At 50.8% G+C, this 137,794-nt stretch overlaps 10 protein-coding genes across 13 annotated transcripts; 4 read left to right on the top strand and 6 right to left on the bottom strand.

Moving 5' to 3' along the window:
• Positions 1 to 7,766: 7,766 nt before the first annotated feature.
• TTLL6 (tubulin tyrosine ligase like 6) lies at positions 7,767 to 20,241 on the bottom strand (the record flags this gene model as incomplete). Its single annotated transcript, XM_082010542.1, has 5 exons — positions 7,767 to 7,841; positions 16,988 to 17,131; positions 18,253 to 18,398; positions 18,841 to 18,964; positions 20,230 to 20,241. 5 exons carry the CDS (start codon positions 20,239 to 20,241, stop codon positions 7,767 to 7,769), a joined length of 501 nt encoding a protein of 166 aa, XP_081866668.1.
• A 9,013-nt stretch (positions 20,242 to 29,254) lies between these two features.
• Positions 29,255 to 37,724, bottom strand: CALCOCO2 (calcium binding and coiled-coil domain 2; the record flags this gene model as incomplete). The annotated part of the gene is made up of 12 exons (XM_082010426.1): positions 29,255 to 29,431; positions 29,957 to 29,985; positions 30,387 to 30,528; positions 31,228 to 31,323; positions 33,092 to 33,214; positions 33,994 to 34,084; positions 34,196 to 34,323; positions 34,818 to 34,943; positions 35,678 to 35,811; positions 36,184 to 36,286; positions 36,641 to 36,829; positions 37,704 to 37,724. The coding sequence occupies 12 exons, from the start codon at positions 37,722 to 37,724 to the stop codon at positions 29,255 to 29,257; spliced, it is 1,359 nt and encodes a 452-aa protein (XP_081866552.1).
• A 2,880-nt stretch (positions 37,725 to 40,604) lies between these two features.
• Positions 40,605 to 43,075, top strand: ATP5MC1 (ATP synthase membrane subunit c locus 1; the record flags this gene model as incomplete). Its single annotated transcript, XM_082010768.1, is given in 6 exon segments — positions 40,605 to 40,634; positions 40,637 to 40,680; positions 41,235 to 41,283; positions 41,870 to 41,947; positions 42,222 to 42,397; positions 42,961 to 43,075. Coding segments are annotated over 6 exon segments (492 nt in total).
• A 1,991-nt stretch (positions 43,076 to 45,066) lies between these two features.
• UBE2Z (ubiquitin conjugating enzyme E2 Z) lies at positions 45,067 to 54,661 on the top strand. The gene is made up of 7 exons (XM_082010700.1): positions 45,067 to 45,398; positions 47,201 to 47,273; positions 49,085 to 49,272; positions 51,171 to 51,282; positions 51,893 to 52,005; positions 52,526 to 52,616; positions 54,465 to 54,661. Exons 1-7 carry the CDS (start codon positions 45,082 to 45,084, stop codon positions 54,633 to 54,635), a joined length of 1,065 nt encoding a protein of 354 aa, XP_081866826.1. The 5' UTR covers positions 45,067 to 45,081; the 3' UTR covers positions 54,636 to 54,661.
• A 2,730-nt stretch (positions 54,662 to 57,391) lies between these two features.
• On the bottom strand, positions 57,392 to 61,409 carry SNF8 (SNF8 subunit of ESCRT-II; the record flags this gene model as incomplete). Of its 3 annotated transcripts, none has more annotated exons than XM_082010642.1 (8): positions 57,392 to 57,529; positions 57,979 to 58,053; positions 58,224 to 58,365; positions 59,007 to 59,079; positions 59,803 to 59,907; positions 60,237 to 60,375; positions 60,944 to 60,994; positions 61,356 to 61,409. In XM_082010642.1, 8 exons carry the CDS (start codon positions 61,407 to 61,409, stop codon positions 57,392 to 57,394), a joined length of 777 nt encoding a protein of 258 aa, XP_081866768.1. The 3 variants fall into 3 exon arrangements, with proteins under 3 accessions (XP_081866768.1, XP_081866769.1, XP_081866770.1); XM_082010643.1 differs by having other exon boundaries at positions 57,979 to 58,050; XM_082010644.1 differs by lacking the exon at positions 60,944 to 60,994.
• A 1,291-nt stretch (positions 61,410 to 62,700) lies between these two features.
• Positions 62,701 to 66,692, bottom strand: GIP (gastric inhibitory polypeptide; the record flags this gene model as incomplete). The annotated part of the gene is made up of 4 exons (XM_082010541.1): positions 62,701 to 62,788; positions 64,955 to 65,086; positions 65,419 to 65,565; positions 66,619 to 66,692. 4 exons carry the CDS (start codon positions 66,690 to 66,692, stop codon positions 62,701 to 62,703), a joined length of 441 nt encoding a protein of 146 aa, XP_081866667.1.
• An 11,956-nt stretch (positions 66,693 to 78,648) lies between these two features.
• Positions 78,649 to 109,319, top strand: IGF2BP1 (insulin like growth factor 2 mRNA binding protein 1). Of its 2 annotated transcripts, none has more exons than XM_082010484.1 (15): positions 78,649 to 79,340; positions 80,363 to 80,423; positions 100,278 to 100,326; positions 100,849 to 100,900; positions 101,734 to 101,797; positions 103,465 to 103,746; positions 104,444 to 104,578; positions 104,820 to 104,942; positions 105,401 to 105,536; positions 105,621 to 105,743; positions 106,058 to 106,174; positions 106,369 to 106,443; positions 106,753 to 106,884; positions 107,077 to 107,190; positions 107,633 to 109,319. In XM_082010484.1, the coding sequence occupies exons 1-15, from the start codon at positions 79,166 to 79,168 to the stop codon at positions 107,723 to 107,725; spliced, it is 1,731 nt and encodes a 576-aa protein (XP_081866610.1). In that variant the 5' UTR covers positions 78,649 to 79,165; the 3' UTR covers positions 107,726 to 109,319. The 2 variants fall into 2 exon arrangements, with proteins under 2 accessions (XP_081866610.1, XP_081866609.1); XM_082010483.1 differs by having other exon boundaries at positions 100,278 to 100,347.
• A 10,137-nt stretch (positions 109,320 to 119,456) lies between these two features.
• Positions 119,457 to 120,023, bottom strand: GNGT2 (G protein subunit gamma transducin 2; the record flags this gene model as incomplete). The annotated part of the gene is made up of 2 exons (XM_082010413.1): positions 119,457 to 119,582; positions 119,940 to 120,023. The coding sequence occupies 2 exons, from the start codon at positions 120,021 to 120,023 to the stop codon at positions 119,457 to 119,459; spliced, it is 210 nt and encodes a 69-aa protein (XP_081866539.1).
• A 2,406-nt stretch (positions 120,024 to 122,429) lies between these two features.
• On the top strand, positions 122,430 to 127,235 carry ABI3 (ABI family member 3). Its single transcript, XM_082010474.1, has 8 exons — positions 122,430 to 122,743; positions 123,810 to 123,977; positions 124,807 to 124,983; positions 125,621 to 125,703; positions 125,868 to 125,963; positions 126,339 to 126,464; positions 126,505 to 126,668; positions 126,831 to 127,235. Exons 1-8 carry the CDS (start codon positions 122,627 to 122,629, stop codon positions 126,989 to 126,991), a joined length of 1,092 nt encoding a protein of 363 aa, XP_081866600.1. The 5' UTR covers positions 122,430 to 122,626; the 3' UTR covers positions 126,992 to 127,235.
• Positions 127,236 to 129,043: 1,808 nt separating this feature from the next.
• PHOSPHO1 (phosphoethanolamine/phosphocholine phosphatase 1) lies at positions 129,044 to 130,645 on the bottom strand (the record flags this gene model as incomplete). Its single annotated transcript, XM_082010425.1, has 2 exons — positions 129,044 to 129,805; positions 130,601 to 130,645. 2 exons carry the CDS (start codon positions 130,643 to 130,645, stop codon positions 129,044 to 129,046), a joined length of 807 nt encoding a protein of 268 aa, XP_081866551.1.
• Positions 130,646 to 137,794: the final 7,149 nt, after the last annotated feature.

Below are 137,794 nucleotides of genomic sequence, written 5' to 3'. Positions count from 1 at the left end.
CTCTGTGATCGAGCTTAAAATTATCAAATGTGCTTATTAGTTTGCAACTATTCTTTTATTATATTCTCGATAGAATCCATTTAATATTTATGCCATCTGGGATCCGAAAAAGATGGGGAATAACTTTTTAACAGTCTGTGATTTTTTTAAGTATTTGAATTTGAGGCCGTCATTACAAAATACAAGGAAAAAAAACCCCTCAAAACCAACCCAAACCCCAAAGCAGTATGAAGGAGAAAAAAAATAATTGGAACTACTTAAAGACTTAACGTTTGGAAATAATCAATTGTTGGAAAATTGAATTCTGGGTCTGGAAGAGAGCCCAGCTCTTTGGTTTCTGATTTTGGCAATATTTCTGGGAAGAAAAAAATCAAATAAAGGCAAACATTTTGATCTTTTATTTCTCTTTTCTCCCTTCACCGCCGACCCCTCCTTTCCCACCCCACAGGCATCCCCGGAAGCCTGGGGGATGTAGGTGCGAATATTTCACTCCCTGATGCCTGGAGGGCCAGAATCTGTACTTTATAGAGCATTTCTCGTGGATCCTTTGAACAAATCAGCTGGCATGGGAACAGAGAGCGTGGCCTGACTTCTCTTTGCTCTTTTTATCCCCACTCTGCGCTGAAGCCCCGGCGCCACAATCACTGCACTGCATTTCTGACACCCCCCTCTCCTTTTTGGGGTAAAATGTGTGGTGATTTCAAAATGTGGGGTGTTCTGTTTAACCAGGTTCTGACCATGCCTGCACCTCTCAGGTTTCCTCTGCCCTCCCTGGGCTTGGCTGGAGGCTCCTTCTTTGCCTTTTAGTTTCTTTTTGTGAAACCGGGAGAGCTGAGCTTCACCTCGGACCACTGGTGTGTTGCTCCTGGGTTGTCCAACGTGAAACCTCCAGTTTGGGGCTCTCCTTCATGTCCACCAAAATGGAAAACGAGGCACCGCGGTGGCTCCCCGAAGGCCGCAGCTGCCGGTGCCCTCCGCTCCCAGCCCCAACCCCCCTGCTCCCTCTAAAAACGTCCCTCCATGAGCCCCCTTCCCACCTCCTGCATCCTCCCCTCCAGTCCCGGCCTCTGCCAACCCGAGCTCCTTGGCCAGGGAGGCTGAAACCTCAAAGGGGACAAACCCTGACTCCGTTCCTGCCTCCGGGAGGGGGGGAAGTGTGGTGGGAGTCCGTGATGGCTTTGCCCCCAGAGCAGAAGCCTGGGGGAATTTGAGGGCCTGCGGCCTGGGTGCAGCAGGTGAAGCAAATGCTCCTGCCCTGGAGCAGAGAGGCGAAATAGAAATGTATTAATCAATATATTTGTGTTTTATCTCTCTGTCTACTGCAGATAGAGACATTTGCACACCCTCGACCTGGCAACAGCCACGTAAATGCAGCTGGGTGTCCCTGCTTGCGTTGGCTCTGTGTACAATCCAGCTCTTCAAACGCTCTTTCTCTAAATACAGCAAAATGTGCATCTCTGCACACCCCCTCCACACACCCCTCCACATGCGTATATGTGCATCGTGCACGGTGGCTGTGCATCCCATCCACCCCACCCAGCCAGGGCAGCTCTTTCGCCTGAGCACGTTTCCTTGTCGGCTCTGAGCCCGGCAGCGTGCGCCCATCACTGCATACACCAGGGACTGACTCTGTGTTCCCCAAGTTCCCGCTCAGCTAAAGCAATTTATTTCAGCTGTTGTGGGAGAAAAAGGGAGTTGCTTTGTGCTTGGCTTTTAAGCCCTGCTTCTGATGTTTAATTTGGTAGGAGCCGTTGGGATCCTTTGCGCTTCCCTGCTGCTCCCTCCATCGCTGGTGGGAGCCTGCAGCAGGCTGTGGGTCCCGCAGGCAGCCTACGAGGGGGCAGAGCTTGACCATGTGCATGGAGAGGCTGGAGGTGAGCCACATTTTTCGTAGAATCAGGAAGATTTTGAGGTCTATTCTCAAAAACGTGCCCTGCAGGACACAAATCCAGTGGTATCCAGCCGGGGCAGGTGCAGCTCTCCCGCACCAGGCAAGTCACTGCTGGGTACCCGGGGCACGGGGCAGCCTGCAGGTGGGAACCAGAGGAATCCCCTTCCCTCGTAGCATAAACTTATAGGCAAGCCTATAAGCTGGACCGTGCCTCTGCTCCAGCATGGCTCCGCTGCACTCGATGGGTTATTGATCTCTTTTCTCAGGTCTCTGGTAGATCAAAGATTTCTCCCCAGGGCAGAGATCCAAACATGAAGTTTTTGTCTTTTGGACCGAGCCACCGACAGGGTGATCTCCACTGAGGGCCGGGCTCTAACTCACGTGTCTGACATCATTCATGCCTTACGCTCAGAGAAGTCTCGCTAAGCTCAGTAGGATGGATCATAAATCACGGCAAGATGAGCGATGGTTGCTCCTAGTCCCAGGCTGGGCATGGAGGTGCTCAGGTCAGCAGGACGGTGACTGAGGTCCCCAGGCCTGTGGTGACTGCTGCAATGGGAATTATGCCTCCTGTTCTTCATGCCAAAACCTCCCCAGGCCTTTGGGGCTAAGGTCTTCAGAGCAGGTAAAATACTGGGGATCTGAATCTCCTTGGGGCAACCATGCTGTGGAAATACCCCACAGAGGCGTCCAGGGTGCAGCATTGCTGCGTTTCCAGCTGTATCTTGTGTGTTTCTCACCTGTACTGCAGGGAGAGATCTGTGTATATCCAAAAAGTGGCCAAGTGCTTCATTCAGGCTTCCTCTGCTTTCCTGAGCCTGGTAGGGGATCAATAATGCCCAAAAATGGGTTGCCTACAGGCACGAGGCTGGGCTCAGCACTGCCCAGGCAGAGCAGAGACCATAGCGAGCGTGTTGGGAGACTTTGTGATTAATGGATCGCCAAGAGATTACTCCAACCGCTGGGAGAGGGTCCATGCATTGCCCTCACCACTGCCATTGCCATTGCCACTGCCAGGCCAGGTCTGGGGAGGTCTCTCCTGCCTCCCCTGCCCACTGTACTGCGGCCTGGGGTGACTCCCGGTGAGGACCGATGGATGTGGCATGGAAAAGCACTGAGCATCACGCCTGGACCTGCCTAGAGCTCCAGTGTGCCCTGGGCTGCAGCGTTGTGGGGGACAGGGGTAGATATCCCCGTCCTGGTGGCTTTTAATGCATTTGTACACATTTCTACTTATTCCGTAATTTAAGGATTGAGCACAGGGTCTCCTCCCTGTCCTCCCTGCCTCAGCCCTTGAATCCAGTTTGAGATCCCAGCATGAGGTGGGAAGAGCGATAAAGGAAGGACTGAGAACACAACCCCAGATGACACAACCCCAGATGTGCGTCGCTGGAAACTCTCTGAGGCCAAACTGGGTCTGCAGAGCTCCTCTTCCTCCATGCTGCCCTGGTTTCCTTCGCCTCCCCCGTGCACCCTGCCAGCGGGGGGGTGTAAAGCCCCGAGGTAAAACAGTGAATCCCCCCCGGAGCATCCCCATCAGCGGCCATGCTTCCCTGACCTCCGGCTCCCACCCTGTAACTCCATGGGTGGGTTGGGGGGGGCAGGGAACCCTGTGGGTGCCCCCAGCTCTTACCCTTCTCCCCGGGGTGGCCCTGAGCACCGGGCTCCCACCCTGGCTCTGCCCACAGGGTGCCTGGGTCCCCACTGGGCGTGGGTGGGTGCCTGGGGAGGGGGGGGGGAGTGGGAAAGGTGGTTTCAAAGGTTGCACTCCCCCCCCTTCATTACTGCAGGGGCGGCGGCCGCGGGGAGGAGGAGGGTGAGGAGGAAGGCCGGGGGAGGCAGGCAGCCGCCTCCCGCCTCCCTCCCCGGGCTGCAGCCGGGGCTCGGGAGGGGGACCCGGCGTTCCAAAGAGCTTTTTTATCCTTAAATAGAAGCCGATATACAAATCCAGGTATTTTCTGGCATTTCAAAGGCTGAATTCACAGCGACACGTTCCCGGCTGTTAGGACGAGCCAGCTGATGCCGAATTATTTTGGTTTGGGGAATAAATGCGTTCCTGTGAATCAATTAAACGCCCAAATGTTACTTGCCGGAATGGTGGAAAAAATAACGCCAAGTACTAGTGGATGGGCGAGTGAATTGTTTGTTCACAAGAAGTGCCAGACTACATTAATCCCACGCGTGAATACAATGGCGGGATTGTTGGTTTACGAGAAGGACAAGGTCGGATGCTTTGCAGAAACATAATTCCATCCTTTTCCAAAGGGCACAACAGAGGGAGACCACAGTACCCGAGTCCGACGTTTGCAATCGCTTTTCCTCCCGTTTTTTCCACCCCAGGAGGGAGGACTGGGGCTCCTCTCCCCACCCCCCCCGTTTTTGGGAGGCGGCGGGGGGGGTCAGGCCGTTTCCACTCGGAGACGGTTCAAAACCCCGCAGGTTTCAGCACAGCCCGGGGGGAGCTGGACCAGGGGCTCGGGTGGGGATGGCAGAAGAAGTCATTTCTGTCGATGCAGAAATCATTGGTTTAGGACTGAAGAAATCGCGTCTGCGGTCAGTGCAAGAGGTAGCGAGCTGTGCCTGCCTAACGCCCGAGCTGAGCAAATGCAGGCACCGAGCCCGAGCCGGTGGAGGCGCAGGAATTCACCGCCCCATCGCCGCCGAGCGGGGCGAAGGGTTTGATCTTCCCGGCTCTTATCGCCCTCCTGGTAAATAAGGACCGTGGCAGAGCAGCAGGGACGTAGCAGCGCTCAGACTTCACGTCACCGCGAGCATCAACGCCCCGAGCCTTTTTCACTCGTTTTCCCTAAAAACCAAGGAAAATCCTTCTATTTTCCTTTCGCCGCTGCGGTGCAGGGTTAACACCTCAGGCGAGTTCTGTTGCAAACCGACCGGAACGATAACCACGGCCAGACCTCCGTAGATCTTTTTTTTTTTTTTTTTTACCAAATACCCTTTTTGATGAGGTACCAGATCGACTCACCCCCGAGCCCCTTCCCCACCCAGATTCCTCTCCCTGCACTTGCTCCTCGGGACACAGAGCAAAGCCCCGAGCTTCCCACGGGGGGAAAACCGCTGCCTTCCACTCTGGCCCATGGGGACATAATAATTAAGACCCTCCAATTATAATCAAGACGCGATTGAGAGCTTCCCCGAGAGGTTTAAGTAACTGAAGTGCATTTATCAATATATGATATCAGTAAGTATACGAATAAATAATAACATCAAGCATTAAGTTAGTCTTGTTAATATTGATACAGTAATAAATATATTGGTAAATATTACAATATTACTGCATTATATTTATTATAATAATTCTCATTAACAAAATACCATCCCGACGATCTTTTTATTTAATACTTGTACCCGCATCCGAGCATATATAAAGGAGTGTGTGGAAAGGACAGCGTTGCGGGCTCTGAAAGCACCGTGGTACTAAAGTCACAAATTCACATTTTCTCTGTTGCACTTAATGCAGCGGATGGGAAAGGTTTCTTTCTGTTCCTTCCCTTAGTTTATTCCTGCGTGCCAAAACGCAAAACCTGGCCCCCCCAACAAAAATCCCCAACAACAAAATACTGAAATAGCACTGCAGAATAAGGGGATAATAATAACATCGGTTAAAATATTTTTTTAGCTTTTTTCCCCCTCACTTAGCCCCTGTGTTGCCGGGATTACCCTAATCCCCCCGGAACGGGAGAGGAGGTTTTCCCTTCCTCCCTCTCTGTAATATTTCAGCGTTACCTGGGGTTTTTTTAGCTGTATTGGGAAAACGGCTGATTTTTCCTCTCCCGTTTTGGTGTCACCGACTTTGAGCAAGCCCCGGGCATCTGGCAACCCCCGCTGGGTTTTTTTGGGGACCACTCGCCCCCCCAAGCCCTCCCCCGAGGGAAACTGAGCCCGCTGATAACCAACCCCTCTCCTCCCTCCTGGGCTGACAAAGGCATCGAGTTCCCACCCGCGAAGGTAACTGCTTTGTTTTACGTTAATTATCGGGATTATTAAAAATGAGCCAAAACTGAAGGTGCCCCCAAGGTGCCTCAAAAGGTGCCAATACAGCCGTTAATTTAAGGAGAGGTTTGTTTGTGAACGACTCAGCTGGGACCACCTCCACGGCTAAATTGTGTTTTATTTCGGCTTCGTTTTCTTCTCTTTTTCTTCTTTCCAGCAAATTTATCCTGTGGGGTCCGGGGGTCCCTGAGATCCCGGCCGTGAACAGGGGACAGACCCTCGGGTCTGGTTGGAAAAACCCGAAACTTTCCCTGTTGAATCATTCGTGTTCTCATGAAACGTTGATGGAAATGGAATAATGTATCTTTCAGCAACGTTTCCCAACCCGATTTGTACCTTTTCACATGTTAATTTCTAGGCGATCTCCACGGCTTCTTGTCCTCCAGCAAGGTGAATCAATTTTCTTTCTTAATTATCAAACAATTAGGATGTAAAAAACTAATCAGATTACAGACAGCACAATCATAAATTAAAAAAACCCCAAACCTAAGAAAACACACGTGCACACTGTTACGAAAGCTATATGCAAACTAGAGATTTTTTCTACCATTTATTTCTGTCTGCACCAAGTTATTTTTCCTTGTTCCCACTGACTGGTACAGTTCTCTTACCTAGAGACAGTTCTCCGTCTCATGCCAGGTGTTTATGCACTGTTTGGAATTGTCTACAGATCATGATTTCCACTCAGACATTCCCCCTTTTCAGAACTCTGATGTTTTTAGCTTGCATGGTATTCTTAAAAGTCCAGCTTTAGGCGCCAGCATTTCCAGAGGAGCTGTAGTTGGATACACTCGGCTCCACGCACACAGCCGTACACCTGAGCTGCTCCCCACCTGCCTGCAGCGATACCTCACAGCCTCCCTGGGGAACCCGTCTTGAACATTTTGGTGGTCTCAGACTGTGTTCCTCCTTCTCAGTTTAGTCCAGTCCTCGCTGATGATCGATTCATTTTAGTCCGATTCATTTTAGTCCAATTCCCCTGCTGCAGTCAGGGAATAACTCTGATTTCCAAAGAATAATACAGGGAAAAGAAGACTCACAATGCCAGAGTTACTCACTGCCACAACAGATAGCCCTTCAAAAAAACATCTTCAGTCATTTCCTTTGACAAATGTCCTTCCAACGTTGTCCAGACCAGTTTCTTTACAGCAAAAGTGGCAAATCCTTTGCATACACTTGCACACCCACACCGTGGGAGACTCCATCCGGCTAGTCATGCTCTTCCCATCGCCAAGATAATCTAGACTTCTTCATACCTGTGCCCACATCATTTTATATTCAGCAGAAGGAAAGGCAGGTCTGGGTTCTCCCTCCTTGTGCAGTGTGTACACCACATCAGAGCACTTCCAAAGCACCCGTCTGACAGATGGTTCACAATTCATGTTGCCTTTCCACTGTCATTATGTACAACTTCTCCTGCTGACTAGTCACGTACTGCAAGACACCAGGCAGTGCCGGATCATTTTTATGAATGCCAGGACCAATAAATGCTGCTTGCTGGTCCTCAGTGGTTGTGAGCAATGTTACCACCCGTGTGACTTAATGTAATCATGTATTTTGGCGCCCAGGCCCTAACAGTTTAAAGCAGGGTGTGTGACATCGCCATCAGTGGCTTCATATTTTCCATTCGTTACTGAACACGTGTCAGAAACACTATCGGTTGTTGCTTAAGAAAAGAGATTAAGAAGTAAATATTGTTTCCTCATGGCTGTCTTGCTGTATTCATCTCTTCGCTTGAGCTCCCCCTTTTTTACTGCTTGTAGACAAGACGTTTTCCTCAGACCATAATGGCTGGTGCCCTTCCTAGAGGTAGAGGGGGTTTATCTTGGATATTTTAAAACATCTGTATTGGCTCCCCTGATCCCTATGCTTCTTGATTGTCATGACCCAGGCATTTCAGACACAATGCCTCTTCTGGCTCTGCTGTGCGGAAGGAAATCTAGAATAGTTTGGGCAGAAAGGAGTCAGAGCACTCCATGAGCTACATCCCTCCCTGTCTCTGCTAGAATATAAATCTTCAGATATATGTTGTAATGAAAGAAGCCATCCCATATGCACTGGAACTAATTAAATCCCAATCACATGTTCTCAACCGAGGGGATGTGCCTTGGGAGCAGCACGGCTCCTCCACGCACACAAGCGGAGACTCGCACCTTCCTCCACCGGCTGGTAGCTGGAATTACAGGCCCCTGAAAGATGCAGAGCAAATGTTTTGGCTTATGAGCTGTGCTAAGCCTCTGTTATTCTGTTTTTCTCCTATTGTAACTTGTCCTAACGCTGGGGTGGCTTTAGCCTGAGACCCCTGCCCTAATCCTGCAGCAGGGTATCCGCACCGCTTCTGCTGGACTGCAGCAGCTTATGGTTATGACAGGACTGTATTAAAATTGAATTAACTGATGGTCATTTGTAGGATGGAGGAGGGCTGACCATCAGCACCTTAGCCTTAGCAGACCAGTTGTCTAAGAAGGGGCTCTCTGAACTCAACTCAAAAGGACCAAAATTCCCCTGCTCAGGGAAGCTGGAAAAATGGAAGCTGAGGCTTGTTGTGCCACTAGCTCTTGAAATGAAGCTATCAGAGGACGAATATTATCTACACCAGCTGAAAAGCAATATGAATAGGAACCGATGCAATTTTCACATGCAGATAAACCCTTTAATCTCATTTTGCATAATTGTATTGTTGCAAAGGGATTATGCACTATTGAAACTACAGATATCCTCTAGCCTAGATAATTTCTCAGAGCCTTTAGTTGACGGTATTGCTGTATATAATAATTATAGCTCATGATCATCTTATTTTGCCCAGCTGTTATCGATATAACTCATCAGCCAGACGTTGTTCTAAAAACATACTACTAATAAATGCCACTGAAACCTGCGTGCATACAAAATGTGATGGAGTGAAAAATAATAAACCTGCTACAGTGAACGATCAGAACAAAGCAATAGTCATACATAGCGAGACCTGAAAGCCTTCAAGGCAGAGACATTTGCTGGAATTGCTTCCAAAATACACGATTCAAAGTGGGCAGAACAAAGAAGGTTTGGTTTATCGCAGCAAGGAGCCAATTTATACCAGAGAAATCGAGGAGATGGTATTTGATATTTGCACACGATGGCATATCTTAGCTGTATGAGCTGTTCGCACCCCTCAGCCCCCGAGCTCAAGCGGCACCAAAGGAGGGGCGAGAACGTCTCTGTGCTTTATAATAGACGAAGCAGCCAGCCTGTTCTTGCGAGGACCTTCCCCGCAGAAATACCCTTTTTCCTAGCTTTCCTGTAACCCCTCTTTGCTAGCTGCCAGTTCACAGGAGTTAATATGAAAAAATGGCATCAGTTTTCTTCTTCTGCCAATTTGACTTTTCTGTGGAAAGCGCTGAAAAGTCAGCACCGTCCTGCTCCCCCCGGGCTGAGCAGTGGGGAAGTGGCATATGTACAAGTGCAGATAATGGGAAACATTTCTTCCTAGCCAAATGAAGACAACTGAACCTGTACTTGCCCTTAGCTGAAGGGCAGTGTCAAAACTTCATTTTCTTTTTGATTAACCCTCAGATTAAGTAATTTAAAGGGAAGGAAAGTGATTCTGCTGAGTGACACTAATTTCAGTCTGATTCATTTTACAGTGTTGTAAAAACAATTATGTGCCTGGCACCCTCCAGAACATTGAACACTGTTCAATAACCATCAGATCTACTGAGATGAAACTGATACAGCTTGTTAGAGCATAAACTTACTGAAAATGTGCTTTGCAGCCAGACCAAGCGGACAGTGGCTTTTTTTTTTTTTTTTTTGGTGATGTGAGCTTGGCTGGTTTTCCTCAACTTAAATAAAAAGGTGCAGTTGCTATAGTCCCTTCTGATCAGACTTTTAAAGGAGTCTAGCTCTCACTTGGGCACTTAAATGGATTAGCCTGATTTTTCAGAAGTATTAACGTGCGGGGTTATGTGTTAGGGGCTTCCAAAGGACTAAACTTTTGTAACAGCTTGGGACAGATTTGTAAGCATTTAGCAGTTACGCAGAAGCCAGAAATGGCCAGCTTCCGTTCAAGCTGCTGAATAAAATGTGCATTCCCCGTGCAGTTGCTCCCAAGGATATCCCATTCCGTCCTAACTCACTGGTCAGGGCTGCACACAGCACACTGAAGAACTTTCAAAAATCTAGTTCTTCTGAAAGTAGCTGCTTTGATTTGCTGTTTCCTGACTACATTTACATATCTGGCCATGGTAATACCTTAATTGATATCAATGTTAAACCAAAAAAAGGAAATAATTAGTCCTGTATCCTTTTTCTTTTTCCACAGTGACACAAGACAATGAAGAAACTTCCTTTTACAGACCCAGAACCTCTTTTATTGAGATTCTGCTATTAAAAGAGATGATTGACTGAGAGAAAGAATATCTGAATGAAATTCACTTTTCCAGAATTAAAGGGTAAGAGGTGACTGATGGCCTGGATATATGCAACAGCACTGTGAAGGTTCACTACCAACTCTGAGATGGTCAGAACAAGGCTGTAGAAATGAATCTTAGGAGATCTCACACTTCGGCCAAGAGTCAGTAAGAGATAAAGCCCCTAAGGGGTATCTTCGCTATCGGTTCCGAGCCTGTGCCATTAACAGCAGGAGCAGGAGCCAAAACCAGGTCTGAAGCTATCAAAATGATCTACCCCCACTGGAAAGAATGAGATTTGATTCTGTTCCTCCCTCTCTGGGTCACAGAGAAGGTTCCAGAGAGGTCCAGTGACACAGATGATCACCTCTGCCAACTAGCAACAGGCTCGGTGCCTCAGTTTCCCTACCCACAATACTGTTGTCATAACCGTATTTTCCCAATCCACTAGTGACGCTTTGTACAGACGATGTTTCTGACATGCCATGCTTCATTTCTTCATGGACGTTTGGGGCCAGAACTGAAGGATGAAGGATAAAGGAAAGAGGTGCTAATTGCCTTGATTGCTGATCTCAACCTTTAGTTATTATGCTGAACAAGTGCTTCTCCCTTCTCCTTTATACTCAAATATTCTTCCAGTATTTAGGTCTCTGAAAAGACCCGGAATTTCTCCCTCCACCTGCAAGCAGATCTCCTTTAAACTCAGAAATTCCTCTACCTTCCACTGTGTGGGTACTCACACGGCAGTGAATCACTGCGCTGAGAATCTAGCTACTAGAAAAAGAGCAAGGAAGCAATTCACGACCAGGCTCACATACTCCTTCTCACAGTGACCTGTTTAATTGCATGTCAAATATGTGGTAGTTTCCAGTGACTTACGTTGTACTGTATTTTTACATAGGAACAGACTTGGAGTGGGTGGTTTAATTTCTACCAAAATGAAAAGATTGATATTTTATGGATGTCCTGCATTGGAATTATCTTCCTTAACACAGACACATCTGTCTCACAAGGCTAAATGGCTTGTATCAGGAGCTGATTCAAAATCAGATTGATGGTATGGACTAAATTCATTCTGGGTGCAACATTGCTGAGGTCAGTGAAACGGAGAGCATCCGCTCAGGCTGTTACAAAATTGGCTACTGCTAAAAAATGAGCCAAAAAAAGTGAGGATGAGACACTGGTTACCTTTTAATTTTGTTTCATGTTGCTGTTCTGCTGGGGCAGAGGTTTTCATCCCTTGCTCAGTCAGCCGCTCATTCCCCACCATCCCTCAGTGACTGCCCGCTTTGAACTCAAACAACTGAACAGTGAACAACTGAACTGAAAACAATTGAACAGCGCCTGTAGCTACCTCTGCAGCAGATCTGGAAAGTGCTGTAAAGTTCTTAAAAATCACGACAAAACAATACTTTTTTTCCCCCCAGCATTTTTCTAGCATAACTCCACAGGTGAGGTTCAAAGTCTGAGTGCTGAGCACCAAACTGGCACAATTAACAGCAGTAGGCTCCAGGCACAAGGATGAAGATCAGGCAGAATGAAGACGCTGGGTTATATTTGTTCTGTTCCTGGTAGAAGAAACATGAAACAATAGCCTCAAATCCTTCTTTTATCAAGGCAGATGTTGTGAGTGCTTTGGAGAGGGACAGTGCCTCCTCACCCATAGTTTTGTTAATATGTAGTACATAAATGTACATTTTCTGAAATGGAGCTTGAAAAAGTAATTGCCTTATCCAATGAAGCAATTTGTCAGACACGTGAGGTCTTTTTGCCTCTAATCAGATGAAAACTAGGCCAAGGAAGGGCATATCTCTGAGTAGTTGAGTGCTCTCTTAACAGGGTTAAGTGCAAAATGAATGACTCTCAATGGAGCAGTATAAACAACAAGCCCTGCCAAACCCCCAGACTTACAAGATCACAGTTGGTGTTCCTCATTTCAGTCTCTTCTACCCTTTACTCTTCATGAGCCTGAGAAGTCAGACTTTGCTATACCACATTAACGTATTTATTTTTATACCCTTTACAGTCTTATGAAGAGTCATAAACGTCCAGGTTTGGCTCAAACATATCTCACCCTGCGAAGAGAAAAATTTCAAGATGTGGTGCAAGCACTCAGCTGTTCACTCAGCTCAAGTTCAGTACAGAGAACTTTCCTCACTAACTATATTCCACTGAGTAGATCAGACACCACACTGGCATTCTTAGCAAAGGATTTTTCATTGAGCAAAAAGAGCTGGCAGCAATCAGATACCATCATAGCAAGCATATATATATCAAGTTCCAGTACAACAGTTTCACGTCAGGACACCCACAGACTCCTGACATTTCTTTTTTAAAGGCAAATTTCACTGGTCATCTATTGATGGATGTTATGTGCTAGCAAAGCTGTAAAAATGGAAGCAATTGCCAAAGAACATATTTAAAAAAAGAAACAACGAAACGGTTCTGTCAGTTCGTGATGAACAACATTGTCAGCAGATGAGAGTATCTCTCTGATTTGGAGAGACAAAATTTTTCGGAGTAGAGGTTTGCTCAAATCCCATAAGGAGGGAAATACAATAATTAACATATTAATGCTATGTGCGTAGTACACAGGCTGAAACTTTAAACAACCTAACTCAGATTCCAGAAGCAGTATAGCTAAGGCAGAGACGCACGTGCATTGTCAAGTCTTGGTGAATTAAATTAAAGACAGCTCAGATATTGCTCCACAAGGAGGTTCCCAAATTAGCTTGCTCCTCCATGCTACAAACCTGCATGCAGGGAAGCGGTTCATTATTTTGGTGCTACTTGCTTATCATCACCTATGTGCCGTTGCTCCTAGAGGCATCACAGTTTGAGAGCAGCTACTCCACGCGGCCGCTATAGGACTGCAGAACAGGTACAGGCTTTGGAAGCTGACTGAAATCGTACGGTGAAAGGAAGCACACCCTTCCCCACCAGCCTGTGGCACTCCTCCCACAGCTTCTGTTAAACCTGCGCTTGGGACTACTAAACAATCTTGAAAATGCTCTGCCTGGCAGTGTATTTGTCCCATACTGTCTCCAGTAATGACATGATGGTCAAAGTGAAGGCAGCAGAAGCTAGCACCTTCCCTGTCAAGGTTTCCCCTTCTAAATATAACTTCTATCAAGTCAATACATCATTTCTGAGACAGTTATCATACGCTGAATATTGCTGATTAATCATCTAACACACAAAACAAATCAGTTCCCCTCTTAGCAGTGTTCAATCCTTCATTCCCCAAAACATCTAAAATTAAAATTAAGAATCTTTTGCTCTTTTGATGCTTTGCCTTAACATCGATAAATAGTATAGAGGATACAATGCTGAGTCAGAGGAAGAAAAATCACCTGCTGTGTAACTCACATCTCTCCTTACTCCAGTGTGAAGTCAGCCCTAGTAAGTGATGGGCCCCACTGAAATGCACCCTTTTTCACTGAATGCATTTCACTCCTGGCTGGCTAGCTCCCACTATTTCCAGAACACTTCTGGAAGGTGATAGTTCTTGCACAGATAGATATTAGCACCTAGTTTCTCCTCCTTCTCTTCCTTTGTCCTCAAATTTATTTGTAGCTTCCACTGTTCGTGACTGAGGACACGCTATGCTGTTCTTTGTGTCAAGTGGCTAGTATGCTGCTGCCACAAGCCATTTACTATTTTCATAAGGAGATCAAGGTTGTAGAGGACTGGAGTTAGAAATCAGAAAAAATACTGTGAATGTCATCCTCTGAGTGTTTTTTACTTGCTGATCTGTCTCCCTGATCTGTTGCAGGGTGATGACCACCTACTGCATGATCTCTTGGGTCTGGATTGGAGCTGCAGTCATCCAGCGGCTCCAAATCTTATGCAACATTTGCTAAAAATCATACTCAGTTTGGAGCAACAGGGACGATATCGTGCAGTATAACTGAGGTGAAAGTCCCTCCGAAAAGAGCCCTCACCTACCTGCCTCAGTCTGCTTATAAACTGAATTCCTATGCCATTTGATGGCTACCTAGAACACAGTATGTATGCCGTAGTAGGAAGCTAAACATATCTTACAGGCGATGGAGATGTGTGGAGCCAGGTCAGGGGACGCACTATGCTTGATCCCAGCATTCTAGGCCAGAGGTGACATAGGAAATCTGGAGTTTTGCTGCTGGTTTCCAGAAGGATTTGTTAACAAGTCACTTAGCTGGAAAAAACGCCTTCTTATCCAGCCTGTTCTTGGTAGAGTGATGCCAGCTGTTTTCTGTATATATTGCAAAGAGGGAAACAGATGAGTAACACACTCCGTTTGAAATTACAGCCTCAGGCTGAACACAGAGTTGATACCAATCTGGGATGTGCTGGGAGTAGAGGAGGAGGAACTGCCATTAACCGGCTGCGCTCTGAGAAGCACAGCCTGCCCCTTCCATTACCCAGTAACTTCCACCGAGGGTAATGGGTAGCTCTGAAATACTTCTGCAAGCAAAGGACCGGAGTGAAGCCGGCCACAAGGGTGAGGATTCCTGCGTGCAGGCAAAGCCCCCCGCATGTGCCCGGGAGCAGAGCCGCTGTTTTCCCACCGATTCGGTGTAGTCTATCCCCCTCTGCCGGCCACCCACCCACCCACCAGCCGTCCGGCTCCGGGACTGCAGGAGAGCTGCGAAGAGCCAAACCCACCCCAAACTGGTGGTGGGAAAGAGGCTGATGATGGGAACCAGCAGGCTGGGGAAAAAACCCACACCAAACCCCAAAAGCAACCAGTTAATACATTATCATGTCGCAGGAGAGACTTTTATCAGGGCTCCCACCTCAGGCAACTAGAGCTTGGATTTGTGATTCAAGATAATATCAAATTTTAGAGTGAGCACTACCCCGGTGTAATCTGGGGAAGCAGATGTGGTAGTTATGTTTCATAACAGTATGTGCTGTTATCCATATTTTAATAATGACATCTGCTATATCCAGCCACATCTGGCCGGTAGCACAGCCACATTTCTGCATGCAGTTATTAAAAGGGGACAGTTTCCTAGAAAACTACGGGAAACTCTGATAACAAACACAAATGCAACTGAACCGTTATATTTCTACCCCAATATCGCAACAGCTCAATCTCTGTACTGCTTCTTTATATCATTATAACTGTATTCATGCCTAGAAACTTCTGTTGCTCAAACCATTAATGAGTTAGAGCAATTCCATTTCTTATTACAGGAAAGGATTTAGGAAACAAAATGTACAGAAGAAATGTATACTCCTGGATCACCTTATAAGAGTTACGCCTTCCACAATCACAGCACTGCAGCTGATTTATTTACAAAGAAAACACACAAGGAACATTGCAAAAGAAACGCTTGCAATAGGAAAAACCGTCTAGGTAAACTGATATAAAACGGCTTATCACAGCTGACAAAGATAACAAATACAGCGAAGATGTAGAATTGTTATAGCATGATGATCCAAGGCTACAAGCAAAGTTTGGAAGGAGTGGTAATTTTAAAAAATTAAAAAACCCCATCTTATTAGACAAATCAGCGTACCTAGGAAAAGCAGGCAAGCATTTAATCTCAAGACAAAACGTGAAAAAAATCCAATGTATGTTGTCAAGCTGGAGTACAGATTCCCCTCTGTGGAGTTTCCTTCCCGATTTTGGTGTCCAATTCTGTTACTCCTCTGAGTTTCTTCACTTGATTTATCCAACAGCACAACATACAGTGCACTGTGGAAACAAAGAGATACTTTGAAGACTTATGTCAAGCATATGAAGACATAGAAGAAAAGGTAAACACTACCCCCTCTGGGAGTAGCTTAGAAATGTTCTCTCCTTTTTACCTCTTACTACCGGTGACTTTTTCTCTGGCAGAATTAACTCTGTTCTTGTTAATGGAATAATTTGTCAGATGTATGCATACATTATCCTGTAAATGAATGAACAAGATGCAGGGTTAGAAAGGTATTAGCCTCCTCCCTTCTTCTCTACATGATCCTGGTCACACTGCATAATGTACAAAGCATCTTAATTAAGCACAGAAGATTTAATGGCACTAAATATGATCAGCCCTATACTGATCCCATTACTCTAAAGAATCCAATAAATGAGGCTCAACAGTTTCAATTTCACTTCACTGCAATCTCATCAGCATTCCAATTCCATCACTTCTGAGAAATCAGCAGTTTCAATGGAAGATAACCCTCTTTCTCAGTCAGGCCCCATTCTACAACCACTTAGTAGAGATAATTCTCTGTTGGAATGATCCAGAACTACATACCAGAACCTTCTCCAGCCAACAGTTAAGCCACAACCTCTTTTCGTAAAGAAGTAAACCAAAAAATCTTAGCATTTAGGACCTTTTTTCTCCCAAGACTTCTTTTTCTTGTAACTATCTTGCCCCCCCAATAATGTTTTATGAAAAATAGCAACAGAAAAATACAAAAAGTTAATTAGGTATGTATTTATAGAAGTACTAACTGTGCTAAACTTGTATGCAGCACTGATCTGGATAATATAACACATGCTGTACTCTACTACAGAATCTGCTCAAATACTGCATGCATAATTTTATTTATGGCACTCAGATACTACAAAGATGAATTACGAGTATTTATGAAGTGCTTAGAGATTCTCAAGAGAAAGATGCTTCGGATGGTCGAACCATGATGATTTCTCTGTATCTCTGGTTGCTACGTATTGAACTGTCATTAACTTCTGCTAATAGGCTTGTTTACTTACCAACCTATTATGCAAAAGGTCAGAGGATGCTGAAGTAGCAAAATGTGTAAGGCTGTCATTATAGACAAATCTCCTCAGAGGGTCACAGGATGACACCAGCACACATATCCTCAGATCAAACTTAAATCTACCAATAATAAAAGGCTGGGAAGGAGAACATGAAGCTGATTTGCGTCTAAACTTGCTTGAAATACATGAACAACACTGGTAACTCGTTAATTGCTATAGCAAAGGTAATAAGCCTCGCTGACGTCCCTTCTGAATTCTTCTATGCCAGATAAGCTTCTGCCATAGTCTAGGCTGTGCTGAGCTGGCAAAGATACTGTAAATGTCTCTTACTGGGGTGTATGACCCTTACAGTGATCAAACTGGAGCCTGGGTCTGCACTACAGCAAGTGTTTGCAGGCTCTCCACTTAATTTAAAGCCATAGCTGGTCTTCATACAACTCAGCAGGTGTTTGAAGTTCACTTCAAGCATGAATGTTTGAAGGAATGAAAGATTAACAACAGAAAAGGAGCCTGTGGGTCAGTCCACCCTATCTCTTGCTCAAGAGGATCTGATTTCCTATTTTCTTTTTCTCCAAGCCAGAGGCTCCATGTGTCCTCCCTTTCTTCTCTTTTTTTTTTTTTCCCCGCCCCAGACGTTCACAGACTTTCATTCTTTCCTTGGAACATTCCCTAAAAAATAACAATGAAGTCAATGCAAAGTCAAACAAATTTAGCCCATAAAATAGAGTGTGTCCAAAGGTCAACAATAAACCAAAGTAAATTAAGCTTTTGCTCCTCAAATTATTGGAAGTCCAAACAACTAGAAGCTTACTGAAGTTTTTATATTGGACTTCATTAGGGACATGACTTAAAAGTGTCAGTCAAAAACACTTTGGTGAGACACTTGTTTGGAACAGGATGATAGGGCTTAATGGGAGTCAGGAAAAATGAATATCTTTTAAGTGCTCATTCACTGATGAGGGATAAGGTTTTCCTTGTTCGATTCATCTATCCAGAATGCCCTGGATTCTTGTCAAGGTGATTCTGTCTCAAAATATTAGAAGTCATTTCTGAACAAGAGTTTACAGAATAACATGTAAAGTAGACATTTTTCTCTTGACAGTGATGAGTTCTTTTGACAGTGATGAATCTGAAGAAAATGACCAGTGAATGCTATTTATGGCTGACTGACCACATCAAGGCAAGGCTAAACTGGATATTAAAACACCAGCTCAGTGACAAAGCAGCAATCTTGAAACACAGAATGGAGGGATTACCCTTGAGATGTAGAGCTGGCAGATCACACCCTGTCCAGGTTTTACGTCCTTCTCAGATTTGGTGATGAAGATGCCTCTGCCCCGACAGCCAGAGTCCGGTTTACAGATATAAGTCTTGCGTTTCCTTGATCTACAAATTGTCATAACTATGAGGAGGGAAATGGAACAGAGAGACACTACAAAAGTTATTAAATAAATGCATTAAAGTTGCTTTCTAATGCAGATTTTCTAGGCCTAGGCTTTCAAACTATTGCAAGAATTTTGCAAAAGTGTAACTTTACCTGTAACAGCAGATAGGATTGTAAGAATATTGTAAAATTAAAGAATCGGGACTACTTTCCTTCACACCTCTGAAAATTAAGTTTTAAGTAACAATTGCTTGGTTTTCCTGATTTCTTTTCCAGCACTAATTTCAAACAGAGAAAACTATTTGCTTTCCTCTAGCCCAGCATAGTAATCTTTGTATTCAGGAGAGGCTTCTAATATGCTGCAAGTTAGCTCCTTCTGACATGCAAATAATAGAATTTAAATCTGACAGCCAAAAAATAATTGTGCCAAGAAGAAAGTCAGGCTTTAAGAAGGGCTTACTCTGCAGGAAGACACTGAGAAAGAAGTTGAATTCTTTTGGGAAGAGCTTTACTGCCCTGCTCATGTTCCTAGCCAGCAAATATTTCCTACAGATCTCACTCCTTCCAGGGAAGTGGCTAATTTTCTGGGGAAAGAAGTCCAAGGGAGGCGGGGGAGAAAAGCCATAAACAAATATTTTTACCTTCACATTTTTGATTGCAAAAAACAATAAAGGGACCATCATATGCATACAGCCTAACCAACTCATGAGCACTTATTTTTCATTTCCATTAACTGATCTGTTGAGACAGTATAATCTGTCCAGAATGCTGTTCGCTCCTCATTATCTCTTGCTCCCCCAAAAGCCATACCTGGTAGCGGCTCCATGCACTGCATCGCAGGACAGAAGCAGTTTCAAGTGAATGAAGATTTGTAATTTCAAACTCTCTGTTCGGGCTCAGAGGGAGATGTAGAATCACTGTTCAATTAGACCTTGGCAATCAATCAAGGTGAATTGCTTTTGCTCAGTGTGGCTGTATTATTTACAAACTGCCTGCTTCAGATGATAATCTGGGCAATTAGTCATAAATGACTACTAAACAAACCAACAATTTCTTACTGTTTCAGAAGCTTCATACTAGCTAGCAATAACTGCTAGAACAAACAGTTCCATTGATATTTTTGGCGAGTGGTGAAAAACAAAGACTCCTGGAATACAACGCTGAATAATGCTTTATTTGAATTGGGAATGGAGCCATTTACAGTGCTTCACGTCCCTCTCTCAAGGCACGAATCCAGAAAATACTGGCAAGAGCTCACAGACATATTGACTTCTTGCCTAACTTCAGTCATTATGAGAGAAATATGTACAATGATCACAAGCTAGTATTTTAGAAAGATTAAACATTAGGGATAGCACATACTTACAAAGAGCAAGTGTTAGAACAACAGGGGACACTCTGGGGCCCATAAGGAAATACTCTAATGACTGGTAGCACATGTCTGAAGGCAACTGCAACAATGGGGGAATTCTGAGACAGGCTGCCAAACTTCATGCAAAACAAGACGCATGGACACTTAAAATTTTTCATTTCTAACAGTTCGAGCGATATGTTAAAATAACTGTGACCCCTTTGCAAATGTGAATGTACTAGTCCTTTAGGAATCGACTACGCCACAATTATTTTGGATTCCCCATCCAAGAGACAACAGAAATGCTTTCCCAGCTCTCCATCCTTGTGCCAAGAGCAGACTCTACAACCCAACACACCCATCTATGGCTACAGCAACAACTTTTGAGGCACTTTTTTCCAAGGTTTTACCCCTGAACTTCTCACACAGGACGCTGATTTAACTCAACGCCAGCAGGAGACTCCCCAGACAGAAACTGACTGCCAGGAATGCCCTTACACAGGCCGCCATGCCCCATAACCACCCCCAGCAGGCCCAGAGGCACCGCTGAGCTCGGAGCAACAGGAGCTCGCACCCTGCGGGACCGGGGCGCAGCCTCCCCGGACACAGCGGCAGGGCTGAGCCGGGAGGGCAGGTGCCTCCGCGACTCCCGTCCCGCCCCCGAGAGGTAAAAGACCGGGACGAAGCCCGCAGCGGCCGTACAAACAAACGGGAACAAACCCCTACCCTTTCCCGCCTCCCGATTGGGCAAAACGACCTGCATACCCCCTTCCTCCCCGCCCCTTTATTAACATATTGCCTCTCCATTGGGCCAAGCGGCCAAGAGGGTCTCTGATTGGATAAAAACAGTACGGCGAGGGGGAGGTGTTGTTACGGCAATAAGAAGACGCGCTGGCGTCACGGGCGTGCGCCGGAGTTGCACATGCGCATTCCAGCGCTCCCGGTTTCCTTTCCCGCCCCCAAACCAACGGCCTACTAACGGCCCGCCTCGTTCAGGGGGCGTGGCTTCATTTGAACGGCCACAGCCAATCACAGCTGTGAGGACCGGGGTGATTTGCATATTCACGAGGGGCGCCGAGGCTGCGCAGGCGGCTCTGGGAGGTGGCGGTGAGGCGTTGGGTGTTGTGAGGGCGGGAGGAAGGGTTTTCCTGACAGGATTTGTTCCCTCTCCTTATGGCGGGGCGGGATCCTGTGGTACGAAACCAGTCCCCAGGTCCGAGCCCTGCTCCTCTTTTGTGGGCAGGCTTCATGTGGAGGGCTGGCAGCGGAGGGCTCTGCCTTTGGGCTGCTGTCATTTTGGGGAGCTGAGAGGAGGGAGGCGAGTGGGTGGGAGGCCCACAATGGCCTCAGGTGACACAACATAGCAAAGTCCTTGACAGAGCCAAATGTGGATCCCTAAGCAGCAATGGGTGTACAGGATCTTCCCATCAAGAGTGTGTTTGTGAGGCAGCAAACATCTCTTCATGAGACCCTGTGCAGCTGGTTGGATGGACTTTGGTCCAGCCAAAGCTCCAACTTTGGATGGCGGGGTTTCAGGACTCTTTTAAACAGCCAAAAGTTTGAAGGTCGGTCTGCATTGGCTCTCTCCAGGCTGCCCTGACTCTGGGCTAGTGGCAGTGTGCAGATCCTAGGGCAATCTTGTCTTAAATTTTTAAAATGGCACAAAAATAATCTTAAATAAATAATAACAAAGGAAAATTACCAGCTTTGGGAAGCTGAAATTAGTCTCTGAAGTCTGTTGGTGCTGCTGACACAATGGTTAGTACCATTTACATCTAGAATTTGCAACAGTTGTATGAATTCAGTTCCTGCTGCCATGGAAACAGACTGAGATGGCTGAAAATGGAGCAGGTTGTTCTAAGCTAATTGTTTGGCACACACAAAAAAGCTTGGATTCCATTTTCTTTTTTCTTGTGATACTGCTTCCTTTAAACTAACCTGCTCCATTTCCATGGCAGCCAGCAGCAGATTTACTAGAACTCATTTTAAATTTTACAATCCTGATGTGTGTCATAAGGTTAAGAGTTTTCCAACATTTTCTATAGAATTAAAGATCCGGTGAGCTCCTTCAGATTTATTTGAGCAATCTGTAGCATACTCAATACAATGCATCCAAGTGATATATAGGTATATATAGCTCCTACATTAAAGCAGTGTATTTTCCTCTTCTGCTGCTTGTAAACAGAAGGATTGGAGCCTTTACTGGAACTAAAGAAATTTTCATTCAGGATCCCACAGTGATGCATCTAGTCTGTCTTCGGCCTCTTGTTGGGCCACGTGTTTTAGGATAAAGTGCAAGAATTTAATGTTTAGGGTTTGTCTTAGAAAAGCTTGCTGAGAAATATGATTTAATATATCTTTCAAAGTTAATGTCTCTTCCAAAATATGTGTTAGGATTGTAACTCTGGGTGTTCTTAGACTGTTTCTTCCTTTAAGTGCAGAGGGGCATTCTTGTAGGTAGCTTGCAAGTAAGTTTGAGTGCCCCTGCTTTGCCTGATTTGTTAAAAAACCCACCAGTGTAAAGCAACAATAACATTTCAAGGCACACTTTCTAGGTACAGCTCTGAAAGGATGGAATACAGGTCATTAAAATTATTGTATACTAACAGAGAAGGAACTTTCTGAAGGTGTAAAAAACACTGAGCTGCCTAAAAAAAAAATGCTGATGTTCTCTGGTTCATGTAATGAAGAGCCCCTCTTTCAAACCTTTCCTCCATTTTGGATCAGATCTATCCCAACAATGGCCCTCTTTAAGAAAGGATTGTCAGGTCTAATGAGTCCATTAAGGCAAGCGTGGGTTCATATATACTGCTACAACCAAGTAATAACTCTTAGGAATTAAAAATCCATATGGCGCTCTCAGCTGTACTGCAAAACATGTGCAGCAGCTGCTCTCAAAAATACTATAACTGTTATTAAAAAAGGAATTAACTACACTGTATGGCTTACGAAACTGCAACTTATTATTAAATAGAAACAAATTTAGTGTAAAAAATGTTCAGAATCTTCAGGCTAGCCATCTTTTTTGTCTTTTTCATTGTCACTATTTGTTTCTGGTTGCATTTAGATGCTGTAATCATGACCAAGGCCCCACAGGAATACACATTATAAAAGCACACGCAATATTCTAGTCTCATCCTGTTACGGGGAAAGGGAAGCAGGCAGGGGACGAGACCTACAGATGTAAGTGCCTCAGGGCTTGAGTTATCAACTCACTCTCGAAGCAGCTGCTCCCACTGGTGAATCTCTTATGGATCAGTAGAGGAGAAGCAGAGCCTGATGAACCCCACCAGGTTTTTCAGGCTGGGAAAACCATTGTGAAGGGTTAAAAACTCCCTGGAGTCTGAAGGGCATCAATCCCTTTTGGCAGCCATCCATTTTTTCTCCATCCTGGTTCACTTCTTGTGCTGTTCAGCCGTTCTCAAAATGAATGTTAAATCTGGTGAGGGAAAGGGGGATTATGTCACGAATTTTCTGAGTGACTTTGGCCAAATTCCTTCATGTTTGCATAACTGTTTCCCTGTCTGTAACATAAGGATAATATTTAATTATGTTATGTAGAACATAAGTCTTGTAAGGCTTACTTCTTCAGTGTTTGTCATGTGAGGTTGTAATGTGAAAGGAGCTATATCTAAAGTAATTAATTTAGGATCTGTGTTGCTGATGGCTTTGCTGTATTTTAGACTCTCAGTGCCAGACAAGTAACTATGGAAGACCATAAGCCCTGGGCACTCTGAAGCTAGTGGAAGCTTTGTCACCAGTGTCACTTTTTATTTATATTCCATGGCAAGCCAGGGCGCAAGCTTACTTTTAAGCCTAAACGGACCTTTCATACAAGTTTTCATGAGATTTGGCACCTCAGAGGGCGGAGAGTCCACACGATCTCTTAAATAAGCCCCTGTGCAGTCCCGTCTGCTTTGTGAATGGCATGGGCACAAGCATGGCTGTGCCTACGTCACCCAAGCCAATCATAATATATTCCATAATATCATATAGCCAATGGAGAATGGATGAGAGAGCTCAAGTTCTTTCCTAGAAGGCTTTAGTGTTGTATAGAGCGGGGTGCTATGACCTGAGCAGGCAGCTGAGCTGTTTGGGGCTGATATTTGGGGGATGACTAAGTGCAGGTCACGGGGCAGATTTTGTAGTAACCCAGTTTCTGGCCATATCCAGTGAACTACAGAAACATTGCTATTTGGGTCAGGACGTGGTGCCAAATTTTCCCTGAAAGTAGTTTCGACTGGCTAGGAAGGTTAAAACAATTCATCTCGAAAAGGAAAGTCCTCTGACTAACCACAAGAGACAGTCTATGCAGCACCACTGCACTAGCTCTACCACTTAAATTGTGATCAAAACCTAACAAAACCCTCTACTTGCTGAGATTTACTGCTTCACAGACCAACGGAGCGAAATGTAAACTGCAATGCATCCGTCTTTATTCCGCAAGCATCCCTGGTTCTGTTATCCCCCTCTCCAGTCCCCCTGGATGAATAGCCCTTTCCCCTCGCCACACTGAATAGGCCAGGTGACTCCGAAACCGGCCACCCAGCAGATGCTTCCGCAGTACCAACTGTTCTGAATCCCCCACCCCATCTCCAGCTCTTTTTTTTTTCCCTTCCTTCCCCCGTGTCCTACCAATCTAGGCTGCCTGGCACATGCTGCAAGCTGCAGTCCCACTGGAGTGATATTGTGATGGAAATGAGGGAGGGGATGCAGGCAGAACTGCACAGATTTACAGCACTCTAAGGGTTTCCATTAAAATCCTTGACAACTTGTTATTTATGAGTAGACCAACAGCTCTTCTAATATCCAGGGCCTAGACCCCATTCACTTCAATAATGCTGGTTTGGAATAAATGAGCCAGAGGATGGAAACCAGTTCTGTTAGTATAATGGAGGAGGCTAATAGCTGTTTAGAGAAAACAACTGATGTAATTCTGGGACCCAATCCTTTCACCAACAAAACAATAAAGGTTCGATTCTTCAGTGCATTTCACGTAGGGATTTAATTCAGTACAAAGAGGGTGATAAATGGCAGCGTTTGGATTTCGTGCCGTTATATACCCACTAAGCACTCTATTTGTACTAGTGCACTAGAGATAAAGGGACTTACTGACTCCTGTGCAAGCAGGAATAGGTCAGTCTGGATCCCCACAGCAGAACAGAGATAAACAACATGTCCTTACAAAATAATACAAGCGACAAAAAACCCTTCTGCATAAGTGTCATATCTTAATTTTTCAGTCTCACAGGGGCCTGTAGGCATTTCCTTCTCCAGACTTTTCTGAGCTGCCACACCTAAACCAGTGTGGCCGTCTATCGTGTCATTTTAGAACATCTTTTTCCACCGTTCCCTTTTCTGCTCTCTTCCCATCACTGACATGCCAAATACAGAAGCACCTCTGCTCACTAAGTAAGCACATGACTGATCCCTGAAATAAGGACTTCGATGATCAAAACACTTTAAACTCTAAATGTGCATTATGCTGCTGTAAAGAATTATCGATCTCTTCTGCTGTCTCTTAAAATCAAACTGACAAGTTGATTACTGAGTGTAACCACTCAATTGCTGGCTTGTACTTGGCTTTCCTTTCCCTCCTTTGTTCACCTGCATCTTGTCTATTTACATTCCTTTTGTGAGGAATCTTTTTATTTCCTTTCTCTGCTCCCCATGGGAGCCTCATTAAGGTGAAGCGAAGAGAAGCAGCAGCAGCAGCAGCTCTCCCAGGCTGAGTTCTGCAGTGTGGAAGGCAGGGAGAGGCCACACTGCCAGATGGACCACGCTCCGTGCCTCTGCCTCCCCCTCGTCCGCACCCTGAGGCTCAGCACTGTGTTTTTGGAGGAGATTGACAATGCTGAAGGTCCAGATTGTTCTGCAGGAAGAGGAACGAAGAGATGGATAGATGAAGAGGAACCAGAAGGAGAACGGGTGGAGGAAAGAGACTGTTCAAGTGAGGAAGGGGACCGTGGCTGTACGATTGGGAATCGCTTTCTGAAAGAAACTGAGCCACCAGTCAGTTATTTCAGCAGCCTGATACTCTGACCTTTGGAGTTGAAAGGGTTTGAGAATCTGGAATCTGTAACCATCTGCCTTGTGGCCAGTCTCTTTTTTCTGCACCAAAAATAACTTTTCCCAGGCAAAACAATGGTTTTTCCTATGAAACGAACTGACACCAGTCGGTATGCGATGCCCTCTGTGACCACAGTTAGCAGTGTGTCTTTGCAGCTGAGAGAAGATATCATCTAGTTTGCATTTTACACATACAGAAACATACCTGTTAATTGGAAAATGATGTGTCATGGACAGGGACAGATATATTCAAAATACACTCTGTGAGTGGGAGAGAAATTCCAAGGGAAGAACCAGCTTCTTGGAAAAGGAAGGCAAAGGGTCTGACAAAAATGAGAGAGAAGCAAAAGCACCAAGCAAAGGCAGAAGAGCTCTCTGAGGCTAAGTGGTTTTGCCTGGACGAGGGAACAGAAAATGCTACGCTGCATTGGAGCAGTGATCGCTGATGGAAAGTAAACTGGGCCAGTTTCTAAGCTGGACCAAACTGATAAGCCCTGTAGAGGTTTAAAAAGATGTATATTCACAGAGATTTGGCCCACAAAGTATGACTTCTTTCTTTTAGATACCTTTTGTAATGAATGCCCATTGAGATGCTACATGAGTTCGGGTATAGATGATGCCAAACCCCTATTGTCCCTTTTGAAAATTTATTTCAAGGTCCTTATCCAATACATATCAATGTAATATTGGATCTCATCCAAAGTATAACTGTATCTAATTATCAGCCATTTGAGCTACTTCTGTATTAAACCATAAAATTGAGATAGGATTGAAACCTCTTATGATTCCAAAGGCTAAATGCAGCAGTAACATAAATAATGCTGTAAATTACAAGCAAAATGAAAACTTGGTCAGAAAATATATGATGTAATTTGTGCTTAGGGGTAAATTGGTCCCTAGCTGCCTGGGATAGGGAAGGTATGACCTGCATCAGGCCGGAGTATATGGCTGGGAGTCTGAATCTGTGTCATTATTACAGAAAACAAATGACATACCTTAAAATACTTCAAAGAGCCAGCATCCTCATGAGATTTATTGCAGTCTGACCCCCTCTGCCGGTCACCCGCTTGCTGCCTGTGTCCCAGGGCCGGCACCTCAAAATAGGCTCCGAGATTTGTAGAAATGATAGGAGCAGGCAAGTGGAAAATGGCAAGTACCACTGTAAAAGGGATGGAGCAGCAGTTTGGGGGCACTGACACTTGGCACCGGTAGCTCAAGGACATAGATAGCATCGTGACACAACTCTAACCTGAGGTGACCGGGTTTGGGTTTAGGATACGAGCTGCTAAAGCCAGTACTAGCAACAGTGTAGAAAGGCAAGAGGTCTGATAACTGGCATTTGGGTGAATTCCCAGGGTTTTAATAAAAATTGCTTCTGTGTCTCTCCATGTTTGATCTGCTTCTGTCAAGATATAAAGCAGTAGAGGAAGAAAAATGTAATTTAGAGTGAGGACGTATGGGAAAAGGTTGGGGGGGGAAAGCATTTTCTTGAAAAGCAATGGGACTTTTCCTGAGGAAACAAGCGTTCAGTTAAAAATTAGCCTCATTTTGATGGAATGTTTGATTGTCAAAACTGGAATAAAGCTATGCCAGGAATGTTGAGATATAGCAATCGGTAATGTCAAAGCATGTGCAATACAGATATTTTTAAAATAATATTTGATCATCCTGAGTGAGGTTTTCCACTTTTTCTCCTAGCCTAGGGAAAAAGCATTAATACACTGGACGTTCCTATGATACAGAAGAAATTCAGCCAGCTCTAGGTTTTTAAATCAGCACTTCTGGGAATTGATATAAACATACAGCTCATTTTACTTTCCTGATTCATTCTTGTTTTCCCATACTATCCTTTGGCCCTTGTTATATATTCCCATGCTGTGAGCAGCCAGTGAGGATCAGCCAGTTAAGTATGTGCTTTCTGTTAAACAGCAGCAGTCCCACTACCCACAGGGATACCATGTTGCATGTTAAAAGTTATTCAGAGAGATGCTTAAGTAGTTTGTTAGACAGAGGCATCAGAAAGTAACTAAAAGCCTGCAAACAGTTCCCTTAAGACCCCATCAATTCCTCCAATTTATTTCTTGAAGAATGAACAGACATAGACATCTTTTTCAAAGATTTTCTTCATATAGCTTTTATTTCTGTTTGCAGTTATTTTCTGTTACAGGTTTTTTAAATAATGCTTACCAGTATAGTACATCTCGAGACAGAAATACTCTATCTAGATTGTTAAAAAGTTTATGTGTGTAGAATCAAAACAGTAAAACATTTTGAAGTCTTTGTAACTCTTAATATTCTTAAAACTCTATGTAAACTTCTTAGGATTTTCTATTGCTTCAGACATTCAGCAGGAAAGACAGTCTAATACAGCTGCATAATAAACCTTTACCCATTTCTGTCTGCATGGAAAAAAGATCTCTTAATCATAAATTGAAAATCCCGAAGCAGAAATGAAATAAAAACAGTAACTGGATAATCTGTGCACAAAGCATTGGAATATCCCAAGGCACTTAGTTTTGAATCACAATGTTTTGGTTTGAGAACAGGCTCTTCTTGTTAAATCAAGAAAGGTTAGAAACATAAAAGAGAAACAATCCAAATTAATAATTTCCTTTAAATGAGGTTGCCCAGTTTCTGACTGAGAGGCTACGTACCCTCTGTGCTGCCAAGACAACTCAGCTACTGCTTTTCTGTGGGCTCCATGCCATACCGACCTTCCCCGTTTCAGAAATTTCAGGTTCTCCACATCCCAAGATGGATGAAGAAAACAGTGCAAGCGCCTCACCCTAGAATAAGCCATGCTGCCTGCTTTGCCAAAAGGAGGCCCTAGACCTTCAGATCTGCAAACAGATATTCAGTGTCTCAGATTTATAAAAATGTGTCTCTCTCACTTGCTTTACGACTGATGGTGAAAGAAGAGATTTAGACTTTTTTACTTATGAATAATTAATTCTGTGTTCCAGAAGCTGAGCAGGACTGCAGGTGTGATCCTAAAAGATTACAGAATGTTTCTGGTCTTTGGTTAGCAATCACAGTGCTATATTAAAGAATAAAACCATTATAATAGAGATATATCAGCCAAGTACAGAGAACTGCTGCACTACATCCCATCACTTGGATCCCTACCTGGATGTACGGTTACAAGGCCAACCCTGTTCTGAAGAACTGTGAACAACTAGATTACTAATTATAGGATTTGTAACTCGTTTAACAATACTTGATCCAAGACCTGAGTTTGATGATGGTGATTCAGTTTCAGGACGTGGATGTCTGACCTGATTTATGTGTTGGTCATGTGCTGCATGAACAGAAAGCTCAGAATTACAGTACTAGTGGCATAGTCAGTCTTGTCTGGGTGATCTTATTAGCATGAGTCAAGCCTATACAGTGATCTTGGTCTATTCTATACTGAGGCCTCTGCCACCTATTCTACAGAGCAGATACGAATTCAGAATTATTCCAGGCCGTGACAGAAAATATGGTCATCGAACACCTGCTTATTGGACTTTTCAAAGGTCTCACTGCAGAGTGGGCACTCCAGAAGATGGCTCTGCACATGGGCCTCATACTGACTTGTTTCAATATCTTCAGGAAATACTTCATCGCATATGGGGCACTTCCTTATAGAAGCCTGAAGTACAAAGCAAATGCAAAGACAGTCAGTTTAAAAATTATATTCAAAGAGAAGGAACAGAAAAGTTTAGTAGTCAGATATTAGCACTTCTGGACAAGTCTTTCTGACTTCTAACACTCTCAGGTTTTCAAATGTCTCCAAGCTTCTCTAAATAGCACTTAGAAGTCAAGAGCTTCTGAGAGGTACTCTAACTTTCCATCCTACATAGCACATGTCCATGTCTCCAACATGAAATAAAGTATTTAGCAGCTGCACGCTGCTCATTCTGACATTAGCTGCTGCCAAGAGCTGGTTCTTTAAGGTCAACAGAGTTTCCTTTCTCTTCCTTAAGACATATAACTCTCACTAATTCTACACGTTAAGCATATATGGCTCCATTTTGTTGTCTGCTATCCCACCAGGACTAAACCAGTATGTAGATAACTGGTTACAGAGCTGAACTTGGAACTTTTTATTTCAAACCACTAATTGGTGTCCATAAACCACTAATTTATGTCCAGTCGTGTCCACGTTACTTACTACGTCTGCAGCTCCTGCCCCCAGGTTTGCTCCTGGAAAAAGAAGACAACAATTTAGCCTCAACAAAATGATTAACAATGTAATGTGCTGATTAACTAGTAATTCTTGAAACGTGAGGATGTGAGTCTGGATCTAAACCTCTCTATTTAGGACTATGGAAGCTGGACATAAGCCACGGAATAGCTGTCTCACAGATGAAAAAACTAGCTAATAGTTGTCTCTCTTGGCAGACAATGGACAGACAGCTGACCAGTTAGGTCAACACCTGGCAGCATTTTGCAGCTGCCAAGTCATCTGCACACACGCAAAGCTGCACAGAGGTGCTGCTAATAATGTCTTTTTCTACAGCATTCAATTTGAGAGGGGGGATAATTTGCTGAGACTCTAACTGCCATGTATTTGTGGTTTCAGACAGAATGCCAAGTAATCTCACCACAATACGAATTTCCAAACAGAAGGCCTCCTACTTCAGGAGCTGGAATTGGAGCTTGAGCTTGTGAAACAAAAGAGAAGGAAGAAACCTCTCCAGCCTGTGAGAGATGCCTCAGGAGTCCATTATTCTCTTCCCTTAGTTTCTGCAAAGGTTCAGAAGGGCAGAATGAAATTTCAGAAGCTTAGGAGACCACTTCAGAGAAAAGTCATGCTTTGTACTAACATAGACTCTCTTATATCAGAATCAAAATGGCTGTAAGCTTCTTTTAGGTAGCTCAGCGTTAGTCCTGCTTGACAGAATGGGAAAGTGAGGTAAGGGAGGGCAAGGATCATTCTGTGGCCTGCTCAGAAAGGCAGACGAGATGATCACAATACAGTAATACATTTTAAAAGACAGAAGACTATCCTGAAGTTATGCAGACTAAGGAACAAAACTGAGCAGTCATTGTTTCAACTGGACAAAAAGGCGACGTCCATTTAAACGAGTAAGTCCATTCATTTCAGTAGTGTCAGAATTAATCTACATTCAGAGTTTTTGAAATTCCTCATGCTATTACGGGTAAACCAGTCTATTCTGTGGTGGAGGAAAAAGGTGCAAGCTTTTGGACCCTTCCTCTTAGGCTGTACAGACATGGCAGCAGCAACATACCATGAGTGTATGCACACGGTCATTTGTACTTGCCCACAGACAGCCTGGCAGCCTGGCTTTAGGTGATGGTCCACGTGCAGGCACAATTAATGATCCGTTTGGTATAAGGGTTAATGGAACTGAACACTAGAGTGAGAGATTAGTGTCGTGTTCAGTACAGGAGGAAGGCGAGGGAGTTGTGCCAAGTTCTCACCTGATTTTCCTCATCGGCTTCATTCTTTTTTGCCTGCAGAATCTGAAACAAACGCTTCTGTTCCTCAAGTTCTTTCATTAAGTCACGGTTTTGATGCTATGAAGGAAGAGTGTTATTTGATAAATCATGGTAAACTAGCAAATAAAACAATGACAGCTCCAAGCACTGGAGGTGTCATATACTAGCTGCCTCATGCTGCATTTATTACCAACAAATAACCCTTCACTTTCAGCGGCAGTCTTACCATTTCATAGTTTGTCACCTAGGATATCTCCATGTCACCACTCACGCTCTGTATTTTCATTACAACAAGCGAGATGACACATGACCTCTGAAGGTGACATATGACAGGTCAAACAAAGAGGGAGGCTGAAGGAACTCATACAGTTGAAAAATCCACCCCAGAAGGTGGATCCAGATCCAAGTCTGCCAGGTTTCATGGTGCTGTGAGACTTGCATTGATGGTGGATAGCCAGTACACCCTTAGGAATTAATCTTCTGGTTGACTCTTGAATTAAATCAGTAAATTAGATAAGCTAGAGTACTTAGGGATTCTGCAGTCATTCTCAAAGCATCACTTAAGAATCCTGAACATTTGGTATCACAGCGGAGGTAATCACATCATCTATTTTAGGCATCTAATTTTCAATGCCAAAGTCAGAGTAGAGTCTCCAAAAGCTTCCTGAGTAGCACATACAGAGGGAGAAGCACCTTTAGAAGGTCACTGAGGGCAACAGGCTAAAGATGATGTGATGGCCTCAGTCATTGCCAGTGGCAGCATGCTGCCCTTTTCTTTTACATCCTTCACATTCCTTCAAGGAGAGATTTCCAATGCTGAGGTTTGTGGATTACTTCTAAAAGGTCTGCAGAAGTTACCTAAGAAAAGCGAGCCTTTTGTCCATAAACTTAAAGTTGTTATACACAGTCATCTGCAACATCACAGGGAGATTGTGATGGTTCTGCAAATCACAAGAAGGTGGAAAACAGCGCTGCCAGCTCCCCTGCACAGGTACCTGCAGGTTCCACACCTGCTCTGTGCTCTGTGCTTTTGGGACCATCTCCCCAGCTTCGCCCCCAGAAATGCTCATTCTGCAGACAGTGGGACAGACAAAGTGAGAGTTTGGCTTTCGACCCCTTTAAGTTTTCCATGTTCAGGCTCCAGATTTTGCTCTTTCTGCACCAAACTCCAGAACAGAAACTTTGTATTGTTTGCAGCTTATTTTGATGCATTCTGAGCATATTGCATCTATTTTATTGATGATTAAATGGTAAATTTAAGTTATTAAATATGAGAAAGAGACAAAAACATCAACAGAGAAAAGGGAAGACCAACAAGGTTGCTGCCTCACACCAATTACTAGTCACCTTCCTGTTGGAAGTAAAATTAGCAGCATATAGTCTGGGCAGATTTAGTGTAACTTGTTTTATTTACTCACAAGTCCCAGTCCTGAAACAGTTTTGGTTAGATGCAATGATTTGCAACCAGCCGAATATCAATCCTGAATTCCCACTGATGTCCTTTATCCCTTGAGCTGACTCAAAACAGATCAAGACAGAGACTGAATCTTCCTGCTACAGAGAATCAGAATTACAATGTCTATATGTAATACAGGCGTTTCTTCCAAAACTATGACATATGTATATAGTCTAAGAGTATATGTATACTGTAAGAATCTGTGAGATGGTGTGTCCACAGACCCACCTATGTGGACACCCGTGCCACCATGGACATTGCTCTTTCTGTCATGGAATCCCCTAGATTCGCGTAAGATTGAGCAATATTTGTACCTGCACACTGCCAAGGATGCCTCAGCCTCTCTGCCTTGGCTGCCCCAAGCACCGTGATACACAGGGAAGGCTTTACCTGTTGGGTTCTAGTCATGCGTAACTGACGATTTTCTTCCTTTAAACTTTCAAGCTGCTCTGTCTTGTCATGGGTCGTTTGAGACAGGTTTTCCATTTCTTTCTCGTAATTCAACACTTGAGACTAGGGAGAAAGAAGGGTGGGCAGAAAGCGAAAATCGAACGGCTCTGAGTGAGGAGCACAGGCACCTTTTGCTGCAGAAAGCAAAGCTTCAGAACCCATGTCTACTTAATTTTTCTTTTCTGTAAGCATTTTTCCATTAAAACCTTTGTAGAAACTGAGAAGAGTTCCATGGCAATATACTGGAGCTGATGTATTCATCAGAACGCAGTATACATTCACACGTTCTCTGAGGAGCTTTCTAAGTTTCAACACAACACTTCTAGGCTGGGAAGTCAGAGAACAATGAGAAAAACAGAGACTCTATAGCTAGATGGTCAGCCCATCGTTCTGGGTGTCCCATGTCCCAGACCTAAAGACCAAGCTATTTTCAGCCTACCTTCTCCCTTCATATACCTCCCAGCTAGAAGTCTTGTTATCACCCAAGTATTGAACATAATTTTCAAATGTTTTTCAAAACAGAAGTGTTTTCTGCCTGGATCCTTAGCTAGCAGGAGGTAACCAACAGTCTGATTTTGGTCAACTTAACGAGCATGCAAAGGGGATGTTTTTTAGAGAATAAAATCCTTACAGTTTCTCTTAGCACACCCCCCTCTACCCTTCCTTCCAGAACACAGATTTCTTGAGGTTTCCTGGAGGTCAAATCACATCAAGGGTTGACATTTTCCTAAATAACCGATGTAATCAAAAAAGAAACTGATATACCACATATTTGCTCAGGATTGCTCAGTTCTCTGTCAGAGGCAAAGCAAAGCAAAAGAGGGCAGCTGTATGTTTGCTACCTGCAGCTGGTCCGTGCGATCCAGGGCTGTTTTCAGTCTGGTTTCCAGGTGTTCCTTGTCAGAGGTCACATTCTGAATTTGCTCTTTGAGTCTGTTCAGAACAAATCAAAACACACCATACTTTCACGGATGGAAATTTAATCCATAAAGGCAAGATGCTTACATGAAATCCTGTTTTGAAATACGCTGTAAATACACTTACTGCTGCAGTTCTGCCTCTCTGCAGTCATCCAGCTCCTTTAGATGTTTATTTTCCTTTTTCAGGGAATTCAGCTCCAGCTCCAGTTTCTCTGTGTTGCTCCTTAGAGACTCTAAACTATTCTGCAGCTCCTGAAAATCACAGTGAGGTTGATAGGAGGTAAATGGGATCCAAGCAATAGTCCTGCTCTGCACTAGAGACAAAATCCCTCAAATGCAACACTTCCAGGCAGCCCTTCTGAAGGAGGGAAATCTCTCCTTTGCATCCTGACTACTCCTTCAGACCCCATTTAATTTATATTAAGCCCTGAGCAAAAATGAAGGAGGAAAAGATAACGATAATGTGATTTTGGGACAGCCTACAAAATATTTTTGAACACTCCCGTTCCCATATGTTCCTGACTTCTGTGTCTGCTGATGCCTCTTGTTCATCATTGTTATTCTTATCACAGTAGAGGTGTTGTACTATTTGGTAAAGGATTAAACAGGTAATATGGGGAGAAACCTCTTTAATTTTCTCCTGGAAGTATACAGTGGACCAAGACCTGACTCAGTCCCTCTTCATCTTTCAGACTTAAAGCTTCTGACTTAATATAATGAATTAATATAATAACTTCTTTGTTTACCTGTGTCTTGTTGAGCTCTTCCTGCAGATCGATGTTTTGCTTCTGGAGACTTGCACAGCTTGCTTTCAGCTCCTCATTTTCTTTACGCAAATTTTGGTTTTGTAGTTCAATCTCTTCTACTTCTCCCTGGCAAGCAACAAAATTGTTCGGTCATAACAGAAGCACTGAAAAGCTACATTCCAAATAGCAGCCTGCGAAGAGCAAAAAAGATGAGCTCTTCAAAAGGGAACAACGTATACTTCTGTGCTTTCACTACCAGTGCAGACCAGACTGCTGCTTCACTGTCCCCAGTCTGTCCAAAGCTGACCATCAGCCCAATTCTTGAATACGGAGCACATACTACCGCTGACCTCTGGAGATGCTCGATGCCTTCTGTGTCCGCAGAAATGAGCAGAGGCAGAGCTTTGGGGCTTTTTGCAGTTTGTTAGATTAGGACCATATGTGCTGCGTAGCCATTAACAAAAAGGCTGCACAGAAGACACTGCAAAATAAGAGTGTTTGCCTTCACAGCAGCTCAATTACTGTCCATGTGCATGCTCTCCATGCTCTCACTCCCATCTAATGGGAGACTGTTTCCATGAAAATAACATTTTCATTGAAAAATATTCAAGATGCCCTGAAAGGCTATGTATTAAGTCACTCCCCATTACAAGGAGCTTACAATCTAAGTGATAAATGGCAGGTAGAGAAACAAAGGCTGCCCAAATTTGTGTGACAGATCAGTAGCAAAGCCAAGAATAGAATCCAGGTCTGACGAGTTCTAGCTTGGCATCCAATTTACCGGGTCACTCCATGCTAGCGGTGAGCATATGCCAATAAAAGCAGAGGCAGTAAAAAGCAGGGGAAGAGAGGACACCTACCTGTGTGGTAACCACCAGGATATCATCCTCAGTCTCTGCTCTGAACTGGAAAGGTACACTGGCTCCCCGGACCACGCCATCCTGATCGACGTAGCAGAATTGGTAGTATTCATCATCTTTCGGTAGGTAGTAAGCTTCAGACAAACGCAATAACCCCGTCATATGCAGTTTCTAATTATTCAAGTCTCTTAACTATATAGCACAGAGAGAACCTCAGAAAACAGAGACATCCTAGTGCAGTATTGCTCCTGCACCGTTAGTAATTCCTAGTGCCAGTGATAAGAAAACAAACAATTTCACTCCGTCAGGATGGCAGAATTTAGCAGATTCAAAATTTTGTGATTTATTATGGGATTTGAAATAAGTCTCCCAAAGGACGGTCCTACAGATATTCTGTAATTCCGAATGTAGTGCTTCTTGGTGGCAGCAGAGCGGGAGTCTGTGTGTGCGTGCCTGTGTGTGCACGTGCACATACATCCCCCGAGTGACCCAAGCTCCCCACTCACCTTTGAACTGGATCTGTTGCTGCACAGCGGTATCCCTGTGGGCATCACCGGGCAGAGGAGCCCACATGAATGTGTAGTATTCCCGAGTTGTTTTCCATCCCACCTGCAACAGCGAAATCGTTCTATGGCAACACACAGTTCATGTTTATCCTGTGGTAATGAAACTATATTTCCACACAGATCAGTTACTGGGAGGACTTTTGCATTGATATCCTGACTTCTAAGAGTTGTGGTCTATGCATGAAAGGATAATCAGAGTGTTTAATTAGCCTTGAAGCTCTTCAGGTCACAGCAGGTCTGGCACTTTGTCCCTAGGCACAATAAAGATGTTCCATTACACAAGGTTATTACTGAAAAAAAATTCCCCAACCCTGTTCTGTCAAAGCCCATGCTATTTGTTTCTGCCTGCTGCTGCCTTCTCATACTTGGCACATCTGGTTTCACAGTATTCACTTACTCGGAAGATGCCCACCCAGTCCTTCCCGCGAGGAACAATGTTCTGTGTCAGGGTATAATGACAGATTATATCTCCTCCGGGAACATAAAACTTCTCCACGTTGTTAAAGATGACCTGTGAGAAGTGGCAGTTGTCCAAGAGAACAGCAGAAGTGGGAGGCTCGTCTGAGGTCTCATCCATTGTGGAAGTCTACAGGAGGAAAGAATAAAGGGATTATCTCATCTTCAGATAGACACATGGTTGTGTCTGTGAAGGGTACGAAGAGGTACGGCTTGTGAATGAGCTTGCTGCAAGGTCCAAAACCCCCTACGCACACACCAGGGTTCCTCAGCAAGGCACACGAGCTCACTGGTGTCCCTGCCCACTGTGGCCAGGCTGCTCCTGACATCCACGGCAGCTTCCAGATCCCCTTTAGCAGACGTGTGTAAGCCTCTTTCATCTGACTGCTGCTTCCCAGCCACAATGCCTGGTGCTTGGAGGCTGCCAGTGTGGCACGCCAGCCTCTCTCCTGCACGGGAGCCTGTGAACCAGCCCGCTGACTGTCCTACAGATCTGCTGCACGGGACACACAGTGGTGCCTTGCTGCAGGAGGAGCACGCGTGCCTGCTGGGGGGATCCGTGCTTGAAGACCCTGCTGCAATGCCGGCTGTTCCCACACGCAGCCTCACATCATTAAAAAATGTGATTTGACACCCCAGGCACATCCCCACCACATGTAGTTAACGTGGGGGTGCATCAGCTCTTCTGAAATCTGGAGACTAGCACATCGCTTGAGAAGAACAGCAGTTTAGCTGCATCAGTGAAATGCTCTGACACTAGTACAAGAAAAAAATAGTTTACAATCTATCATGCTAGGAGCTCCAAGACCCGTGCAGTCCCAGCCCTAACACACTCCACCTTCTTCACAGGCTGACCGTGGTGAGACGCGCAGACACACTCATGCTGGTGATAAGCAAACTCAACAGCCTCCTTGCTTTCTGCATTCAAATCCAATGCAATGACTTGACCTCCAGATACAGCATCTTTCATCATCAGCTTCCGGGCTCCAAGGGAGGAGAGGTACCTTGCTAAGCTCAGCTCCCATGGAAGAACAGAAACGGAGGAGATCCTGGTTAGGCAGGTTGTCATAGTTCTGTCTTGCAAGCCTGTGTCATGGGGCTATTATAGCCTTGCTACTCGTGACTGCTACGCTGAAACTGCAAGATGATTCTCAGTATCAAAATGAATATGCTGCATGACAGCTGGGTCAACAAATAGCATTTAAGCTTTTGCATGAGTTATCTATACAGAAAACTTTGCAGTGCGCTGTGACACAATAAATCACACAACATAAATCTGTAGTGGGTGCATAGATCAAAACAGTATCCAAATGCCAGGAGCCTAGGCAGAACTGGAAACAGAACACTTAAATCACCCTCTTTGCCACTATGGGTTGCAGGCAGCCAGGCTTCAGCCCTGGCGATCTGTCAAGGGGCAGATCACTGCTGACAAAACCCTGCTGCCAATCCCGGACAATTCCAGGAATCCAAAGCAGAACCTTCTCAGCTGACTTTAGTGACAGTAGCAGCGCGCAAGGATTGACCTCAGAATGGAGGGAAAGTTCATCATGAACAACCATCGCACTGGAGCATTTCAGGTCATCTCCAATCCAGACGTTTCACATGGAAATGAACTCTCTGGAGCCCTGTTTTTGGGTTTTTTTTGCCATCACCCAGGAGATCGTCTGTATCCTGTGCTAAAAACCAGCCTGAATATCAGGCAGAAGTTTAGATGGGGATTCTGGGACTGTGCTCGGAAAGGAGAAGGTATCCACAGCTGGAAAGAGCAGTGATAACTGCACTGACACAGGCTGCCTTGGGAGGACGGAGAATTCCACCTGCTGGGAGCGGAAGGCAGGGCAGACACTAGAAATGGATGTGACGCAATCCTCCAGGATACCCAGGACTGCAGTTTCACTTTTAGTTATCTCAGTAAAGCGTAGCAAATGGTGTGTGATTCATCTAAGCCTCAGTCTTTATCTGGCTGATGTCAACCTTTCCTACCCTGACGTGCCTTTATGACTTGCAGCTCCCAAACGGCAGGGACCTCTCGACAGCTACCAGACAGAAAAAAAAAAAAAAAGAAAATAAATCTAAGGACAGCACCTTAATCATGTTATTGCATCGCTTCAGGACAGGACACGAGCCTTTGCTGTCACAAGGCTTAAAAGTAACTTGCAAAGAAAATGAAGAATCAGCATCTGGGTGCAGCAAAACAATGCATTCTGCTGCTGCAAAAAAAAAGATGTCGGTTTTGGTGAAAATAATTGTGATCCTGAGGGAAAACAAACCGTGCAGAGCGTGCTGATGGCAGAGTCTGCCATTCGATTCCAGGAAAAGACGACAGGAAGGAGAGCGGGGAGGACATTTTATTCACGTTCACATTTTTGTTACGCCAACAGCTCGTAAATCAGCAGCGAAGGCAGGCGAGGCCCCGTGAGGCTGGTGCGGCCCGAGGGGACGGGGACAGCCACACCTTCGGGGTCTGTATGCCAAACGGTCAGTCCTAGCCCGGGGCCGAGGTAACGAGGTACCATTACAGCTCACACAGAGCACAACGGAATAAATTACGCTTCCTCCGGTGTTCACGGCCCTGCCTCTCTCCGAGGAGTTTCTGGGTTTTTTTCCTTTGCTTTCGCTGTTTCTCTTCTTTCATTAACCTGCAGCGCCCCGACGATGTAAAAAAAAGCGGGTTCCCCCTTCCCCAGTAAGAGCCGCTTCCAGCCGCGGCTGGACACTGGGACACTGCGCCCCGGATGCGCCGAGTACCACGGAAAGCGGGCCCGGCTCCGGTCCCCGTAGCATCCCTGTGCGTGGGGTCCTGGCAGAGGGCGGGGAGCACACCGGACTGTTCCCCCCCACCCCGGCAACGAAAGTGAAAGTGTTGTCGCCGTCGTCGTCGCCGCTTCGCAGCGGGGCAGCCCCCATCTCCCACCCCGGCCTCCCGTACGGCCCCCGGGAGGGGCCATCAGGCTCCGGGAGGAATATACGGGACCCCGCCACCACCGCGCCCCGCCTCACTCACCGAGAGGCACGGCTGGAAACCTCCGGTACTGCGAGGAGGAGGTGGAGGACCAGGAAAAGGCGGAGTCCCCCCGTTTCCCCCCGCTCCCCCTGGGCGGTCCCGGCCGCACTGCTGGGACTTGTAGTTCGGTGCGAGAGTGTCCCCCGCTACCGCCCTTCCGTGCCGGCGCTCCGGTTGCGGGGTGGGGACAGATCGGGGACAGCGGTGCCGGTTGTCGGGGGCCGCCAGGCCCGGGGGTGGGGGCGTGGATAAGAACTGTGGAAAGTTGGCAAGGCGGGAGCTTAGAGTCCCGGTAACGAGCTACGGCCCTGGGGAGCCTCCTCCGACTGCTCTCCTCCTCCGGGCCACCCCGGTGGGCGGTACACCGGCGGCCTCAGGCGGGCCCGCCTCCCTCGGCTCACCCAACGGCGGTCCCCAGCGGTTGAGAGTGCCGGTAACAGCGCACGGAGCCGGGCCTTGCCCCTGCACCACGGCCGGGCGGCGATCCCCTCCCCGGGGCGGCGGCACTAAACATCGACTCCAGCGACGTTCATCCACGGCTGAACCGGGCACTTTAATAAACCACGGGAAAACGTTTAAATGTTCAAAATTATCTTTTAGGACAGAATCGGAAGGGGGGCGAGCGCAGCAGCCGCCAGCGCACCGGAGAGGATGGCCAGGCCAGGCCAGGCTCACCGCCATCACGGCCACGCCTCTATGGTAACCTCCATGGTGCAAGGAGCAGCGACGCGGGCCTCATGGTCCTCTGGAAGACCTCCAGGTCGCCAGCCAATCAGCAAGCACGCAGTGAAAATAACCAACCAATAGCGGCCCGCATAGCGACACCGCCCTCCTGTCCCGTTGCATTGTCCCGGATGCTGGTGGGTGGTGCTCGCTCGGCCGTAGCCAATGGGAAACGCGGATGTTGTCCCAGGATGCCGCGCGCCGTGCGTGGCGGCAACCAATGAGCGCGGAGGACGCGGGGGGACACGGACAAGGTGAGCGGGGCGGGCGCGCCGCGCTCCTCTCACAGCCACCGCCGCCGCAGCCCCGAGCGGACCCCGCGCAGGTGGGCCCTGCGCTCGGCCCGGCCGCCCCGCTGCTACGGGGTGTAGGCTCTCCGCTGGCCGTGGGGTAGCACGGGGCACGGGCGGCCGGTGGGGATGGCGCCCGGCCGTGCCGTGCCCTTCGCTGGGAGACGGCAGCCGCGGAGGGCGCGGCAAGCGTCGGCGCCTCCGCTGTCCCCATGCACCCCTTGGGGCTTGGGCGTCCTCAGTTGGCCTTTGGTGGGGGCTTCGACCGAATCAGGGAAGGCAGAAATGCGCGGCTCTGAGTCTGCCCTGGAAAGGCCCCAGAGGAGGATTAACGGAGGGAGGGCGGCTTGGGGACACGGAGCCGTGCCTGGGGGCGGTGGGGAAAAGCCTCGGGCACCGCTCAGGGACGTGGCTGCAGATAAGACATGTTGTGTGTCAGCCCCGAGAAGGGGATGTTGGCTGGTGTCCATAGCGTTGGGATTCCCAATTCTTTTTCTGTTTTTCTTTATTTGTATTAGGTTAAGCAAAATGCAGGCTCCTTTGGCTCTCCTCAGCTCTCCAGCTCTGGTAAGTTGCTTTTCTTCAGAGGAGTATAACAATACTTAATGGGGAATACATGATTGTGAAGTCATTCTCTGTGTTGCTTGGTTCAAAACACTCTCCTGGACCCTGTGAGCGTAGGTGGGATCATGTGGGTTTGTTTTACCATGGATTTAACAAGGAAGGGAAACAAGGTGACCTCTGATGACCGGAGGGTGAGACCTACCTGCCATTTTAGTAGATGTGCAATGAACTGCAAGCCCTAGGGCTTCTCTAAAGATAAGCAGACTGGTTGTTACAGAGGTACACAGTCATCCCTTTCTTTCAAGGTATGAATTAGGAAGAAAATGTATGGAACTGCAGTAATGACTGAACTGCTGTAGCAGATATGACTCTCATTGTGTTGCAGTGTCTGTGGTACTGTCATTCAAGGACTTAATCCAGCTGGCTAAAATGGAAGTATCCTACACTTGCATATGCCTTGTTTTTTAGTCTTGTTTCATTCTTGAGATGTTTTTAAAAATTCTAAGGCTGTTTTTCATAAAATAACTGTTCTTAGGATTAGTGTGGACACATCCGACTATAGGAGTTAATTGTCTGTGTTTCGCTTCAGTTTCGGTGCTGTTCCAGGGCTCTGGCCAGACCAGTTTCAGTGTCTGTTTTCAGCAGGCCTGAGGTTCAGACTGTACAGGTGAGACTCTTATGGGGTAAACTGAGTCCTGTATTTCTGTGCTTGCTGCCTGTGATACTTGATAAGTTTCTCCCAAGACGGAGGAGTAAGTTTGTATATCAAGAGGATGGCTAATATGGGGGCATAGCTTCTAGCCCAGATTGGTGATGGCTTAGCAAGCTTGGCTGATGTTGCTCTGCCTTGAGTAAAGGGTAAATAGTGATAATGTTTTATTAAAGTCTTATATTTATGATTAAAAGCGTCATTAGCATGTTTCTTCTCCTGTATCCCACAGCCAGCTGGCGTTTCCCATCCACAACTGATCCGCCGCGAGTTCCAAACCAGTGCTGTTTCCAGGGATATTGACACTGCTGCTAAGTTCATTGGTGCTGGTGCTGCCACAGTCGGGGTGGCTGGTTCGGGAGCGGGTATTGGGACAGTGTTTGGCAGCTTGATCATTGGCTATGCCAGGTAAGTAAGATGCCTGGCTGGCTTGAATTTATTCCTTTCTTCCAGCACTAAATTTGGTAGATTAGTAGAACTTTCTCTGGAATATATGTCCAGCTCTACATGTGTAGTGTATATTAGCAGATATTGCATTGGACTGAAGCAGTTCCCCTTGGAATATAAAATGGTTGTTATAATCCATTATTCTATTAATGAATAAGAAAGTTCCTGGACTGTTTGAATCCACCCTATACTTCTGAACAATGTAGCTGCTCTGTGGAGCTCTGCCTGCCTCTAGAAGAAACAAAGCAGTAACTATTAGCAGGAACTGTTGCTTGATACCACCGGGGCAGGTGAAACTAGCCTTCAGGGTTCAACATGTCTACATCACTAAAACCCATGGCTTTCTCATTCCAGCTGGTGGCTGCCTGCTATAAAAGTTGTTTGTGCCCCCAAATCCATTGCCTATGTGACATAATCCTGGCTTTCTGTGATATGGACTCTGGTTTGGGTGTGTTTTTTCTTACTGTCGATTTCCCCCCCCCCTTCTCTCTCTGGTTTGTTCTCCCCACTTGTACAACATACAGGAATCCATCTCTCAAGCAGCAGCTTTTCTCCTATGCCATCCTGGGCTTTGCCCTGTCTGAGGCCATGGGTCTCTTCTGTTTGATGGTGGCATTCCTTATCCTCTTTGCTATGTGACATCTTCTGGTCCTGGCTGCGGCTTCCATCACACTGTCCTCTGCGGTTTGAGTCTGCTTCCATCAGAGCGTTCCAGACTGACAATTAAAGAAAAGATTTCTCTAAATAAATGGGTGGCTTTATTTTTTTTTTCCCCTTATGTTCTGGTCCAGTGGGGGGAAGTCCTTATGGAAGTTGGTGTATTGGTGAAAGAGGGTACTATCCCAGATGTGGGGGCACCCACTGGTGAAGGAGAAGAGGAATATGAAATGGTGGTGGGAGAGGAGGGAAAACTAATGGGAGGTCAGCTAGATAAGGGAAGGTGTACTTGAACAGCTCAGATTATATAAAAATACCAACTAGCATGGACCTATTAAAACAAATACTTCTAGATGAGCTGACAAAGCTCTGTGTTTTTCCACATACAGTTGTTGAAAATGCTACAGATCTTTCTTTTTCATCTGAAAGACAGTATATAGAAAAGGTGATAACATACAAGTGAAGGTGCTTAAAGTGTATTAATGGTGTTTGCATAACTAAATTACCAGTAAGTACATGAGAGTATGCACTGCCATATCATCTGAGTTTTCATCTTTCACAAAGAAGAGCTGGTTTCAAGGTCATGCCATTCATCTGTCTCCTCAAAGCATCAGTTTACACAAAGGACCACAGCTGAGTTATATTCTTCCCCCCTCTACCCCACAGTTACTTGCTTCAGCTGCTTTAGAGATTGGAGTATACTAGGGAGGAGGAATTCTAAAATCTATCCTGAATCTTGGGCCCTGTGGTAAGACAGGAAGGTGAGCACTGGGGGAGCCTGTCTGGTTATCTGCTTTAGGTAATTGAATTAATGCAGCTACTGTGTGTGCTTAAGGCCTCAGGCAGGGTTGTGACAGCCCTGGGGATATGAACAGGGTACAGGAACTACTCTGTTCATTCATAACAGTTGCTTACACCCTGTGAGGGGAAGGGGGGGCTGCAAAAAATTTGATTCCAAGAAGTCTCAGGGACAGTTTTTTTTGAGAATCACAGCTCTGAAACCAAAAAGAACTTGAGGGAGACTCGCTGGCTGAACTAGAGAGGAAAAAAGTCCTGCATATGCAGCCAGGCTGGCTCCTGGCGACAAACATATAACCCTGAAACAGTAATACTGCGCTTTGGGAATCTTCTCTGGGTGTTGATAGCAGGTTGTAGCTATCAGCGTGTCAGGCAGTCAGCACTTACTGTCTCTGGAAACAACACTGCTAGCTGTGTGTAAGCTAGGTATTATTCTCCCTTACACGTACGAAACTCTGCATAAATAACTTCTGTTGTTGTATCCTTGGTAAAGCAAAAGTGACCTTGGAACTAAAATCACTCACTTTGGTTGCACACTTAACTGTAAGTAACCCAGTGCTGCTGGGCGGCTCTGGCAGGTGGTGTAGGGCTCAGATGGTCCGTGTAGGCCAGAAGCAGAGCTGCTGGTTTCCTGTGACCTGAGTAACAGCTTTCCCCCTCTCACACCACTCTGGGCAGGCCGTTTTGCTCCTTGACCGTTTCCTGGAGCCGGTGGGGTGAGGGTGTGCACCCTGGGGAGGGCTTTGGGTGCTGCCTGAGGTCACAGCTGTGCCTCGGTCCGCGCTGAAACGCTGCCCTGCCGTGTCTCCGCAGGCTGAGGCGTGCTGACAGCGAGGCTGTTGCAGCAGCCGCTTCCCAGCAGAGCTTTTTCCACCCAAAAAGCACCAAACTAGTAACTATTTCGGCTGCTTCCAGCTCGGGTAGACCCCCGCCACAGCAGGGGTCGCGCTACGCCGCAGTGGTACACTCTAGCCTACAATAGTAGTCTCTGTGGAAGGGGCGCTCTGGCGGTGAGAGGGAGACTCTATGGTGGCTGGGGGGAGTTTGCGCCTGTAGTGGGGGGGGGGGAGTGGGGGAGGTGCCACTCTGGCCGATTATCTGTGGTGGAGGCGCGGGGCGGGGGCCGCTCTGGCCGGCGGACTCGCTGGTGCGGAGTCCCGGAAGCGGCGTTCCCCGAGGCCGGGCGCGGAATGGCGGAGAGTCCGGCCGCCGAGGAGGCGGCCCCGGCCGCGGTGCTGGCGGGCAGCGGCGGCGCCTCGGCCGGCCCGGGCGGCGGCGCGGGGAGCCCTGGCGTCTTCATCCCCGCCGAGCTGTGGGCGGCGGCGGGCTTCGGCGCTGCGACGCCGGGCGCCGGTGTCGCCCCGGGGAGCGGCGGGGCCCCCATCGCGGCAGCGGCGGCGGCCGCGGGGGCAGCGCTCCTCACGCACTCCGCCTTCTGGGACCCCACGGTCAGCGGCGACTGGGACAGCGAGCGGCCCAGCCCGGCCTGCCTCCTGCGGATCAAACGGTGAGAGAGCTGCCCTGCCCGTCAGCGGCGGAGCCTCCCCGCCCCGGGCCCGGTGACTGAGCGGCGCTGCCGGGGGCTGGCTCCCGTAGCGACCCGGCGTCCTCGCCTCTGCCGGCCCTGCGGGGCTCCCCCGCGCCTAGCCAGCTGTGAGCCGGGGAGCCCCAGCCGCGCTGCCCCGGCGGCTGTTGCGGGGGTTGCCTGGGCGGAAAGCGGGCACGGAGCCGAGGCTTATAACGCGGTGGAGACGCTTGGCTCGTCCCCGGTATCCTCGAGGCAGGAGCTGTCCCCTGGGCCTTACCTTCCGCTCTCCAGCAGGCCTTGGAGACCTGGGTTCGGGCCTGGGGACAGGCCCTGGTCCCTCCCTGTGTCCCGGGGCTTTCCTGGGGACAGACCCCGGTCCCTACCATGTCCAGGTGCTCGAGTGAGGATGCAGTCTTACACCTCGCCTGCCCTGGAGCTGTGGACCCCCGTGCTGCCCTCTGGGGTCTCTTTCTCCGTTTGCTGTTGCTGGGGCCTTTGGCAGCAAAGCTTCATGGCTCTGATGCTGCCCTGGGGATGACGGGCTGCTCCTTGGAGGCACTGCTAAATGGGGAGGGGAGCAGGCTTCTCAGTCCGCATCAACAGTCACGTTAAGATGTTTATCCTAAACCTGCCTGTAGCGATCCTCCTTCCTGCTGGTGCCCACCCATTTGGCTGCTCTGACTGTTTAAAGGATCATCTGCTTAAACCTGGTGTGTCGATAGCCTTTGATATAATGAGCAATATGGTCTTGTATTGTTAGAAAATGCTGGCACTGTTTCAACAAGCTCTTCCTCTTCCTTCAGAGCAAGTATTGCTGCCTGCCAGGCTCTTGCTTATCCTTGTTCTAGAGCTTGTATAATGTTTTCCAAAGATGGCACCAGATATTTGGGCAGTTTCCAATCCAAATGCCGAAAAGCACTAACCTCGTAACGGTAGGTAGGAAGGTGAGGCTCTCCTGTTGCTCTCGCACTTGTTCTCACCTTGAAACGTCTCTGAGCTCTGGTTGCTTCCCAAATGAGAAGGTCGAGTGGGCGCTTGTCCTGGAGCTCAGTGCAGCTCTGATTATGGGAGAGAGGTGTTTTGGGCGATGAACAGTAATGGGTGCCATTCTGTTTATCTGTAAACTGCATAGACTTGTAGGTGATTTGCTGTTTTTCAGTTCATTTGGTCAGAGTTCCTAGAGAAACAGGGCCATTGTGATCAAGTTGTGTGTGTATGTGCATCTTAACTACTCTGGAATCTGCTGTCTGATTAAATCCAAATTTGTCAGAGCAGTAATGTACTCAAAGGCAGCTGAGTCACAGAATGTTTGGGGGAAACAAATGACTGGGTATACGAAAGGGATCCTGTAAATAGTCTGAGTGTGAAGAAGGAAAACATAGAGAGAGAAAGTTATCTTCTAAATAACAAACTTCACCTAAGAGAACTTTCAAATGACTACCTTAGGGGAAGTTTATGGTTGAATTTTTACATGCTGGAGCTGATCTACGGTAAAATACAAGGCGGCAGTTAGTCAAGGTGCGCTTGGTCTGATGCCTCATGTATTGTTTCACTGAATGCTGCTTGTGCTCTTGAAATGCCCTAACTATTTTTGGGGATAAGTTGAAAGAGCTCGTCCAGAAGACAGTCAGAGACAAAAGAAAAATGTCTATCTCTAGTTTCCGTCTTAAAAGTCCGTCCCTTTGCATCTGTGCACAGATTTGTCATCTAGAACGCTCAGTGCCTCGAGGGCTGATGAACGCCAAGGGAGATCTTGACTAATTCCTGTTTCCTTTGTTCAGGGATATCATGTCCATTTACAAGGAACCGCCCCCGGGAATGTTTGTTGTGCCTGATCCCCACGACATGACCAAGGTAAGAGAAGATTTGGAGCTGGTTCAGCTTTTTGCTTCTCTGTATGTTGCTGTTGATGACTGCTTTAAGGGTTTGCCCAAATGGAGTATTCCCTTAATGTTTTGAAAGAAGTCAGGATGAGTCTTGCAAGAGCATAATGAGGCTCCAGTTTTCTTGGTGACATTGAGATGGGCTGCATTTAAAATGGGAGGAGGCTCTCAAGGAAACTGGCTCTGTGGAGAGATACCGTCACAGGGACCTGAGGAGCTTCCGCAGGTAAAGCCAGCCCTGCTTTAGTAGCCCTGTGAACCAGTGGGGTGCTGATCCAGCTCATTTCATCCTACTGATGCTTGAAAACAATCAATAGAGCAGCTCAAAGAAGGGAGCGCTCCGTGGAAAGCTGTTGGCCATGGGGAGCTTCTTGGAGAGGCTGGGAATGAGAAACACCCATTAGCCACAAGCAGTGCTGGAGTATCCGTAATCCGCCTGGGGAACTTGGAAATGTTTAATTGTTGTGAGCTGGTAGAGAGATGTGTCCTTGCACCCGGGCCCTGTCCTGCTGTGGAGCTGCCTCCTGGGTTTTTGCAGGTACCAAGGTTGTGCGCAGGTCTGACCCACACAGCCGCTCCCACCACATCATCTCCAGCCCACCTACTCTCTGGTGACACAGGCATGGCTATGGCCTCTCCTGCCCCGGTTCTTCCCCTCCTGGCTCTTGGGGTTTTCCAGGACTGGGAATTTCCGATTATGTCAGAGAGAATGCAGTGAGCTGGGAGGCAGAGGTTGCACACATGGTGTTCTTGATCCAGTGTGTTTCTCTGCTGGTGCTGCCCTTTCTCCAGCCTGTGTCACCTGGTCTGGCCGTACTGGTTCCCGAGAGTTGCGTGTGTGTGTGAGGGGTTGCTTTGGTTTTTCCTCTGCTGCACACTTCTCCCACCCCCCTGACAAATGTGGCATCCTCCACATTCCCTCACATTCTCCCCATGGAAGCGCCTGTCTGGCTTAGGACCCCTGGGTTTTTGGAGGCAGCACAAAGGGAGTGTCTGTGCAGCCAACTCCCACCTGGGGCGCTTCGCTGCAGCTCTGGCTTCCCTCCACGTTGGTAGCTGAAAGTGCCAAAATGCCCTTCAACGGAAATGCGGGTTTGTAGAACACCAGCCTTGGGGCTTTTAACTGAAATCCTGGGGAGGTAAGAGGATCATTAAAGGAGACTGCTTGGATCACTTGGGGAGTAAGCTTCCTTAATAGCCCAAAGGGAGTAGATTTCCTGGTATACAATTGAGATCTTTGAGGGTAATTAGCATGGAGAGAATAGGGTCTTAATTTCGGATCCTGGCAGAGGAAATTGAGTGATTGGTTTTAATAAGACCAAATCAGCACAAGACCATAAAATTGAGGAATGCTCTAGTTTTGGCAGAAATTCTGAATTTTTTTCTTTCTAAAATTAGATTTTTTTTCATATTTGAATTTTTTTTTTTTTTTTTTTTTTTTTTTTAAGCAGAGCTTACCAGTTCAACTGTGATTCAGTCTGGTTTGGACTATATAGAGATGTATGGGAGGCAGCTGTTGTGGACTCTGGCCAAACCTTGCGTTGGAAACCGGCTTTGCACATTGAGTGTGGCAGAGGGGAAAGAAGTGTGCAGCAGCGGCTCTGGCTAAAGAGGGAAGGAGGGAGGGTTAAGTATGGCCTGCACATGGCGTGTGCTTGTGGAAGATGCTGCGTTCATACTGCTGCCTGGGTGGAGATTTCTTGCCTTCGGTTGGCTTTGTTGAGGATTTGATGGTGCTGCACAATTTTGAAGTGGTGCGCAAGACGGGCTTTTGTTTTCCAGATTCATGCATTGATCACAGGCCCATTTGACACGCCTTATGAAGGGGGTTTCTTCTTGTTCCTGTTTCGCTGTCCTCCAGATTATCCCATCCACCCACCAAGGGTCAAACTGATGACAACGGGAAATAACACAGTGAGGTTTAACCCCAACTTCTACCGCAATGGGAAAGTCTGCCTGAGTATTCTAGGGTAAGAGGAGACTTTGGCTGTTTTGATGGGAAATCAGGACGTGGCTGCAAGGCTGTATTCTGCCTCACGCATCCTTCTCGGCGCGTTGTGCCCTGATCTTGCCCCAGACACGTGCTTGGATGCACCTTTATGCTTCTGTGAAGTCAAGTGCAGAATCAGAGTCGTAAAGCAGGACAAATTCCTCTACGGGAGTAAGACTCTAACTTGTCTTTAAAAGCACCTGAGACCGGAGCAAGGGAAACATGAACTTCAGGGGACATTGCCGCTTTTCTCCCGGTTCCCCTTTGCAAAGCCTCGGCCTGAGCGCTGCGTTTCTTCCGCTTTTGCACTTTACAGCCTGATCCTTAATGTTGTGTGAATATAGGTTTTTGTGGTTTTAATTTCCTCTCTCCGTGTGGGTTTAAAAATAAATAAATAAAATTAAAAGCCGCTAAGAACTTCCTTGAGAGCCATTTGACTGCTCTGGGCTTCCACCTACACATAGTATGTGGGGCTGAGCGGTTGGTGTAATGATTTACAAGCTCTGCTCCCATGCTGCCTGTTCAAACAGGCTCCACTGCTGCAGATGCTTGTTATTCACCTGCTTGATTTTTAAACATTTGAAAGTCCTGGTTGATTGAATGGCTCTTATGAATGAAGGAACCCTGGCCGTGGTGTGGTATTCCCAACCCCAGCTGTGATGGTTTCAGTTGCCTGTAAAGAAGGGCTTTGGCTGAGGCTCTGGACTGGTGCAGCTGGGGTCTTAGGACCTGGTTCCTTCTGCTGCAGGGAGGTAGCGACAGCAGCCAGGAGAGGAGGGGGCAGTGACAGCTTGATTGCTGTAGGGATTTGATCAACCAACAAGAGTCTGAGCACTGATGTGGGTATAGGGCTGCCTTTACTGGGATGGTTTCAGCAGTGCTGTGCATGTGCCACTTAGACCAAGGTTGATCCAAGTAGCTGATACTCGTCAGCTGATAGATACTGGCCCAGGGCTAGGCGAGAGATGTGTTGCGCTGGGAAACACCTTCCTCGGTGTAGGAGTCTTCCTGATCTAGTGAGCTGGATGCCAACACCTGCAAAGTGCTGAGATGTGTAGGGCATGTCCTTATCTCAGGGCTCTGAATGCCCAGTAGCTCCCACGCCAGCTGCCTTGTTGCTCTGGCATGGAAGCTAAATTATTGAGTGAACAAAGAGCCTCGGCCTTAGCAGAAATGGGAAGCGCAGAGGGAGCTGCGAATGAAGGAATTTAAGAAGAGCATATTTGGGTCAGCACATCCTTGTTCAGCTCACAGGGAGACAGGTCTGTATCTGGAACTAAGATATTAAGGGCAAGCAGCAGAACAGCTTTTTCTGCTTATGCTGTTCTGTGCAAAGGTTTTTGCTGCCCTGTTGTATGAAACGGGCACCTTATTCCTATAGCAGAGCATCCGTTAGTGCTTTTGATGGCAGTTCTTGTGCCAAGTGTCTGCATTACAGGCTGCACAAGTGATGGTCTTGTTTGAGTCTTGAAAATCAGATTTCAGTTCTTTAGAGTTGGTGTTTTTGACTTACGGTAGTGCTGGTAGTTTGTATTGCTCCAGGGTGCTGTGTGCAATGAGAGCTTTAAAGTGCCCTGTAAGATGCTTGGAAATGTTACTTTTCCTCAGCTCATTTGTGATGTCCTGTGTGTGTTAGCAGTGGAGTGAAGCTTATCAGCCTCTGGCCTTGGTCAAGCTAAAATATTAATTTGGTTGAGATAATAAACTCCCTTCACTTTCTCAGCGTCCAGTGCTTTCTATATCTGTAGCAGCTGTTTCTTTTCCTGTCGCATTTCTGTAAGGTTTCCCAGGCTTTCTGCTCTTTGGTAGTTGGAGGGATGGTGCTCACTGGGCCATTCCTGTGTTGTTAATTGATGCTTTTCTGTTTTAATGCCTCAGCACTTGGACCGGGCCTGCATGGAGCCCAGCACAGAGTATTTCTTCAGTCCTCATCTCCATCCAGTCTCTGATGACTGAGAACCCCTATCACAATGAACCAGGCTTTGAGCAGGTGAGAGTTTGAGGTGGATCACCTCTGATTCTGCAGCTATTTGTCTCTTCCATCCACACCTTGCTCCTGGTGGCAAGTGCCATTCTGCAAATGGGGACAAAAGTAGGTTATGTCGCTTGGCTCTTTTCCAGCTTGCTCTGCCTCTAGTCAGAGCTTGAGGGGGAGTTGCAAGCCAGCTCTGAACCGGAGGCTGCTTAGCTCACGTATGTGTAAGGTAACAGAAGAACAAGAGGCATTTGAGAAGTTGCTGGGGAGATGGGATGGCTCTTCATTTCTCTGCAACGTGACTCCTGAAATGGCTTCCTTGGGACATATTGTCATGCGGGAACAAAGCTGCTCAGGTTTTCGTGGTCTCCAGCATTCTGGAGAGAGGCAGGTTTCTGTGCTAACTTTATCAGTTGACCTGCCTCCACAGCATTGTGAGTCCAAGGCTCTGGAGACATGTAAAATCTTGCCAGCTTTTCATTTGCAGTATAAATTAGCTCGGTGTACACAGAACAGAAAAAAGCTGTAGCGGGTTTGTGCACCGGTGAAATTCATCAGGCCCAGGAGGGAGACACAAAGAGCCATTCCTGTAGCGTGGACTCACTGGCCCAAATTCTGTTTCCAGGAGAGGCACCCTGGGGACAGCAAGAACTATAACGAGTGCATTCGGCATGAGACCATTCGGGTAGCAGTGTGCGACATGCTGGAAGGAAAGTGTCCCTGTCCTGAGCCATTACGGTAGGCAAAGAAAGAAAGTGGGTGTGGGGAGGCAGAATAAACTTCTCAGGCTGCTCTTCCTGAAATCCTGATAGTTGCTCCAAGGAAGAGCAAGTCTTTAACTCTCCCTGGTCCAGCAAAGAGTCATTTTGTTTCCCCTGGAGTGGTTGGCTGCATGTGTGTGGTGCCCAGGAGCTGTGCATTGACAAAGGCTGTGTTAATGCACACAATGGCTGCATCCTCTGACTTGTATTTGAGTATAAATGTGCCTTGTCTTACAGGGAGAAAAAAAAAAATCTCAGAGGGAGGGGAGCACAGCTGTTGTCGAAACACACAGAATCTCTTCAGCTGCAGTGATGTTGCAGTTCGTTTTGCTCTGTGTCCTGCCTCGCTGTACCCTGTTAGTTGTCTGGGACGCTCTGTATGGGTGTCCATGCTGACTACATGAACTGGAGTTCAGTGGGATGGGGTGACCCTGACTGATGTGACCGTTGTAACACTGTCGTTTTGTGTTGACTGTTTGATCTCTCATTGCGTTCAGGGGTGTAATGGAGAAATCCTTCATGGAATACTACGACTTCTATGAAGGGGTGTGTAAAGAGAGACTTTATCTCCAAGGACAGACGATGCAGGTGGGTCCAGACAATTTTCTTGTTGTCAACACACTGCCTTAGATAAGGGTGTGTGGTTAGTGACAAACAACAATGTGCAGCACCTAGAGGTACATGGCTGGATCTGGATCTTTTCTGTGAAATGTATATTCTGACTTTGAATCAACCATGAAACTGAGACGTTCCTGTGCATAAGACATTATGTCCCCCAAGTTCAGAGGATGCACATGGTGTTTTCCAGGCTGTTAGACTTCTCAGAGTGCTGGAACTGAGCCATTTTCCAGGCAAGCAGGTACTTTTTTCAGCATTGGAACTGGTACAGTTTGCTTTCATGTGGATTTGGTGTTAAGCAGGAAGGGCACGTGCAGGTTATCCAATGCTGGTGGCAACTGAACTCCATTGCAGTGTTTTCCTGTTGGGTCACTTGTCAAGTTTCTCTTTTTCTGAGGTTCCTTTGCTCATACAGCACATAGGAACTTTTCTCTGACACTTCTTGTTCTGTCAGATGAGTTTGAAAGTGGCTGACTAAGTCAGAAGTTACTGGGGGAGGAAGGGGTGGAGGAACGGTGACAATATGGCAGACACATCTAGACAGGTTGAATACAGGAGCTTGTTTCTGCAGACTTTAAAGAATAGATTGCCAGTCTATTTGCATATGAACAGATGTATCTTCCTCCCTCATCAGCCACCTCTTGTCTGACTCATTGAGAAATTCCACGGCTAAGAAAAGATGGAGGTGGTTGATTTAATGATCTTGTGTCTCTGAGCCCGTTTTTTCCTGTCAGTGCCGTCACTGGCTGTGTAATTCATAAACTGAAAGCACTTCCAAAGCAGGAGAATTTGATGTTTGGAGCAAGAAATTCCCATAAGGAAGGTGTGTGCCTGACTTAGAGCTGCGGAGAGTACTGAACTGAAGGCTGTGTAGTGAAGTTTGGTGACTAATACTAGAGGATTGTCAGGTGTGGCCCACTCTTGCTTCTTCTTCAAGGAGCCAGGGCTTAGTTGCTTTCTCCAGGGTTTATGAAGATCACTGTGTTGTGCTCAGTTCTTGGAGGTAGTGACTGCTGTGGTCTGTTTTCTGTTCTCTTCTGAATAGTAGCACAGCAAGCATGAACACAACGTGCTGGAGAGATGGCATTGTTGTCTTCACTACCCTGTATTCAAAATGAAGTCACTCCAGGCTCAGTATCAGTTGAGTGCTTGCCAGATGTGCTGTCTCGTTAACTCTAGGGCCACATTTTGGCTTGTACCAAAGATTTCCATCAGATGGGACAGCATAGCCACCACCACCACCTTATACAGCCCTGGCAATGTATCTTTGACCTGGGATGGGGATAAAGGCAGCAAATGTTCAATAATGTGCAAGGACTTTCTGCCTCTGACTTGGCTACATCTCAGCTGCGGGCCTTGATTTAAAATGAGAATAGTGATGCTTCGTTTGGAAAAGGTCTGTAGCACTAATATAAAGTGTGGTCAAGGCTTTGGCCTCTGGATGTTAGAGACTTTCATTTGTAATGTTTTCGCTGCCTCTCTGGAGTGGTCCTGAGACCAAATCTTTGAAATCGTTTCAAAGCTCCCTCACAGCTGCTAGTAGAAATCCAACCCATGTCTGCTTGGCCTTTCATCTGTTTTTGAAGTTTGCTTGGGTTTGTCAGGTTCCCCAAAAGGGACTCTGAACAGAAATTATCTTCAGTCTTCAACCTCTGCCATGACAGTGGAAAGTTTAGGGGCCTCTCCATCATAAGATGGGATTTAGCCCTTGAGTCTTTGACCATTTGTTGCTCAATTACTATGCAGCTTGCTTCTTTCTGCCTCTTGCCAGAAGGATAATGGTCTATATTAACAGGCTTATTTGTGGTTTTCTTCCAGGATCCTTTTGGTGAAAAACGAGGCCACTTTGACTATCAGTCCCTATTAGTGCGTTTGCAAGGAATTCGACAGAAGGTGCAAGAGAAACACCAGCAGGAGAATACAGAAATAGACTCTGAGAGCAGCTCCTCCGAGACAGAGACAGACACTCAAGGTTGCTCTAAAGCTTAGAGCTGCATTAACAGTGGAGAGGCCAAGCCGTGGGGATGTTCTGTCTTCACACTCTAGAGTACCCCTGACAGACTCGACAACCAAACCAATGCCAGAGCGGAGAAGACTCCGGGACATCTTCTGTCTCCTTTTACTGCTCTGGTGGATAATGCTGAACGAGAAGACTTCATGCTAGACAAAGCCAAGCTTGTGACAGGCTACTCTTAAAAGGTACTTAACTATGCTAGAAAGCCAGAGCATGTGGCATCAGGTTATTTTTTGGAAACACCTACACTGGTTGGGTTTTTCTTTTTTTTCCTCCATTTGATTAAAGAATGAGATTTAGATTGCAAACCCTCTTTACAGCTTTTCTGTTCCTAGACAGTGAGCCCTTCCCAGGGGCCACGCTGAACGTGGAGCTGTAGCTGTGGGAGTGCTTTGATGAGTCCAGGGTATGACAGGGCCCACGCACTGTGTGCCCAGGCGAAACCTTTTTGTGTGGATTGGGAGAGATGGAGCCTCTCTGCTCTGTGGAGCCCATCTACCTGATGTCTTTCTTCTAGACACTGTTCTAGACAGACCAAAGATAAAGAGCAGTGATGGAATCTGGGCTCCTTTCTGAAAGCTTTACTCAAGCCCTGGGTGACTTTGTCCACTGAGACTTCAGGCGCAAAGGGGCGAATGAAAAGTGGAAACTGCAAGAATCCATAAATCAAGTGCAGGTGTGTTCACCTGGCATTTTGGGGAAGGGAGGGTGAGAAAATAATTGGTCAGAGATGGGGGAGCACTTAAAAATGTGTAGTTTGTGTATATTTTTTTTTTTTGTAAAGTGTTGATTTGAATTTAGCATTTTAGAAGTATTCTATTCTGGCTGCTCTGAATGGAGCTGTTTTGTTTCCTTAATCAAAGTACTCTGCTTTCCACCTCTCTGGTCAATGTAATATTTTATTTTCCTCCCTTCTTCTTCCTGCCACCTCACTCCCCGCTGCTACCTTGATCCATCAGATTAAAAGGCTAGAATAAGGGGCGGTTCTAGCTAAGGAAGCCTCTGTTTCTGGATGGAGTTCTTCAGAGGTGTACGCCTTGTTACTGACGAATTCCTTTGCCAAACTTGGCTGAGCACAAGCTAGCCGAGTGTTGTAAAGTTTAACACTTCAGTGCTTGGACCGTTTTAAACAGCAGCTTTTTACTGTTAGTGAAGGCCAGCCTCTTGGAGAGGTGTCTGCTGGCTGTGAGTGCCATTACATCAAAGATGTATTCAGTGTAACTTGGGTGGAGGTGAGATACCCAGTTTCTCCAGGTAAATGAGCCTGGTGACAATTGATTTGAGCCGTATAATGTTTTGTTGATAAAGAGCTTAATCTACTTTTTTTTATTATTATTTTTTGGGGGAGCTTTGATAGAAAGCTAAGCACAAAGTTGCACATTGTCCTGGGCCCTCTCCCAGTTTCCTTAAATACCTTCCCACCAGCTCGGCCCTGTTTCAGACTCCTGATGGTGGTGGGAGAACTTCCAACGCAGTCATCTTTGTTCTAAAAAAAAGCGCAGAAAGAGGGGCCAGAAGACCCCTGCCGCGTGCTGTACAGAAAGGCAATGCCCCATGCGTCACTGAATTATTTTCAGTCTCTGTGATTTATATCAACTCTTGCAGAACTCGGAAGCCTGCAACACTGCTGCTTAAGCAGCTCTGAAAAGCTGGAAGGTGGAAACATTTCTGAATTGTTAAGGTGCCGTTTAACAACTTGGGAACCTTTTTTCCCTTTAGCAAACTCCCCTGGGTCTGTCATTGGCTTGATTTAGACTTAAACCCCGTCTTCCCTTGAGGGAAAGCTGAACTTACATACGACTCAAGACATACATCAGATGAGAGTAAATAAAGCAGTGTTCACCTCGAAATGAGGCCTCAGGGAGGCAGCGGGGTCTCCCGAGAAGGCACAAGCTGTGTGCTACTTCACCGCCTCTTTAATCCCATTGTAAATGTCACGTTGTTTTTCACCATTCAGTAGCATTGTGGGTAGAGCTGTGACTCTGCTGCCTTCCCAAGGCAGAGCTGGTTCTGAAATCTGTTTGTGATGCATGTGGTGTTACCATCCACCGATACAATGGAACAAGAAAATGCCTTATTGTGGACACTATTCACATAACTAGCATGTGGCTGTAAAAGAGAAGTATTAGTTTTCTAGCTCTAATGTTGTCTGTCCTACCATTTCTGAATGTTTCCATTTCAAAGTGACAATCCTCAAATGACTGCTCTAGGCAGAGATGTTTTAGCAACAGATTTTTAGACCTAATTGAGTTGAAAATATATGCACAAGAGTCACTCTAAGATACCTTGTTTATATACTATTGTACATAAGATTTTTTTTTGTGCAATAAAGTTTGTTTTGGCAGTATCTAGACTGTGGTACTCCTTAGTGGAACAACGACTCATTCACAGAGCCAAGAGGACTACAGAACAGCTTCTCACTGTCACTGCTGGCTCCAGGATTCTTTAGCCAGAGTCACACTTGTATCCTCCAAGACTGCAGTTGGAATAGCAGCTTAGATAATTTTCCTCTTGCTGTGACAAGGTAATTAGTTGTCTGTAATGGTAAGTGACATTTCCACCCACAACAGGAGAAAATTCAGAATAATCAAGTATGAACTAGTCCCATTAAACTTTTCAAGCTAGACACTTTTTACAAAACTTTTATTTCAAGTCTATTGTCCCTGTGTTTCAGGTGATATGCAAATAACCTCAGAAGAAGAATTATATACAGGCACAGAAAATGTAGCAGTCAAGGTATTGCCTCCTTGGCTTCCTCTGGCGTGATTTCCTGAGAGTACAGCTCTGTAAAGAGAGCAGGCAGCCAGTACTGAGGTTCTTCTGCTGCCTGCGTATCCAGCCAGGCCATTCCCTCCTTCAGCAAGTGTTCCTATACAAACAAAGTGGAAACTGTGAGTGAACCTTAACTAAATGGCTGAGAAGCCATTCATAATAGAGGCCTCACCCCACATTTATTTTAGGGTAAGGGAGGCTGTAGAACTTGGGCTACAGTAATTTTTACTCAACTAGATGGGGGAAAAATACGGTTCAGACATCCAGCCATGCCCACCCTGCATGTTTATGTAGCACCTGAGGTAGTAAGATTCAAGTTTTAATGGAGATTAGTGAAGCCACAGGAGTAGCTGCAGCTTCTGAGATTCTGCTTTCCTCAGACTGTTTATGCAGTGTGTACTCTGCCTTGGTCTACCATGTAGTGTGGGATCCCCTGTGCATGCCATGGTAATGCATCCCCAGCAAAGCGTTCACAGCAGGGCTGCGGGACCAGTCACGCTACACTGTCACTGAACTCCACGGTGCACAAGAGACCTTCATACATACCAGCACTTGCTTTGCACGTTCCGTCTCCCACTTCAGACTGGACCTGATCTCACTGACTGTTACATAGCCCTTTTTCTGAAATGAGAGGAAAAATACCATGCGCTTATAGTAAAGACTTAAGGCCCATAGTTTAGAAGAGTGTTGACAGTTTTGCCTATAGGCCTGGCCTAATCACAGTTCCCTCTCAGGGTAGCATATAAGGTTCTTTCAAGGTTGTTGTATTTTAAAATCTCCTGGCTCAATACCTCTGCCAGCTGCAAGACGACAGTGTGATCCATGTTCAGTTCAGCTGGTACCGACTGGATCAGATATGTTCCACCAACAGGGATAATCCCAAAGCCATTCCCCAAGACCTTCAGTTTCTTGATTGCACGAAGGAGATCATCCCTGAGAAGCAGAGGTCAATGCAAGGCTTTAAAGCAAGAGCCTCTCTCAAACTGCACACTACATTCTGTAAAGGAGGAAGACTTGACGTGCAGAAGCTATGAGCGGTAATAGCTCCTTGGAGCTTGCTCCAGTTTCAGGTAATCAACAGCTGAAAAAAATTTATAAAGCACTTTAGAATTAGTTTGCATATCTGTGTGGTGGAGTGCAGAAGAGCAGACTTGCATTAGAGACACACTTGTAGCACCTGAGCTGCAAGTGCTAAACTTTAAGCCCCAATTAGTGATCATGGTGAGCTGCATCCTAAAATCTGCTTCTGTAATGACACCTATCAGTCCCTTACAGCTCAGGAGACCACAGTAGCTTTGGCAGACTGTGGCAGGAAGAGAGCTGGATTTGCAGGGAACTAATTGTCTCCAGCTCAAGGCAACAGTATTCTATGCCTTAGGGCTCGCAGAGAAAGCACACTGCTGCTTTCTGAAATGGTTAAGTCATTAATTGTGGATCATGTGTAAGAGGCTCCATTGCTAGAAGCCAAATTTGGAGTCCAATTAACAGCAGCACCTTCAAGTGTTGCTGAGATCAGTCACCCCCTTCCCCAAAGGCTACTTGATTCCCCTTTCCTGGAATATATAGACACTCACTGGCTGACATCCTGAGCAAACTTCCCCCTTCCCTTCAGCACTTGCTGATGAAGTTCTTCCAGTGTTATCAGACCTAGGAGTCAACAAAAGGGGACAGGAAAGCATTACTGCATAGCAACAAAATTAGTCCAGCAAAAGCAGTCAAGGGTCCTTTGTGTACTTGCCACTGGCTCACCCCTGCCTTCCATTTTACAAGCGGCTGTTCATTGTTCCCAGTATCAAGCACTGAGTGAGATAAGCATTGAGTCACTTCTGTTCCCAGAACTAGCATGCAGCAGTCAGCTGTTGCCTTCTCCCACAAATGTATTGGACTCAAGTTTCAACTGGCTTTGCTGTAGCCCATTCCTGGTCTCAGATTGCCCTTTTGGAGCGAAGAGCATCTCCCATCTTTTAATTAGGCACTTATCACTGATATTCCAACTCTTCTGGATATTGCTGTGATCCTTCAGAGACAATCTTGCTGCCAGGCTCAAAGCAGTAACTTACCAGTTTTGTACTCCTTCAAGATTGTCACTGATTCCTGCTGTGAGTTACGGTTTTGTTACCTAAACAGGGAAGAGTTGGTTGATTTCTGTAGGAATTAATAAAGCTGGCTGATTACCAGTGGTGTAGCTGTAACATGTTGTAGAAACAAAACAAGGCTTTTTGGGGACAATGAAGACAAAACTGCCAGCTCAGTAATTTGTGAAATCTACTGAAGAATGCTACACTGAGCGATGCGACCCATTTTCCACAGGGAGAAGGTATCCTCCTATTAGCTGTATCTCCTAGAAACCAGACACAGTGGGATCCTCACCTCCATTCCTGTGTTTCAGAGCCAGGCAAACTTCAATGATCTGCACACCCAGTTCATAGTAGAAGTCTCCAACTCCCAGCATCTCTGACCAGAATCCTTTACCAGCTGTGAAGTGAGAAAGGGGAAAGAAATTGGACCGTTGGGAAAAATATCCTTAAGTGTTACCAGTGTGAGGCAGACTGCTCACAAACCTCACTGTAAGGACTCAGATCTGTTAATGGAGAGTGTCCATTTTGGTTATCTGCACCTGTTTTCCCACACCTTTTTAAGTAAATAGCACCCAAAGGTGTATCACACTAATTTACAAGCCCCAAGAATCAAAACACTATCAGCTTTCCTCAAGGACAACTGCCATCAGCTTCACTGTGAGCTTGTTTACAGTATGAGAACAGTGAGATGAATCCTTAGTCATTAACCCGATGCCTGTTCCTCACATGCCAAAGGATCCACTCCGATTGTCGCACACATATCCTGGAACTGAACCCGGAACTCGGGGTTTTTACGGATCTCTTGCTTGTGTTTGCTGGCAAACTCTTCTAAGTTGGTCTTAAACATGTCCAGCTGCTTAGACATCTGAAAGAGAATTGCAGAGAAGCATTTCTGTCTTAACACCTATTTAATGCAGTTTTTGCATAAACACAGCCCCAGACAGGCACTAAGTAAGCAGAGACCTCAGGAAACACTTGGGTCTTGGACATGCTGCCTACCCAGTGCAGACAGCCCCAGGGGTCTTCAAGGAAACGAGAAATATCGCTCGATGAAACCAGAATTCTCCACACTTTTAACACTGAAATCAAACCAGTATCAGACCACAGTGGAGATAAGCCAAGGCAAAGGGCTGTTCTGAACCAAGAGATAGGCTCAGAAATGGGGCAGCAGTTATTCTGTGATGTACATGGGGCAGAAGCAGTTCTACAGAAATGAGGTGTTGCTGAGATTCTGAGAAGGCAGGCAGAGCGAGCCCTGCAGCAGACATCACAGCTCTCTGATGGAAAGGCAGCCTAATGAGTGCCTTCGTTATCCATGCTGCTCGTGGATGATGCTCCAGACACCGAAGCAGAGCAGGAAACAAAGCCCAGGTTCATGGTTGGGCTCACAACCACGGTTATTCCCGCTGCCAGGGCAGGGGTGGATCTCCCACCTGGGCCAGCTGGTCTTCGGCCAAGACCGTCCCTCGCTCCTTGTACTTCGCCTGCAGGAGGAAAACGGGATGATGGAGACAAAGCTGAAGGGCAGATGAACCAGAAATCAAAACTAGATGAGGGAGACGCTCCTCGAGGATGGCTGAACCAGGAGGACCCGCGGCCCGGGGCAAGCAGGGAGGCTGCCAGGAAGCTCGGGGCACCCTGGGCTTGGAGCGGGGCTGGCGCCGGCCGGGATGGCAGATGTGTGGACGGCGATGGCCCCACACCGAGCCTGGCACCCCCCGCCGCAGGGGCCCGCTCCCCCCTCCCACGGTACCGATAGAGCTTGGCAGCTCCCCCCGCCACGGGCCCGGCGTGCCCCGCCCCGCAGCCCACCCCCCTCCCCAGCGAGGGCCCGGCGCCCCTCACCTCCGCGAGCTTCTTCTTGGCGATGGCGCCCGCGCCCACCCCCCGCCGGTGCATCCCGGCCCCGCTGCCCGCCGCGCCCCGCCTGACGTCATCTCCCCGCGACGGGCGGCGCTGAGGCGCGGCGGGGGGCGGGGCCCCCTCCCGGGCCTCCTCGGCCGCCTCTGGGCGTGTTTTGTCACTTTGGTACCGGTTTATAGCCCATCCCCAAACCAGGCTTTATCTGAATCTTATTTCAGCTTCAGACTAAACTCTTTATTGCTTATATTCGCAAAAGGGACAAGAGGCACAGGAGAGAGTGACCGGAGGGGCCGTCCCTCCTCCTCGGGGGTCTGGCAGCACGAAGAGGGCTCCTCGGCACGGTCCGGCACTTAGGCGGCCCTAACCAAGCAGAAACGGGAGAGAAAAACAGAAATTCCAGTGGTACTGCACTTAACCCCTTTCCACCTGCTCGCTGGAGGAAACGAGGCGTACGTTCCCCCCTCTTCCACCCTCCAGCCCCTTCCCGCACCTTGCGGATCCATTTTGGTAGCGAGCCGTGTGTCCGAGTTAGTGTATGATAGTAAGTACCTACAGGTTTTGGGAAAAAGCAGCTGCTGGTTAGAGGAGAGAGATGCAAATGAAGTGTTTCTCTGCCGGATGAGCTCAACAGTTCCTTGCTTTCTCTGGCCTGCTGGCTGGCCGCTCGGCTCACGTTGTCCGACCGAACTGCGTGGAACTGCCTGTGGCACAGAGCTGCCTCTTCTTCCCAACCTACACGTATTCATGGCCAGTTCATCCCTTCTTGTTCTTGTGCCAACTTTTGCCACTGGCACGAACAGCTCTTTCTCGCTCTCTTCTTTAATAGATGGTGACTTTGTCTCTCTCAGCCTTCATTTTACTTAACTCAGCATAGGATGGGCTTGCCATTCCCTTGAGCCTCCTCAGGGCCCTCCCCTGCTCCTTTTGCACCCTGGTTTCTTGTATTTTGCTCTGAATGCCTTTCACAGCAGTGTGCAATGCACAGAAAAAGTATTTCCTGTAGGTGGTTTGATGAACACCTCCTTGTCTCGTTAAAAAGGGGAAAAGGGTTTACTAACCTCCCTTCTCTAGACAGTAATTTAAAAATTTGTCTTCCCCCTTCTTTGTTGTATCAATGGTCTGAAGATACTTTTGCAGAACCAAACTCTGGCCAGAGCTCTTAACTCTCCAGTCAAATCCAGCTGAGCTGTGCCATGTAAGCACTCGGTGGTTATCTAAAGAAATCCTAAATTCGTTGACTGAGCACTGAAGCAGGTACTTTTGGGACAAGGGCTGGGAAGGGCTCTGAGGGGATGCTTGTAACAACAGGAATAGGTAGAACAGCTACTTACGTTGGTCTGCAGAGATCAGTTGACATCAGCCATGTCAGAAATTCCTGGTTCAATACGTCCTTCAAACCTTCTGGAGAAGTAAAACTGCAAGAAATGTGCCACGCCGTAAAGACAGAGGTGAGGCAACAATCCAGATGGAGTATATAAAAGCTTCTTACCCCAGTCCCCGGAAGTTCACAGGGATATTTTATTTTCCTTGTCTTCTAACATCTTTGACTCAGATAAACCAACAAAAAGCTTTAACCTCTTTTTGACAGGGTGAGCTCCTTGCACACAACAGTGCCTTGATCTTGGCACGTTTAGGCTGCCCAGCAGTGAACATCTGTCAGGTTTGGGGGACAAGAAGGAACGGTCCAGTCACCCCTCCCTGCACCCCACCTCCTCTTAGACCCAGCAGGCACCAAAACAAAGGCAGAGCGTGGGTGAAGCAGCATCTACACTCCAAACTCACAAAGGAAAGTCTTTGTTTCCAGGAGGACTTTCCCCAGCAAGTTGCATTTTTTATTTGCAATTAAGGAGATTGAGGGAGACACTGGAAGACTTTTTTTTTTTTTAAATTAAGCTAATCAAACTGATTAATCCCTAGCATCAAAGGTTTCCCTTCCCCCCTCCACACCCCCCACCCCCAGAACAGGTTAGACAAACATCTGTCAGGAACAGTTTAGGGCGCGTTGATCCTGCCTTGGAGCAGAGGTCAGACTAAATGACCTCCTGAGATCCCTCAAAGCCCTCGTTTCTTTGATTTTGTATTTTCAGTATGACTAGCAATTCTTGGTGTCTGCTTTTCTGAGTGCTTGGCCTGAGACACCTCTGTGAACCATAACTGTGCTCATTTCCCCCACCCCGGGTCATCCCCCGCACCCTGGTTTCTAAAGCAGTTTTCATGCCAAGGCTGTAAAAGACAACAAATGTCCCCAGATTCTTGTTCTGGGTGACCGTCCCATGACTCCCTGTAGCTAGAAATTCAATTTTTTTTTCCAGAAGACACTAGGATTGTGCCTGAAGGGTGTGGACTGTGTACGGTAAATGCTTTTTTTCCTTCTCGCCACCATTTTAGGACTAAGCAGCAGCAACCTGTTAGGTTTTGTAAAATTCCCTTCACGTTAATGAAAGGAAATGTATCCCTCCTTCATTTGTTGGTGTTGGGCTTTTTTTTTAAATATAGAAAGTGCCTGAGAACAGATTTTTTTTTCCTTTGGACTCGTGTCTAATTTGCTTTTTGAACATTTGTGACATAAGCTAAGACTGGGGGAGGTGAAACAGGCTATTGACAGGCTGTGGATATGCTGACACAGCACAAAGCCGCACAGCGCTGATACACAAGCATGCTCTCAGCCAGATGGCTTGGGAAATGAAGGCACGAGCTGCGGCAACAGAACGCTCCATATGGACTCTGTTACCTTGCCTAGAGGTACCTGTTCCAAGCGAGCTCGTATCGCCATCATTACTGTGATCATGATGATTTTAAGATGATTACATCTTAAAAAAAACCAAAAAATAAATCTGAGTGTCCCTGGTAAAGGGCACAGATCAGAAACAAACTGGGAAATTCCTGGGTCAGGCAGGCATCTCTCCTGCATGGTTTCACGTTTAGGTGGCAGGCTTTTCATAATGAGAGCTTGTAGCAGTGATATGAGGAAAGAACTGTTTTCATTCTTTTTTTTTTTTTTTTTAAAATGAACTGGGCAACATGCTGAGCATGTGAATGAGTGGGAGGGGTTTTTTTTTTCCCCTGTTGGGTTGATTTGATCAAATCAAAATGTTTTGCAGAAATGTATCAATTTCATCTGGGTTTTCACTGGAGAGTTTTCTTTTGAGAGGGCTGTGTTTTGATTAGCTCAAAGCACTTCATTTTGACTCCTCTGTTTTGGTGATGTTGGGATGTTAAAGGAGTAGATGTGCTTCAGCCCTGTCAAAAGTCCACACTTTGACCTCAAAGTGCTGGGTTTTGGTGAGGCTGTGCTGACATTTGCAAAACCAAAAAGAGACCCCAGTCATCTCTATTTTTTAAATTTGTATTTTGTGAGAAATTTCAAAATTTGAGAGGCTTTTTTTGTCTGTGTTCTTTTCCTCACTTATGAGACAGAATTGCAAAATGTGGAATTTCCATTTGAAATTAAAATCCTCTTGTTTTCCTATGTGAAGCCATTACCATAACTATAGATTCCTGCCTCAAAACATCCCTTCAAAAGTTAAACATTTGGGGACCTCATCCCTCTGCGTGACCAGATTTTCTCTTTCCCATCTCACCCCTGATTTTTCTTGGCTTTCAGAAGCCAGGCGAAGAAGTCTTTGGCTTCCTGGGTGCCCAGGTCCAGTCTTTGGCCATTCGCAGCTGCTACTTGGGGCTCAGCTTCCCTCTTGTATGGCTCGATGGTGTTGCTGGAAAGAAGAAACAGGAAGATAGCAGCCCGAGGTGCCACAAGAGGGTGCCAAAATGCTGCTTTTCCACAAAAACCAGTTCCCTCCCACTCCCTCTACCAGCAGCCAGAGAAGGCGGCGGTCTTGGACAGGGAGAGGGATAGTTGTGCTGTGTGCCGACAGACCAGAAACATTTCTAGGACTTAGAAAAATAAAAGACAAAAAGAAAACTAACTCCCTAGAGAACCACTGCTGCAGTCCAAGAAAAATATCCTCGGCTCTACATTCTTCTGTAGCCATCAGTTGGCTGACAACAGCTGTAAGTGTTGAGCATTGGAAGTCTACACACTTACTCGCTTTTCTTCTCCCGTCTGGCTAGCAACCATTCCACAAAGTTCTTCTTCAGCATGTTATCCATCGTGCGGCTGTAATCGCTCGCCAGGGTGGCCTCAGAGTAGCGTCTTTGCACTGGTCTGGCGCTGGGAGTCCTTACACTTACGCTGGGGTAAGAGCACAGAGACAGTGAATCCCGCACAGACCGGCGGCACATGCTATGCAGAGTTTTGCTTGGGTTGCATGTGGTGGCCCATGCGGTCCCTACAGTCAGTGAGGTTTTGTGATCACTTTTAATCTCCCTTGGTACAGGTGACCAAGGGATTCCTGCACTGTAACATGAGGAGATGGCCGGAGAAGGGGCTAGCATGCTCCTCATCCATGTTGCTGGCTACTAACACAATTGCAGCTCAGATTTGAGAACCTGGGAGGAGGTGAGCTCAGGATATTTGCTGATAGTCTGAAGTCAGTATGGTTTTCCCTGCTGTAGCCTGATTCACATGGACTTTGGCTCTGAGCTAAGGCACCAAGTGTGCTCAGGCTCCCTCCTCCAGTGAGCTGCACACCTTGGGCCAAGGCAGGTGTCCTCGAGAGTCTCAAGGGTGGTTGGTGGGAGACAAGGGCTGACCTTGAGACCTATGTAGACAGGGTCAGTGGCTACCTAAGTCAGCAAAGGGTTTCAAGGTTTTTTTTTTAGTACCATCATCTGGAGTTGCAGCAGCCCTTGCTGCTCTAATAAGGATTCTTTTGGATCTTCTTGGGTGGTAGTTGGAAATTTTGTAGCAGGAGTCAGCGAAAGAGCGGGAAAGTCTTTATAATATACCTGCTTTATCTAACTGGTCATATTTTCAGAAACTTCTAAATACTGGATGCCCCCTGGCCTCATTCGTGCGAGATGATTACATCTTGTTTCTAGTTCTCAGCCAACCTTCTTGTCTTCCTGGTTGACTTCCAGCTTGTTCCTCCTAACCCAGAGCCATAAAGTTTCTAGGGAAAACTTGGGAGTTCTTGGCTCTAGCTCAAAGACTCAGGGCTTTAGTTTGATATCTCTCTTATCATTTGCTCATCTCTGTACACTTTGCTGTCTCTATTATCTGAGATCTACCTCAGGACTCATGTTCTCACCTACTTACCAAGATGCCAATGGAAAGAGTCTATTTGCTTCCAGTGGGGAGCTGGAAAAGGCTCAAAATACACTGCGAGCTTTCCAAAACACTTACCCCGAGACATTCTCTTCCATCAAAACAAAGCCCAGAGAAGCGAGGAGCAGAGAGAGAACTTTGAAAGACATCATTTTCTTGGCTGCTTTCTCTGTTCAAAAGGAGAGGACAGTCCAGATGTCTGGCCCCTATAACACATGGGACAGTGAACCCAGAGGGATGTGCGGTGGTTGGGCACGTGCCTGTGCTTGTAAATGTGTTTCTTCAGTCCTTGTGCTTGGAGCAGCTTTCATCCTACAAAGCCCTCCTCTGCCGTTCCCAGTTAAATTACTTCTTCAATGTCAATGCTCTTTCCCACCATGGTGTCTTTTAATGTTCGTTCCCTATACTTTTATTGTAACCATCAAATTCATTGTGGGTTGTGCATTCCTGGAGGCAAGGGCTTTGTCTTCCTCCATGTTTACAAGCTGACCCTGTGGGTACCTCATTGTGCTTTAAGGGTTGATTCAGTCTTGAGTATGTGAACGGGAACGTACGTTGGATCAGGCAATTCAGTAGCAATGGCATCCTGCTTATCCCACACTGCGGTTCTGCAGGATTTAGGAGCCTGATCTAATTTCTGGAAGATTTTCTGTTGGGATGGATAATGCCTTATGTAGGGACTGGAGCCAGAGTCAGGGAATATCAGTTATGACAAATATGCCATGGACAGTGACAGGATCAGATTCCAAGATTTATAAGTTTCAAGCTGTTCCTAGTCCTCACGTCCACAGTTCAGCTCAATAGCCCTTGGACGTTTGAGCTCTTTTAATTACTATTCCAGCTCCGCAAACTCTGTACAAAAATGATTTTGATCATGGCTCACAGATACATTTTACTGTCCCTCACCTCACTCTTTGTTCTAGATCTTTCTGGAAACTGCATTGCAATGGAGAGCTGCTGTTTACAGGAATAATATAGTAACAAAAAGAAAAGGTCTAGATCAGGACTCAAGTATCTCATCCTTCAAAAATTTATTCATACATTGATATAGCTTTAGTCTTCTAAGTAGTTATTTGTACTCTTACAACAGCCCAATTACTGTTTCGGAGAGAGCGAGAATTTGCAAGTTTGGGTGTTGTTCGTAATTGAGGCATTTTTTACTTCTGGATAATTGTGACATCTTTTACAAGTGTTTTCAGCCCTTCCTGTTAAGTGAGAAAAATACTAAATACTAAAAAATAAATACATTATCTCAGGTGCATCAAGTTCTGAGGAATGCCCTTAAAAGCAAAGGTGTGATATTGTGAACACTGGCAAAATCCTTAAAATACTGAGAGCTAAAGCAATAGAAGACAAATGGTTACAGAGTGTGGTAACAGCAGAAGCAAATTCCATTATACAAAAAGATGAGGAATATTTTAAATGAGAACAGAGAAAGAGTGTCATGATTAAATAACTGAGGTTTTCCCTCTTATTTGCTTTTCATTTTCTATATTGGTGATACAGCTGTGGGTACGATGATGGATCTGAAAATAGTTAAGTTGTGCAAGAATATTGTTCTGCCTAGGGTAATTATTTATGAGTCTCAGAGAGGAAATGCATTAGAACCTTAATTTTAAGAAAGGGCAGTGCTCCTTCTCTGCTGGGTTTACCCAAACAGGGAGAGAAAGCAGTCCACGTTTTCCACGACTCTTGAAAAACGGTTTTTGGGTTAATACAAGACCCCTTGGCCTATGTGAGAGTGAACTGGAGTAGCCAAGCTCTGCTCGCCCTGTCTGGTGCGGTTTGCTGCGATACCTACTCTCTTTTGATCCCAGGATTTTGTTCCTTCACAAAAGGAGGAGCAACTGACGGGATCTTTGCAACATGAAGGTCTTCCAGTCCCCTGTGCAATAGTCTGCTCTGGAAGAAGCGTGATTCCCTGTTTTATTCCTAGCTAGGAGGTCATGAAAAGCAACTAAGCAGCATATGTTCAAAGGTGCGGATCCCAGCCTGACGCTTGCCGCGCACTGAACCCTCCTCTGAGGTCTTTCCCTTTACAACCCAACACGTACACTGCTACCAAGAAAACAGCCAGTCTTGTACCAATTTGGGAAAAACTCTGCCAAAAGCATGGGCTGTTCCTGCTCTTCTACGGCTACTGCCTGACACTCGCAAATACTCTTCGTTTCCATTGTTAACTTTGGGGGGAGGGAAAAAAAAAAAAAAGAGTAAAAAAAGGTTAAAGAGAGAGACTGTCATAAAGCTTCTTACCTTTCTGCTTTTCTGAAGCCGTCTGGAGGATTTCAGCCAGTTCTGGTGCTCAGAGGAGACCCTTCAGGGCTTTTATATACGTTAACTGTGCAGGACCAAACCCACTTCCATGAGGTAAACAGGAAATCAAGCACCTAATCAAAGCAATTCAAACCCACTTAGAGCTGCTTCATTAGGTCTGTTGACCTACAGAGCAGGAAAATAACCTTTTAAAACATTTACATTAATGGCAATTAAACATATTACTATATCAAAAAATCAAGAATGAGCACAGATTGTGGGCATAATACATATGGTATTGGTCCAAAGCTTAATTCCATGTAGCACCTCCTACCATGGTAAAAGTTTCCTTAATTTCTATCTTTTCTTTTTCAAGTGTAAGTGCCATCTTAGAGAGATTCAAGCTGCTCCTTCTCTTTTTTACAGGAGGAATAACTTTGCTAAAATCAATAGCTCCCATCATTGGTATTTTTGCCACCATCAAGTCTGGGCACCACCAGCTGTGGTCTGCAACCCCTTATGCAAGCCCCAAATACTGAAAACAGCACCTATCCCCCAAAACACATGCTCTGAGAGGAAAAAACTTGGGATGCAGAGTGGCAGGCAGGAAACTAGTAGGAAATGGTGAGGCAGCATTGGCTAACGAGATGGAGGGTGGTGGCACAGCAGCAGCCTATGTGGGGTGAGGGATAGCAGCTGGCTTAGCCTGGAGCTGAGCACCCATTTGGGCTGTTTCTGTCCCAAGTGAGTGATGGAGCATCTCCCTGTGGTCTCTGCAGCTGCTGGGGACATGGGTCAGTGAGGCCACCACCTCACCCTGCCCTTGCACAGCTGGGTTCAGCAGAGCAGATGTTCTGCAGATGTTAACGGTGCCATCAGAATACAAGGGGTACATCTACTTCCTCCCAGCTCTGCTGTGACTCCGTGCCTGGTAAGGTATTGGCGCCGGCGTCTGACCTGCCCTGCTTCCCCTGGGGCTCTCTGGGAGAGCTGGACCCGTTACCTTTTAACAGGTAAAAACTCCTTCTTTGGGGACTGCTACCAGGTGTGTGCATACTGCCCTAGGATCCCCATCACACCCAGCTTAATCTGCTGAAGGAGCAGAGCAGGATTATGTTTGTGCCAGCCTAACCCACGAGCTGAGCTCTGCTCGCTTCCCTACTGAAGTGAAGCGCTGCCTGTGGCTCACGGCACTGGCTTGCAGTCCCGTCCGTGGCTCGGTTCCCCCAAGCAGCCTGAACTTTTGCAGGAGGTTATCCAAATCACAACCTTCCCCTCAGGTCTGCCAGCCTTTTTTTTTTCCGCATAGCGTTCAGCAGAGCCGCTCGGAGCGGTAACCCCACGCACCTGGATGTAGGAGGGACGTGTGCGTATCCTCCCAGCTTTGTGCTGGCTCAGCTACATCAGGGATTTGTGCGGGGAAGAGGTAGGATTGCTGGTTGACAGGGCTGAGCGAGAAGCAGCCCCTTGATGGAATTGGAGTAATAATGGCAAAATTGAAGTGGTTTCAGCTGGGAGAGGGTTTTGCTGTGCTGGCACAGTGCCCCCAGTGTATCTTGTCCCAAACACGTGCAGAAAACCAGCGCGATGAGGTACGTGTCTCCGCGTAAAGGCTATTCATTCTGCAGTTCCTTTCTAAAAACTCGTTTCTCTTCTGCTCTTCTGAGAAGTGCTGCTGGGACACACGGGCAGATACAGGCTGGTTTCAACCGCTACCTGTGCGCCAGGAGACCCGAGAGCGCAGAATGACCCGCATCCAGCTTACCAGCCCTTGCTGCTCCCTGGCACCACCAGCCCATCCAGCAAAAAACGTTGCATCTATATTGCATTAAGATAAAGGCTCAGAAGGACATTGTTAGCGTAGATTAAGAGTTCGGTGCTATTAGGAAGTAATTACTGCTTTCACAGGAACTACTTAACATGTGGCTTAGTCCTTTAGCTAGCAGCACACCAGCATGCCAGCGTCTCCAAAAGCTTTTCACCCATGCAGAAGCGTCATGCCTGCTGTAATAAATGATGCTCTAAAATAGTTGCAAGTAACCAATTTACACTCCTAGCACAGTTGCTAATCAATAAAATGGAATAGTTTATCCTGGTGTCTTTATTATATGTATTCTGGGCACTTCACTCCCAGCCAACTCTGATATCTTGTTTCTCCAAAGTGCAACCTATTTGTTTTCCTCTCATTAAGCGCCTCTGTAGGATATAAAGTTAATAGTGTGAAATAAATATCCAGCAACATTAAATGTTGACCCAGGATTCACAGTTACAGTTATTTCAGGGCATCTGCTAGTGATGCAGTTCAGGCAGCAGCGTCACTCCACAATTTCTCACAATCTTTCAAACAAAAAACCAAACCAAACCCAGATATGCTGAAGTTCTTTCCAAAGACAGGTGGGCACTGTCTGCATTTCATTCTCTCCGTGATATCCACTGATCGATGCCTAAAATGCCGAACCTCTGCATACCGGTTCAGGTCTGGGGAGAGCAGAGGCGACGAGTGAAGGGCTGACCTGGGGAAGGGCCACGTGCCCACATCTGCTTCTCCCAGCCTAACAGAGGGTCTAATTAAGGATGCAAACCTCGCTCTTCTCTAGCCTCAGCCCATCACAGCCACAGCAGCGCTACCCTCGTGATGTTATCTGGAGTCTTGCTGCCTTGGCTGATAAACACAAGTCATTTCCCAAGCTTCAGCTGGGTCCCGGCTTGGGACGGAGGACACTTTAGCTTAGGTTTCACCCAGCTGCGGCATTTGTCTCCCTGCAAATTAAACAGGAGAGCTGGGGCTGCCCTGCTTCATCCTACCCTGCCAGGCAGCGCTTAGTGAGCGAGCTCCGCTCTTCGCAGCAGACCTGACTCGAGGAGTTGGTGTTTCAGGAATTTGGGAATGCGTTGGGAAGATCACAGCTGCGTTACTGAAACGGTCCTTCTGCTCTGCTTTGAGACACCGAAACATCTCAAGGGCAACTTTGATTACAAAGCATTTCGAGTATTAGATGTCCCTGTAATCATGGAAAATAGGGCTTCAACTGACCTTAAGAGGTCATCCATTCCCTTCCCTGCTCCCAGACAGCCTCAGCTCTGCTTAAATCACTTGGAATGGACGAGTCTGTTCAGTTCCCTAAAGTTTTCTGCAATGAAAATGCTGCAAACTTCCCAAGAAATTTCTTGGTGTTTATTTCTAACATCTCACCTTCAATGGCACGATTTCCACCTCTCTCCTATGGATGTGGTGAGTAAGATTTTCTCTTTCCCTCTGGAGCAGCACTCTCCGGTCACTGTTCTGCACGGCACTGCTCAGTGCACCTCAGCTCTGCCAGAGACAGATTTCAGGTGTTGCATGTCCCGGGTGAAAATAATGCTTTCTGCTGCATTTTGTGTGCGAGCGTTAGGCTGATCTGAGATTCCTAATTGTATCTGGCTGCAACCGATCAGTATTAGCGTTTGCTCTGCTCCTCAAATCACAGGCAGAGAGGAAGGAGGGGTTTTTAAATTTTTCACCCCGACCCTCTCCCTGAAATCACAGGCATTGGAGTATCGTTCAAACTCCAGTTCTGATTCAGGACCGATTCTGTTCTTAACGCAGCTTTGCTGCTGCCAAAGGCACAGCGGCGCAAAACTTCTCTTGGGAGCTCATTTCTCTCCCTAAAATACCAGCAACCTCTTGCAGAGGAGGTAACTCTTACATGCTTTATTCTCACTCATCGTTAGACCTTTGCAGAGCACAAGTCCTAAATATGAGCTTCCTTCCCCCCAGCACTGACCCCACAGCCTGTGTCCAGCTTTCCGCTCCCTTCCCGAGGCTGCCTGGGGTCCCGCTGCCTCTCACATCCCCGGCTGCCGTACGGCATCTTCTATATCTCGTGCAGCAAAGGCTGGTGCTGTTGGGAGGGGAAACCGCACACCCGATCCCGGGTGCCAGGACTCTGCCAGGAGGCTCAGGCTGCCCAAAACGTGGTGAAAGCAGCTTTGGCTCCAGCTGAAAGCATCGAGGGTTTGCCTGGCTCCTCATCCCAGCCCTTCTGCTTAACCCTGCCCAGCGTTCACATCGAGCTGCGCTGGGGACACCGGTGAAGGCTGGATGGATTTACAGGGCATCTTTGGAGGGACGGACACCGCTTCGTCCTCTCTTCTGGGTTCAGACCTGCCGCCCCCTCCAGTGCTTGCGGGAATGGAACAGGTTTTTTCACAATGCCAAAATACCAGATATGTTTTTAAATGCCAATACTCCCTTTTAATTGCAAACAAAGCCTAGGGCCTTTTAAGGCTCCAGCGGTTGTTCTTGATGAATTCAGCTCACTGGGAAGGCTGTCTCAGAGCCTTCCTGATTGCCAGTTCTTTTTTGGGGAAACACACACACACACACTCTACCCCCCCAACTAAAAGTGGGAACCACAGAACACGGAGAGTATGGACTTCTCCTTGTTTTATGCTCTGCTTGTTTCTTTTTTCTTAAATGCTTGCCGTACCCCCCAGGAACAGGGACCTACAGGACAGTAACTGCTGTAACGAAAAGCCCACGACAGCACCTATAGCATCTGTGCGGGGAAGATTTATTTGGACCACCGAGCTGCATGTGAAAGAAATCTGACAAGCGCAACTTTTACCTCTGCAGTGAGCACTGTCGCTGCTTCCAGAGGCTGGGGAGATGATCCGGACTTGCTCTAGCATTAAAACTACCTGTGCTTTACCCTGTTAGCACTTTATCTTAGTTATCTTAACGAGAAAACCATCCTTTATTCCCCCTTCGAGCAAAGATAGAGCCAGAACTAACCAGCTGGGGAGATTAGAGTGGTGGAGCTGCAGGAAAGGAGAGGAAATAATCAGTCCCGCTAAATCCCAAGTATGTACCAGCAGGACGAGAAACTAGACAACCCGGTCCACGGCAAGGCGCCTGCCCAAGTGGCCGGTTCAGTAACGTGAAATTATTTCCATCTCGTGCCCTTGCTGCTCTCCTAACATCACCTTTCCGGCAGCCCAGCGGTGCTGGTGCCCCGGCGCAGGCGGTGGGGTATGGGTCAAGGTTTCGATTGTGAAATGACCTATATTTTTTAAAGTGACCCGCAACAGAAAGTGTTGCTGCGCAGCTTCCCACCTCCCGCGTTACACTTGTTTTGGGTATAAAGAATTAGGCATAAATGCAACGGTATTAGTGGCTGAGCCTTTCGTTGCCTTCTGCTACAGAGAGTTTAAAAAGTGGAGGGATGAAAAGCGATGAGTGCCGGAGAGCCCGTTGTTCTTTGGGGGATTTAAACGGTGACTCGAAATTATAGGGCCCCCACATTTGTACTTGTGGAGCATAAATCTGATATAAATGCATTTATTTCAGACTGGAGGAAATCTGATACAAATACCTACAGTTACTGAAAGGAAAACATTTAATCTGTGCTTTATAAGCGCTGCAAATGTTTGGAGGGGGGTTCAAAAGAGCAGCTCCTACTTGAAATAAGGTCAGGGGGAGTTCAGCAACGGCAGGATTCATCCCCCACGATGCTTTCTCAACTATGTTAGTTTAGTTTATCATTGTACCAAGACCAAAACTTTCCCCCACCGCTCCAGCCATCCGTAGGAGAAATGACTGTCCAGCCACTCAGGGTGATTTTTGAGGAAGAAAAACTAAATTGACAGGTTAGGAAGGTCTGCTGTGGACAAGCGGTGGCATATTCATTTGGGGGAAAATTGAAAATTAAAGGGACTATCTGAACAACAACATTTCAGGGCTCATTCTGATAAGCCTTTTCCTTTCCTCGCATTTAGAATTTACCACTTACCCAGAGAAAATGACTGCAAAACCAAAAATTAACCATTTCCACTGTGTGTGTGGGGGGAAGTCTATGCAAAGCAGCTCTGGTTGCAATTTGAACATTTCTCTGTGCGCTCGCAAACCCCAACGGAGAATTCAGGTTGTTGCTCCAGGAGACCTGGGAAGCACAACCAGCCCCAGCCCAAAGTGGAGCTGAGCACCCTGCCCTGGTGGGAGCCCAGAAACTGCAAAGCAGCAGATGTGGAGGAGAAGCAAATAGTTGTTTGGTTGTGGTTTTCTGTTGGGTTTGTTTTAAAGAGACTCCAGCTTTTTAGTACCAGAACGAAAGGATTTTTCAGGATGTGAATTGATTTTGAAGTCAGAGTTTATTGCAGTATTTGCTTTGTTTTTAACTGAAGCACTAAAACGTTGAGGGCAGGGGCAGATCTTTGAGCAAGTTGCAGGTTTAACCATTTCCATCTTCAGCACTGCTGCTTCTGAACCTCCCACCCTTCAGGGAGCAGAGGGGCATTTCCCATCGCTCAGCCCCTTCCTTGGGGCTGGGGATGCTCCTCTGCTCCTCAGCTCGAACAAAACATCATTTAAATGCCAAGAGGGTGTTTCAAATGCAGAGAGAACCAGGGGATTATTAATAATCTGCTTCAAACCTTGATTTTGTTTTAAAGCAAACTATTAATTTCATAGCAATTTTGATTCTTAACAAATTTATCAACACGAGCTTTCATCAACTGGATCTTCTTAGATATGAGCTGCTTTTTCCAGTCATGAATATTTTCCGCATAATAAAAACTGAACAAAAGGTGGTTTAAACTGGGATTCCACTTAAGTAAAAGGAAATATTTCCCAACTGTAACCCTCACTCTCCTTATTCTGTTGAATTCTCACCTATGTTTTAAGGACAGGCTTGCTCCATATTCAGATTGATGAGATTTGGTTGAAATAGATTCTATGAAAACAAAATTATTAATTTTTTTTTTCCTTTGTGACATGTATTTTACTGAAAACTTTCAGCCCATATTTATTAGATAGTAATTAATACATATTTTCAAACTTTTGAAAATTAAAATTTTTTTCAAAGTTTCTGGGGCTTCTAAGTGCATCTTTAATGTTGTCCAAATTAAATACTAGTGCTATCACCAGACATTAAAAAAAACCCAAAAAACAAATTAAAGAAAGATTCAAATGATACCTGGCAGAAAATAACAGAATATAATCTGTTCTTGTTCACTGCTAAGCTGTCATGAAGATTATTTCTATTTTAGATATTTTCTGCCTTAGATCAACAACACTTCAGCAGACTGCAGTAATTACTCCCTTTTGTATGAAACCCCCATTTCAGTGAAATCTTAGCAATGTTATTTAGCACCCAGCTTCAACCTTCTCCTTTAAGAAATTTCCCCACACTCCCAAGTGGCAACAACAATTATTTGAAATTGTAGATAAATTGTAAAAACTCATTAAGACCACTTCTGCCTGACTCAAAGATTTAAATCTCAAAAAAACCCCCAACTTTTGCCCAAATCAGCTTTCATGTCTAAAATCAGAAGCAGCTTTACATTGATAGGAGAGCGGGGCAGTAAACTTTGAAAATGTTTGTAAACTCAGACGTAAAAAATCACCTCCTCGGTGATTTCTAAAACTACAACCCAATTTAAAAAAATCCTGGGGGGAGGAAAAAGGCCACAGGGGGTTTTACAACTGACAGCGCCCGGGTGCAAACTGTTGCTCAGCCCTTCCCTGGCTCCAGAAATCCCACTGGATTTCTGTTGCAGGGGCTGGTAACGTTTAAATCAGCGAGGGGAGAACTGGTTCCCTTCGGGGGAGATTTTGCAGAGCTGGTTTTGCCCTGGTTTAGCCGGGGCAGATTGGGCTGGGGGGGCAGCCCTCTCCCCCCAGCTCCTGCACAGGGGTGGGTGCAGCTTTATTAGCCCCAGCAGATCAATGCTTTAGTCTCTGCTGTTTGCATTCTCTAAATACCTTGCATCTGGAATGCTCCAGCGAGGGGAAGGAGGTTGACTGATAGCCTTTCTTGTTTCAGATCTAAATTGAAGACTTCCCTCTTTGTTTGGATTTTTTTTCTTTTTTTTCTTTTTTTTTTTTTTTTCCAGGTTGGTTTCCTTCATTTCATTATTGCAAAGGATTAGGTTACATGGGGAAGGTACTGGGTAAACCAATAAAAGCCACAACAAAAGTATTCTGGTCAAGATTAGAAATAGATCCGAAGGAGATAGTGGATCATTTATTTTAGCTGTGTTTGTGTGGGACACGTATCAGTGGCAGAAGGTGCACGCTCCACGTTTTCAGCCAGGGAAGGCTTGGAAGTGCAGTTTCTGAGCTGCAAGCAATTGCTTGCCCTATTTCATTGCTCTCTTCTTTTCACCTGTGAATTTTGAGCTTGGATTACACCCTGGAAACCTCAGAAACACGCACATGGACGCAGCAGTGCTCCTACAAAGAATCCTCTGGCTAATTTGGTTTGGTACTTTCAGGAGAGCCAAGTAATGCAGCTGGAAGGATGGGAACCAAACTTTCCCTGGTGAGCAGCATCTACATGTTTTTAAGGCAAAGATCCCGGGATAACAGAATGGGTCGGATACAGGAGGGAAAGCTAAAGGCTTTTTGCTCTAAATGACCATTTGCTAGTATTTTTATCATTCATTTTAATGAGTTTCCTAGGAGGCTGTAGCACAGAGCACACAGAAATATCCTCGGGCGTGTGCATCTATTTCTCAAGGTTTACACAACCTTTGATTCCCGAGTAATATCAAATTTATTTACTAACAAATTCTCCGCGTGGCTCTTCCTCGGCTGGGAGGAAAATAACAACTCACAAGAAATATTTAACTAATAAAAAAAACAAATAGTGAGCAGTAGAACACAGCACATCACATCTGGGTAGCACCGAGGGAACAACCAAATCCGCCAGCCGTGCCGGGAGTCCCGGCCGCCCCCCGGCCCCCCTGGCCCCGCAGCGCGGCCACCCCGAAAGGCGGGGCGGGGGGGGGAGGCGCGGTGCCGGCTGCGCGCCCGCGCAGGGAGCGCGGAACTGCCCGGGAGAGCCGCGCTCGGAAAGCCCTCAGCCGAGCCTTTCCTTCGATGGGCAAAATTCCGCAGTTCGGGAAATTTTTGTTTAATTTTTTAAATTTTTTTTTTCCCCCGAGGCGAGGGGGGGTGGTCAGGGCGCAGCCCCCGGGCGGGCGCGAGCGTTCCTGGGGAGCGTTATATGGGGCTGCAGGCGCGGAGGGGCCGGACCGTGCCTCTGCTTGCAGCGCGGCGGGGGGGGGCGAGCCGCGGCCGCCCCCGCCCCTCCCCGCCCGGCAGCATCCCGGCCCGAGCCCCCCCGGTGCAGCGGGGCTGCCCCGCCCGGCCCGGCCCGGCCGGGAGGCAGGAAGGCGTGGGGGGGGGCCGGAGGGGCGGACGGGAGGGGTGTGGGGGCTCGCTGCTATTTTCAACCCATCTTGAGCCTAAAAATAAAAGTCTCCAGAAAAGGCAGGCGGGGAGGGGAAGGGGGGGGGGGGGCTGCTCCGCACACGCCGCTTTGCCGACGGGGCGCCCCCCCCTTCCCCTTCCTCAGCCCCGGCCCCGTCGGGGACCGGCCCTCCTCCACCGTGGGGCCCTTTTGTGCCGGGAGGAGCCCCCCCCCCCCCCCCGCCCCCTTCCCCGAAGGCTTCCGCGGGGCTGCACATGAAGGACTTAAAACAATGCCGGGGACAATACCCCCCCGGGGGGGCTCCCCCCGCCGCCCCGGGCCAGCCCCAGGGGGGCGGGCGGGCGGGCCGTTCCCCCCCCCCCCCCATCCCCAATCCCCTGGCGCCAGGGGACCTCCCGGCCCCTTTGATGCCGAAGTTTTTTTACACCCAGAAAAATCCCATTGAGGCACCGGGGGGAAAGGGGTGGGGGAGGGGCGCGGTGGGGGAGGGGCGCGGTGGGGGCGGGGGGCTGCAGCAGATGGGAAAGTGACTCCGACGGGACAGGGGTGAGTGGGGGGGCGGGGAGGGGGGGGGAAGAAGGACACACACCCACACGGGACGAGGGGTGGCTGCGCCCCCCGCTCGGAAGAGGGGTGTGCGTGGAGGTAAATAACGTAGTATTTAAATGAAAATAAATAAATAAGTGGCGGCCGCCCCCCCCTCCCGGCCCCTCCCCGCGGGGGCCGGGCCCTCCCGCATCACCACGTGGCTTCCTCCAGCAAACATTTTCACTCATTTTCCAGGTCGGTTTTATTTAGAGGCGGTGCCCGGCTGCCGAGAGGCGTCCGGTGACACTCCGGTGCCACTCCGCCGATTTGGGGGCCCCCGCAGCCGGCGCCACCACCCCCCACCTAGAAACACCCCCCTCCCTTCTCCTTCCTCCTCCTCCTGCAGCCGCCGCCCCCCTCCCCAAAGGGGAAAAAAAAATCCATTAAAAAAAAAAAAAAGGAGAGGAAAAAAATAGGAAAAAAAACAAAAAAAAAAAAAGAGGGGGGGGTAAAAGAAAAAAAAGCCCCAGGGCGAGCGCAGCGGCCCGGCTGCGGGGCGGCAGAGCGCGGCCGGAGCCCGACGGCGCGGGCGCACGGTGGAGCCCCCCCGGGAGCCGCGCTCCGAGCCCCGGCGCTCCGCCACCGCCACCATGAACAAGCTCTACATCGGGAACCTGACCGAGAACGTGACTCCGGCCGACTTGGAGAAAGTCTTCAACGACCACAAGATCTCCTTCAGCGGGCAGTTCCTGGTCAAGTCCGGCTATGCCTTTGTGGACTGCCCCGACGAGCAGTGGGCCATGAAAGCCATCGAAACTTTTTCGGGTAAGCGACGTTATCTCGCCTTCCCTCCCCGCCCTCCTCCTCCTCTCCCCCTCCCCGGGTTGCTGCGGGCCCCCCCACACCCCCGTTTCCCCGGGGTTCAGCCACCCCCCCCCATCTCGCCCCGAACGCGGGGTCCCCCCGCTCCGTTGCGCCCCGTCGGGGCGGGACCCCGCTTTTCCTCCCCGGCGCTGCCCCCCTCCCCCCCCAAGCAGCATGGAAGGGAAAAGAGCGAGCCCCCCCCCCCCCCGCAGCCCCCCGCCCCGCGTGGCCGCCCTCCTGCAGGCTACGGGGCTCGGCGCGGGGGTCCCGTCGCGGCACGGGCGGGTGGGCTGGGACTTTGGCCATTTTGATTTGAAACTGGGTTTCCTGGGGCATGTGATGTGTGGAGTAGCGCGAAGGTCGCCATGCTGCTCGCAGGGAGAGAAAAAGCTCCCCGGGAAGCAGATAATTTTTAAAATATTTGAATTTTTTCTTTTTTTTTTTTTTCCTCCCCCTCTCGGCCCGGGCTCCCCCCGGGCTCTTCCCCTCTTCTCTCCCCCTCCAAAAAAAAAAAAAAAACAACCATCATCATAACCCAGCAGCAAAGAAACCCACTTCCATTTTCAAAGAGAAATCCATTTTTGCCATGGAGTTACAATTTTTGAGCCTTTTAATGGGGGGAAGGAAATCTGCCCGAAGGACTTCTTTCAGGCATTAAACAAGGCGGAATTAAATAAAGGCGAAGAATTGGTTTCCAAGTATTATTCCTCATTTTCTTTCGCTCAAAACGGGATGAACTAAGGAATTAAATATTCCTAAGGAACATTGTCCAGACAGCTAACTCACCACTCCCTCCCACCGCTTCCCATTTGAAGCCAGTCTTATATTTAATAAAATGCACTTGTAAAGGAATCGGAAAATGTATTTGTGTGTAGTTGGTCGTAATTTGAATTAAATCGTGAGGTTTCACGTGATAGTATGTTATCCAAAGCTTTCTGACCACTCCACCCAGATTTTAAAAAACAGACACATTTTGTTTTTAGGGAAAGTGGAGCTTCATGGAAAACAGCTAGAGATTGAACATTCAGTACCTAAAAAGCAAAGGTAATACAGTGTTTTAATTTCTTTTTTTTAATAATTAAAAAAAAAAGATCCTGTTTGGGGGGGGGGGATTAACGTAAGATAAAGGACGTGAAAAAATTAATATGTGCATGTGCAATTAGAGATGTCGGTGATTTGGCTTTAGATACGTTCCCCAGTGAGACGAGAGGCAGTTTTGAGGATCAAGGTTTAATGCCTCTTTTTTTTTTAAAAAAGAAAACTTTCTCTGCAAGCATGTTTTTTGTTGGGTTTTTTGTTTGTTGGTTTTTTTTTTAAAGAAATGGTTAAACAATTATCCAGCAGCTTGCCCAAGGTGGTGGATGTCTGAAGCGTTTTGGGTTGGGATTTTCAAACTTGTGGCACTGGAAGAATTTCCCAGCCTTGCTCAGCTCCTCTGCTGTGAAATGGGCGAAATCTTTTGTTTTCCAAGAGAACTGTGAAATTAAAAAAAAAAAAATTAAAAAAGATTTACAGAAGTGAAATTTGCTGGGATTTGATGGTGAGGACTTAAAGAAAGAAAAAAAGAAAACAACCATGGTGCTGGTCTCACCGTGCCATGCTGGGGAGGGATTTAAAACCCAGCAAGCGCGGGGCGCTGGCCTAGCTCCTGCCCACCGGTGACTTTTGTTTTGGGGCAAGAACTGCGTTTCTTGGTGATTTCCATCTACCTGCCAAGCGGCTTCGCCCGCCGCCGCCGGCCTTGCCCAGCCCGGCCCTCTCCATCTTCTTGGCCCTTTGTTGTTGCGCGCCGGGCTGGCGTGCAGGACGCCGGAGCAGCCCCACACACCGCGCTCCCCAGCCCCGCTGGGGCTTATATATGAAATATAGAGAGTATTTTTTTTTTTTTTTTTTTTTTTTTGCAGAGATGACCCCCCCCCCCCCCCCTTAGCACAAGGAGAGGCCGCCTGGGCCGAGGGCGAGTTAGTCCCCAACCCTAAATAGTCCACGTTGGATCGTGCAGCCCAAAACCCGCGTCGGCCACGTGACGAGGCGGTTACTTCAACGCCCGGGCGCGGAGGGAGGAGGCGAAGCCAACTCTTCCTCCCCAAACTCTCCCGGTTCCTTCGTCTCTCGACGAACCCCTTGGTTGAGTGGTGGGAACCCATTTTTTGAGGGTCACCCCCTTGGCCTCGCTTCGATGGGGGGGTGGCTGCCAAACTTTGCAGCCCTGGCTACCACAGAGCGGGCGCCCCCGGCAGGGGTTGATCCCAAAGGCCAAAAAAAAAAAAAAAAAAAAAAAAAATCAGAAAAAATCAGGGAAAAAAATCAATTTAGTAATTTCCTAGCCAAGATTTTTTTATTATTATTATTTTTTTTTTTTTTAGCACCTCGTGGCGGGGTGATCGATGGTGCTCGTTACGGCGCTGGGTGACGGGCTGTGGCTTAAATATCAGTGAGCGAAGGGGTGTTATCGGAAAGGCAATTACGCTACGGAGAGTAACGTCATAACACTCCAACCCCCCCCCCTCTATTTTCTTTTTTTTCCCTAGTGCTGCTGGATAACCGATGGGTGGGGGGGGGGAAGCAGATTTCGGCTGCAAATTCCCTGAAAATGGGAATATTTCTCTGGCGCCTGTAATTCGGAGAAATGCGGGGGGGGAAACTTTACAAGAGGTGGAGGGAAGGCTGGTTTGCGTTTCTCCTGGATCTCCCTAAAACGTGCTGTGCCTCGCATTTAGCCGCTAACCCCATTTTGAGGGGCTGGGGGGAGGTTAAAATGACCCCCCCCCCCCCTCCCGGGTGCCGCTTTTAAAGCGACAGGAGCCGCTTTGGCCGCGGGGGGGGGGTCCCGCAGCGGCCGCCGTTACTTTGTCTCACTTTGGGGAAGTAGTTTGTGTTTCTGGGTCGGAAAAAGGCAACTTTTTGGCAGCCGCTTGTAAACTTGGCAGGTTGTTCGCCCCAAAAGAGCTTTTGGGGGTAGTTTGGTGTATTTGGCTGCTCCTCGCCCTGGATAAGGGCTGAGATGATGGGGGGGGGGGGCTGCCTCAAGGGCGACTTAATTATTTTTTTTTTCTTTTCTCCTTTCTGCTTGTTTTTAAGACTGGATTTTCCAGTTTAAAGGCACATAGAACAGGAAATGGTTAATTAAGTGTGAGCAGCGAGGACAAAATCAGATGGTTTGGTGGGATCTAAACCAACCAACCTCCCCCTCACCCCCCAAACCTGATACTAATTCCCACCCCCCTCTTTAGAAATGTGGGAAAACAAGTCATGAGCACTGGTGCCCTTCCTAGCTAATTTATAAAATAAAAAAAAAAAAGAAGTTGGCTTTTTGGTTGTGTTTTCTCGTTGCAAGTGCAAATAGGAATGCTCAGGAAAACTGATTTGGGTGTTTTTAGAAATGAATGTGGCCGGTGAAATTGCGTGTTGTAAATAAATCTTTCCTGCTGGTGTAGTTCCTTCTTTAAAAATCTCTCCTGTCCCTAAACCCGTCACAGAAACTAATTAAAAAATGCTGTGTGTGTTAATATGGCACAAGAAAGAGTGACTGGTGTGTGTAGCTGCTGCACCAAAATACCCCAGAAGGATAAACTGATTTAGAGTTGTTTAATTACAGTGATTTTTCAAATAACACTTAAAGCTGCAAATTATGTTAATCATCATGGGGAACCATTTTAACGAAATATTTTAGAAGTATTAGACTGTAAAGAAAAGTCATTGCTGATAAATATGTCGTTTCATCAAAAAAACTGATCTTTAAAGTTAGTTTAGATTTGTTTAAAGGATCTCGTTGCTGTTCGGGAGTTATTTTTTTCTTCAACTTTGCTGAAAGAAAAACTTGGAGAAACTTAAGAGGATTTAAAAAAAAAAATCTTAAAAAATTGTGTGCTTTTTCCTTCAGAAGGTTAAAAAGGAAAAGATTCTTTAAGGAAAAAAACAAACGCAGTTTTCCTATTTAAGAGGAAGGATTGGTTCGGGGGGGTTGGAACTGGGAAGCTGAAAAGCCGAAAGAATGAATGAATGAAGAGAGGAGGGGTGAGGGGGGAAAAAAGTGAATCCATCAAGCAGACATTCCAAATATGAGGAATGTGGAAGTGAGTCGACCAGAGAGAATGAAACCAAGTAATTGGGGGGGAAGAGGGACTTGGGTTGATAACAGCCCATAGACTTAAAACTAAAAGAGTGTTTTTAAGTAGAGGTCACGCACAAGCAAGTTGCAGGTTTAGAGGGTCCGTGTGCTCCTGAGCAGAGGTGGGAATTATTAGATGTTGTTAATGACGTGAAGATTTAGTGTAGTGCGTAGAAATGGATGGAGAAATCTTAAAATTGCCTTTTTTTCGGGCGGGTCTTTGTTTCAAATGGATCTTTACACACCGGAGAACTGTTCCCTTTGCTGCGCGTAACGGTGCAATTAATTGTTCGTAACAAAATGTTTTAAAATCTTTCGATAACGGCGAGTGTGATGTCTTTGTTTGTCAGTATTAATCAAAAACGTGCCTTTCTCCCTCCTGAGGTTTGGATTCTCTTGAACTGAAAAAAGTTTGCTAGTTCTTTTCCATTAAAATAAAGGCACGGTCTTGAATGCTGAGACAAAATATGCTTTTAATCCAGTCTTAAGATCATTCTCTTCCCCTTAAAGCAGGTCTGGTTTATAAATTACAGTATCATTAAAATAAAATGAGCAACGCCCTTGTTTAGAGCAGCGCTTGGAGGTGGGAAGGCAGGATGAGTGCTCCTCTCTGAGGGTGCTGAGTTTAAATGGGATTTGGTTTGCTACTAGTTTTTTGATTACCAAAAAGGGCAGTAATCTGGAGTTGTTCTTCGCTTTATTTTTGTGAACCCCCAGCTCTGAGCTGAGAGCTCTCTGCTACTGATTTTACACCTCTGAGAGCTGTAGTTGTTTGGAAATTAATACGTTTTCGTCATTTCCAGTTAGAAAAACTAGAAATAATTTGTCATTAAATTAGTCATTAATAAATTGTCAGTAAGTTTCATCCATGAAGTTTAAAGCTGAGGTAATTTAATCAATTTTAACACACCTGGGAGGGAGAATATATTTACCAATTTACAGCCTGATGTGAGAGAAGTGCCTTTATTTCCACGTAGGAAGCATAACTGGTAAATACGTCCAAGAAATTGTAATTTAACCATAAACTTCATAGCCTCAAGTTTTGAACCTGTAGAAGACAGAACGTGTCCTGCGTAGATGCCCTTTGTTAAGAGTTTGGTTTTAAAAATTTTTGACTTTTAAAGGAAAGAATAAATTGAATTGCCTAGAGAACCTCGGTGGCAATTGCGAGCGCTGAATCCACTTCTCCAGTTGAATTTGTTTCTGTCTTTGCCTTTTAGGTTAAAAAACAAGCAGACAGAGATATGGCTCAGGGAAGTTGGGGTTAAAGTACTCGCTTTGAAAATTGAGACCTTTCAGAATTTAGGGGGAAAAAAAAAAAAGGAGGTTTCTACCCCCCTCAGCCCAAGCCCCCAGCGATGTTAATGTTTTCCAGAGTTACTGGGAGGGTTTGGGGAGAGTTCAGGCTGCTCGGGATGGCCCAGGCTTGGCCCAGGGGTTTGCAGCTCCAGGCTGGAGCAGGAGGAAACATCTCCAGCCCTTTTCCCTGCCGGGGTTACCGGCTCCAGCCCCCGCCTTCCCGCAGCCTCTGGAGTTGCTGGGTTTTAGGAGTGGAAGGTGCCTCCCTCGATGCAGGTGGAAGGTGTGGGGGTTTTGGGGTTTTTTTTTCCTGCTTCTTTGAATGATGCCGCTGGTCCTGTAAAGGAGTTTTGGTGGGGAGAAGTGGGGACCTAAAACAAATGTTTTGGGAAGCCCCCAGGGAATGTTGGTGTCTCCCTCTTCCCAAAAATTAAGGAAGGAAGTAGGAGAAAGCTGGAAAATTGAGGAGCCTGAAACCTGAAGGTTGCAGGTGTCTTCTGGAAAAAAGGTTTTTAAAGAGGTGGCAGAGACTTTTTCTGGTTTTTTGTTTGTTTTTGCGTGCGTTTTGTTTCTTCTTCCACCAGAGAGGCGCTTCTCAAAAGTTTTTAGGTGAAAACCCTCGTTTTCACCGTGACCGGAGACGTTTAAAAACTTAAGCCAGGATGTGCGCTCCGAAATCAGCCACCTGCGAGAAGCGCCGACGGCTGCCTCTCCGCCTTCGTGGGCGAGCGGGATGGACCCCGAAAAACGCGGGCGGGGAGGGCAGGAGCCGGCAGAAGTGGTTCGCAAGGTCTCCCGTCCTCCTCGCCGCCCGGCTCCTCGCTGCCCGACGGGTTTGAGCCTTTGTGCACCTTTCAGGTCTTATTCTGCCCGGTTTGAAGCGTGGGGATGATCCCGGAGGATCGTGCACTGAGCACCCGGTGGGGTAAAAAAAATGCATTTGCCCAGCAAAGCTTAAGAAAATTAAGAAAAGACGTGGCACGGGAGAAAAACACATCAGTGGCGGGGCTGATGCCCTACACCGTCCTGCAGCGGGAGCGTTGCAGAGGCGGTTACGGAATAGTCTGCTCACCAGGAAAAGTCTTTCTTAATCCGTTATTTTAGGAAACGAGAAGCCCGGACCCACGGGGGTGTTCGCTCCAGAGGTGCGGGGTGTTTTATCCCGGCTGCCTTCCCAGTCTGCTCGTTACCCATAAACATGCAGACCCTGCGGGGAGCTCAGCTCGGAAATCTTTGCTGGGGTTTACCTGAAAATTGCACGTTTATCCCGGGGTTGTGGAGCCGGGGGGATCGCGGGGGTCTCGGCTGGAAGGTTTTCCTTGTTTCTGCGAGAGTCACTGGGGGGGTGGTGTCCATGCATCTCCGTCCCTCCATCCTTGCGTGTTTTCTGGAGAACGACGACATGTTCTGCCCAGGTGGCATCGAGACCCGTGTCCCTGCAGCAGGGACGGGCTGGGGGAACGCTGGGGTTGGCCAAGGTGACCTTGGGAGGTCCCTCCCCACCCGAGTCCTGCCCTGAGCCGGGGCGGATGTCTCGGACCAAAGCAGGCTGGAGGCTTTCCACCACTCGTGCCCCGGTAGTGCCCCTGTGAAGCTGCGGGAAAGTTGATGTAAGGTGGTGTTTTAAGCCGGTTTTCTTAAAACCGGTGTGAGATTTCTGCTTGTGATGGAATAACCCGCTGGAGGGGTGTGGAAACCAGTTCCCCATCGGTTTACGTCCAATGTCCATAGCCTGCTCTTGAAGATGCTGGAGCAGTCTTCATGGGCTTAAGTACATAGATTTAAAAGAAAAAAATCATGCTTTAATTGAAACCTGCTTGATTTTCTCCTCTGGACAGACTGAGCAATGGGTGGGGCTTTCTGGAAAGGGTCTCGTGAGGGTTGGGGTCCTGCAGCCCATTTCTGGCTCCTGCCAGCCCTTCCCGTGGGGGACGCTGCCCGGCCCTTGTCCCCTTCCCTGAGGTTTGGCTTCGTTTTAGGAATGCCTGAAGCGAAGCCGGCTGCTTTCGGTATCGCTGCAGCTTTGGGGCGTCTGTTTGGAGGGGCAGCTTTGGGGTACCCGGGTGGTCTGCGTATGTTGGGAAGCGCTTTTGGGAAACCGTTCGTCCTCCCTGTGCCGTTGCCTGGGGTCGAGCCTGCTCCGGCTGCCTTTAGAGCCCTTGCATGGGAGCTTCCCCAAGGAGGTTAATAAAACCCGAAGAGCCGGGGGAGCAGTTTATTGCGATTCTGGCTGGAGGCGAGGGGCCAGGAGCTGGCGGAGCTTGGCGGGAGGCAGCGGGGACGTCGCTGGGGATGGTGCCGGGGACGGGATGGCAGCAGCTGGGAGGCACCGCCCGGGCAGCGGCACCGGGGCGAGAGCATCCCTGCTCTGCTCCCACCTCCCGATGCGAGAGAGCAGGGGAGCGCAGCCTTCCCCTCGCGGAGGGGGGGAAGAGAGAAAATAAACAAACATAAAAAATCTGTCCATCCGTCTCGGAGGAGCCCTCGCGATCCGTCAGGAAATGGGTCATTTATTTTATTGTAATTGACACTTGGGAGCCCTGACATGGCCGGAGCTGAAATTTCACACTTTTCTGGCTACTGTAATTGAGCAAACCGGTTTAAAAAAAAAAAAATACAACCCTAATCCGCGGGCACCCCTGGCAGAACTAGGTCCAGGCTTTATTTTTAAGAGTAACCCACCAGGTTGAGTTTAAGATGCTATGAACACCGTCCGCCTATAATAAAAGCAGCAGCCGCCGCCCCGCGCACCAGGAACCGCCGGGAGCTGGCAGGGCTCCACGCAGCGCGCGGCGAGATGCAAATCCCGCACGGTCCGGGGGTATTGCGATGTGTAAACAGCACTTGAGATTACAGGGAAATTGATTTGCACAAAAGGGAGAAAGGTTTGACTCCGGCGAAGGTCCCGCTGTAGAGTTTCCTTTTTTACAAAGTTAAAAGCAGAGATCCTGGGGAACAGCCTCCCGGACCAGAGTGTAAAAGAGACAGGAGAATGGTGATCTAGAGCCAAATAAAAGGGAAGAGAATAATAATAATAATAATAATAATAATAATAAAAAAAAGGCTCTCGGGGCCAGATTTTCACCCACAATTGGAGCCAGATTTTTCCAACTTGCATTTAAGCGTCTAAATAAAAGCTCCGTTTTCAGAAGCGATTAGCGCCTGATGTGCTGAGCGCCCTTGAAAAATCTGACTGTCGGGATTCCGTCTTATTTCTCAAGATTTGGATCCGCCAGCTGACGCCCGGGAGGTTTCGGCAGTTACTGGCCTCCCTGGGTCCTGCCCCTTTGCCCCCCGACGGAGGCGGCTGCCGCCCCGGAGGAGGGGGTGGATGCGGGGGGCACAAGCTGGCGGGTCCGGAGGAGTTCCTCGTCCCTCTGCTTCTCGGCTCTTGGGCACGTGGAGAGCCGTCGCGCTCGGTCCTCGTGGCCAAAGGCTTGTCAAACGGTTCGGGAATTTCGGGGGCGCGCACGGGCCGGGGCTCGGGAGCTGCGGAGGAGGCGCAGGATAAGGGGCACGGAGCACGGCGAGGCGGGGATGGAGCGGCGCCGGGGATGCTCCGTTCTCCCTCCTGGCTCTACGCTTCCGCTGGCGTTTCTCACCTGGCTTTGCTTAAACTCCCGAGCGATCCAACGCTGTGGGTTCGGACCTTCTGAGTGTGTGGCATGCAGAGAACTACCCGCAATTAAATTATATCGGCGTTAAGGTGTCACAAGCCGCGGCAGCGTTTACCCGCGAGGTGTCGGGAAAGGCGCATCCTCGACAGCATCGCTACCGGCTTGGGACGAGCTCTGGGCTTCTGCCTTCTAGCCAGGACTATCAATCTTCTCCAAATTATTCCTTGGTTATTACTGGTCACATCCAAGCAGACTCGATCGCCCGAGTGGGTAGTCGTGTGTGTGTATACACGCACATATATATATGGGTATATATGTTCCCTTTGCTATAGAAGACATTCACGCGTGTTTTGTGATGTCCTGCAGTTCAAGCCTCCGGCGTAAAAGTATTTACAGACAAATTGACCAAACGAGCAAAGACTGAAAGAAAATTGTGTCCTCTAAGGAAGAAGAGCTTGTGGCTGCTCTAGGCTTTATGGAGTTGTTTGTTGGGGTATAATTTCATGAGAAGCCAAGAGCCTCGTATAAATGTTGTGCTTTTAGGCTCGGATTCACAAGGCTCCTAAGGACGCCCTTTTAAACAGGGAAGCCATCCTTTTGAAGTTAATGGGGCTGCCTCAATGGTAAAATGAGGCATGTGCTGAATTTGAGCCTAAGTATACAACTTTATATGAACTTTATATAGTCATTGTTTAGCGCTCAGTTACAGCTGAACTAATAACGCAACAAATTTCTCTGACATCTGTAGCCTCTGCTCGCTCGTGGCAGAGACGCAAAGTGGCTGAGACTTTTATATGTCATACGTGTTGGGGGGGAAGAGGATATTTGTGACTTTTTGGAAGCCAGGGCTTGAATGAAGAGCTTCCCCCGGTGAGCCTTTATCTGCTCTGTGATACTGGTCCTGTGCCTTGCTGGCTGCACACCCCTGCGTGCCTGGCATGAATATTTGCACAGCGCAAATTTGATATTTGGTTCCCCCGAATACTTGTTCGCGCGACTTTGAAAGCTGCCTTCTGCCGCGGCTTGCGCCAGTAAGACTTGGCGATGCGCACGTTTGTGGAAGGCAGACAGGAGAGAGGGCACGAACGCGTCGGAGGGGAATTCGCTTAGGAAAAAATCCAGATCAGATATTCAGACAGCTTTGTGCTGGATTTCCCTAATGGTGCATTGAATTTATTTGGTGTGTGTTTGTCGGGCTGGCTTTTCGTGTCGCCTGTGCCAAAGCAGCGGTGGGTTTAAATGGCTTTGCTTCGGCATGGCTATTTACTCCGCAATGAGGTGAGTCGCAGGGGAGTGGAAAAGCCCCATCTTTGCTGTTTTCCAGCTCCTGCTCTGTCCTACCTGAGCCTCAACCTTCACCTTTTCTTCTCTTGTTCATGACCCCTTGGCTAAAAAAGCCCAACCCCTAACGAACGAACGCGGGACCTCTTCCTCCGTCTGGAAACTTTACGGCTCCTCTGCTGCTGGTCCGGCTCCGGCGGGACGAAGGGCGCAGCCGGGGGGTTTAACCCTCTCCCAAAGCCGAGTAGATGCCTGAGGAGGAGCACGGCCGTATCCGCGCTGGCTTCCTCAGTCGGGCTGCCCGAGGTGCGCTGGCATCTTTCTGCCTGTCCCCGAAGGGTGATTTCTGTGGGCTCTGCATGACAAACCTGAATTTCTCATTTATCAATGAAAACACTACGTTGCATTTTCTTAGAAGAGTTGTGCTTTGCCCTTACTTCCTTTCTGAAGAGGAAACGCAAGAGAAAGCGAGTCTGGCTTCAACCACATTTGGTGAAGAACTCGGTTTTATTCAAAGTTTACGCTGGGAATGAAGAAGGAGGAAAAAAAAGCCTCACTTGTACTTTTTCATCTCGGTTAGCTTCTTCTCTTTACCTTCCCCTAGGCAGAAGAACGGAAGCATTTTGATTTCACTTGCAGTTTTCAGTGGAAAAAACATCGCAGCTTTACCGCAGCTGGGGCTCAGGTCCCTGTGTCGTCCTCGCCCGCGCTGCTGCGAGGGCTGGAAGGGGCTTCGGGGGCTCCTGTCTGGGATCTGGGCTGGGATCTGCGCCTGCCGTGATGAGGACAAGCGTGGGGCTCGCAGCCCGGGCTGCCGGAGGTCCGAACTCCCCCCCCCCGCCACCTTCCCACCCGAACTGGGAGGACTGGCGGCTCTGAGTACGGCGTCGCGGGTTTTAACTTGAGTTTTGGCAAGAAGGGTCTCCGCCCTTGAATTAAGTTCGTAAGATAGTACAATCTGTGTTGTAACTTCTGGACTCTCCCTTTATGAGTCCGCTTTGATCTCGGCGGGCTTGTCTGCGTGCAGTCGCTGCACTGGTTCAACCTGATTTGGCTTGAAGCAGGCTGGGTGCCGCGGGCACGCGGCCCCGCGCAGAGCCCCTCTCACGGCCGTTTTTTGACGCAGCCGTATCCGACAGACCGGTACCCGCCAGGTCCGCGGAGCCGTGCCGCGCTCCGGCGCGGTAACGTCGCGGCGGAGCGGCCCTCAAAGCCGCCGGTCCCCGCGCCGCCGCTGACGTCGCAAACCGTTGTTTCCTCTTCCTCCCTCGCGCCGGCGCTGCCGTCTGCTTGTGCATCTGGAGTTGCCGGGGCCCCGAATCCTCGCAGCTCTCCTCGGTCTTAACGGAGCCCTCCCCATTTCCCCGGCCCGAAGCACGCCCAGCCTGCGGAGTTTGGAAGGTCTCCAGTACGAGGCCGATACCCCACTGTCCGGCGCGGCTGGAAATACAGAATAAAAAGATGGCCCCGGCCGCTTTCTGTAGGCAAAATGATACGAAACGTATCGGAGTGGCACTTGTTAATCACCCTGGTAATGGCGCTTAATTATGGAGAAGTTAGGGTGGTCTCAGACCCACCCGAGAGCACGTGCTGGCAGGGTTTGGGGCTCCCACGGGTGCTGGCTGCGGCGGAGCTGCCCGCAGCTTCCCTTGGCCGCAATGCCTGAACTCATCTCAAAGCGTCCCCAGCCCCTAAGCGCCATCAGAGCCACTGGAAACCAGTTAGAAAGGCGTGCCCGGCACTGGCGGAGGGCAGAGGTGCCCTCTCGTGGCAAAGAGAAGTGGGTGAGAGGTTCATGGGTGGCACCCAGCCCCATCCTCAGCACCCTAACGAAGGCGGTAATGAAGGGTGGGGGTCGCGGTGGCCATGCTATGGGTTTCACCCCATCCCAGCTTTTATTTCATGCACTGTTGGATTTGGGGGAGGATGACAGAAGACCCGGTGGACTGAGACATCTGCGCTGGTGGCTGATGTCGTAGCTCCTGGAGGCAAGTGGCTGAGTGAGAATCCACACGTGGGACCTTTTCTACTCAAAGTTGGCCCCGGTGGGTGAAGGGAGATGCTCTGAAATGTGCAGAACGCACCAAAACGCAGAATATACTTTATCTTGTGTGTGCTTTTATTCAGGTGTTTATAGCGGTGTCGGGGGTGGAGGGAAGCTAGCAGCCGCGTGGAGTTGGCAGCGCTCCCTTCGACGCTTTGAGGACACGCAGATGACGCTGTGCGGTCCCGCGCCCGGCTGCCTTAGAGCTTGTTGCGTTGTGCTGCGCTCTGAAGCGATGATCTTGGAAGTGCTTTGAGGTCCGCGGGTAAAAGACGGGGTAAGGAACAAGTCCTACTTCTTCTGCATCCCCTCCACATGTAAAGGTCTGCAAGAAAATTTGCCTTTAAACTTCTCATTTGTTGGCGTGTTCATAGTCCAGCCCGTGCCAGCTGGGGGGTCGGGTTTGGTTAAGGTCCGTTTGAGAATTGAAATCGTAGAATTTTCTGAAGGGATGAAAGTCTCCCAAGGCGTCTCGCTGGCTGCAGTGGGACCGAGCTGCCCCGTGGCGGGGAGGGCACTGGTGTGTTACCCGCCACCCGTTCGTCAGAGGCGGCGTGTCCCGTGGGGGTTTGGGGTTGGGTTGCTGGTTGTGGCAACCCACAGAGTTTCGCTGGGCTTGGCTTTGGGGCATGTTCAGAGCATCGGAAAGAGCTTTTCAATACGTGGCAACCTGCCAGCAAATTAGACTGGAAAGATAATGCAAAATGGATGCATTGTATAAAACTCATCCATCTTTCCTCTCTATTACTTATTGTTAAACTTGTCCTGTCCGCAGATACTTGATGTATTGACTTTGGCAAGGACTAACTGCAGAAGTTTGGGGGCTGATTAGAGTCTTCCTCTGGGCAAGTTGAGGATAAGGGTTTTTGAGATTTCCTTGAGATTTCTTGCATCTTCTGGAGCACCGAGGTATTGGCTCCTCTCGGAAGTTGGCGCTTAGCTGGGTGGATGTGGCGCGTGCTCCATGCCAGCATCATCTACGCGGGATCGGTGGGGAAAATGAGGAGTGGAAAGGTAGCGCCGGGGTTTGATAGAGGAGGGTATATAAGACGGAGCTTTTTTTCCCAGCTTTGGGCATCCACCAGCCCCTTCCCTCTGCACCCGAGGTGCAGCAGCTCTTCTAGAAACAGGAATGAGTCCTCCGAGGCTTTCGAGGGGATGCTCATGGACAACTCATTCTCGGCGGCTCCCTGACAAAATCTCATCAATTATTAGGCGTGATTCTCCTTGTACAAAGGGGTTCTGAAAAAGAGCTAATGGGGAGAAACCAATTAGACAGATTCATTAGCACACGATCAGATTCTGGTTGCTGAGATGATTGATAGAAAGGATTAATCAGGTCATGCTTGCTTGCCAGAGGTAACGACTAGCCAAGGCGAGTGGGTCTGTAGGAGACTCTTGTGTGGATGACGTGTTTCTCCGAAATCCCGCGGCTGGTTCACTTCTGTGTCCCTCCAACTGCAAGGAGCCAAATGTCTTTGTTGGCTTGGCCTGATCTCCTCAGGAGGGGCCTCTTGGGTCGTTTCTCTTCAAGGGATGAGCCTGTTTTTTTTTGTCTGCTTTTCTTTCTGCTACTGCTGCTTTCATCTTGTCATTATATATATTTGCATATTTCTTTCTCAGCCTCCTCTTCCTTTTATTCCATCCCCAAATCTCTTCCCGTCAGCCACCCTGCAGCTCTGGCTTTGCCATTGCACAGGCGCAGCTGGGACTCTCCTCTCTTGCCTTGGCCACGTCCCCCGGTCAACAGCAACCACTGGCCACGGAGGCTTTTCACCGGTGTGTGGTTGTAGAGAAGCTGTTTCTTCGTGAAGATTTAGGATACGAGGGCAAGCAGGTCACTGGGGCTGGAAGGAAGGAGGATAGCAGCTCGAAATAACACGAGACGCTTTTAGAAGAAAGGGTGTTAGAGTTTAAGAGTTTGTTGCACTGATGACGTTGAGTTGAGGTCTGGTGGGAGAAGGTCTTTGGGAGGCGGGGGATGGTTCTCTGGGAGACTTTTGCTTTTTCTTTGCAGGGGATACAGAAAAGTCATTGTTCAAATTGGTGTTTCTCAAGTAGGCTGCAAGCTGGGTCCCTTTTCAGGACAAGAAAAGGGATGCTCTTCTCCTTTCCTATTCCATCCTTCCTGGATCCTGCTCAGTTATAGCACATTTGGGGGCTTTTTCATGGCATTCTACCCACTTTTTTTTTCCTTGCTCTGTTGGACTATACTTGTCCCATATCACAGCCCAGGTCGTAATTCAGATCTACCTCAATCAGGTCAAGCCAGGCTTCGAAGCAAGGGGCACAAGAGGGGTACGGGGGGCCTGGGCGATGCTGCAGTGGGGGGACTGGTGATGGGGAGCGGCATCGCCAGGAGAGGACAGTGCTGACCTTAACTCTGACTGAAAAATTCAGTGCTGTGAAAAATGCCCTTAATTTAGGGTTCACCCCCCAACCATTTAGGAAATGCTAGCCCAGAGCTACGTTTTTTGACTTATATACTCAGATTGAATATTCTTGATGTTTGACGCGGCGGCATTAATGCTCAAAACCAACGCGATGCTTCCGAATCTCAGACCTCTGGTTTTAGGCTCTTTGCAAACTCAAGGGAGAACTTTTCCGTGGTTCCTCCCCATTCCCACATTGAGGTTTTTCTTCCGAACCACAAAGGCTCTGAAAATTCAGCCTGGACCTGTGGTACCCGCGTGAGGAGCTGGGTCGGGAGGTCTGGATTCAGAAAAAAATTCAAATATTTGTCTCGAGCCTTAGTAATGCTGCATTTGGAGGAGTTAGGATTGCTGGCCTTGCTTGAGCATCATCTGGTGAATTTGGTATATGATTATTTTTTTTTTTTTCCCTGCCTTGCATGAGCACTTCGCTGCCGAGAGGTCCACATGTTGGTGGGTTTAATAGTACAACAACTGACCGGCCGGTGGAGAAGCAGAGAGATGTGTTGGCTTGGATGGTGATGCGAGAGGTGGCAAATCACGGGTGAAGTGGCTAAATCCCGGAGACAGATCGCGTCCGAGCGGGCGGACGACGCTGGGTTGTGCTCAGAGGTGTGGTAGGGATCTGCTGCGGGCTTCCAGGTACCTCCTTTTTTGTGCGTTTTGTTTCCTTGTTGATGAAGGGAGTATAGGGGTAATATTCCTGTTTCATGGAGGTGCTGGCGAATTGAAAACCTACCAATTTATAAGGGAAAAGCGAGTAATTTCAGCTACAACTTTTCTCCGAGTCCCCCTGGCAACGTTTGTGTCTTAGCAACCACATTTTCCTATTTAAAAATGTTTAAAACGTTAAAAAACAACAACACCACCACATTAAGCACAGGATTAAGTGCTTTCCTGAATCAAAGCCTAACTAGATAAATGAAATGCTGTTAATTGAATCAGGGATGCACTGTGTTTTCACCCCCCAAATTTGCATAACATTTGCATTTGATTGAAAAGCCATCGTTAACGTTGTTCAGTTCTAGTAGGTCCCCCCACGTCTCTGGCTTTGGCTGACCTCCTCCTGCCCCGAGGAGTTGCGTAGATGGTTTTGGTAGGAGATGGCCAGGATGGGGATGATGCTTGGGGTTGGGGAGAGCCCGGAGCTTGGCTCCGCCATCAGCGCTTGGTCCTTCAGCGTCTCGGTGCCGTTGGTCACCGCTCTGTTGAGAAATACATGGTGGGGGTCCAGGGTATAAGGGATATAAGGGAGATGCCGTAGCCGACATCCCACGGGAAGCGTGCCTGGCGTGTGCGCGGCCCCGGGGAGCCTGCAGAGCCCCCAAAGATGAGCCTTGTAGAGCATCGTGCTCCGGCACTGCAGGCGGTTGTGAGTGTCCCTTCCCCGCGGGTCACGGGGACGCCGTTCGGGGCTAAACGCTTAAAGGCAATAGTTGGGGTGACCTGAGCATCCTGCACCCTCCGTCCTCCTCTCCTCCCCGCGCCCACCCCAGAACCCTCCGGCGATGTTCAGGGCTGAATCCTGCCGGTAAAATAAGGCCAGTCCTCTGGCGAGCCCCTTCCTGCGCCGCGAGGCGCCGCGTGCCACGGGGCAGGGGAAGGAGGCACATCCACGGGGTGCGATGGCCGTACCCCACGCTCCGCCGCCGACCTGCGGGCGCAGCGATGCTCCTCGCCGACGGCCCCTCCGGCTTTTCTGCGCCGGGGGACGGAGCAGCTCTCGTCTCGGCTGGGACCTGCGGCCGAAACTTTAGCAGGAGGAGGTGGCAGCGGGTCTTGCTGGGGCTCCTCGCCGGAGGCAGGGACGTGCCTGATGCGGCGAGGGTCGTCTCTGCCCTCCTCCGAAGCGTCGCCTCGAAAACCCCGCGCAGGGCTCGTGCGAATCGGAGGGGAGCCCTGGAGCGAGGACGGGCTGCGCCGGCGCTGCTTTGCCGTCTCCGCCGGCGCGCGGCGGCCAGCCCCAGCCTCCCGCTGGCCCCTGGCCAGGCTGCCTGCTCCCGACTGGCTAGTGCCCCTTTCTTGGGTCCCTGCCACCGCCGCCGCTGTGCCAGCCCACTCCAGGGAATTACCGGCAGGTTCTTAATTAAGCGGGAGGCTCTGGCCGCCCTCTCGAAGGCCAATCGCTGGGGATGCGTCCAGGGGTGAGAGAAGAGGGATCCTGATGGCTGAATTTGCGCTTGGGTGTTCCCCAGTGAGATTTAAAAATGAAAAACCAAACCAAAAAAAAAAACCCCCAACCCCCAAACCTAATTTGGGATTCTTCATGATGATCCCGCCCGCCTTGGTGATCAGGGCTTTCTGAGCCGGTTGCAGCGGGCACCAGCCCGTCCGTGCTGCCGAGGTGCCGCGGGATGCTCCGAGGATGCGTCTGCCGACGCGGCACCGAGCGCCAGCGATGCCGTGCGGGCTGGGAGGGCTGTGGGTGCAGTAGGGACACGGGGCGGTTTCCAGCTGGCTCGGGGGCTGTCAGAGACCGTCAGCGGGTGTTTTCCGAACGGCCGGGGCTTTTCTTTGCTGCCACTTTTTCCTGTTTCACCCCGGTTTCTCCCTTCTGGAGAAGAGGTTCCTCCTGGTTCGCTCGGGGTTCGACTCGTGCGTTATCAGCGGGCACAGCGCGGGAGGGCGAGAAATCTCCGCGGTACCTGGATATTGCAGGATCCTCCACGGCACTTTGTCTCGTTGCTTTTCGCCCCGGTGAAGTTTAATCTGTCGGCGTGTTGAGCTCTTTAAGGGGCTGGTTGAAGGAAAACCCGAGGAAAGCCTTTGGTGGAGCAGATCTTGGTGCTTCCGCTGCTCGGGGGTAACAAGGGACCGATGCGAGGTGCTCCTTTGTGGTGTGGCTCCGTGACGTGGGTGCCATCGCAGCCTCCTGTCACAGTCCGGTCGCACCAGGGTGTGTGGTTTTCTTCCCAGCGAGCCCAGTCCACGGCTGAGGAGGGTTTACCGAGGGCATCGAGATTTCTGAGGTCTGGCTTTGCCTCCCGGTTCCGCAGGAGAGCCAGCAGATCCGCACGGGGCTGCCGGGCGCGTTGGCAGATTGTCGAGGGCTGAAGGATGGACGTAGCGGGATGCTAAAATCCCGTTATCCCAGATCGCACCGCCGGCGCAGAGCAGGAGGAGGGCGATGCTGGGGTCCATCCCTGGGACCCACGGTTCCTCTCCCCTTACGGCCCTGCAGCTGTTTGCCCTCTTCTTTCCTCCCCCATTTAAATAAATAAAATTAAAAAAGAAATTAAAATAGCCAACAGCATGCGCAGGAACCGGCCAGATTTACAAATAGACATTTTTTTTAACCGGGTCGATCAGTCCGCTCCGGCTCACCCAAGAGTCTGGGAGGCTCCTGCCTTTGGCACAAGGTGGGCAGCGTCCGGCAGAGCTCTCGCCTTCTCCGGCTGGCTGGGGGTGCCGGGGCTGGTCCCGGCCGGCAGCCGGGGCTGGGCGAGCCGAGACCGCGAGAGCCCGTCAGCGGCGCGGGAGGGAGGAGCTCCTGCCGTTGGCATATCGTGAATAAAAAGCCGGGGAATCGCCGTCTCGCGCGGTTATTTATTTGGAGTAAAGCTCTGCTCGGTGCGGAGGTGCGAGCGGGCAGCACCGAGCTGTCGCGGTCGGTGGTGCGGGGTGGCATTTCGTGACGAGGGTTTAACGACAGCAGGACCCGCTTCTAGCAAAGCGAAGAGCGGGGTTTATTTATTCATTGCTTCCTCTGTAATTCTAACCGCAGCCGAGTCCTCGGACGGAACGGGCTTCGAGCAGGGGCTGCTCATCGGAGAGGGACGTTTCCACCCACCGTGGAGCGACTCCACGTCGAGCCAGACCTCACCGCAGGGTGACGGATGCGGCCCCGATTCCGCCCTCCCTGGGGCCGGGTGGGCGCCGATGGACCAGGAGTCAAGTATCAGGGCGCTAGCTCATCCCGGGATTTCGCGGGATCCTGCTCTGCTTTGTGCAGCTCACCCGGTCGGGCTGCTAAAAGACCCGTCTCTCCCTCTGAGCGTGGCCTCGTGGGGATTTAATATCCGTCGGCGATGGAGGCTGTTCGGAGCGGCAAATAATCCCGGTGGCGTGGTCACGATGGGGGGAATTACCGGTTAATTAACATATTAATAAAAGAGCAGCCCCTCCGCCTTGCCGGCGTGCGTGCAGGTGATGCTCAGCCCGGGCAGGCGCTCCGGCAAGCTCAGTAAAGCAGATCCCATTTTTTTTTTTTCTTTTTTTAATTTAATTTTTTTTTTTAATTTTTTTTTTTTTAGAGGGAGAAAATTAGATGTCACCAGCAGAATTACCGTGTGAGGACATAAATGGCTCTTTTCTCTCCATGGTGCATTTGATTCTGGTCACGTATGTGCAGAACACACGCTCTGCCCGTGCAGATGCTCGTAGCTATCCGGGCAAGTTTCCGTGGCAGGGGTGGGCGGTGGGAGACCTACGGAGTTTCCTCTCTCACTTCAAATCCTTTTGACCCTCCCTGGGCTGTGACATTCTTTGCATTCTGAATTTCTTAATCTTTCGCCCATTCGTTTTGGGATGCGGAGCAGCATGTAAACGAGAGATCTGGTTTCAGAGCGTGCCCACTCCCACTTTGCTTCCTGCAGCCCCCCCCAAACATGCTGCGATTTTAAGGATCGGGGTGTTGGTTTTTTTCCTCATCCACCTGGTTTGCATCTGTACGAGCAATGGAATTTGGTGTTTCGGAGCCTTCCTGGTGGCTGAGCTGGCAGGAGAGCCAAAAATCTTATTTTTTGTGCTTCGTTCTGACTTTCAGAGGGGAGAGCAGCCCCAAATCTGGCCATCCCGTCTCTCCGGTCTGAATCTTTGGGAAATCTTCGGTCACTTTGGGAAAAGACAGTTCTGGTTTTATTTGAAACCAGCTGACCCAGCCAGTGCTTTTTGGGGATTTTGACGTGTGTGGGTTTGTACCGGCAGCACGGATCGGAGGAGGACGTTACCTCGCAGGACGAAGGGGCTGAGGAGGAATCCTTACCTGTGAGGCTAAATCCTGCTGGTTGCTTTGGGCTGGTTCGTGCTGAGGTGACTTCTTCTCACTGACAAATGAGCTGAGCCACTTCCGAAGTGGTGTCACTAGAAGATAAGGACCTGGAATCTCATTTTCTTTCCCTTTCTGGATTATTTCACGCGTTCATAAATACTTTTGAGTTTGAAGCCCGTGATGAGCAGGTCTGAGGGTATTTACTCGATACAGTGCCGCGAGTGCGGAGCTGCCTGCCGTGCTCGTGGCATTTACCTTCCTTGTCTTTAGGCATCGCAAAATTCCGCGGTTTCGGTTATTCCTGAGAATAATGGTCCAGCCATCCATGGGGGGTTGGCACTGTTCACGTGTGGGTTGCACCCACAAAGCTGCGCCCTTCAAAGCCTGGGGCACCTAAAGGTGTCATTGCCTTTAGGCGGGGGTCCTTGGGGTGTCCGGCTGCGCGCCGGTGCCGGAGCCGCCGGATGAGCCCGCGGCTGCTCTCAGCTGCCTGCGGCAGCTGCGGAGTGAGGGGCAGGCGGGGGGGACAGCATCCCCGGGGTAAATTTGGCATCGGAATTAAAAAAAGAGTTTCTATTTTGGGAAAAGTGAGGTTAGGAAGAGCCAAAAACGTGAGCGGAGAAGCAGCCCGAGCCCGTCTCGGGTGGTGGAGCTGGGATGCCTGTGCCTCGAGCGCCCCGGTTAAAATTCAGCTGGGTTTTTGGATGAGGCGAGGATGCTCCAGCGGCTCCTGCCATCCGTCGGTGGCATCCCGAGGGTGGTCCCTTCATGCCTCCGGTGCAGGGGGGCAGGTTACATGAACGCAGGGCTCCCTTCTTGCTTTCTGATCCTTCTGTTTAATCTGGCAAAACTCCCTGCCTTTTCCAGCCGTGCCCCTGTTCGGGCTCCAGCCGGTGCCAAAAGGGTGGGGGGATTTTGGCACCTTGTTCTCGGTGCAGCTCCCGGCGTAAATCAGCACCGACCCTGGTACTGCAGGGTGTAATTAGCCAAAAGCCATCAGAAACCCTGGTAGCGCGTAGAAATGCAAAGCTTGATTAGATACGTCAACGTGCCAACGGTTCAACGTCAGACGGCTGCGTTTCGGACACCAAACCTGCTTTTTAATCGCTTTTCATTTATTTCAGGAGCCGGAAAATTCAAATCAGAAACATCCCACCCCAACTGCGATGGGAGGTAAGAAAAGCGAGCGGAGAAGTGTAGGTTGGATTTAAGGACTAATTCACCCCGCCCCGGGTTCCTGTACTTGAGATTAAAATTGAGTTATCCTTTTCTTTATTATTAATTGGGTCTAATTAGACTAGACCTTTGCGTCCACGTAGCTTATTCCTCTTCTGTTACAGGAGGATCTTGGTAGTGGTAGAAGCAATGTAAGCTACACCGACAAAAATCCCCGTTAATAACAGGGTTATATGATTTATCTGTTGTATAAGGAACAAAATGGATCCTTTCTTCCCGCCGGCTGCCGGGACTTTTCCCTGACTCTTCCCTCCCCACCCAGCTGGCTCCGAGACCCCTTGGTCCAGCATCCCGGGGCGGGCAGGATCTTCCTACGTCTAATTGCTTGTGAAATCTTAATGACTAGAAAGCTGCCTTTATTGATTGATTGTATTTCCCTGGTCTGTCCTGACAATCCCAGTGCAAAGTGGTTTTATTTCTTTCTTTCTTTCTTTTTTTTCCCCACCCTCCCTCTTCCAGGTTCTGGATGGTTTGCTAGCCCAGTATGGCACTGTAGAAAACTGTGAGCAAGGTAGGACTGAAAAAAGATGCCAATTTGCCGTTATTTAAGATGTTTTTCTGCCCCAGCTATTTTGAGGCGGGGGAGGAGGGTGAGGATGGACACAGGGTTTTCCTTTGTCAGCAGAATCCGCGGCTAAAAATGTCAAGAGGTCTCAGCCTGGTCACTGGGGGTTTTTTTCGTGGTTTTTTGGGGGGTTTTTTTGGTTTGGTTTTGTTCCCTATTGCTAAATGACAAGGCCCGTGCCGAGGCTTTGGGCAGCGCAGGTGGGTGTCCCCGCGCCGGGTGCCGCGTTGGCATCGCTCCCACCGTGCCCGTGGGTACCCGGCGGCAGCCGCTCCGGGGAAGGTGCAGGATGCTCTCCCAGGACCGGCCGGGGACTGTCTGTCTCCGCTCGGCAGGTTTTATCTCGGCCTCTAATGGCAATCGGTTGAGACGGGAGGTTTAATATTGCCCCCGGGATGTTTAATGAGAGTAGAGTTACCATAACCCTCCTGGAAACGGAAAGGAGGGCTCCAAGGAGCTCCTGGGACCCTCCCCGGGCTGCGGCAAGGGATGGCAGGACGGAGTTGGCGTCGGTGGCTTTGCCGCCGAGCGCGGCGGCGTATCGGGGTCCTTTAAATAAGGCAGGAGGGTCTGTGCCGCCCAGGATGAGTCCCAGCGGGGCCTGAGCCCGCGGACACTCTTCTCCCCTGCAGCAGAAAAACGTTTGCAAATCCCTGGGGAGCCCCAGAGAGGACTTGCCGAGCGGGGACCCGTCGGAGGGGGGTCTCTGCGCTTTTTGGGGGGTCCTGGGTCGGAGGCGTTTGCGCAGCCTCTCTAATTTCTGCCGCTCTTGCTCGCAGTGAACACGGACAGCGAGACGGCCGTCGTCAACGTCACCTACGCCAACCGGGAGCAGACCAGGCAGTAAGTGCCCCGCATCCCCCGGGAGCTCAGGCTGCGCTCCCTGCTCCCGCTCCGGCCCCTTCCCCGCTTGCAGAAACCAGGATTTCCAGTGCTGGGAGTCAAATGACCTCGGGGTTCCTCAATTCTGGCTAAAAATGCAGCAAATCTTTGAGGACACGCTCCTTGATTTCTTTTTCCTTCGCCTTCAGATGGGCATCCGGGATTTTAGGCTTTTCTCTGCAGGTCGGAGAGTAAAAAGATAACATTTTCCTCAAGGAAAAGCAGAGGTTTTCTTGTACTTACGTGATTTCAGGAGTTACGTCTCTAGAAAAAGTAATAATGAGACCAAATATCACAGGGGCTGGTAGGCGCCAGGCAACACGTGTCCTCTCTGGGTGACGGCTGTGTCACTGGGACACTTGCAGCTCCCTTCCCCATCCTGCCCGGGGAAGATCAGACTTTGCACTAAACGCAAACGGAAGATTAATTGGGTTTTCACTGCTGTTTATTGCGCTTTCCTTTGGCCTCGATGAAGGGCTGTGGAAAGGGACGGGATCAGCGCTTTCCTCGGAGGGCAGCCTGGAGGAGCATGGGAATTGATGGATAGGTTTTTATCTAGGAAGGTTTCCGTCGCCGAGGTGGGCGCATCTCAAAGGTGGGCGCATCTCAAAGGTGACCGCTGCGGCCGTGCCACCATCCCTGGGGACGTTGCTTGCGGTCGCTCGGCCAAAACGCCGGCTTCCAAATGGCCGACAATAGGTCAGCTGTCAAACCCAAATTCGCGGTGGTTGCATGCGTGGCCGCAGCGAACCCCCAGGGCGAACCACTGTCGTGTTTTACTTGCTGTAACAACACGGGGCAGGGTCTGGCTGTGGAGCCCAGCGAGGGGAACGCTCCTGGTTTGTCCTCTTGTCCATCCACACCAGCCCTGCGCTTTGTCACCCCATAAGGTGAAATAATTTGAGTTTCTTTTACCAGCAAGCACCCAGCAAAAGAGTTTCGTGCAAGTAGTTTTGCTCTCAGATCTGCAGCCCTTCTCCCCTGCTTTTTCCTCCTGCGTGTGCTTCATCGAGCGTGTTTCTCCGGTCCCTTCGCATCCCGCAGGGACGGGGCTGCTAGCAGGGAAAGTCTCTGTTGAGCCAGTTTTAGGGGAGGGGGGTTTGTTTGGTTTTGGTTTGGATTTTTTTTTTTTTTTTTTGCAAGAGTTGAGTCACTGACCGCTTTTCTGGAAAGCTGCAGTTTGGGTTGTCTCTATAGCAAGCCGGGGAGGTTCTGCCGAGAGCGGTGGCCAAAGCCGCCGCTTTGCTCTTGCTGCCAGCCCCATCTATCGACAGCTCGCAGCTCTTGCAGTCCCTCGAGTCCTGCCGGGAGAGGCGGTTGAGACATCGCACAAAAATCACAAGGCCGAGGAGAGATGGGAATTGCTCCCTGCGCAATCCTGTCCTGGCCCCGGGTGCTCGGAGGGGTTCCCCTTGAAATACTTCGGCTCATCCAGGCTGGGCGGAAAGTCCTGCCGGGTCCCCGCGGCATCGGTGCCGTCTCCTTCCTCCGCTCCTGGTGCTTCCTTGCCCGGCGTTACGCCAGGGAGGGCTTGGCCCCGTTTTGGGTCGAGCTGATGCGCTGCCACTCGGCGTGGGAGCGTGACAGGAGGGATCCCCACCCCACCCCAGCCCCTTCTCCCCTTCCAGAGCCATCATGAAGCTGAACGGGCACCAGCTGGAGAACCACGCGCTGAAGGTCTCCTACATCCCCGACGAGCAGTCCGTGCAAGGGCCGGAGAACGGGCGGCGGGGCGGCTTTGGGGCACGCGGTGCCCCCAGGCAGGGCTCCCCCGTCACCGCGGGCGCGCCGGTCAAGCAGCAGCCGGTGGATATCCCCCTCCGCCTCCTGGTGCCCACCCAGTATGTGGGTGCCATCATCGGCAAGGAAGGGGCCACCATCAGGAACATCACCAAGCAGACGCAGTCCAAGTGAGTCCGTTCTCCCACGAGCTGGTTTGCGCCTTGTGGTTTGCAGTGATTTATGAGGCTGGATATTTTTTTTTTAATTTTTTTTTTTTTTTTGGAGAAGGGGCTATTTGAGGCCCCTCCGGCTCTCCTGCTGTGCACAGCAGCGTGTCCAGGAGCCACCTTCCCATGCCCTGCCCCAGCCGGGCTCGCTGCCTGCGCTTCCTTACGTGTCTCCCTTTGGGGCCGCGCTGGCTGGGACGGGACCCAGGCAGGCGCGCGGCGAGCTCGCTGCTGCAGCCGGTCTCGTTTAGCACGAGCTTGCTGAGCTTCGCCCGCCTGCTTTTGCATTCAACCCCCGAGCTTATGTTGGCTACAGCTCTTCTCCCCCAAGGAAGGCTTTATCTAGGATGTGAAGTGATGGACAGCCCATCCCGTCCCCCAGGCACGTGCTTGTTCCACCACTTAATCGCTCCTGTTGCTTAAAATAAATAAATGCTGATGCCTTATTTGGATTTCTGTGACTTGAGCTTCTAGCTGCTGCATCCATGTCGAGTATCAAGCCCAAGAATTAAATCCTCTTGCCTTCCCTGGGTGCATATAACCTTACAGTCGAGCGTGAGCTCCAGGCGGTTCGTGGGGCGTAGAGCAGCCGGCGCTCGCGCTGCCGGGAAGCCGCAGAGCCGCTTCCCCTGCCCCAGCACCCGTCCCGTGCTTGCAGGATCGACGTGCACCGGAAAGAAAACGCTGGAGCCGCCGAAAAAGCCATCAGCATCCACTCCACCCCCGAGGGCTGCTCCGCCGCCTGCAAGATGATTTTGGAGATCATGCAGAAGGAGGCGAAGGACACCAAGACGTAAGGTTTTCCCCTGCCTTTCTCTTCACGTGTATCCCATCCGTGGCTCCTCGCCGGGCCGCGGTACCGTCCCAACGCCTGGAGCCGTGTGATGCTCCGTGTGTGCAGGAGCTTTGGTTTGGGGGACCCAGGGACTCCAAGCCAAGGGGGTTTGAGTTTTCCCCTTCCCTCTGTACCAAATCCCTCCTCTTCTGGCTGCAGTAATCCTTCATGTTGGTTTTTTCCCTATTCCCCTCTCAAGAGCTGATGAAGTGCCTCTGAAAATCTTGGCCCATAACAACTTTGTGGGGCGCCTGATTGGCAAAGAAGGGCGAAACTTGAAGAAAGTGGAGCAGGACACGGAGACAAAAATCACCATCTCGTCGTAAGGCTCCTCGCTCCCTTTGGGGAAACGGGGGCAGACCTTCCTCAGCCCGGGGTGGGTGGGGAGGATGAGGAGGAGACGGGTGATGTGGTGAGAGTGGGCAGAGATGCCCGTCTGTCAGCTGGGCAGCCAGCCCGTGGCGCGGGCGCTTTTACTCCCCAAACCTCTCTTGAAAAACCTTGGCTTTATTATATCTTCTGAAGTCCCCTCCTCGTCCCTTTGGTGTCCCATCCCCGTGGCTTCAGGGCTGCAGAGCTCAGGACCGGCTGGTTTGGTGGCCAGGACTGGGGTTTTACTCTTAAGCCACGTTTTCGGGGAAGGCAGAGCGGACTTCCCAGTGTGAGCCGTGATGCTGGTCCCTGCTCTGGCTGGGGTCAGGCGGCGGCACCCGGTGTCCCCGGCACCCCAATAGCACCCATCAGAAGGACCGGAGGTGCCGACGCTGGCTTTCCCATCAGCTTGCAGGACCTGACTCTGTACAACCCCGAAAGAACCATCACGGTGAAGGGCTCCATCGAGAACTGCTGCAAAGCAGAGCAGGAGATCATGAAGAAAGTGAGGGAAGCCTACGAGAACGACGTGGCCGCCATGAGCGTGAGTGGGAGTCGGTGCTGCCGGGAGCTCTCTAGGAGGGTGCCCCGATAAAAGCAACGCGCGTTTCTCTCCTCTTGCCCTCAGTTGCAATCTCACCTCATCCCTGGCCTTAACCTGGCCGCGGTCGGCCTCTTCCCCGCCTCCTCCAACGCCGTACCTCCTCCGCCGAGCAGCGTCTCCGGGGCCGCGCCGTACAGCTCCTTCATGGTAGGTGAACGCTCGGCAGCTCAAACTGCTCCCGCGTCCGGCTCGGGAATCTTCCCAGCGTGGAGAAGAGCCTGGCGACGGTCAGAGTTATGCCTTCGGCATCCCGTGCCGTCAGCAGGCAGGTCAGCTCCAGCGTGGGGGCAGGATCTGGTCTTCGGAAGCCTTGCGAGCGCGGCGGCGAAGGCGCCGCGATGCCGCGGGGTCTGGCGCTGGCTCAGCCCGGCGCCCTCAGGAGGGGGTGGGCGTCGCTTGGGAGGGGACGCGGAGCCCCCGAGGGCGACGCTCAGCCCTGAACGGTGACGCCGTACCCGCAGCCTCCGGAGCAGGAGACGGTGCACGTCTTCATCCCCGCGCAGGCGGTCGGCGCCATCATCGGCAAGAAGGGCCAGCACATCAAGCAGCTCTCGCGGTTCGCGAGCGCCTCTATCAAGGTAGCGTTGCCCCGGCGGGGACACCCCCCCTGCCAGCACCCACCGAACGGGTGCCGTTCTGCCTGGGAGAGCCACCCGAAAAGCCCAGGCGGCCGGGCTGGGGGCCCGATCCTGCGGCGCAGGGGAGGGAGGGCGCGGCTGCCACCCCGCCCGCGCTGCTCCCCGCTGCAGCCGCTGTCTCTCCCCCCACCCAGATCGCCCCTCCGGAGACGCCGGACTCCAAAGTGCGCATGGTCGTCATCACGGGCCCGCCCGAAGCGCAGTTCAAGGTTCCCCCCGCGCCGCCGTCACCGCGGGGGGTTCGGGGTGTCCCTCTCTGCCGCCGCGCGGAGCCGGGAAAGGGGGGAGCAGGGCGGTGACCCCGATTTTTGCGCCCGGTCTGCAGCTGGGTAAACCCCGCACCGGTTCTCCCAGGGGCTGAAACCGGTTTGAAACCCCAAGGAACTGGGATTTCCCGGGACGCGGTTCCATCCCGGGCGGAGACCCCCAAGCCGGCCGCGGGCCCGTGCCGCGGTGGGGGCGTGCGGGGGTAGGACGTCGTGGGTGACGCCTGACTTCGCGCTCCCCCCGCTCCGCAGGCGCAAGGCAGGATTTACGGGAAGCTGAAGGAGGAGAACTTCTTCGGGCCGAAGGAAGAAGTGAAGCTGGAGACGCACATCCGGGTCCCCGCCTCGGCCGCGGGCAGGGTCATCGGCAAAGGGGGCAAAACCGTAAGCAGGAGCGATGCGTGGGTGGGGACGGGAGCACCCGGGGGGGGCCGCGTCGGCGGGAGGGTGGCCGCTCCGTGCTAGCGCCTGGGGACATCCCAGGGACGGATTTCCCAGGGAACTGGCTGGGATTTCCCGGAGGGGCCCGTCCTTCCCGCGCGGCGTGACGGGGTGGTCTCTGCCCCCTCCCCGCAGGTCAACGAGCTGCAGAACCTGACGGCGGCGGAGGTGGTGGTGCCGCGGGACCAGACCCCCGACGAGAACGAGCAGGTCATTGTGAAGATCATTGGGCACTTCTATGCCAGCCAGGTACGGCCCCCGGCAGCTCCCACGCTGGCGCTGGTGGATTCTCTGATGCCTCGTATGGGGTTGTGTCCACGTGTGTATCATCCGGTGGAATTTTTTTTTTTTTTTTTCCCCACGCCCGGCTGGTGGCGTTTGCAAAAGTGGGTGGTGGTGAGCGGTGCCGTGGGGTGACGGCGGTGCCGTGGGGTGACGGCGGTGTGGGACGGCGGGGGGAAGGAGGGAGAGCTCTGGGAGTGCGCACACCCAGCGCGTGACCTCCCAAAGCCAGCTCCTGGAGGAAACCACGCTAAAAACAGGGCGGGAAGGGATCCCCAGGAGCAGCTTCGCCCAGCCCCGCTGAGCGCCGTAACACCTTCCGCGACGTGCAGAGCCCTTTCCCTCGCCCCCAGGGTCTCGCCGGCCCCGGGGTCCCCCCAGCTCCCCCCTTGGCTCTTCTCCTCCGCAGATGGCTCAGCGCAAGATCCGAGACATCCTGGCCCAGGTGAAGCAGCAGCACCAGAAGGGACAGAGCGGTCAGACGCAAGCGCGGAGGAAATAAGAGCAGCACCGACACCAACGTGAAAAGTGGAACAAGCCAATGCCGGGCTTAAGAGTGGCTGGGAATCAGTTACCGTAGACAGATGCTAATTTTTTCATTAACCGATCGAGATTAAAAGGCAGTTTGATTGGCTTCCAAGGTAGATGGCTAGGGTTAAAAAAAAAAAAAAAAAAAAAAAATTGGATCCGTTTTTAGCTCCACGTGCCGGAACAGCTACTTAAATGAAGCGAGAGGTGCTGCAACACGCCAGGCTCCCCCGCCGCTCTGCCGCGGCCGGCGTGCTGCCGGGCGCCCGGGGATGACGGCGCGGCGAAGCCGCGGCCACCGCGGCGCTGGGTCCCCTCTCGCGGGCGCAGCATTTGCCCTCTCATTTAAGTAGCCTCTGGAGGTCCCGTCCCAGCCGGGGTGCCTGGCGGCTGCGTCTCCCCGACCCCTCGCTCCTTCCCTCCCTGCAGCTGGTGGATATTCCCAGAACGACGTTAAGCCTTTTGGAGCATTTGATTTGGATTTTTTTTTTTTTTTTAAGAGAAATGCCAGTGGATTCTTACCAGCCCCTGTTGGTAACGAGATCCATTGGGGGGGGGGGGGGGGAATTAAAAAAAAAAAAAAATGTAAACCCCCCCATCTTAGCGCCAAATGGATTTGGGTCCCTTGGGAGCTCTGCACCGCTCCAGCCTCAGAACCACCGGCAGAGGGGTGGGAGGGCAGGATTCCTCCTGCCTGTGCTGCCTGCAGTGCAGTGCCTTGTAAAGCCTTACAAGCCAGGAGAGCACCTCTATTTTCCAGGATGATTTTTTTTTTCTTTCAGTTGTTTGAATGTTTCTTTTCATTTTAGGTTAGTTTAAAGAAAGATTTTTTTTTTTTTTAATTTTTTTTTTTTTTTGAAGCCTATGAAATAATGGCAGAAGCGGGACATGCGACGATTTTTCTCAGTGATCTCCGCTGTAGAGGTAACGACCCGTCCTAGAGACGAGGCAAACTGTCCGGGGAAGGGAAAGGGTGAGGGAAGGGCTTTTGCTTTTCCCTCCTCCCTTCAAGCAACAGCAATAAACCACCACCAAAAAAAAAAAAAAAAAAAAAAAAAAGGCAAAGAAACCCCCGCTTGGTAGGAAACTTTGAATTAATCTTCATCTCTTTAGTAATCAGATCGTGGGAACAAAACGCATGCAGAATGGTCTGGGGGGTCGGGAGGGAGCCGGAGGGGTTGAGGGGTGCAGCGGAGACGTGCCCAGCTGCAGGGGACTGGGCTTTGCCGCTGGTCTGGGACCAGTTTTATGCCAATTCCTTCGCCACGTCCTCTGCCAGCCGCCCCCCCGCCTCAGTTTCCCCACCCGGAGCGGGGAGGTTTGTGCCTCGAAATCCCGTCGGAGCCTCCGGGGGCTCCGCCGCGGGGGGTTCTTTGGGAAAACACCCAGGGAATATTTTTATTAGCAAACTGGGGAGGTGCCAGCTGGCATGAACTCCCCCGGTGCTCTTTGTGTTTTATTCCCCCCGCCTCCTCCAAATCTCTCTTGGTGGGGCAAAACTAGTCTTGGGATTTGGCACATTTTTATTAGATTTATAAAGAGATTTTTTTTTTCATTATTTAAGAAAAAACCACCAACCACCACCCTCCTTTCTGCACTAAGAATAACTGTTCTCATGAGAAGATACCAAATATATACGTCAAACGAATGTAATATGGTTACTGATTCCCGTTACTCTTATGTGGATTTTATATTTTAGATATATTTTAATGATTTGTTTTTAATATTGAGTATTTGGAAGGGACAGTAACTGCTGCCATCGCCTCTTCCAGGAAGGTCTTGTCTCCACGGCGGGGCCGGGGCAGCCCCCGGCCAAGCCCTCGCAAATCCGGCCAAAACATGGATTTACGCTGATTTTTCCCGCAAATTAGAGCGGGAGAGTGGAAAAGCGAAATTGGGATTAATTTTGGGGGGAGAGGGATGATGCCCGACCCCGCACCCGCCGGGTGGGAGGAGACCTGGGAGCGACCCTCCGGGTGAGCCGATTTGGGGCTAAAAGGAGGGAATTGGGAACGAACCTGGCACTGATGCTTTTCCCCGGTTATTTCCCGAAGCGGAGACCAGCCCTCCCGCTCGAGCAGGCGTTTTCCTGGGCGCATCCTCCAAAGCCGAACGCGGCTCGAAATTCGGCTCGTGCGGCGTCAGGAAGGCGGGTGGTTCGCTGATAAGGGAACACGGCAGCAGTTACTGTCCTTTAAACCATTGCAACAACAGGGAGATGTGGGGGAAGGCCAGGTATTGCTGTGTGTTTGAGCAATGAGAGAGAGAAAAAAAAACAAAAAAAAAACAGAAAAAAAAAAAAAAGAAGAGAAAAGAAAAAAAAAAGCTACCTCAAGGTATGAAGTTACCTCAGCAATTGATTTTTTTTTTTTGGGGGGCTTGCTGATATTTTATATAAAAGCTGATAGTCTTGAATATTTTATTTTTTTAATGAAAAGAGAAGTTAATTTTCATAATTTCTTATGAGCCAGGAGTTATGTGCAGGTAACCAAGTGTTATGAGCTCTCTATGGAGAACGACAGGAATTTCAGACATAGTGGAAAAGATGGCAGCAGCTTTTTTCTTTTTTTTTTTTTTTTTTGGCCTTTTCGAGCCAGTTAATGAATTTTACCACACCACAAGAGCTGTCAGATGTCGCGACTCTTCGAGACCTTGGACAAATTGGAGCCCACCAACTTTTTCAATTGGAAAAACTTGATTTCTGTCTTTTTTTTTTTCTTTTTTTTTTTTTATTAAATTTAAGAAAACCCAACCAAAACCTGCCACTGGCTGAAAGGCCTTTCTCAATCTAACTCCATTGAGAAATCGATTTATTAAAGAGCTTTGGCATCAGAAATCTTCCACTCCCGGGGATGTGAGGACGGACTCCTAGGCAGCGTTGACTATGCAAAGTGGGGTACACGGGGTTTGCTGGTATTTAAACCGCACCAGCTCAGGCGATTTTTTTTTTTTCAATCACTTGCAAGCCATATATACATATATATATATATTTATATATGTTTATATATATCCCAGAACCCAAACGAGTCTGCCTCCTGTGTTACCACGGAGGCAGCGTCGAACCATCTTCTCCACTATGATGCTGTTAAATATTTTACAGAGATTTGCCTCCGTTTTACCGAGGATAAGCAATTAAAAAAAAAAAAAAGTGAGGAGGAGAGAGAGAGAAATTAACGGGAGCCAATTTTTTTATATAAACGCACATCGAGGAGAGAGAGGATGAATCCAACCCTGAGGACCGGTGGGCTTGAGCCTCTCTGCCCGCTCTAAAAGGTTCACGGGGTTTGTGGTTTGGTTTTTTTTAAGTCTCGTCTTGCTATTTTTCGCCAGACCTGCGGGAAAATGACCCTTGCTTGAAGGGTAGTTAAAAAAAATATACAAAATTCGGCGGTGGTAAAGTGAATTTGGGAGCGGGGGGGCACTGCCGTCCCCATCCTGCTGCCCTGTGCCTCTCCCCACCCAAAATATTTGGGTGCAGGGTCTGGCCCGTCACTGGTGCCAGGGAACCGCTGGCCCTTTTTTTTTTTTCCCTATAAATTTGGGGTCAAAGGAGCAAAATTCGGGCTGGCAGCACCCAGCCAGCAGCTCCTGCCCCTCGCTGGGGCAGTGGGAGAGGGGCTTCGGCGGGGTTTTGATCATTTTTTAAAATTCTTTTGTTTCTTTTTTCGAAAGATGGGCATTTGTCCTAGGGAAAAACGGTTTCTTATTACTTGAAATCTCTGGCTCTCTACTTTTTTTTTTTCCCAGCCTTGCACAGAACAGTGTATTCGGACATCGGTGATTATAATTGTCTTTTCCGACAGCAAGCGTTTTTGATAACTGGTTCAAACTGTATCATTGAGGGATAAAAAAACAAAACAAAAACAACAAAACCAAACAAACCCCAAATCCCACCCCAAGCACCCCCAGTCCTGTTGATCTGGTTGTTGCAGTGAGAGGATCTTGACCTAAAATCTGATGTTTCAGGGAAACCTTTGATGCTTTTCCCCCTCCCCAAGCCGGTCCCGCTGCCGTAACATAGGAGCGATCGGTACTTTTTTTTTTTTTTTTTTGGGAATCTCTTTGTTTTCCCAAGGGAAATTATTTATATAAGTGATTTGCAGTGAGGAAGACACCTCCGAGCATCTCCCGTATTTCTCTGGAGCCAAGCTTGCGCTGGGAAGAGCGAAAGCGGGATAGACCGGCATCCCCGGCGTGGCTGGCCGGTGAGATGGGTGGCAGGAGCCGCGGATGAGCCCTGGACCAGGGGAAAAAAAAGTGACCCCCCCCAAAAGCGAGCAGGAAGGATCCCAGCCCTGCGGTAGCTCCTCTTATTTGCACCAGAATAAAAGGTAATTTAGGGGAACCCCCCCTTACGGAGGGGTGAGCAGGGCTCTCGGCTCCTCTCTGCCTTCTTTTTATCCTAGCAGAAATAATTTGGGTTTGGGTTGTTGGGGCGTTTTTTTGTTTGGGGTTTTTTTTTTTCTTTCTTTTTTTTTTTTTTCTTTTTTAATTTTGATTTTTCATTTCGCCGCCCCCGTGAGCAAGGAGCCGCCCCAGCCCTGCCCCGTCCTGGGGCGCGCGGAGGATCGGGAGCATCCTTGTCCGTGGGGTGAGGAGGGACGCGGAGTTTTTAAGTTGGGGCAAGGGGGGGGACACGGGGAACCTCCAGGCAGGAGAGGGAAAGGGGGTAAAATGGGTCTCCGCTCGCTGGGTCGCGCCGGGGAGGAGTTGCAGGCAGCGAGCAGGCAGCGAGCAGGCAGAGCTCGTGCCGCGAGGCGAGAAGCAAAGCAAAGCGGAGAAAGCGCTTCCCGGGGCTCGCCGCCGCTCTCCTGCCTCCCGGGGCCGGACGAGGTCACGGCTCGGAAGCGCTTGCCGCTCCGCCGTGCCGTATCCCACGCGAAGCGTCGCCGGAGCGAGCCGCCGCGCCATGGCGGGACTTGGATTTGGGGGTTCGCTTTTGGTTTAAGGCTATCGGGTCGTCTTTTGCCATTCAGATGGAAAAAAAAAGAGAGAAAAAGGGAAGAAAAAAACCCTAAAATCCCCAAATCCCAGCTACTGTCTCTTCTCTCCCGAGCTCTGAACGCTTTCTCGGCCGCTGAGAGCGTCCGCGGGCTCGGCAGCGATGCTTCCTCCCCGCAGCCTGACCCGGCTGACGAGCGTGGAAGGGTTTTACGGAGTCAAACTAGAGAAAAATCCATTGTAAATATTGAAAAGAAACTGCCTCTAAGCTACGTTTTATGTTTCCTGGGCATTAGGTTTTGGGTTTGTTTTTATTTTATTTTTTTTTAGCGCATTTGAAAAAAAAAAAAAAGGCAAAAAGCAGTAAAAGTTAGTCAGGTAGTTAATCAGTGTCAGGAAAAAAAATCTTTTTTAATTTCTAGCTCCAACTATCTTGAGCGTTTTCTAGACTCTGCAAAAAAGGTCAGGAACGCAGACTTGCTATAAGACGGTTGAAGAGATTTCTTTAATTTAATTTCTTTTTATTGATGTAGGTCTTCCCTCCCTGTCCCCTGCTGGTCCACACAACATAGGCTTTGGATATTTTTGGAACTTTCTTGGTTTTGGGAGAATTTAGTAACCGAGGGTGGTTGTTTTTTTGGGTTCTGAGTTTTTTTCAGTCGTTTTTAATTTCTTTTTTCCGTTGTAGCTTTTTGTTTTGTTTGGATGAAATCGGTGCGATCCTGTGAAACGCGAGTTCTCCTGAGAGGGCGTGGAAATATTTAAGCATCTTCATAACCGGCTCCCGGCGGCCGCTCGGGCTGCGCCGCGCCGAGTCCGGCCGCGGGTTTTCCCAGCCGGAGGGCGAAGGATTCGGCTTCGGGCTCGCTCCGGGAGCCGGGAGCGGCGGGAACGAGGAGGTGGGCGGCCGCGTGCGTGGGGAGCGGCCTCGGCGCGGGCGCTTGGCAATAACTCTCCGAGGCTACGATTAATCCGGGATGCCCGACGGCTCCGCGGCGGCGGCGCCCGGGGAGGAGAGAGGTGCGTCCCCGTCTGGGCGCATCAGCCTTTCTTATTTTTCTGGGGGGTTTCTTTCGACGTTTTATTCCTCTTTTAACTCGTTGGCGATTGCGGATGAGATCCAGAGTGGAGCAAAACCAGCCGGAGGCTCTGAAATCATGAATTTTTTTTTTTTTTTTTTTTTGGAGACCGTGCAGGTGCTGGGAGCTGGAAACGGACCCGCGCGAACTACCTCAGAGCTGACGGGGAGCCCCGGGGGGGTCCCCCGCCGCCCCCTGAGCAGGATCCGGCCTCCGGCAGCCCCGAGCTCAGCAGAGACCCTCCTGGCTGGCGGGGGAGGCGGTTTTGGCGTGCCGGCTTTTCGCCCCGCGCTTAGGGAGAGCTGCGCGTTGGAGGAGGAGGAAGAGGAGAGCCGACGAGGAAGGCTCCCAGGGGTGCCGGGAGGGCGGTGTAACGGGATAGCGGCGGAATCGGACCCCCTGAAACGTCAGCCCTGGGCTGACTCGGTTCTGCGGTTGGTCCCGGCTGCTTTACTGTACGTCACAGAACCATTTAGCTTTTTTTTTTTTTCTTTTGTACCTCTGAGCGCCGACGCGGCGCGGCGGCGGGACGCGGCGGCACCCCGTCCCCGCCGGCGCGGTGGGTTACGAACTGTGGAAAGTATTCGGGTGCTGCGGCTCAGCACAAGCAAACACCGAAAGGGATTTTTTTGCTTAATCAAAAAAAAAGGTAATTAATTGATAACTTAAGCCCCGGGAGTCGGGATGTACAACAGAACTGAAGCCTTTTTTTTTTTTCGGAGCGGTTTGGATAATGGTCTCTGCAAAGCAACACCAAGTCCAGCGGGAAGGAGCGGGCCGATGTTTTGGGGCGGGGAAGGGCTGAGCCGGAGCCGGGACGGGAGGCAGGGAGCGGCGCTGGTGGCGGCTCATCCTGGGAAATCGATGGGATTGACCGGGATCAGGGCAGAAAGTAATCCTTAAAACGGCCGTAATCGGCACGAGCGTTCGTTACCCAGCAGTTCATTGCACCGGTTTGTTCGAAGCGCATCCGGACGCGTCTCGGGATCAAATTCCTTGGCTTCAGGAGGAAATCTGGCCCTACACCGTGATCCCTCCCCGCGCCCCTGCCACCTCCCTCGGCTCCTCCGGCTGAACGGAAACCCGACGAATTTTAGGGTGGCTCCAAAGGAGGCAAAACCCCCCCACACCACGAAGCTCAAGCTTTTCCCGAGAGCCCCGAGCAGCCGGTGGCGCGGAGTCCCTCAGCTTCACCGCACCTCAGACCTGGGGGCGCGACCTTATATATAACCAATTCATTTTTGTTTATCTACCTCTTAGCGACAATAGATTAAAAACTAGGTAGTGGCAACTCCACATGCTGTAGTTTAGGGGAAAAAAAAAAAAAAAATTACTCTCTTTTTCCAAAGAAAAATGTTCTTTAAAAATAGAATTTATGGGCTTTCTTTTCACTCTAAAGTGGTCGTTAGTTGTAAAAGCTCCAGACCTCAGCAGTCCGAAATGTTTGGTTGTGAGTGATTATTTTTTTTTTGATGCTCAAGCTTCCATTTCTTTTTTTTTTTTTTTTTTTTCTTCCTTCTTCCTTTTGAGCTTTGATATTTACTTCTTCCAGCAGCAGTTCACCTCCATCCTCCTCGCTTCCCCCGCCCGGCGGGGCTGAACCCTGTTTTTTGCTGGGGGAATCGCAGTCGATGGGTTGGTTTTTGGTTTGGTTTTTCTTTTTCAGCAGCTTTTTGGGGGGGCAGGACGGCGGCAGCGGGTTGAGGGCAGCACGAGGGGGGTGATCGAGTTGAATTTGGGGCGCCGCATCGCTCCGCACCTTGATGCCAGGAGCACCCAGCACCTCCTCGTCCACAGGACGGGCGCACCCAAGGGTGCTGCTTCTCCCGGCAGCCGCCCCAATACGTTTTCAAGCTATTCAGAAAAAAATATTGTACTTTCCTGTAATGATATTGTTTTTCCTCTTTTCAGCTGATTTGTTTCTTTTCACCTTTTTCCCCTCCCTCTCCTCCTTGCCTCTTCTAATCCGTGTTCTTCCCTTGTCCCCTCGCGTGAGGCAGTTTGTTGGCTCGGATGTGGAGTTGGGAATTACGGATGGACGTGGGCTCCATTTCTCTTCCAGCGAGGTTGTTTTGGGGTTTTTTTTGGTGTTTTTTTTTTTTTTTTCCACAAACCGCTTTACTCCACTGTTTCATTTTTAAAAATAAAGAGAAAAAATAATAAAAAAACAAAAACAAAAACCCACAAACAAGCAAAAAAAAAAGTGTTTTTGTGTTTTTATGGAGTTAGGGGGAGGGAAAAAAATAGATAAATGCGGGGGGGGGAAATAGATAAATGGAGCAGGAAAGAGGGGGAAAATAGACAACCGGAGGGGGGAAAGGGAGGAAAAATAAACAAAGGGAGGGGAAAAAAAAAGAATAAAAGGGGGAAAATGGGTGTTGGGGGGGCGGGCAGTGGTGCTGCTCAGGGCCAGCCCAGAGGATGCTGCGGCGGGTCCTCGGTGCCGGTAGCACCCAAACGGAGCCGGTACCGTGACTTAAGAGGATTTATAGGAATAATTAATAGAATTTTGTTGCCCGGGGGTGCTGGGAGGGGGGATGGACCCTCTGCAAACCGCTCCCCCCCCCCCTTCCCCCGGATTGCAGCACCGGTGCTGCTCCCGAACTGCTCGGCAGCCTCCGGGCGCTCCCGGGGGGGCTCAAGGGCACTGAGCTCTCGGTGCCCTTGAGCCCCCCCGGGAGGGTCCGGAGGCTGCCGAGCGGTTGGGGAGGGGATAGACGGGACGGGTCCCCCCGCATCCCCCAACCCCAAGGCCCGTGTATGGAGCGGGACCATCCTCGGGGTACACGGACACGCCGCACCGTGCCGGTGCGGTACCGGAGGGGGGGTGGAAAGCAGAGCCCCACTGTCGCGGGTGGGGGGGTCAACCGGATCGCGGAAGGGGCGGGGGTGGGGGGTGGTCACCCGTGGGCGGTGGCGGGGTAGACTGAGGGCGCGGCGGCGGGCTGTGGACGCAGCGGTCCCATGGTGTAATGGTTAGCACTCTGGACTTTGAATCCAGCGATCCGAGTTCAAATCTCGGTGGGACCTCCTGTTCTTTTTGCCCTCCTCCGCCGCCGTTCCGGTAACGCGGTGGGAGGCGGCTGCAGAACCGGGGTGGGGAAGGGCAGCACGGCGGGGTCCCCTCCGCGGCCCCGCATCCTCACGGCCCCGCCAGGCTCCATTTTGTGCGGGGGCGCCGGTTCTCCACTACGCATGCGCGGAAGCGGCGAGGCGTGGCAGCGAACGGCGGGCCCTCTCCCAGTTCCTGGCGCTGATTGGGCGCGCGGGCTGACACTCTCGTCTGCCCGCGCTGCTATTGGCTGGATGCGCGCTCCGCTCCGCCTCCCAGCACGTTATAATGTAGCGACACCGCCTCGTAGCGGCGTTAAAGCGTAGCGGCACGGGGGGGGGGCGGGGCGGGGCGTGTGGCCGCGACACGGGGGATTCGCGAACGCGCGTGGGCGGCATGAGAGGCCTCGGGGAAGCGGCCCCAAAGGCCCAACCCTGGCTTAAGCCGCCGTTAGACCAGAAGCGTCCCGAATCCCTTCAGCAGCGGCTTAGCCGGCTCTGACGCACGTTTCTCAGCCGTTTAACGTCGATTAACGGGTCAATCCCCGCCGAGCGCATCCGGGTCATCGCCCCGGATTAGGCGCAGCCCGGGCTCCGGCGCTCTGCTTTGGCCCAGGAGCCGGGCCCCGGCCCCGCGACCCTGCCCCTCGCTGCCGCAAGAAAGACACAGGCCGTGGGTGAGCTGGCGGGTTTATTTAGCGTCTGCAAGAAAGAACAAAACCACCTTTATTTTTGTCTTTTTTGGCTAGGGAGGTACGTGGAGTGGAGGTCACTGGCTGCAGGGGAGGGGCGGGGACCCCCAGCCTGAGGAAAAGCCTCTTCCTTGTGTCCTTTGCCAGGGAACCCCCATCTTGGGGTGTCTCAGGGGCTGAAGGGTCGAGGGACCCCTCTGCCCCGTGGTCGCAGTGCCGAGCAGGGCCGGCTCGTCAATGAGACCAGGCGCTGGCCCAGCAGGCAGGGAAACGCCGCTCCGAGTGGGGTGGAAAATTGCTTATTTTCCCTGCAAGCCCCGCATTTAAACGACTCTCAGCCCGTTTCCACGGGCTCCCAGAGCCCCAGCAGCAGCCGCCAGCATCGTGGCAGACCCACACCCTCCCGAGGTGGAGCAGCTCCTTGCCTCTTCCCAAACACCCTGTCCTCAGGGGCTGGAAGAGGTTTGTTCCCATCCTGAGTTTGTAACCGTTGTCTTTGCTGTGTCTAAATCTGCCATGGGACGTGTGTAGCCTCCAAGCAGAGGCTGGGTGGGCCTCAGGGGAGCGTTTCACCGTGGGCCCGAGGGCTGCCGCGATGTCGGAGTTGGGTTGCCATGAAGCAGAAGTTGGGGTGGGGACAGGCTATGGCAGAGACGGGACCTGAGTGACTCTGAGAAATAAAAAGAGCCGCTGCTTCTCTTTGGGGTTGAGCATCTGGGGATGTTTTGGGGAGTTTGCCAAAAGATAGTATGTAGATGTAATGGACTTACTTAAACAAACAAACAAAAACTGCCACCTTCCCTCCCAAACAACAAGCCCCACAAATCTTCCTCAAAGTATTACCCTCCTGAACTTGGAAGCAGGCTGTGCCCCAGCTGCTGTGCTTTTTCTGTCAAGCAGGAGATGAAATTTGTCCTTGAAAAAAGCTGCCCTCGGGAGCAGGAGGATCGTGGCCTGGCATTGCTAGCTTAGGGCTTGGCGAGTCCTGGCATCTTCCAAGGAGCTGCTGCCCCTCAACCCGCCCGCTCCAAGTCATCCCCATTACTGATGGGACATGGTGGGATGAGACTTTGCAGCCGTTCTGCCCATACTGGGCCGGTCGTGGCAGCAGCAGGGAGCTAACGGTGAAGCGGAGGCAGTGCTTGGAGCCACCATGGTCGCAGGCAGGACCTGACAGCCCTGGGCTTGCTTTCCCACGGCTGCCAGGGGCTTTCCAGGGGAGGAAGAGAGACTGAGAGGTGGGGTGAGGGTTTGAACAAGCTGCCTGGGGCCTCGCTCCTTCCCGTGCCCTACCCTGTGTTGGGTGAAGCCCACCCAGCCATGGCCATCCCCTGGCTCTTGATGCAAGGTGCATGGTGGGTGCGAGCCATGGGCTGTAGGAACGGTGGGCAGCGGTGGTCATGGGCTGTGGGAATGCATAGGAATAAAGAGAATAAAGCTTCAGACCCCTGGAAGCCTCAAAGCAGCAGGGGAGGTATTGCCCTCCTGTGCCAGATGGGGAAACTGAGGCACTGAGAGGAACTGACTTGAGCGAGGTCCTGCTGGGAGGCTCTTCTGCAGCAAGCGGGGGCTCGGCTCTGGGGTTGGGCTGCTTGGAGAAGTCCGAGACCAGACACAGCTCTGTGGTTTCATTAAAGCCCAGTTTGCTGCTGGCTGCTAAAAATGCAGAAGTTTTGCTTGCAGGAAACCAAATGTAAATCAGCTGTGAGAGCACAGCAGCTCATGCTGCACTGGCTGCTGAACCTCATCTCCGGTGGCTGTGGGGTAATTTTTTTCTTTTTTTTTTTTTTTTCCCCTCCTTCTTTTGCCATCCTTTAGGTGCACTACGCTTTGGTTCTGGACTCCCCAGCGCTGAGGTCAGACTACAGGGAAAGCAGGTTTCTGACAGTCTTGGCTTGCACACGGGATCATGCCTGTGCCCGGCGGTGACAGCAGCGCGGGGTCAGCTTATTGTACAGCCGCCCTTCTCCTTAAAGGGGTTCTTGTCCTCGGGGATGCCTTTCAGCAGCGGGTCCTCGCCCGCCATGGACTCGATGTACTCCTTGATCTCTTTGCCGGTCTTGGAGACCTGCCAAGGAAGGAGATGCTCCGTGTGGGTTACGGGAGACCCATTCGTGCAGCCGGGAGAGGGGAACCGTGGCCAGGAATATCCCACCCAGCGTGGGGCGTCCCTGAGAGCATTCCCGGGATGCGATGGGCACCTCGCTGCGTGCGGGGCTGCAGTTCCCAGGCTGGGGGATGTGGAGCTAAGCCTGAGGGGCATGTTTGCCTGGGAGGGAGAGGTGTGGATGCACATGCTTCTGCCTGTATTTGAGGTTTAATTTTAGGGGTGTTCGTTGGTTTTTTTTTTAAAACTTTGCAGCATAATCAGGTCAGGAAGTTACCCCGGGGAACAGCCCCTTTGCATTTTGGGTGAAAAACTCACCATTTGCCTCTCATTCTTCACCTCCTTCTTCAGCTGATCCAGCTCCATCTTCAGCAGCTCCTTCTCTGTCATGTCCTGAGCCATTTTGCGCTGTAACCAGAGGGAAATGGCGCATTATTAGTATGTAGATGGGCTTCTCCTAAGGCAGGTTAGGACTATTGCTTTGGCCCTAACAGTATTGCAAACACCGCTGATGTCTCAGCTACTCCCATGGCGAGACATGGGCTGATGCTAAAAAAAAACCCCCGAGGTGGGAGGCACCTTCCAGGTACCTTTCAAAAATCCTTCTTGTAACATCTGCTGTAACCAGATTTTCATTTGCTCTTTCTCAGCAGGCGCATCAAGCGCAGTTTGAGGGCAGCGGAGAAGGATCCAGCCTGTTTTTTAAAGGGGTCTTTGCTACCACAGAGGCTGTTTCCCCAAGACTTGAGGTGGCCAGTTCAGTGGGGCCAGCTGAACCTGGACAAAAGCCGCTGCCGTGGGGTTATCAGAGCAGCAGCCTTGTAGGAGAACCTGGATGACCAGGTCTGCAAACTAGATCTTGCTGATCTGTGTCCTGTGCCTGGACAGGGGCATCTTTGCAGGTTTTCTAAGGACTTAAACTGTTTTTAATTTTTTTTTCTTCTCTCCCATCCTTATGACCATCCCCCAGGTAAGTACTAAAGTGGATTGAAGCCCCTTCATTGCTGTGAACTTGGCTAATTGCACACAGAGGCATTGCTTGCTGCGACAGAAGGATTTTGGGGGTGTGTGGGTTGGAAAAGCCCAGCTCTTTTTTCACAAAAGCCCATCCAAGGGTTATGTGAGATTCCCACACAGCTGGCCTGCGCTGCTGAGATCTGTTCCTGTGTTTAAACTTAGGTTTGAAACCCTGGCCCCAACCTTTTAAATTAAAAAAGTAAATGTGATTAAGCTGAAACATGCCTTGGCCCTGCTTTGAAAGGCATCGAGCTCGTGTGCCCTGGACCCCGCTGCTTTTCTGCGGCCGCTCGTGGCACGTGTGCCCGGCGCTGCTCTCCCCATCGATGCCCTCGGCGCACAACCGACCCCAGGAGATGCTTGTGGCAGGGCACAAGGAGCCGAAAGCCACAGCCCAGCCGTGCTACCAACCCACAGAGGAGGTGTCTCCCAAACCGTGTGGACCCCACGATGCCATTTGTACCTGGAGAGAGCGAAGCCACTTACCTCCGGGGACAAGGGGCTGCCCCTCTCAGCAGTGGAGGTGTTCAGAGATCCATCCGAGAGGAGATGCCGTCGACCGGACCCTCGCTCTCCTGATCCAGGCTTGAAGACTCCTTGGGCTCTCTGGGAGGGTAGCGGAGAGCAGATGTCTTTGGTCCTTAAGCTGATAATAGACTCAAGCGAATAAGCTGGTCAGGTGTTGGGCATTAGCCTCAAAGCCAAGGGTAATCGGTGGTGGGGCTGTGGGGAGGGTGAGGATGGGGGAGGAAGGGTGGGGTGGGGAAGAGCTCCTGTGGGTGGGGCAACTGGGAAGCACTTGAGCCCCTGGGCCATGGGTTTTTGGGTCCTGCCGTGACTGGGGCAGAGGGACTGTCCCTTGTGGGAATCGGAGCAGCTTCCATGGGGTTCAGGAGGCAACGGGGAGGGGGGCAGCCGGGGTGAGGGGACCTCTGGGCACTGGCGCAGCCTCCTCGGGGGCCGGGAGCAGCTCAGGCAGCTCCCGGTTCTTCAAGGTGTGAGGAGTGGAGCTGGTGCTGGAGGAAATTCATCATTTCCCGTGTCCTTGTGCTGGTGGGGCCGCGGGCTCAGGAAGGACCAAGCCCTAGCGTGGGTTTTGCTCCTGTCTGGCCTGTGCGACGTTGCTGGGGCTGAGGACGGAGCCTGGGAGGCTCCGATGAAAGCGCCTGCGGGAGGAGGAGGAGGAGGAGAGGGTGGAGGGGGATTTCCAAGCACCGGGGAAGTGGGAATTTCCTGCCCCAGGCACAGCCTCGCCCATGGGGATGTGAAGTGTTGTTAGCGAAGCACAGAGAAGGACACGCCATCCTGGGCGAGCGAAGGACGGGCACCTCCGCGGGGTCGCTTGTCGCACCCCTCTGTGCCCTGAGCTGAGCGAGGTCCGGGTGGCCGGGGCGATGCTGCGTGGGGTGCACAGGGTGCAGGGGGCTTTTCCGGGGGGGAGGACCTGGCAGTCGAAGCGCTGCCCTCGGCTGTGTCTCTTCTAGCTGATAAAGGCGAAGGGAAGGGACTCCCCCTCCCTGGGTGCACCCGAGCCCATCGCAGTCCCACACCCACCGGGAGGGCGGCAGCAGCTCACGGAGGGTGGGCAGGGGTGGCAGAGATGGGGGTCTGGGGTCTCCGGTGGCTTTCTCGCTCGCTCACCCCCACCCCGCGCCTCCGGTTCCTCCGTGACTCACATCCTTCACCGCGGTGGCCGCTCTCATCCCCTGCCCCAGTGGGGTGACCAGCGGCCGGGGGCCGCCCCCCAACACGTCCCTCGCGGGGCTGGGGCCACGCTGGCTTCCTCCACACTGGCCCCTCGCCTTTCCTCAGCGTCCCGGCTCTCCTCGGGACTCTGAAGGTGGCCGGGGCGGGCTCCACGCCTGCGGGGCGTCCCTCGGGGGGACGGGGACACCGCGGCGCCCGTGGGCCCTGCGTCAGCACTGCCGCGAGCTTCAAAACTCGGCGCCGAGGCGGCCGGGGAGGAAGTGGGAGCCGAGCCCGGCACCATGTCAGAGCTGGAGCAGCTGCGGCAGCGTGACATCCCGGCAGGCCGGCAGGTCCTGCGCGACCACCACTGCAACCTCCACAGGGTCGCCGACTACTGCGAGAGCAACTACCTGCAGGTGAAGGGGACGGGGACGGCGGGGGACGAGCTGCGTCTTTGGGGCTGGGTGTGATGCTGGGGGCGGCCAGGAGCCCTGGTGAGGTGGTGGTCCTGGAGGGGTGGCTGGTGGGTGGCGGTGAAGGCTCTGCCCTTGGAGATGGGAGCCCGAGCACCCCTGTTAGCCTCCTGCCGAGCACCGCAAGCCGCTGTTTGTTGTTATTTCTTGTGCCTCAGTTTCCCCTCTCGCTCCACGGCAGCTTTTCTGTGCAGCTCTCAGGGTGGGGTTTGGGATGAAGGGAGAGTCATCCGGGGGTTTGGTGCCTCCAGAGACCAGGGACGCCAGCCCCTCTCGGGCTGCCCTCAGGCTTGTCCCCAGGGTTTCGGAGGTGCCTCCTGGCAGGGCAGAGGCGAGCTGGGTGGCTGCGCACACAGAGCAAGCATGGAGCTCTGCTGCTGTCAGCCTTCCTCCTCCTCCTCCTCCTCCCTGCCTGGCTGCCCCTGAGGGAAGTGGGGGGCAGGAGCTTTTGGGATGAAATAGGAGGGAAAAGGCTTTTTCTGGCCTTATTTTCTGGGGAGGGTGTCTTGGCCGGAGGGGTCCCTGTGTGCTTCGCAGAGCCCATCTCGGTGGCCTCACTAGCTCGAGCCAGACCCCGACGCTGCTCCCAAGGGACTGGCGGTGGCCAACCCGCTGGTGCAGACCTGGAGGGGAAACGAGCTGAACTACTGAGAGAACCGAGACGCCGTCCCCAGCGCGGCCGGTGGCATGGCCGGCTGGCCCCACGCGTGGCCGGCCGGTGGCATGGCCGGCTGGCCCCGAGGGTGGCAGGAGGCTGAACCGGGCACTTGGCTCTGGCACCTGCCAAAGCGGCAGCACCTCGGGGAGGAATCGCCCTGGTGCTGGAAAAGACGACCGCCGCTGCCTGACGGGCGTCTGTGCGTCCCACCGGTGGAGCCGGAGGAAGTCTGATGCATTTGGAAAGCAGAAGGAAGCATCTTTGCTACCGTGTGACTCCAGCGTGAAGATGGAGGGCAGCGGTGGCTGCGCGGGGGGGGGCTCGTCCCACCGGCTGGGTTTCCCCCTCCAGGCGAGCGACAAGCGGAAGGCGCTGGAGGAGACGATGGCACTGAGCACGCAGTCCCTGGCCAGCGTGACGTACCAGGTCAGCAGCCTGGCCACCGCCTTCCTCCGGCTGCTGGACCTGCAGGTGGCCGAGCTGCGGAAGGTGGAGGCCAATGTCAGCTGCGTGGCGCAGGTGGGACCGTCCTTGGACAGGATTTGGGTCCTGAGGAGGGGGTGGGCTCTGGGAAAGGGGGTTTGGGCAGCTCGAAGGGGCTTGAAGACCCTCCCTCCCCACGGCTTGAAGAGCCTGTCGGCCCCCATAGCACACCTTGCAGTGTTAATGCAAGACCATCTCCTTGGGCGATGGTGGGGGTCACCCAACACGTCACGGAGGGATGAGTCCACCTGGGGCCGGGAAACTGGTCTTGGGTGCTCTCCCAGCCTGGGCACTTGCAAATCCCAGAGGAGGGGCCCGTGGGAACATCCTGGGAAATCCCAGAGGAGCCGAAGCGCAGTGATGGGGCTCGGCGTGTTGACTTGACTGTCGTGCTTTCCCCTTCCTGGGGCCTGGCCTCATCCTCCCAGAGCTTAGGGACACCGATGCGGAGTCCCGTGGCCACCCGCCCTCTTCCTGGCACTTGGAAACTGCCTGGAGCCTTTCCAGCCGCAGCAGGACACAGGAGCCCGCGGTCAAGCTGGAAGCAGCAGGAAAACAGCTTACGGGCAGCCGAGGCTGACGGATCCCCCCGCCACTGCCCCGTCCCCCGTCCCCTGCTCTAGGAAGGGCCAGATCCGCTGCGGGGGCATCAAGGGCATCCCTCACCCTGCTGTGACGGAGCAGAGCGGGATCTGCCCCTGTGGCTTCGGCTGGCCCGGGGGCTCAGGCTCCATCCTGATCCTTCCCTGCACCCCTCCCTTACAGGCAGGGCGACCGGGCTGGGAAGGGTGGTGGGGCTTGGAAGGGGCAGCAGGAGGTGGGGAGAACCTGGGATGGGCCGGTGGGGACAGTGTCATCTCCGCAGAGGGTTGACATGCACAAGGAGAAGGTGTCTCGCCGGGAGATCGGCTCGTTCACCATCAGCAAGAGGTTCCCATCCCACCAGAAGATCGTGCCCCCCCCCAGCCCGCCCTGCCTGGAGCCCTACTACAGGAAACCCCTCAACTTCAGCGTCCTGGATGACATTGGCCACGGCATAAAGGTCAGCCCAGGGCTAGGAGGATGTCCCACAGGGCTGAGGGCGCTTGGAGGGGCTTTCTCAGTCCCCGATGCCCCCGGGCTTGCACTGATGGGTGCACGGGTGGGTTCAAACCCCTCCTCGATGAAGCCTGGTCTGTCTGTGCCCCACAGCCCACCGCAGCACTCGTCCCGCTGGGGCTCGGTGGTCCCAGCCTGCGGAGGGGGAACGCAGTCCAACACAGCAAAGGGAAACTGAGGCACGCAAGGCTCAGCAAAGGCCATCCGCGCGGGTGGGGCTGGTGCTGAGCCGTGGCGCTCGCTCCCACGGCACCTTTCCCAGCACCGAAACCGCCCGCGCAGGAAGGCGCCCACGGGGGGCGGTTTTGGCAGCCTCGCAGGTGCGAGCCCCCGGCGAAGCCGCCGTGGGGCCCGGGGGGAAGCGGCGGCGCTGGGACCGTGGTTCCCATGGTGGCGGGTGCCTCTTGGCCGCCGCCGCAGCGCCGGTGGCTCCTTCCGCTCGTGCTGGGGGGGGCCCAGCAGAGAACTCGGGGTGCTGCTGCCTGCAGGGGCGGGTCACGGCCCTCTGGGATGCAATGAGTTTGTGGGGCGGCTGCGGCTGCCCTCACCCCTTGTGTTTCCGTGTCTGCCTGTGCCCACAGGACCGCAGCACCCAGCTGTCCCGCACGGGCACCCTGGCTCGGAAGGGGATCAAGTCGGCGGTGCAGGCTGCAGGCACCCTCGGGTGAGGCTGTGGGTGAGGACGGGGGCTTCGCTTTCCTCTGTCACCGAGTGGGTGACAAGGGTGGGGACGGAGCCACGGGCTCGCCCAGTGCTGCTGCCATCGGTGTCCCATCCCCGTGCCGAGCCACCGGCCGGGCGGAGGGCTCAGCAGCCCCTCTGCTGCAGGAGAAGCACCCGCGTCCCCGAGCCCATCCAGCCGCCCGTGGTTCCTGAGGGCAAGCTCTCCGCGGCCGCCTCCACCTCCTCGCTGATATCCGTCAGGTACCGGGAGGGGCCGAGGGGCCGGGGGGTCGGGAGAGCCCGGGGCCGCTTCTGTCCCCTCTCCTGCTCAGGGGAGGTTCTGCGCAGAGGGGTTTGGATGAAAACCACGGGTTTTAGGAGTGGGAGATTCACTGCCCTGGGCAGTGCTTATTTCTAGAGCAAAATCCCGTTACAGAGAAGTTCCCTGATGGGGAAACTGAGGCACGGCGTGGGGAAAGGGCCTGTGTGGGGTACACACACAGCTGCTGGGCATCCTGACCGCTGCAAGCGGCACCGTGGCCTGGCCTGGGGCGAGTGTCTGTGTTCAAAGGGGGGAGGCAGAGCCAGCCCCCCACCTGGCCCCCCTCCCCGACACCACCGCTCCTCCACCCTTAGCTCGAGCGGAGCCCCGGCAGCCCCCGGTGAAGGCATCCCACCGCCCCCGCCGCTCCCCGGGGACCTGCTGCCGCCACCGCCGGGGGACCTGGCCGTGCCACCGCTGGACCCCCTGCCCCCGGGTGAGTGCTCGGTGGTCCGGGGAGGCTCAGCACGGGCTTAGTAGCCTCTGCTCTCCGCGGAGCCCTTCATCCCCCAGTGATTTTGCAGCCCCCCATGACCTCGAGCCGCTGCCGCCGCCTCCAGCTTTGCCCGGCTTTGAGGATTTGGCCCCACCGCCGCCGCCCGCGGAGGACCCCCCTTGGGTCCCGGAGAGCTACCTGGAGAAAGGTACGGCGGATCCCCAGACCCCCCCCCCGATCTCTTTGCCGTGGTGCTTTTGGTCGAGCCTCTGCCCACGACCACGGCGCTGAGGGCCCAATTCTGGACGCGAGGCTCACGTCCCCCCCTCCCGCCCTTCCCGGGGGGGGTCCTGTCTCCCTCCTCTCGCAGCGGTGGCCCTGTACCCCTACACGCGGCAGAAAGACAACGAGCTCTCCTTCCAGCCCGGTGCCCTCCTCTTCGTCACGCGGCGATACTCGGACGGCTGGTGTGAGGGCGTCGTGGGCGAGGACGCGGGTTTTTTCCCCGGCAATTACGTGGAGCCCTTCTGAGCACCCGGGGCGGGCAGCCCCCCTGCAGCCCCCACCCCGGATCACCCGCCCGACTTGGCCGCATCCTGCTCCCGCTCGGGCAGGGCTCTGCTTTGCCTTTGAACATTGGCTTTGCCGAGCTGGGGTTTTGCACAGCTCAGATCGGGTGCCACAGCCGCCACTGCGGCACGCTGGCAGCGCCGGCGCCCAGAGCATCCCCCTGCCTGGCACCCCCCCCCATCCTCATTTTCTTTATTTTTTTCGTTTTGCCAGCACTGGCTGCTGCTGGCGCCGGGGAGGTTTAGCACCGGGTGATGGAGACGTGGCGGGCGGCAGGTTGGTCCCGGGGGCTGGCCCCGGCGCCGCGGCCGGAGCGAGGGCAGCGCAGGACCAACGCGCCGGGAGAGGAGACGGGGCTGAACACCCGCAGGGACGAGGAGGAAAGCGGCACTTGGCCGTGCCCGCTGACCCCGTCAGCTGGAGAGGCAGAGAGGGCTGAGCCAGGGCCCAATCCTGCACCAAAGGGGTCCCGGTAGGGTCAGCCCCAACCTGCAGAGCATGGCCCGGAGCCTGGCCCCGCTCCGCTGCCGCCTTTCCAACGCCGTCACCCCCTCCACCGACCCAAGGAAGAGAAACAACACGTACGTGCAGCTCAGCGAGCCGTTTCCCACCCAGGTTTATGTCCTGGACACAAACAACGTGTGTATCTGCAATATATAGTTATATATCTATATACATATATATGTATTGTTTTAATTCCATGGCTTTAAGTTCCACACAGTTGACCAGGGTCTGGAGGAGGAAGAACAAAAGAGGGGGGGAAGAAATGAAATAGAGGAGGAACAACTCGGGGCTGCTTTGGTTATTTTCTTACTGCTCAGGTTTGCTGCCGGGGTTTCTACGCTGTGGAGGTGTTAGGAGCCACCCTCAGGGGCCGGTAAGGCTGTGGATAAATCCGGGAGAAGCCAACACCAGAGAGCAGCGAGTACCATAGGCCCCCCTGCAGAGTGCAATTAGAAGGGGCAATTAATACTGCAGCAGGGCACGGGGGGGTCTGGGGGGGGTGTGTGTGTGTTTGAGCCCCAGGGACCCGATGCCAGGAGACGTGCCACAGCACCACGCAGAGGTTTGGCACCTCGACCAGGTCGGGAGGGGAATCGACCCCTGGGAAAGGGGGGGTGGATACAATCCAGCGAACACGAGGAGACGACTGGTAGCGGCTCGGGGCGAGGAGGAACCCGCCTGCCCCAGGCGCCTGGGGGACGTTTTGCCCTGGAGGCGGAAGCAGAGGATGGAGGGGAGGGCGATGGCAGGTCCTCCTCCCCGCAGAGGGATGCGGTTGCTGTGCCGGTGCCCTGGGCACTAAAGCTTTTTTCCCAAGGTACCACTTTTCCAAAAGGCTTCCTGTCCCTCATGTCATGTTTTTTTCAGAGAATAAAGTCTCAAGGGGCAATTAACTCCATCGCCAGGCTCAGCAGCTGAGCCAGGAGCTGCCCTGCCCAGGAGGGGTGCGGAGGGCAAGCCGGGGCGCCTGGCCAGCACCGAGCTCCTGGATTAAATTCCAGTGGCCTCCCGAAGAGGCGAGGAACCCTTGAGCATCAGGTTCAAGGCAACAGCACGCAGCTCCCGGCGTGGCCGGCGGATGTCGGGCAGGCGAGGGGGATGAAGGCAGGAGGAAGCATGTGCAGAGCCCAGCTCGCGGGGAGCCGGCTTCCGCTCTTTTAGGAATCCCTTTTGTGAAGTCAAAAGGGAAAGAAAAAAAACCAAACCACCACCACCAACAACAAAAAAAATCACCATTAGTGTTGCCAAAGACCCACCGGGCAGGTGTCCGAGCTGCATAGAGAAGGCTTTGTTTCAACATGGCAGGGGAAGGAGAAGGGGGGACCTAGAGAAAGTGCTTTAATCACCAGGAGAAAGGAGCTCAGAGAGGAAAGGCAGGAAAGCAGCCCAGGAGCGGGGGCTGAGCGAGCAGTGCCGATGAACGGGGGTACAGGACGTGCCCCCCCGCCCCCAGCTTCTCCTTTCCCTAAGTCAGCTGCTTATGGTAAGCAAGTCTCTTCCAAGCCCTCCTCAACACTTCTTCTTGAGGACCTCCTGGAGATAGCGGGCGACTTCTGCAGCTGACTCCCAGGGGACGACAGTGGCCTGGAAGGCTCCAGGCTGCTTCTTCTCCATCTCTTGGGTCATCCGGTGCATGGGGTAGCCCTTCCGTGGGAAAGCCACATCAGCTGAAGTCAAAGTCACAGAAGGGCAGAAGTCATTGGCCCCATCTCCCACGTAGAAGACCCTCTCGAATTCCACCTCCTCCTGCGCCCTCTCCGCCAGGTACTCCGTTAGGATTTTGCGTTTGCACATGTTGGCCGGGCAGTCAAGGCACTTGTGGCTGTGGTAGGGCCCCAGGGTGAAGTACCCCTTCTTGTCAAAGCCGGACGGGTTGCTGAAGATCTTGCGGAAGAGGGAGTAGAAACCGGCTGCCCTCAGACTGCACTCGATGCCGAACATGTTGGCATCAGAGATGAGGATGATCTCGAAGAGCTCATGGTTCTTGGAGAGGAACTGGAAGAGGTCTGGCATGCCTGGGGAAAGGGGGATGTTCTCATAGACTGTCTTGAAGTCCCCCATCTTGACCCCCTGGTCCCCCATGTATGCCAGGACGCGCTGCATGTACTCGTTGTAGAAGCCTTCGCGGAAGGTCTGTCGGATGTGCTCCGGAAGCGCCTGCCCCGGCGCTGCCCGGACGATGGAGTCATCGCTGTTCTCATTGATGATGGTCTCGTCGAAATCGAAGACGAGGAGGTATTTGGGAGGCCGGGGGCTGGCCATACCAACACCCTGGGAGGCGGAAGGATAACGCCCAGCTGTTAGTTCAAGGCACTTTGCTTCGGCCCCGGCACAGCAATGGTGGCAACCACAGCAGCAAGAGGCTGCTCCTTGGCTACCTTACCCCCAGGCGGCTTATTAGCCCAGCTGGGCTTGGGCTGGGGGGGCTAATCCCCTGCTGACATACCTCAGCCCTGGCCCTAAGGCCTTTACCCTGCCTATAAAGAGATCGTTTTGTCACGGCTAATCCCGTTCCCGCAGTCAAGGCGGTCACTGTGCCGAGCAACCGCCGCACACGTCCTCCCAAGGGACGCGGGGACAGCACACGCCTTGCGGTGTTCCGTGTGGGGAGGGTCCTCGGCAGGAGTTTGCTCCCCAGCCCACTCCTGTCCCACCTCTGAAAAGGGGTTTGCGTCCCTGTAGACCCCTCTTGCTGCCAGGAGAGAGGAAAATATTTTGCAGGTTGATTTTTTTGCTCCATCGCCTGGGTGCAGTTTCCCCCTGGGTCAGGCTCTGCAGGCACCCCGCGCTCCCAAGAAGCCCGGGATAACTGGGAGCTGCCTCCTGCCCTGCTCTAAAACCAAAGCAAACCCGCATTGCCAACACGGTGCAAAGCTGGTGAGCCCCAGCCCGGCCTCCCGGTGCCCACCCGCTCCCCTCGGCTAAAGCCGCTCAGCTCACGGCTGCTCCCGCGCTGCCCGTGGTCGGAGGTTTGCAGGATGGGGACCCAATTCCTGCCTCCTGCCCCCGAGAAGAGAGGGCACAGCCCCGCTCAGAGAGGGTAAGACGGGTGAGAATGGCACTGACCTTAAACAGGCATGGCAGCCCGACGCCCTCACAGCACCTTTTCATTTTAAGACCATCACTCCGCAGGCAGCGCGTCGCTGAAGGCAGCGCGTCGCTGAAGGCAGCGCGTCGCTGAAGGCAGCGCTTAGGGCTCACCGGGCTGTCGTCCTGGCTGCGAACCACAAAGAAGGGGGAATTTGGTTAATGGCTTGGGTTTTCCCGGGCTGCCACCTTTGGGCACGGCTCCAGGCGTCACGGTGAGGCCAGGCTCTACATCCCACTGCCAACTCCCAAGCTCGGGACCTTCTGTACCAGGAACAGAGGAATTAAAGGAGTCTCCAGTGAGTGGGCAGAGCCCGTTTAATGCTGCTGATCCCTCTTACTTCCCCCGAGCACCCGGGCTTTGCCGCACGTAAAAGCGGCCAGCAGAAGGGCTCGACAATAAACCCCCGGCAAGACACGCCCTGTTCCAAAATTGCCCTGATTTTCTTCCAGTAGAATTAGTTTGGGGTGTTTCTGTTAATGGAGTAATTATCCTGGAATGAACCCGGCTGCCCAGGTAGCTCCGGTGAGGATGTGCCAGTCCGCTGCCCCGCAGCGAAGGCAGAGCCCAGGTCACGTCTCCTGAGTTTTGCCAACCTCTTGTGGTCCACAGCGATGGGAAACCTCAAAAAACCAACCTCGCAGCCAAACCCGGCTGGAAACTCAGGCAGGAGGAATAACACGCTGGGACACGGGAAATTTTAACCGGGCACCAGTAGCTCCGCTTAGCTGGGGCTAGGAGGAGTTCAGTGATTTTTTTTTTTTGTCATCAGCATGACAACAGGAAGAGATTTTCAGCTGAAGGTGGCTTGTCTGGTTTGAAGCCCAGCATCAAACTATTTTGGGCACAAACGCGATTCCTGACTCTGCTAAAATAACAAATCGCAACTGCAAAAGGAAGGGGGGGCCACTCAAAATTAAGCCCCGGCTTTAAAAAAGCCTTGTAAAAAATCTTGTAAAAGCGACTTTTGTGAAACCTTCAAAGCAAACACTAGGTGGTGTTGGGTTGATGGTCGGACTTCGTAATCTTAAAGGTCTTTTCCAGCCTTAACGATTCTGTGATTTCTCTGCAGAAGCATCCGTCAAAAGCTGATGTTTATTTACAGGCATCATTTGAAGCCAAATAATGCTACAGCCAGCCTGGGAGTGGGATTAGCCACCATGATTTTCAGGTCCAAACCAAGAGAAAGAGGAAAAAAAGATTAAATTTGAAAGAGTAATTGTAATTTTTGTCATTATATCCTAAAGAGCTGCCAGCGATGAGAACATAATTAGGGTCTAAGCCTTAAGGAGACGTTGTGGTACCGATGCAGCGGCACAGGGAAAGAGCCCTGGAAAGGCTGGTTATCCCTGTGGACAGCATTAGGGGTAGCTGGTGGACATGGGGAGCCAACCCACCCTGAGAAAGCTCTTCTGGGCCCAAGATTTTTGCATTTTGCAAAACAGGAAAGGCTAACAGCACGTCTTGAATTTGGGGCAGATTAGGTCAAACAAGACCTGAAGAGCAACCTCTACGCAATTTATCGTCCCTTTAGCACTTTTCAGCTGAGGTTCCTCAAACACCTTCCATCTAGCCACCTCTCCTGCATTAAAGTTTTTCTACGCACATAAAAAACTGACCTGTAAGCTGGGGAAAAGCCAGTTTGGTCTCTTTTGGCTTATTTTAGCTCTGCCTCCTTCGAGAGCACGAGGTCGGAAACAGCATCAGCCGCGCTGATCTCGCATCGTCTTGTTCTCAGTGGAGCTCCCCGTGAGCTCTTGCCTCCCCTCCCCACCTCCCAGGCATCTCCCCGAAGCATCGTGGACACCAACAGCCCCAGGAGGGATAAATCCAGCCGCTCCCAAGAGCTGGAAAACAAAATCAGTTGCTCTACCAGGCTCCTTGCCCCCGTCTCCCGGCACTGCCGCCGCTGCTGCACCTTGCTGGCTGCTTCCCCGTCGTGGCTCACGAGGGAGAAGAGAGGCCACTGGACCATTTTCCAAAGGATTTCTAAGGAAAAATGGTAATTCGTGAAGTCAGCTTGGACAACCGCTGCCCCCGGCCGCCGGCAGGAGATCAGAGCATCCCAGCCACGCTCCCGCAGGAGCCGCCTTCTGCTCTCAGCCGTCCCCAAAGCTGCTACTAATTGCATCAAAATGCGCACAGCTTTTACACAAAGGAGAAATTAAAATCTAAGCCAGTTATTTAGTGAATAAAGGTCCAGGGTGGGACTTCTCACCACGGGCCTCTGGGGGCTGTTGGGCAAATTATGTCCTTCCCCCACGTGCTGTTTTTCCCCTTATGACACAGAAAAGGGAGATACCAGCATTAGGAACGACTCAATAAACCCGCGCTCATCCTCTCCAGCTGAAGACAAGTAGGCTGAGCTGCGGGGTCTGGCAGCAGCCACCTCAAACCCTCTCTGCCCCTCGCAGGAGGAGAGCAGAGACGAGAGAAAAAAAAAAAACAACTTAGCAAATGTCCCAGCCCTAAATTCCCCCGTTAAATCCAGCCAGGAGCCGGCAGGGTACACCGCTAGTGGCGTGGGACGGAGCAGCCGGCTCCATCCGGGGTAGGGAGAAACGAAATCCCTGCGGGTCCGTGTCACTGCTCCCAGCAGAGCTATTTCTGCGCGGAGATGACTCACCCAGCGGCTGCTTCCCGGGAGCGCGTCCGTCCACCTTCTGCGAAAAAAGGGACTCCCCCCCCAAAATAGAAGAAAAGCAGCCGCGCTTCCTAACATTATGCAAAGCCTGAACGTTGAAACAAAATAAAACAGATATTTGCTCATTAATTGCGTCAAACATAAAGGCTTAAACTAACTGGGATTTGGGATGAGGGTCAAAATACGCCTGATAAAAGCGGTTTGCTGCTGGGCTCACCCAGAGAACGACTTCCCAGGGTAGTTTATCCCCAAAATCTCAATGTTTTCTTCCCCTTTGGCATCACCTCCAGCCATCCCCGGGATCTTTCTGCCCCGAAGAGGCTGGGGGAGGAAAAGCTGAAGCCCAGCAATATTCGCCGCCCTCGTTATCTCCGCAGATCAGCTCTTGCCGCGTGTCCCGGGGGACTTCTGCCCCGCCGTGCGACTTCAGGCTTAATCCCGTAACGGGTTCAGCGCAGGACAAGCTGCGTGGCGAGGAGCAGCGCTGCGCTACGCGCCTGCCCTCTGCCGCAGGATCAGGCCCTACGCGAGCCCCCGTCGCATCCAAGTGGGCGTGGACGGGGAGCAGCACCCGATTTCGGAGCAGCACCCGATTTTGGAGCTGGGAACTGCCGAGTCTCAAAGGTGAGGGGTCACAGGGGCATTTCCCAATTGCAGGCACAGTCCCTGGGCTGGTTTTAATCACCTGGCATACTCTGGTCTTCCCCTTTTTTAACATTTTTAACCTTAAAAATCCATTTGATGTTTCTGGTGTTACAACATTTGGGTTTTTTTAACTTTTAACTCAAAACCCAAACACTGACCTTTGGCAAACTCATTTGCCCACCCCCCGGGACAGTATTAAGGGCAAAACAAGAGGACAGAGTCCTGCTGCCCCAAAAGCAAAGGAGGGGAAAACCTCAGGCACATCATTGGAATCACGAGACAATTTCACCGCTCCTGGAATAAAACCCGACCCGTGCCCAACCCTGGCCATCTACGCAGCTCCCGAAGCAGAAGCAAACGAGCAAATTACCAAACCACGGGACAGCAGAGCTCGGAGGGGTGTCTCGGCCAGCCCTGACCCCCTCCACGCGCCGAGGTGCCACCTCGCCCCTTCTTGTGCTCCGTAGCTCCTGCTTCACCCCAAATCCCCCGGGCAGGGGTGAACGGGAACACCCTCCCCGGGGCTCGCCCTCCCCGCCCGCACGGCTGCACCGCCGCGGCCGGTCACCTCGGGTTATGGGGATGTTCCATTTTTTTAATGGTGTTTATTTTTCCTGCCGCCTGCCAGGAAGCCGCGGCATTACCGCAGCCAAAGGCTCCCGCTGCGGGGCCGGAGCTCTCCGCACTGCCAAAAAAAAAAAAACCCTGAAAAAACCAGGTGGTTTTGGCCCCAAATGCTGTGGCTGGCAGGTGGTGGGTACCAGCTAAGCGGCTGGTTTCTGGGAGTCCAAAACCGGTGCCAGACCCGCTGCTGGGCACACACGTCCCGCGGCCTCTCGCCCTCCGGGGCACCGGTGCCGGTGCCAGCCCGGTGCCAGCTCCCTCCAGCCGGTGGTGCCGGGACCCACAGCGGCTGCTCCGGTACCGGCACGCTCCAGGCTGCCACCCAGGGAGTGGAACCGGTGTCGACTCACGCACGGCCGCTCCTCGGGTACTCCCGGTACCGGCGAGAGCCGCAACGGGGCTGACTCATGCACCGTCGGTGCGTGGAGGCTCCTGCCCGGTCGGCAGGAGAGAGCCCGACAGAGTGGGGACCCCCCGGTACCAGCACCAGCCACTGCGGTCCCCGCAGGGTCCTACCGGATCGGCACCTCCCGGTACCAGCACCAGCCGCCCCGGCCAGCGGAGACCCCCACCGGATGGGCATCTCCCGGTACCGCCGCCAGCCGTATCGGATCGGCATCTCCCGGTGCCGACACCCGGTGCACAGGTCCTCGGAGCCTCCTGCCGTGTCGGTACCTCCCGGTACCGGCCGCCCCGGTGCAGACTCACGCCTGATCAGCCCCCGGAGCCTCCTTACCGGGTCGGAACCTCCCGGGAGCGCCCGGTTCGCCCCGCTGCCGGTGGGTGCGCAGGCAGCCCAACGCCTCGGCCGTGAACGGGGCCGCGCACCGGCGGCTCGGGAGTGCGGCCCAGCGAGTGCGCGGTCCGGTGCGGTGCAGCGGGGCCGGCGCCGCTGCCGGGGCTGCCGCGAGCGCGGCCCCTTTAAAGCGACGCAAACGGAGCCGCCGCGCGGCTCCGCGGAACAACCGCAGTCCCCGCGCGTCACCGCCCGCACAGCCAATGGCAGCCGCGCCGGCGCGCACCAAAGGGGTGGTGCCCGCTGCAGCCACGCCCCCGCCCCGCAAGGGAGGGGGAGCGGGCAAGCGCGCTATTCCCCTCCGCCCGCCCCGCTAATAGCGCGGTAGCGCAGCGCCCCCGGCCAGGGGCAGGGCTTTCCTCCCAAAAGTTGCAAAATCGACAAGAAACAACAAAACCCCCCCTAGAAGTAGCCAATTTCGCAATTTTGTGATTTAGCCATTTTGGGGGGATTTTGCCCCAAAACAAGAGGCAAGTCCCAAAGCAAGGGGCGAGCACAGCATGCAGCCCGCTAGACCAAGGGGCTCAGGGGACCACCGCCCCCCGCCCAAAATGCACAAATACTCCCAAAAATAGAGCTCCGCTTTTCCTGCTCCAGGGAGAGGCGCCTGACCGGGCACCCACTGGTCCCTGGGGACCCACAGCCGCCGGCCCGGGGCCGAGCTGCTGCCCGCAGCTGGGGCGGAGCAGGGTGCCATGGGGTGCCAAGGCTAATTTTAGGTGCTGGCTCTACCCTGGGACACCGAAATTGCAGTATGCTCAGCCAGGCACAGAAGCAGGGAAGCCCCAGCAAATGCGTCCACACCCCAAAATACCCTCCTGGGCTCCAGTGTGGTGTTTTAAGTGGTATCTGGTTTTGCAGGATGTCTAATTTGTACTGGAGCCCCTGGTGATAAAAAAAAAAAAAAAAAAAGGGCAGCTTGTTCAAAGGCTGGAGGCAGAGGGTGTGGGTAGGGAGGGGACACAGCAGCAGGGCCTTAAAAACATGTAGTTAAAAGACCACCAGAGGTTGGGGTTTGTGTTGCTTTTTAATTAAAAATGTCTAAGAATGGAAGGACGCAAACAAAATTCAAAAGGTCTGTAAAAAACAGTTTTCTGCAACCTACATGGCCTGGATGAGGGCTGTCTGCCCCTGGGCCAGCTGCTCCAGGGAGCGCCACATTGTCTGAGCAATCAAGCCATAGCCCCCAACGCTCTAAAATTTCCCCATTTCGTCAAATTTGGTTCCAGCCCTAGCCAAGAGCAGAGCTCAGAGCATTTCTGCAGCCAAACTGTTGCTATTCCGAAACCTTTCTTCACAGCCCTTCCTCCCCGTTGCTAAAGGACACCGACCTTTACATACTGATAGCTGCCTGCAGTCACCGGCCTCTCCTGAGAAACAACCCTGGTTATCAAGGAAATATTTTATTGTCTATTTAGTCTGAGACATTCTGGCTTTTTGATGCAGAGCACACCCTGTTGCCTCTGCACAGCGTGGGTTTTTCTGTTTCTCCTTTCGCATTACCCCCCTTTGGAGTTACACCAGCTCCTATTAATTCAGGAGACGGCATTCAAACGATTTATTTGTCAGTGGGTATAAGGCAAGTGGGAAACTCAAAAGGGCAAATTCTCCGCTGCCTTCTGTCTCCTTCCCACTGAAAGGCAGCGGGGCAAAGATCATTCCAGAAACATCACAGACGGAGGAGTTTGGCAAGGGTGATCCTATATCCCAGTGATTTTCCACTGTTAAGAACCCTGGAGAGCAAGTGAGGACAGTGCTTTCTGCAGCGGGCTGACCTGGCTCCTGGCAACCCCTGAATAGACAGGCAACCCTCTTAAGAACACACAGATTCTCCACAACGGGTGGAACATCCCTGAGCTACAAGAAATACACCGATGCACACTTCTCTCCAAGTCTGTGCTCCTGTATTTTCACCAACTTATGTGCATCAGCACATAAGCCACCCTTAAAGCACACAGTGTCCATGTAGCCATCTGTCTGTCCGTCCGTCCTGTCACCCCCCTGCTTTATTTCCATCCTGCAGCACACAAAAGAAGCTGGGTTAAGTTCAGTACCTGCCTGAAACCAATCTGGCTGCCTGTGTCAGGCCTCCTTCTACCGATGCCCATGGTCTGCAAATACGTATTCTGGGGAAGCTCAGAACAAAACTGAAGCTTTCCTTTACTCACAAGGGGAGCTAATCCCTATAGCTCAGTCTACACGGCACACGGATAAGGAAACTTTAATTACAGCTAGTCACCTTGTGTCATCTCCTCACCACATATTCCCTAACACACAGTATTTCTTTCATCGCAATACATTTTTGGTGGCTGAATGATATTTATATGGTCAGTATCACAAAAAACCTCAAGAACTAACACGCAACAAGACAGCAAACCATTCATTTCACTGCGTGGGGTGACCTCCCCATGCATCTCTCTGAGTGCACCCTGTGCAGCAGTTGGGACACTTGACAAAGCGTCC

This window comes from Phaethon aethereus (assembly GCF_964289735.1).
Source record: "Phaethon aethereus genome assembly, chromosome: 25".
In the NCBI taxonomy this organism is placed as follows: Eukaryota; Metazoa; Chordata; class Aves; order Phaethontiformes; family Phaethontidae; genus Phaethon; species Phaethon aethereus.
This window is presented reverse-complemented; position numbering and strand designations above follow the sequence as displayed.

Bases quoted from the DNA above. Each gene is read 5' to 3' on its own strand.
- ABI3 (XM_082010474.1), top strand. From the start codon at position 122,627: ATGTCAGAGCTGGAGCAGCTGCGGCAGCGTGACATCCCGGCAGGCCGG. The intron at 122,744-123,809 runs GTGAAGGGGACG...TTCCCCCTCCAG, and splicing joins GCGAGAGCAACTACCTGCAG to GCGAGCGACAAGCGGAAGGC. The intron at 125,964-126,338 runs GTACCGGGAGGG...CTCCACCCTTAG, and splicing joins TCCTCGCTGATATCCGTCAG to CTCGAGCGGAGCCCCGGCAG.
- IGF2BP1 (XM_082010483.1), top strand. From the start codon at position 79,166: ATGAACAAGCTCTACATCGGGAACCTGACCGAGAACGTGACTCCGGCC. The intron at 100,901-101,733 runs GTAGGACTGAAA...TCTTGCTCGCAG, and splicing joins TGTAGAAAACTGTGAGCAAG to TGAACACGGACAGCGAGACG. The intron at 105,744-106,057 runs GTAGGTGAACGC...CCGTACCCGCAG, and splicing joins CGCCGTACAGCTCCTTCATG to CCTCCGGAGCAGGAGACGGT.
- UBE2Z (XM_082010700.1), top strand. From the start codon at position 45,082: ATGGCGGAGAGTCCGGCCGCCGAGGAGGCGGCCCCGGCCGCGGTGCTG. The intron at 45,399-47,200 runs GTGAGAGAGCTG...TCCTTTGTTCAG, and splicing joins TGCCTCCTGCGGATCAAACG to GGATATCATGTCCATTTACA. The intron at 51,283-51,892 runs GTGAGAGTTTGA...TTCTGTTTCCAG, and splicing joins ATGAACCAGGCTTTGAGCAG to GAGAGGCACCCTGGGGACAG.